The sequence below is a fragment of the Neopsephotus bourkii genome, unplaced genomic scaffold, assembly GCF_033783945.1.
Source record: "Neopsephotus bourkii isolate Nb327-2 ecotype Australia unplaced genomic scaffold, CSIRO-AGI_Nbou_v1 NB_272, whole genome shotgun sequence".
Lineage (NCBI taxonomy): Eukaryota > Metazoa > Chordata > Aves > Psittaciformes > Psittacidae > Neopsephotus > Neopsephotus bourkii.
In genome coordinates this window covers 6,738,525-6,846,630 of record NW_026900781.1, presented here as the reverse complement: position 1 = coordinate 6,846,630, position 108,106 = coordinate 6,738,525, and the positions used below count along the sequence as shown (strand labels likewise).

The following is a 108,106-nucleotide window of genomic DNA, read 5'->3' as shown; positions in this document are numbered from 1 at the left end:
GACAATGTTAACAATCCCTTGACAAAGCCGATACCAGGCTACCTCCCTTTCATACTCACCCTACCCCCTGAGGTGGACATGGAAAAGTACCTGCTCTGGGTTTAAATTCTCAGATTTGTTCAGGAGGCAGAATTGAGTGTTTCGCTTCTGCAACAAGGCTGTGTCCTCCCAGGGTAGAGGTGACAAGGTAAACAGCATCACTTCTCGGCTCAGAATTTGAACTACATGGTGCCACTGCTTCATCTCAAATCTTTGATTCTAGGAAGTTTTTCTAAGTAGACTGCAATTAGTAATGACATTTGCAAAGGCCCTCGTTTCTTGCTTTTTTTCAGGGTATTTTTGCTGCATAGTTGATGTGAGAGACTAACAATTACATCTGAGACACTGATGAGCCAGACAGAAGAAAGCACATGAGCGTTCGTATTACAAAAAGGCACCTTGCCTGATGCTGTGCTTCTTTTTCTGTATTGCAGGATCTCACTGAGCTTTGTTGTTCAGGGAGCTAAATTCCCCACCCAGGAAATAGTGGAAGAAATGGCATTTGCTGCAGACAGACTGTCGTTTTTCCTCTTCAAACTGTGGGAAGACACTGAGAGGCTATTAGTGCAAGGGGTGGCCAATTACTCAAACTTGGTGGAACAGTCTGCATGCATACACACCCCCCAGTTTGTATTCCAAGCCTGGCCAGGTAGCCTTGGCTTGGAGTACCTAACAGGCCAAAATTAGTGAACAGCCTGGGTTAACTGTGGTGTGAGAATGTACCCTCAGATCTCTTACTTCTCCTATATGTCAGGTTGTGGATAATTTTGAATTAGCTGAGTAAGGTTTCTCCATTTCTTTTTTTTTTTTTTTTCCTAATCTTTTTCCTGGTTTTTTTTTTTTTTTTTTTCCCCTTCCCACAAAACCTGCTAATCTGGCTAGGCCTGGAGCTGATCTAGAAGAAGAGACTCTTCCTGGTGAGCTGCCTTATTCAGCTCCTCAGGTGGGATCCCAGCTGTTCAGGAAATGAGATGAGCTCTTGCTCCTCCCCTTAGTGATAATAGAACAAGTCTGGGAAAGTAAGAAAAAGCAGGAAAGCTTTTTTCTTTTTGAAGTGATAGGGAGAGTTACTATGAGACTGTAAAAATAAGGGCTCCTTTTTCATCTGTTTTGTAGTATTTGGTCTGTGATTTAAAAGAATAGTGGTCCTATGCTGCCACGGAGTTTACTTGGCTTGGAAGGTGGAAAGGAAGAATGTGTCACTTGTAGCTGGAGATAAGAAAATAAAAAGCCAGGGTAGGACCAGAGGTGAGTGTGGCATTGGATTGATGAGGGTGGGCACTGGGTAGAAGCAGTAGTCCAAATGGAAGTGGTGATGGATGTGTTTAGGGATGGACCAGAAGGGGGTGGCAGAGCCAGTAGCAGGGAGAGTGAGAATGGCACCATTGCTTTGCCTGTTGAAGAGCTGGCTGTAGTAAAGGTTGTGTGCACGCTGGAGGTAGGGCTTTGGGGATTCCAAAATCAAAAGACTGGCCAAACACATCACTCTGCAATAGAAGCAGCTATCTCCTTCCTTGTGGACGATTCCTCTGTGCTTTGTGTATTTCAGCCCATTAGCTGTTTTCTCCACTGTAATTTCAGTACTTATTCTATCCTTCCTTTTTATGCCCAATGCTTAGGAAATAGATGTTCTTGGCGCCTGTTGTCACCTTATTACATGAAGCTGTCACCTCTTTGCCACTTGCTTGGCACGATAATTTAGTCTTTGTTCTTATTCTTAGGTTCTTATCATGTTCTGCTGGTCCAAAGCCCTGATAGTCACCCCTTTCTCCTTTATGCACTCCTTGTTTTGTGTCTTCCCATGTGTCTTTCCAACCCCCCTGTTCCCTGCTCCCTAGGGGAAGGGAATATTTTCATGGAGCCATCCAAGGAGTGAGCTAAATCTAATAGTAATAATAAATCTGACAGAATCATGATAATTTGTATGTGCTGAAACTTAGTGACTGGCTAGTTACTAATTTGCTTCTTCCTGACTCTTCTTGTTTGTTCTTTTACTTTCAATTGGTGTGCAGTAATTAAGGCTTGATACCATTTTTCCAGGTGAGATAGGTAGCAGTGAGACTTAGGTGTGCCTCATGATGAATCACATATGCTCCAATAAAGACAGCTGCAGGGAGCAGAGGATTTCTTCATTTTTGCAAGACAGCTTAGATCCCAATCCTTTCATCAATGCAGCTGTAAGTTATCAGGCACAATGACAGAGTTCTCCATATAATTGTTTGTGGCTTCTACTGCAGTTATTTCCTTCAGCAGTACCACTGGCTTACTGTCTAAAGGTGAGGGCTGAGAGGGATGTCTATTTCCTTGACTTTCAAAACTTGGGAAGTCAGTTTCAGTCTGTTTTCTTGTAGTTTGGTGGGCAGTTACTGGAAAAATATGTGATGTCTTGTGGCATTTTCTTCAATTCCTCTTCCCTAACCTAGAAGAAAACAACAAAAACAGCGATGCTGTGTAATGAGGGAAGTAGGTATGTGTCAAACACATGCAGCAGTTCTTTCTATCTTTCTACCTCAACGTGATCAGGATGTTATTCCAATCAGCACTAAATTCAGTCAATTTACACTGGCATCTGTGGAAGATGCATCTTTTGCTATAGGAAAAACAAGACTTATCCAGAAATTGCCTCTCATGCATATGTTTAGAGTAATATCTCAGGCTTTCAGCAAAAACAAACCTGGACCTCCAACATCTTGGAGATGAATTTAGGACCCACTGTGTTGTCACTAATTAGGTTTTGGTAGCAGGTTGTTTATTAACTGCCTGCATTAGCTTGATTTATAAAAAATGGAGGGGTTTGCTGATAAAGTGAATAGTGGATAACACACAGCAGAACTAATGACCTGGATTTTTTTACCTTGCTTTCAGCAGAACTTTCGTGTTCTTCATTGTAGAATCACCCACTTCCTTGTTTCCAAATGAATTTTTTTCTAGCCTAGCTGGTGGTTTCTTCAGTGTTTTTTTCCAGGTGTCTCTCTGTACAGATATTAAAAGCTTTCAGCAAAGTATATTTTGATGTTGGGGTGGCACTTTGCTGATTGCCTTCTGCTTTTTTTTTTTTTTTTTAATACTTAGAGGTGATGGACTCTACCAATGAAAGCCTAGAAATAATGAAGTGCTAATAGCCTGAGTGCTTTCTGTGAGTGAGCGTTGGCTACACTGAGAATTCTCCTGTTCTGCTGAGACATGTGTCTGTATGCTTGCAGTGTTGCTGTACACCCATCAGATGTGGGGATTTGGTAATGAAGCCGTAAGTATTTAGGGAAGTTACTTTTACTACTGAAGATATTTAAGAATGGTTTTGTTAGGGCTTTGTAATCATAATACTGCTGGCCTCTGCTGCATACAAGTTAGCAGTCCAGTCCTAGAGCTCTGCTGCTGAGGGTAGAACTTACTCCTGGAAAGATGTGGTGATCAGCCAGGAGGCTGAATTCTACTGGTTTCCATATGACAAACTGTTTTAGCAGTGATAAACCCACACCAAGGACCTAGGGTTGAAATAATCACTATCCTGTTACAATTTTTGAAGCCAATTTTTGAAGTTGTTCCCACAGAAGGATGTGGGAGCTCCATGTAGGGAGCTCTTTACAGTTCAAGTTCTCAAGGGTTCTGTGATCTTGTCAGAAAAAGCCAGACTGAGATGGGATAGCACAAGCTACTAAAGGGCCATCTTGTAAAGATCACTATGATCATTCTGTTAAATGAACCCAAACTTTCATATGCTTTTGTGGTTTATGATTTTTGTTATAGCAGCATTACTACATTTGCGTCTGACCATAAGCATTCCAACACTTAATTATATAAACAGTGTTTGAGACTAAAAATCAAATTATTTTGATAACCCTCCTGAGTTGCTGTTTAGTTTCCACATATTAGACATGAATAAACAAAGAACAACTTTATTGCCAAGACCCATCAGGTTTTTCAACCCTCAGCTGACAGTTCTACCATCTGCCCAACCTCTATTGACAGAAGTTAGAGCTTTTGTATAAAGAATGCTTGGACCAAATAAAAATTGCCGTTATTTGACATCTGCCACTCTTTGTAAGCAGAGTGAATATGACAATGTTGGCTTATATTTTAGTTGTAAAACAAAATACGTAACATCTACCACCTTGTAGAAGCTGACTCTATATCTGTCCTAAAACAACTGAGACAGTCACCGAAACCACACTAGGGTTCAGCTGTCGGTCAGAAGACTTAAATGTCAGAAGCAAAACATAGCTTGGCAAAAAAAAAATAGTAAAAGCATGATGAGTGGGCAACACTGACAAGTGATGTGAATTTGTATTGGTTTCCTACTCTATTAATCCAGCAGAAAAATCTATTTGCAATATCTTGATACGGTATAGGTTTTGTTTTTCTCTTGAAACAGAAGATTCAAGCATGATTTCAAAAACTTTTTCTGTTTAGAAATCTCCTGTGGAGTTATCCTTTTAGCAAGTGGGAGGAAAAGGAGCTTGAAATTAGATGAAACACCATTTCAGAGCAAGTAAATAACTTCTCAATATGAAATGAAATCCTTTCATCATGTCCTTCTGTGGCATTGGGAGTTAAGTCCTCTTTAATGAATAGCAAACATGAGTAATTATTGTTTTTGTGTTTAATTTGAAATATTTTATTACAACCCTTGTTTATTACAAAGAGTAAACAAGCACTGTAAATTTTCCATTTAGTGTGTTTGTGAAATGTAAGCTGTTCCTAGCACTTGAAAAATACAAGAGTTAAACTACAAAATTAGAGGGTTTAAATGTTCCAAAGATAGTGCTGCTTTTCCATTAGGATACTTACTACAGCAGTAGCCTAAGGCAGAGAAGTTTGGGTTTAAGTGTTTGCTTGTTCCTAAAGAGAAAAAAAAATAATTCTTAGCAGACCTTTGCTTATCATCATGATGATTTCTGGAGCTTTTATGGTTTTCTCTATATGATAATTGGCCCTGCAACTTTTGGTTGCAAAGTTAAGGAGGAACATGGTATTTATTTACTGTTCCTGATGCTAGTCAGAGGCACTGTATCGACTGTTATGTTGTAAAAACTGACTTGTAACATGAGACTGACAGCCCTCCCGTGGGGAATGCATCCTCCCAGTGTGCTGTAATCTCACTTAGAGAGGGCTACCCCTGGGGGGCAAGGCTGTTTGTTCTCTTGGTCTGTTCCAGGCATCTGCCAAGAAAAGTATCTACTCTGCTGCCTGTTCTGGTAGGGTTGAGTCATGCTGCAGAACATAATCATCACCTAGGAAATACTGTCTGCTACTATTGCACAGCTTTAAACCAGTGGTAAGAGCTCAGTCCTTGCACCGCTGCAATATGACTGTTTTTGGATGTGTTGGTTGTAGCAATAGACTTGCCAGATTATTTTCTTAGGTCTCCATTTGTGGAGCTGATATGAACTTCAACTATTGTTTACCCGTGCTTTGTGCATTGCTGCTTTTCTGAGACGATGTAAATCTTTCTGGCAGTTCCTCAGGGTAGTCTCTCTTACTGGTCTGGTCTTCAGGTATGGCTCCATCCTTTGAAGTGCCTGTTGGGCAAGCTACCCTATCCTGTGTTGGGACAATCTCTGTTCCACCAATGCTGTCATTTTTAGTCTACAAGAAAATGAATAAACAAATGAGAAGCTCCTTGAGCTTCTAAACATTTGAGGTGGTATCTAGAATAAAACTGGCAGGTTCAGAGTGAAGTGGAAGACAAAAGTGTTCCTGATACTTATCCATGTTCTGTCACAAGTGGATTATCAATGGTGAGGAAAGATCTCTTGGAACATTTTGGAAAGGAAGCAATGACCTTAAGCCTAAATGTGTCTATAACCCAGTTGAATATTGGAGTATTGTTTCAGTACTTTAAGTGCTTTCTGTATGTGGCTCATTGGTTAGAAATTTAAAACTGAGCTTTAAATTGGTGCTTGGTAAGGTGTGCACCTTCTAAACAATAGCTTTAAACCTCCAAAGAAGGCAGGACTAGAGCCTAGATGTATTCTTATGTCTTCTGTGAGAGTTGGCTCAAGCCTAAACACAGCTCTGCAAACTTCATCCCGGGTGGTGTTCAAGGCTGGGTTGGACAGAGCCTTGGGTGACATGGTTTAGGGTGAGGTGTCCCTGCCCATGGCACAGGGGTTGAAACTAGATGATCTTGAGGTCCTTTCCAACCCTAACTATTCTATGATTGCATATGTCATTGTACACTTGTGCTAGGACATCTCTTAATAAACAGAGTCTGTTGGGAAGAAGTCAGTACCTGGCTTTTGGCTTCCTGGTTGTTCTGTAGCTCCTCAGAACACACCTGTATGACAGCAACCTCATTAGAAATATTGCAGCCCATGGTGAAATTGTGATGATCTGCTTCTCCTTGCTGCAAGTCCAGGGAGTGGAAATACCATAGCCTCTTCCTTGGAAGCTTGATTATCTGTTATCACCATAGAGTCTTAACTGTTGCCAGGGCCTGTTGCTACAATAAATAACATCACAGAAGGTTTTCTTCATATGTTTTGATGTACAGACATCATTGTCTCTGTCCAAGCACCCTCCTCTGAGTTTGAGAGGGAATGTATTTCTTTTGCACAGCTGGGATGTTTGTTTAAGAGCAGCAAATCTGCAGAGGTCATTTGGGGTGTTTGTGAGCCTCCAGCTTTTTTTCCTTCTTTTTTTTTTTTTTAATTATTATTATTTTTTTATTAACAAGATACTGTCACAGAAAATCCACATTTCAGTTTCTGGTTAGATTTCTTAAGTATTCGTCAGCACCATTAGCTATTAGAAAAGATGAGCCCTGAATCTGGAATTCCAAGCAGCAAGGCAAGCTTTTATATGGGAGGACATGTCATCAGGAGTCAGGGACAATCTGTAGAGAAAAATCTTTTAAGCATCCTTTGAGATCATTGTACAATGTCTTGATTACTGTTTGAGTCTGTTTACATCCCTAGAAGATCTCTAGGAAATTTAAAAGAAGAAAAAAACGGCTGTGGTTTACACTTCCAGGAGGTTGTTATAAAAGGTGGCAGAGAAATGTTAAGGCAGTGCTGTCAGTTGAAGATCATGTCTTGGATCACTTGTGCTGAGGTCATCAGCTGCTAGAAGAAATAAATTGGTCTTTTACATAGTAAGGCTGGTGGACTTTCAGCATCAAATGAACCCCAACACTGAGGCAGAGTGACTGCTGCCTCAGAGATTACTCTGGGTGGGTGGTTGCAGGCAGCCCTATGTGTTCCTCTTGTCTCCAGTCCAAACCCTCAGCTGTTCTGGTTGGAAAGCTGCAGAAACTCATTTGCATGGCAGTTAGATGAAAGTGGTCTTCCCTGCCTCAGGATGCCTTATTTGACTGTGCAAAGCATTGTCTTAAGCTTACTGTATGGCTTCCAAGTTGTAGCTAGCACTGCTACCCACCTCAGAAGTCATGTATATGACTGTATCTACCTGCACTCATATCCAGGAGCTGCAAGGAACTCTAAAATGTGCATCTACTGTCTCTTGAGAAGCAAGTGTTCTCAGAGAAATGTTCTTTTTTTTCACCCGTAATCGACAGGGACCTGATTTTTGTGTCCAGTTTGAATTCACGCAGAACGCAAGTCAAATAACCTGCCACTGTGTGGGTTGGTGATTGTTGTTGCTGTTCTTTTTTTTTTTCCTCTTTAGCAGATGTTTGCAGGTTGTATGTGATAATGCTGAAATGTGATTGCTTCTTGATGTATGGCAGAACATGATGTACAGGCTGAGCTGCTTGTTTGCATTTCTGATTAAACACTTGCTGTGATGGTGCAGTTCTAAAACTTGATGGTAAGAGGTGAAATTTTAATCCTTACAAAAAAGGATTTTTATTTGTTCCTTCAAATGCAGATAAGGTGATAAAATGGAAACTCAGTGTCAGTTATCAAAGTAAGAAAAATTTATTAAATATAAAGCCATAGGCTGTAGCATAATCAAAACCCAGGTAAGCTTTATGATTTATGCTTTACAAACCAATTACTGGCACATAAAAAGAAAGACAAGTAGATAGTGTGAAGAAATAAGAGTACACAGGATGTAACAAATGGCATGAAATTGGCCCTCATTTGTTCTTATGAAAAGAGCCTTCGTGGATCTCAACAGGATTTGTACATTAGAGCTTGATATTTTAATATCTTAGGCACATGATTAAAGTGACATGGTGAACAATATGTTTTGAACAACCAGAGCTACAGGCTTTCACGAGTAGACTGCTCTCATGCTGATGCTGATTGACGAGAGAAAAATCTTCCTCTCATTTTAGCAGCTTTTCATCAATTATAAAGTTAAAAATGAGCAAGTTTCTCTACAGTCAAGGCACCAGGATGTTTGAAAAATAGAGGATAATACTTCATAAATACAAATACAGGATATTTCCCGTTAAGAAAGCCCAGAGAACAGAGCGTATGTGAAGCACAACATTGAAACTGGAGGAAAAAAAAGGAGCTGTTAGAAGGCTAGTAATGGTGGGAAGGGGAAAGAAGTGCAGGTCTCATTCTGCCTTGTCATGTGAGAATGAAAATAAAAGCCAGTCACAGGGATGTGATTGCCAGGGGAAAATCACTGCAAAATCAGAAACAGCTGTTTCTATATTGATGGTATTTTGTAGAGGAAATTGAAATGTATGTATATTTTTAAATGAGGAGAGTTGTTTTCAAAACTCCCAAATCTGAAGCTGTTTGGCTTGCAGGGTGATTAGGAAAACTGAATGGGAGACAGGACATCTCTCTGCCTACAAACTTATCAGCTATCTCTTATTTATGCTGCTAGATTAGAGAGCTACTGCAAAGAGGTGAGAAATGGACTATCTGTGAAATGGCATTCCTGATACACAGCAACACTTTGTTGGTCTCGGTAAGTGAAAGATTCCCATGTAGCATCATCAGCTCAACATGAACGCAGATGAAAAGCACTCTCTTGAGGCTTGGAGGCTGGCTGAAGTTATTAGCAAAACAAAGCTTGGCTGATTTGGAGAGAGGCAAATTTCTGACACTTTTAGTTTGACAACATTCCTACCAACTTCAAACAATAGAAAGCATCAGGGTGGATTTTTCAGGGGCTCTGAGAAGCAGTATTTCTCTTTGAAAATAGAAATGAATAGTTGAGCAGCTATAGTGGAAGTGCCTTGAATATTAGTGGTCACAAGTCACCATTTGGATGAGAGTTTGAAATCAAAAGGACTCTGGAAAACTCCAGCACATACTGTGTGTGAAGGGGGGAAAGGGTGCTCATCTTCCCTATGCTCTGGTGACTCTCCCCTGGTGTGTTGCTGCAGAACTGAGGGGAAAAGTACCTGCTAGAGATGTGTTGGAGTGGAGGGGGAAAATCCACCCCAGGAGATGGGGGGCTACAGCGGAGGCTGAGTCTGGAGGCTGCGGGAGGCACAAGATAAAATGAGCTGGATTGTGAAGTGGGCAGAAGGAGGGAGTATGTAGGAGACATGAGGAGGTGGGTTTAGCTGCGTAAGGTGATTGGAAACCAGAGGTCTTGGACCAAACTGAGAAATTCTGCATCTGAAGTTTAAGCCTGTACAGACCATGCAAGAGCTGCTGCACTTCAAAGACTGGCTGCTTGGATAATCCAAGTAGACTTTCACAGGCAGGCACTATATGATGTTTATTTCCCTGGGGTTTTCTTCTATTCCCAATTTGAAAACTTACTTGGATGGTAGTGAATGATTTTGTCAGGGTTTTCGTCTCTGGGTCTTCCGTGTCAGGTTCTAGGTACCTCCCAGATAGGCTAAACAGTTCGCAGAGCTGGTCTTTAATGTGGAGGCTGAGATTTGACGTAGAGCTTAATATTTGTAAGATGGGGAAGGGAAGAATGGCAAGGAGAGCCACACTGACTGGGTGGCTGTAGCCAATGGAGAATAGACTTTTGGTTGTGCTTCACTAAACCAGATCCATCGCTGGCTCTTTTGTGTGTGTTGTATTTCAGTGATGCATGTGATCCAAAAGCTGTACGTAATCTCTCCATGGTGACTGCACAGTATTTCTTTCTATTTAAGGAGAGAAAGAGGTTTGGGTTTTCTGCCAGAATTCCCACTCAGGTAATTACACTTCTGCCTGCAGAATTTCTCTGTAGCTTCAATTGTAGTACTTTTTCACTCCCACTACTAAAAAGTGCAAGTGCAGCTCTGCTGCTGTGCTTTGGGAATGCAGCAGTGGTTGCTCTGCTGAGGCAAGTGAAGTGACCCTGCCATGCATCATTTATGCTGTGTTTGCCCCTATTAAAGGTTGCTGCATCTTGCTACTTTGCAGCTCTTATCTTTCTGTGCTTGACTTTGGCATAACAAGTTGGTTTTGCTAGTGATACTGCTAGATGATAGTGAGACAGCCAGCTGGAGGCCAATGAAAAGATGATTAAGAGCCAAGAAAAAACCATATGGAGAGAGAGGGATTTCTCTGTAAAGAGTTATAAGTAAAAGTGTTTGTCTTTGGATCCCACTGTTTTTTCTCTTCTTTGCATCAGTTTTATGGGTGGGAAGTGGTTGCAGTTGATTAGCAAATTCTACCAAATCTCTTTAACTAGAACAAATGTTGTAAACAGTATATATTTCAAGCACCACTGTCAGTACTAAAAATCAACATATCAACGTTGTAATGGTAATAACAATTATATTTCATGATTCCGCTAATGTTAACTACTATACTATATATGATACCAACGTGATATAAATACTACTGTTTTGTAAAATATGAGATATATTGAATGAAGGTCGTCTTGTCTGAAATTTAAGTGACATGGTTATTTTTGTTTCTGAGCTTCTGACAACAGAGCTAATAAGGACCAGCTTAGCCTCAAACACTTCTGGAGATGCTTAATTCTCTTTTGAAATTGAAGTAGACAGGCCTTGTTCACTCAGAGCATTATATAGAGATTTAAAATAGGGGATGTCCAACATTTATAAGACACATCAAATACAGTGTAGATAGTAAACAGAACTGGGGCAATTAAAACAAATTATTGATTCATGGAATTTAGTCCTTCACAAAATGTTCACACGCAGATTGTGTTGCTATTGAATATAGCTCTTATTCAGATTTACTAAATGAATGTTATGGTGAGTGTGTGGGTTTAAAGAAAAATTCCATTAACTAATTCTGTATAGTTCACATCGTCAAGACTCAAGCTGTTTCACATATGTTACTGTTTCAGTTTCCCTGACTGACTGAATGCTATTCAAGTGAATAGTACTGAATCCCTTCCTGAATTGGTATTAGGAGTAGGGGTGCTTAAACTTTTTTTTTTTTTTTGAGGTTGCAGGTTTCTTGGAAACATGGGATAGTTTAAGGAAAGACTGACAAATAGGAAGTGGAATTTTTGATGAAGTTCAGAGTCTTCCTTCCTTTCCAATAAGAACTAGTTAATTCTACTAGTCACTAGAAGTGTCAGGGACTGTGCTACTTAGTTGAGAGTGGGTGTGCTAGTATGTTTTTTTTTCTCTTGCTGCAATGTTCACAGCAGCTTTTGCACAGTGCTTTCTTGAACAAGGATTCAGGCTGGCCTTTCATGGGTTTAGTTTCAATGTGATGAAATACTGGTGGGGAGCACTGGTATCTGATGGTAAGACTCCCTGATGGGTTTGAAGGACAGATCTTCTTGGTGTTCAGAACTTCTGTGTTTGCGTCTCACCTCTGTATCCAATTATGTGCAGAACGCAGCTTGCCTGAGAGACAGAAGAGCTTTTTCTTTTTCTACCCAACTGGAAAACTTCATGGGGCTGAAGGCTGATGCTTAGCTGAAGTATATCTTTTGCCTGCATCCCTCTTTGTTCTTTTTCCTCCTCCAAAGCAACAGCAAAACCTTCCATTTATAGAATTATAGAATCATAGAATAGTTAGGGTTGGAAGGGACCTTAAGATCATGTAGTTCCAACCCCCCTGCCGTGGGCAGGGACACCTCACACTAAACCATATCACCCAAGGCTTCGTCCAGCCTGGCCTTGAGCACTGCCAGGGATGGAGCATTCACAACTGCTCTGGCCAACTCATTCCAGGGCCTCACCACCCTCACAGTGAAGAACTTCTTCCTTATATCCAATCTAAACTTTCCCTGTTTAAGTTTTAACCCATTACCCCTTGTCCTATCACTGCAGTCCCTAATGAAGAGTCCATCCCCAGCATCCCTGTAGGCTCCCTTCAGATACTGGAAGGCTGCTATGAGGTCTCCACGCAGCTTTCTCTTCTCCAGGCTGAACAGCCCCAACTTTCTCAGCTGATCTTCATATGGGAGTGCTCCAGTCCCCTGATCATCCTCATGGCCCTCCTCTGGACTTGTTCCAACAGTTCCATGGCCTTTTATGCTGAGGTCAACAGAACTGCACACAATACTCCAAGTGAGGTCTCACAAGAGCAGAGCAGAGGGGCAGGATCACCTCCTTTGACCTGCTGGTCATGCTCCTTTTGATACAGCCCAGGATACAGTTGGCTTTCTGAGCTGCAAGTGCACACTGCAGCCGGCTCATGTTCATTTTCTCATCGACCAGCACCCCCAAGTCCTTCTCCACAGGGCTGCTCTGAATCTTTTCTCTGCCCAGCCTGTACCTGTGCCTGGGATTGCTCTGACTCAGGTGTAGGACCTTTCACTTGTCATGGTTAAACTTCATGAGGCTGGCATTTCCTGTTGGTTTTCCTGTTAAATTAATCTCTATGAAAGCTACTTATGTTTCCATCTTAGATACTTTTGCTATTAGCCTAAATATACTAATGTCTGTCATCTTTGCTGAAACTGTCTCCGCTCTAAGTGTATCAGTTGAACTCAAGGGGATCTGTGTTTTCACCATATTTGAATTAGTGGATGTTTCGGTCTTCTGAGAAAGCTTTTGTTTCTGCCACTGAAGAGTTGTTGCAGACTGCATGGTATGAAAGACTCCTGTGCACTGCGTAGTAACTCAGCAGCATTTGTTCTCCAGAAATATGTAATGCAGACAAAGGCAGCTTCTGCATGGGATGAGTCGGAGTCTCGTATCAGTTTGTTGGGTTGAGCTTGCCTTTTTCCCGGGCCTTTTCAGACCCGGGCCATTTTGCTTGGAATACTTGATGCTGCGTTTGGCCTCAAATTTGAAGCCAATGATGACTATCTTCTCAAAGATACAGTGGAAATTGCATGGGGTTCTCATTCTAAGCTTTTGGGCTAAGCCAAAATATACTTCCCTAAGGGAATAAAGAAACCTGGAAGTGTAAATCCATGTAAAGGGGCAAACCAAAGCCCTGTTGGAATAGGGGGACTCATGTGTTGTCAGAAGGGCATGCATAAATGAGGGTCTCTTGGCAATATTTCTTCAACCTTGGGAACAAGCTACATGAGATGCTGTGCTAATGGAGAAGGAAGGGTGAATGTACAAGCAGCCCCACACAGAGCTTGTGGTTATCACTGGAATAAGACTGTAGTTAAGGGCAAGTTACTCCACAGGGAATAAAATAGGCCTGTGATCCCATGTGCTTCTAGTTGCTGGAGCAACTAGGCTGGGGATGTTCCAGGCATCAGTTTTGCTCTGTTGTGAAGTGATGCTAGAGCTCCTTTCACGTGGCAGGACAGCTCTCCTCCTGGAAGAGAGCTGTCCTAAGAGAGAACCACCTGGCTCCAAAGTGACCTGTGAGGGTGGACAGTCCTCCAGCCTAGGTCAGCTGGCATCCTTGCTTGCTCCTGACTGCAGTCTGGACTCTGTGGAAGGGCTTAGGAGAAATACCACTGTCTGGAATCCAGATGTCTTGTCAGGAATACAGAGAGAGGCTGCCCGATCTCATTGCAAGTTTCCCATGTTAGAGGTAAGGGAGATTTGTGAAGTTAATTAGACTCCAGATTTGAACTTTTCTCATGGGTGTTTGAAACTGGCATGCTCCTTTCAGCTTATCTGCATATAGAGCATGTTGGACCTGGGATACTCCTGGAACAAGAAGCGGAGTGTATGATATAGCTGCTTTCCAGGGACTGCCTTGTCAGAGTCTGTGATTCAGCTCTTTGCCGTATGGATTAAACTTGGAGTATTCGTGTACTTTTAGATTTCTTTTAAAACAGTTTGCTGAGATGAAATCTGTGCTGTTAATTAGAGCTCTGCTGCTGTTCACAGAATGCTGGCTGTGCTGAGCAAAGCTCTTCAAACACATTTTTCCTGAGTTAGAACAGGCAAAGCACTGGCCTGTCAGACTGCCTTAGCAGGCAGTAGAGACGAGGTGAGGAGCTACTTGTTCCTGGTGGTATTTCTTGTGCTGCTGGGAGACTGGCCATGCAGTAAGGTGGAGCCTGCACTGCTCATCTCCTGGGTTTCCTAGGAGCATGGGGCAGGAGTGACTGACTGCATTGCCAAATGTGATACTACTGTAAGCAACGTATCGTAAACATACTTTTGCACAGTGGCCAAATAACATTTTAGCAGAAGTTTAATGCAAAATTGTCAGAACTTTAAAGAAAGCTGTTCCATAGCTTTGTTCCTGTGCTCAGTATCCAGTTCTCAGCTGCTTATATCTATAGCTGGTTCATAGTTCTAGATTTATATTTTAAACTTTTGTGGTTACTTCTTCCATCCCTTGATTCAGTGGGTCCCTTCCCTTTGTCAGGCAGCATCTGTCTGGTTTCTGCCCCCTTCTGAGTGAGGGACCTTCATGCTTTACCTATCCTTGCTCGGAGTAAGTTCAGTTTCATCTGTTGTTGTGGGACTGGATCTGTAGCTTTTCTTTGCATAAGCCTGCGTAGAGTGGAGATTGTCTTGCTAAGTTTTAGACATTCTTGTGGTGTGAAATAGTATGTGGGAACAAAATTTGTGTATAAGTAGTTTAAGAATTGGCTAAATATTCCCTCCTATTTAGCTGTTGTTCACACTCAATTCCTGAAACCCTCTGATATGCATAGAGAGCACTTTCAGTCCTAATGTGAAAGCTGTTCAGAAATAGATTGATTCAGTTTTTCTGGCTAAATGGGGAATGGTCCAGATTTGTATGTGAGAGCTGAGAGCAAAAACTTGTTGTTTGCTTCTATTTAAACAAAATATGTTTTGTTTTGTTGGGTTTTTTGTTTGTTTTTTTTTTTTTTTTAATAATCCAAAGAGGTTCCAAAATTCCTCCTGAAATGTTTATTGCTTTCTTGTATTTCAAAAAGATTAGCAGAAACATGAAGCTGCTTTAGCAGCACCTATCTTGTGGAGATAGAGTTTAAAAACCACTGCTCAAGCTGGGGTGGGAGGGGAGGCTGAAGAGTGTTTACTAGAAGCGTACTAGTTGTGTGTCTGGAATAGCTTTTAGGTTGGGAAAATATTACAAATCTATTCACTTTACATATGGACAAGTGGTGATATATCAGAGCACTGTGTATCGTGTGTATACCCTTAGTATAGAAATGCCTTTTCTCAGGAAGCTTCTATCTCTGGAGTGGAAAGCAGCAGCTATTTTTAGTGTGCTGCAACATTACCTAGGAGAGCACAGGATGTTGCTGTTTCCCCAGCTCGCTTCACGACTTTCATAATACACTAAGGAAGGACTGATGACAAACTAGTACCACCAGGTGAGCATGGACACAAGTTCATGTTCTTTTGAAAGAAGTCACTAAAGCTGTGCTGTGGAACAGTCGTAAAAATCAAACAAAACCAAACTACCAACAAGAAATATTGCATCAGAAAAGAGCTCTTTAAGCTATGCAGTGAAACTGTAAATGCTTAAAATACCAGCTTTAGAAACAAGCATTACAGTGCAGTTCCTGGGCTGTTTCTGTTGGGTGCCTAGAACAGTGGGCACTAAGATGTAAGAAACTGGTTGGTGTTGTCTCAGGAAATTGTCCCCTGTGCAAAGGGACAGCAGGAGACTTCTGTCTTACCTCCTGCTGAAACCCCATTCCTGAAGATTCAACTTCAGGACTAGCTACTGCCTTCTATGTATGCATGAGATGCGTACTGCATTCCTAAGAAAGGTCAACAATCCCATGCTTTTCTGATATGCGTGATCAATCAGAGGTGACATCCTAACATGAAACCTTACAATAAACGTTTGCAGCAGGCTTGCAGAGCCTTTGATAAGCCTTGCCAGGTTGCTGGAGTTTCTAAGTCAACATTTTGCTTGGATGATGATAATGGGATCATCACGTTTACTCTTCTGTTGACAGCTGCTCTGCTGATTTCCCTTTGCAAATGACTTTGGGTTTTGCAAGTGGAACTGGTGAAGAGCCATGTGAGTGTAACAGAACAGTCTGTTACTGCAGTAAATGGAAAAAGCAAAATGCAAACACACTGCCGAATCTTGTCTCTTGTATTCTGATTGCTCGCTTTTAAATCCAATGTGGCTGATGTTTGGTGGAGCTACTTTGTGCTTTTTCTTCATGTGCATTTGTGTATTTTTCCACTCCAGACTAGCTTCATTGTTACATGGAAGAAGTTATATGCCTGAGAGCCTGCTGCTGTTGAAAGTGATAATGTGTGGAATTTGAGTTAGTTACTAAAAGACGTTATTTCAACAGCTATCTGAGGATACGTAAAATGGCTAAATTTGGCAAGTGCATACAGGATCTGTGTTTTCCTGATTAGCAGAAGTGTCAGTTATTGTAAAAGAAAATCATAATTGCAGGTTACTCTGGTTAGATGGTTTTCTTCAAGAAACCTGAAATATACACTCAGAAACATGTTTTAAAAGTAGGGGTTTCAGTACAGTCTGAAGACTTGTGAAGATCTAGCCTTTCTGACTAGCTAGAATGTTTTAGCAGTTTGTCCTGGTGCGTTTATACCAATGCATGGTGGTGATATTAGGAGGGGAAATAATGTTTCATTGTGTGTTTGTGAGCAGGGACCTTCAGTTGTAATCATATATAAAGATGAAAAATCCATGGATAAAATAATTTAGTCTTGTTATGAGTTCTGGAACTTTAATTCCTGTAAAGAAAAACAGCAAATTGATTGAAATCCATTTAGGACTTTGATTTGGTTTGTGTACTGTCACCGTAAGTCTTTAATGCTGTATATCGTTAACATATGACCAACATAATAGTACTAGTAATGTTTCTCTTCACAATAAATTAAGCAAATGTTCAGCCTTTAAATATCCATGATAATTTCTCCTGTTGTTTACAAGGGACTCCCATTGTGATCATGAAAGAAGAACATATGGCTTATGGATATAATGTCAGCTTCTCAAAGTATTTCACACTGTGCCTATTCTAGAACTGATAGGTATCTGACATGCACTCTGGAGCATTGACAGAGAAAAATATCTAGATGTCAGAAACAGTTCCCAGGTGAGAGCCTCACAGCCAGAAGTAGTAAAAAAGTGTCCCCTGGCTTCCCACCATGAATTACTTTCCCTGTCACTGTGCTCTTCTAAGACGTATTGACTTATATTTAGCTTTCTCAGAAAGGAATTTCAAGCTTTTAATGCAGTTTGTCATTTTATGCAAACCTTTATAAGACAATTTGCCTTTAGTTAGACTGTGTCTATGCTGGGTGTTGAGAGAGGGAGCACTCTGTCCTTATAAAGCATATGACAGCCTTTAAAATAATAGTGCTAGAATAAATTTCAAAGTGTGGCCGTAGTAGTTTTCTGTAAGAGCTCTGACAGGTAAGATCTGTCAGGTTTTGCTGTGACGTTTTACAGCATTATGTTCTTGCATATAGCCAGCATACTGCCATAAGCTGCCTGTGAAGATTGCACACAAGAACAGTATCTTGCTGTTCCTGTTACAGGAGCAGTAACCTCTGGCTGAAGGCAAGGTAGAGATGGAAGGGTGATGATTTGGATATACCATGGCTAAATTCAGCAATGTCTCTTTAAGAGAGTTTTAACCTTCTTGTTGGATCATTCCAGATGTGGATAAATTTTAAATTTGTTTCTGTGATAATTGCTATTTTCAAATCCTCAGCATAATTCTGCTCTTGCTTTCCTAAAGCAGTCTTGCTTCTGAAGCCTGGGAAGTTGTTGCAGTCTAAGACTGGTCTGAAACAAATCCATATTGACATGCATAGTGGAAAACATCCCAGGGATTTAATTACTGAACTATAAAAATCTTCTTTCCTTCTTGGCCTCCAATTCTTTTTTATTTGTTTCTTTGTTTTTGTTAGGGTGAGTAACAAGAAGTTGGGAAGGTTATGCTGTATTTTATTTACATGGGTATCCTGGTATCAAAGCTGCTGTTTTGTGTGAAGGACCTCTATGGTATGGCTCGTTCAGATGCTTAAAACTATAGACTTGCCTGCCAGGTGTGCAAGCATTTTAACAGGGGCAATGCAAATTAGATGAAATAGCACCTCCAGTTTAACCACAGAAATGAAATCAAGTCAGCAAGTGTCAACCATCTGTTTGCTACAGGGCAAAAGGCATAGTCTTGGCAGAAAGACTGTATTTTCTGTTAGATGGGCCCCATCATGTAAGGTGCTTGGCAGCCCAGCGGTGTTGGGGTAACCTTGTTTAGCCTTTTGGACCAAATGTTCAATGAAATCATCCCTAAGACAGGGTTCATATGGTTCACTGAAGGGAATTGGGTTTGGGTTTGGTTTTCTTTTGGTTTGTTGGTGTTTGGTTTGGTTTGGTTTGGTTTCTTTTCTTTCTGCCTTTTTTTTTTTGACTGGGAAGTTGAATTAGGTTAGCCATGCGAATCTGTCCTGCCTTGCAAACAATTAGGTCAGCACATGGGACTTGGAATGGCATAAAGGTACTGCTGGGAGGGACCTGGCAAGTAGTCTGTGCCAAACACAGTGTTTTCCAGGAGCACTAGCTCTTCCATGGCCCAAACAAACTTTGTCATTGCAGAATACCTGCAGTATGGGTTTTGGGGGCCCGGTCCTTTAAAACTGGCAGACTCAGCTGAGCTTAGCATAACACAAACTTTTGTTTGCATTCCTGTTCCCTGCCTCAACTCTACTCTATAGTTACTGTATTTAGGGCTAGGAGAAGAATTTGGCTTGTCCTGTCTTCAATGCATTCATCCTTGGAAATACCCCTGTAGGAAGGGAGCTGCTGAATCTCCAGTGCAGAGCTGGGCTACTAAGCACACAGGAAACCTGTGACAGAGGTTAGACTCAAGGTCAAAGACAACCCCTCAGGATGGAAGTAGCCCTCCTGTCTTTGCCAGTCCTTGCTGTTCCCGCCAGAACTGCCAGTGGCAGCTGTGAGGTAAAAATGCTCGCTTCTGTAAAGCCTACTAACAGCCTCACAGAACATCAGTTCAAAGATTGTTCTCATGCTTAGCATGTTTCTCTCCTGCCTCTTCAGAAATCATGTTAATATTATCACCTCTCATCAAACATTAATCTGTACATCATTTGCCAATTGAAGCATGAGTAGGTTGCACAGATTTATTTAGCAAGCAACAACTGCTGCCTAGGCTCTGTAGTCTAGTTGTTAACAGCTGGCTGTTTGGGTTGTGTTTTTAAGTGGAGAGCCTATTTATAGGCGACAGAACACATGCGTGTCCTTGTTTGTGCTACTGCAGATCCTGCTTAATCTCTTCTGGTACAACAGCCTGGTCTAGCTAACAGACTAGGTAGCACAGTGTGTATTAAAATCTGTGCAGGAGAATCTTAGAGGTTGGTTTTTGTTTTTTAGGTTTTTGGTTGTTTTGTTTTTTTTTGTTTTTTTCCATCTTTCTATCACTATCTTGAAGCTTTGGAACAGACTGATGGCCTACAGACAGGCTGCTTGTCTAGGAACTGGGGGCAAATGTTTTCCTTGTAGATGGTCTCTTGAGGCTACAGGGGAAAAAAATCAGTGGTGGTGTTTGACACAAAATGTCATTAAGCTGGGAATTGGTGACAAAAAAAAAACCAACAAAAAAAAGGAGGAAAAGGACAAAAAAAGCAAGGTACTTCCTCCTAAACCTGTTGCCCCTACGCAGAACCGCTTTGCTGGCCTGCAGGGGGCTCATGAGGAAACACACTTGCGCCAGAAACAGCCGGCTGATGCACTGGTAGAGAAGATCTCTACTGGTGCTGCCAGGAAAAAGCAGCGGGTCGTAGTAGTAGGGGATTCTACGTTGAAAGGGACAGAGGTACTCATCTGTCGGCCTGACCCGGTCTCAAGGGAGGTGTGTTGCCTACCAGGGGCACGGATCAGGGATGTGGCAGAGAGGCTCTCTGCTCTAGTAAGTCCCACGGACTATTACCCACTTCTGGTGATACACGTGGGTGCTAGGGATATAGATAGTAGCAGCCTGGGGAACATAAAGAAGGACTACAGAGCCCTGGGAGAGGTGGTTAGGGGCTCTGGAGCTCAGATAGTTTTTTCGTCTATTCTCCAGGATACAGGGGAGGACCTAAAAAAAAGCTAGGAGGGTTAGCCAGGTTAATAAATGGTTAAAAGGGTGGTGTCATAGTCAGGGGTTTGGGTGTCTTGAACATGGGACCCAAATTTGTAGGCCAGGTCTAGCGGGGGCTGGTGGAGCTGGTCCGATAAAGAAGGGGAAGGGCAGTTTTGGTAGGAGGCTTGCCAGACTGGTTAAGGAGGCTTTAAACTAGATGTGTTGGGGGAGGGGGCCATCATTCCATCCCAACACACCCAGCCAGTTGCCAGCACCTATAATAAATGTAGAGATATTCCAGCTGCTCCAGCCAATGAGCCGGGTTCATTTGGAGCTCGGCTCAGATGCCTCTATACAAATGGCCGTAGCATGGGTAACAAACAAGAGGAATTAGAGATGTGTGCTCGTCTACGGGGGTATGACATTATAGGCATCACAGAAACATGGTGGGATGGCTCCTATGACTGGAGTGTTGGAATGGAAGGTTACAGGCTCTTTAGAAAAGACAGGCCCGGCAGGTGCGGAGGGGGAGTTGCCCTTCATGTTAAGGATAGGCTGGAGAGTATTGAACTCTGTCTGGGGACTGGTGAGCAGTTAACAGAGAGTTTGTGGGTCAGGGTTAAAGGGAAAACAGCGATGGGAGACATTACTGGGGGGATCTGTTATAGACCACCTGATCAAGAGGAATCTGCAGATGAAGCACTCTATAGGGAGATAGGAAAAGCCTCAGGCTCACAGGCCCTCGTTCTCATGGGTGACTTCAACCACCCTGACATCTGTTGGAATGACGGTACGGCCCAGCACAAGCAATCCAGGAGGTTCCTCGATTGTGTGGAAGACCACTTCCTTCTGCAAGTAATAGGGGAACCGACAAGGAGAGGTGCCATGCTTGACCTCGTGCTCACCAGCAGGGAAGGTCTGGTTGGAAATGTGATGTTCCAGGGCAGCCTTGGATGCAGCGACCACGAGACGGTTAAATTTGAGATCCTCAGGACAGTGAGAAGAGTGTGCAGCAAGATCACTGCCCTAGACTTCAAGAGAGCAGACTTTGGCCTCTTCAGGAACCTGCTTAGTAAGGTTCCGTGAGATATAGCCCTAGAGGACAGGGGGCCCAATACTGTTGGTTGATATTCAAGGATCACCTACTACAAGGTCAGGAGTGTTGCATCCCAACTAGAAGGAAGTGCAGCAGGAGGGCCAGGAGACCTCCTTGGATGGATAAGGAGCTGCTGAGGAAAATTCAAATAAAAAAAAAGTCTTATAGAAAGTGGAAGCAAGGACAGGCGGCCTGGGAAGAATACAGGGATGTTGTCCGGGAAGCTAGGGACCAGGTTAGGAAAGCTAAGGCCCAGTTAGAATAAAACTTGGCTAGGGTATTAAGGATAACAGGAAGAGATTCTACAGGTACATAGCAAATAAAAAACAGATTAGGGAGAACATAGGCCCCCTCCGGAAGCCATCAGGTGAACTAGCTACACAGGATTTGGAGAAGGCTGAGGTTCTGAATGACTTCTTTGCCTCAGTCTTCTCTAGCAAAGGCTCTGACCGCACCATCCAAGTCTTGGAAGGCAGACGCAGGGACTGTGAGAATGGAGACCTTGGGCCCACTGTAGGAGAGGATCTGGTTCGAGACCATCTTAAAAATCTGAACGTGCACAAGCCCATGGGTCCTGATCAAATCCATCAGCAGGTCCTGAAGGAGCTGGTGAATAAAGTTGCTAAGCCGCTGGCCATCATATTTGAAAAATCATGGCAGTCAGGTGAAGTTCCCGATGACTGGAAAAAGGGAAATATAACCCCCATTTTCAGGAAGGGGAAAATGGATGACCCGGGGAATTACAGACCAGTCAGTGTCACCCCTGTGCCTGGCAAAATCTTGGAGCAGATTCTCCTGGAAGGCATGCTAAGGCACATGAAAAACAACAAGGTGCTTGGTGACAGCCACCATGGCTTCACTAAGGGGAAATCCTGCCTGACCAATTTGGTGGCCTTCTATGATGGGGCTACAGAACAGATGGACAGGGGTAGAGCAGCTGATGTCATCTACCTGGACTTGTGCAAAGTGTTTGACACTGTCCCACACGACATCCTTGTCTCTAAATTGGAGAGACATCAATTTGATGAATGGACCACTCGGTGAGTAAAGAACTGGCTGGATGGCCACACACAAAGAGTTGTGGTCAATGGCTCAATGTCCGGCTGGAGAACAGTAACGAGTGGTTTCCCTCAGGGATCGGTGTTGGGACCGGTCTTGTTTAACATCTTCGTCACTGACATGGACAGTGGGATTGAGTGCGCCCTCAGCAAGTTTGCCAATGACACCAAGCTGTGTGGTTCGGTTGATACGCTGGAGGGAAGGAATGCCATCCAGAAGGACCTTGACACGCTTGTGAGGTGGGCTGATGCCAACCTCATGAAGTTTAACCATGCCAAGTGCAAGGTCCTACACCTGGGTCAGAGCAATCCCAGACACAGCTACAGGCTGGGCAGAGAAGAGATTCAGAGCAGCCCTGCGGAGAAGGACTTGGGGGTGCTGGTCGATGAGAAAATGAACATGAGCCAGCTTCAGTGTGCACTTGCAGCCCAGAAAGCCAACCGTATCCTGGGCTGCATCAAAAGGAGTGTGACCAGCAGGTCGAAGGAGGTGATCCTGCCCCTTTATTCTGCTCTCGTGAGACCTCACTTGGAGTATTGTGTGCAGTTCTGTGTCCTCAACATAAAAAGGACATGGAACTGTTGGAACAAGTCCAGAGGAGGGCCACGAGGACGATCAGGGGACTGGAGCACCTCCTATATGAAGATCAGCTGAGAAAGTTGGGGCTGTTCAGCCTGGAGAAGAGAAGGCTGCGTGGAGACCTCATAGCAGCCTTCCAGTATCTGAAGGGGGCATATAAGGATGCTGGGGATGGACTCTTCATTAGCGACTGTACTGATAGGACAAGGTGTAATGGATTGACACTTAAACAGGGAAGTTTAGATTGGATATAAGGAGGAAATTCTTTCCTGTTAGGGTGGTGAGGCACTGTAATAGGTTGTCCAGGGAGGTTGTGAATGCTTCATCCCTGGCAGTGTTCAAGGCCAGGTTGGATGAGGCCTTGGGTAATATGGCTTAGAGCGAGGTGTCCCTGCCCACGGCAGGGGGGTTGGAACTTGATGATCTTAAGGTCCTTTCCAACCCTAACTATTCTATGATTCTATGATTCTTGTGGCAAAGGATCTGATTTTAAACAAAGTATATAATGCGTATGCATCGCACCCCATTCCTTAACCAGAGGATGGCAGAGTTATGTTTTGGTTGCTTCTTGAAAATTAGATGGCAGGCAAAGTATCCTCTATGATAGGAGGCTGAGAGCAGCCTCATTCCTGCTTAAGGGCTCGGGAAGAAGAAGGTGATGGCTAACACCCAGCAGAGGAAAACCTGTCTGTATCTGCACATTCGACACCATCATTGAGAAGGGGCCTATGGCCTAGTGCCTCTATACACCCAAGCAGCTTGCCTGTAGCACTCTGCTATTCAGAGGTGCTGCTTACCTGAGTCACTTTTGACACTGAAAGCCCTGTGATTGTAGCATAGCACACACTGAAGTGCTTAGTTACAAAACTGAAAACAAAGAAAAGTGAGTACTCTGCAGTTTTGGGTTCTGTTAAATAGCAGATATTTTTTAAAAAAGTTGCTTTAGTGTCCCTACTGATTTTTAGGGGTTATGGAGAGTGAGAAATCAGATTCCTCCTTGGCTACTTGCTTCTTCCAGGGTTCACATACCCCTAGGCTGCTTTTCTGTCTCTTGTTCTAGAAGAAATTCCCCTGATCCAAATGTCTCTCTTCTCTGCTCTCTTCCAAACTCATACTGTTACATGTTTCATATGTAGGAAATGGTATCTCCCACTGCTGCCTGCCCTGAGAACTTCCCTGCTTTTACAGTCACACTGTATTCCATATTCTGTACTTTCTATGCTGCTGGTCACAGAATATTTGGGGATGGGTACAGCATTTCAGAAATCCCAGGCCAAAGGAAGCATTTGGTGATCATAAATCTTACCAAATCCGAGGCTGTGGCCTCTGTAAATCTGTTTCCGGACTGCAAGGATTATCCTCTGATGCACGGCGTGCAACAGGGACAGGCATGGCTTCTCTCCCACCTATGCACAAGAATTTTCTACCCAAGAAATGTAGTGTGCTAGGTGTATGGGAGAGTTGGAATATACCTGGATATTAGCACATCATGACTAGCATACATGCACAGACCCAGCAGCTGAACATCACTCCAGGCTATGCTACAGATGTAGCCATGGAGTCACAGCTGAAGAAATCGTAATACAGGCTGAAAGCTTGGCATTTAGGCAGCTTTTATAATATGACTCTGTTGGTTTTACAGGTTCTATTACCCAATCAGCACTTACTGAAGAGGGACCAGTACGTCTCGTCCCACTTGTCCAAGGAAGTTGTGAATGCTGCATCCCTGGCAGTGTTCAAGGTGGGGCTGGACACAGCCTTGGGTGACATGGTTTAATGTGAGGTGTCACTGCCCATGGCAGGGGGGTTGGAAGTAGATGATCTTAAGGTCCTTTCCAACCCTAACTCTTCTATGACTCTATACTGGCAAATCTTCAGGGACCAGGTTCTGAATGGAGAAACCAGGGTGACTGAAAGAGTTACTCAGTGCATCCTTGAAGCTTCTGCCAATGCTGGGGCAGGCTCTGGGGGATCTTTCTTTCACGCTTGTGGTCTTGAAATAGCAGGTTCTTTCTTGCGTATTCATCTCCAAATGCATGAGAGACACTGCTGTAGTGGGAGAGAGCTGTTTTTGTTTGTGACCAAGTTATAAATTAGCTGGGTAATTAGTAAATGTGCAAGTGTACTTTGCTTGCCCAACTCAAAATGACTTAATCCTCAGACACTTAAGATGACCAACCAAATGAAAAAGGTTGGCAGCAGTTCACTGTGTGCTTTAGAAAATGTGACTCATTGCTTCATGGGTTGTCAGGGGTATTTCTCGGGGCCTTTTTCCAATCTCCCAGCTGAGCTGTGTATACGGGGCACATGTGGGTGTGAAGTCTCTGTTCCAGTGTGCTGTCCAGGAACTGACTTCCCTCTGAGGAAAAGTGGCTGTCTTTTCCCACAAGAAGACTCTGGCTCTGTTTGCAGGAGTAACATGTTCAGTTCCTGAACAGAATTTGCATTTTGGTATTATTCTGCTGAACAAGTAGGAGCTGATATATCAGATGTCCACTTTTAAGAAACTTTTCAAGGAAAAAGCTTTTTCAAACTATTAGCCACGTCCTACATAAATCAGTGTTTGGCTGCAAGGCTGCTGTCTTCAGCCAAAGGATATTGCTGAGTAACATGCCCTAATAGAGGGAAAGAAAAAGATATTCTGTCTGGCTGTCCTCTTTGTGAGAAAATACTGCAAGCTGTTCCGACAGAAAGCACATGGCTGCTTTGGGAATACCTAGAGGGAGAACAAAGCTCTGATTAAGAGAGCAAAGGAAAGCAGTGGATTGCAGAGACTGATGTCCAGAGAAATCCAGTTACCCAGTCTTCAAGGGTCTGGCTGTTAAAACAGCACCTGAAGATGAAAACAAATTGTTACAGCACTAGAATCACTTCTTTTTCTATTTTTTCTGTTTGAAGTGTTGTTGCTTCTGGGACCTGCCTCACACAAATATCCTGTAACTTAAAGAAAACAGTGACAGTTCACATTGTTTGATATTCATGGGCATGGTTTTGTTGTAATTCCATCACAGCATTTATTCTATGAGTCTGGGGAAATAAAAGGACAGCTGCTGTTCTGTATTACGCAGAACACTGAACAACCTGTTTGTTCCTTCCTTCTCACTCAGTCTCTTGTCACACAATTCCCTGCAGTAGAGAGTTAGGAAATAGCTTTGATATGTGCCTGTGGCAAAGGAGAATGAAGTTCTGTGTGGCACTGGAATAAGCACAAGTACAGACTGGACACCAGCTAGAATAATGAGGCTGTGCGCTTCAGTCCACATAAATACTTCTTGCAGCGTAGTCCTCAAGTGAATGTGAACAGCCTAACAGATGTGTGTGAACCTTGTTTTAGTCACCTGTTTATACCTCTCCTGAAGCAGTGGGTACTTTGGTAAACATTGTACATGTTTGTCTGCATTTCCTTTTCAGACATACAGGCATAAATGTTAATACACTAATTCAAACATAAATGAGCAGCATCCATGACATCATGAAATTGTTTTATAGAATCACAGTACAACACCTCCCGAGCATCACCTATGAAAGTCATATTGATACACTTGGGGTATATTCTGCTCTGACTGGCAATCTACTACTAGCAAAAGATGCAAATGGATAGGCTCTGGTGCTTCATGCAGGGCACTGTGCCGGCATGATAGATGATGGGGAAGAGCTGAGCAGATACTTAACATCTCTCTGTAAATCCTCCCTGTTCTGTCACCTCATATAAATAAATAAAAGGGATGCAGTTAAGTCCTGCCAATGACACACACACAAAAGTCTGAGGACTGGCTCTGGCTGCCTGCCTGGTTGTGCTAGGTTTTCCAGGCTATGAACCATATACTTGTGTCTGGGAAAGTATTTAACTTGTGATCTGTGGACTTCTGGAAGGCCTGGAATGATTTCTGAAGGATCTACTAAATGTAAGAGAGAAGCGAGACTCTTATCATGGGGCTTAAATCTACTCTGCAGGAGCACCTCTGTGAAAAAATGCTGAAGTCTAGAAATTGTTTCTCATTTTCTGAAAACTTTAGTTTTCTCATTTATTGAAAACTTGAAGAAATGCTGTAGTCTCTGGCACTTGATGCTGAGACATCTCTCCTGTCTTGATGTCAAACAGACATTGGCAGGACTTGACTTTTGTTAGTAATAGATCTATTGTCGATTCATGTGTTATCATTTATTTTCCCCTCAAAGTACTGATGGAGTTGCTCCTGCCTGGGTGTTGATGGAGCCGTCATCATTTAGCTACTTACATGGTGTCACTGTATATTTTAAATTCTTACATCTTAGTGGGCTGCAGGTCTAGTTTTTCCCTGGATGGATACTTCTTTTTAGGCTTTTTAGGGTCCCAGTAGTAATGCTGATGTAGTGAGGATTTCCCAGTTGCTTAAGAGCAACTTCCCTCGGATCTACAAGAAGGTGGCCACTCTGTATTTACAGTTCTTCTTAGACAAACAGTAATGAAAGCAAGGAAACCCATGGGCTCTGTTGATGTTTTCCAGAACCGGTCCCATGGAAGCAGAAGAAATACATAGAGTCAGGCTATGGATGTTTTTCCTTGTTTTAGCTTTCTGACCACTTCTGAATACTCTTTAGAGACTGTGAGTGAATTCCAAAATGAAGGGCATGCCCACTTGCCCAGGCTGGTTTGTCTGTAAACAACCCCTGGCTTGCTCTGCACACAGGGAGGACCCCTTTACTATGGTAGACATGCGGGCAGCACTCGGCAGGAAGCATGCAAAGTAAATCAGAGTTGGGAAATGACAGGGTACAGGTATTCTTGAAACTGGTGAAGTCAAACTGATTTATTTTTTTTTTTTAAAGTAGATTCTCAAACACACAGTCTTTTGGGAAGACCTTGAAAATAGGAGATGAGGTGGGTTTATTGCAGTGGTTTTAAGAAGTGAACTTTGCAAAATTGGGGTTGTAGCTGCAGTGCTAAAAGCATGAAATGTAGGCTGAAATCTCCTACCTTACCTTATAAGAAGGTTCTCTGCTTCTCATGTGATCTTTCTGGGGGTAAACAGGAGCCCCCGTACTCCTTTAGAATTGGTTACAAAGGGTTTGTATAGGCAGCTTAGCTTGATATGGTCAGGCCTGTGAAAAAGGACTGCTTTAACTAGAAAAATTAAACTGGAAACATAAGCTGTTTTGAAGACTCTTTTTCCTAAACTAAATAGATACTATCAGATATTCCAGATATGCTTTCTTGAATCTTGGACCTATGGGAGTAAGAATGGTGAAGGGGGCTTGGCTTGGTTAGACAAAGATGCTGCCAGAGCAGGAAGCTGAAACTATACAGTACTTGCAATTCCCACTGCCAGTTGGAGTGGACTTGCATGTTCCTTTCTCTCCATGTAGGGCTGGCAACAAGTAACATTTTCCTCAGTTAGGTGACCTCCTGTGGGCTGGAATTTGGAAATCAATCTAGCTTTTTGTATGATTTTACTTTGCTGTCCTTGAATCTCTTCTAGAAAGTTGGTATAGTTGAACCGTCTCTCAAATAATCAGAGGGCAAACGTTCTGTGAGGTTTGTGCTTGTTTAAACAGCTACATTTAATTTCAGGGAAGCTATACTCCCTCACGTAAAGTAACGATGATCATGTTCAAATTTTATGGCTAGACTCATGCCTCCAGCCCTATGGGTGTCATTAACAGAAAACAACTAGTTGCAAGATCACAGACCAGCATTCAATGTGCCCTGGGGCAGAGGGAGAAATGCCTTCAGAACCAAACTGACCAAACCTTCTTCCCTCCCACATGTTGAGGCAGGCAGTTCAGTGGGGGGTGAGGGGGTCAACAAGCCAGAGAAGCAGCAGTAGCTCTTGCTGAGGAGAAAGCACAGGCAGATGTGGGAATGTTTCCAGAGCAGAAGTGAGCACCTGATGGCTTTCAAATGCATGTAGATTTTAAATGAAAATGAAAAACCAGCCTGAGCTGAATTTCAATTATCAGAAGATATAAATTAAAAATAGAGTTGAAGCTCCAGATTGAAATGTTCATTTTGACTACCTGGTTTTAACTTTGTTACATGAGTTTTCCTAGTGTTTTGATATTGTCAAAATCACTTTACAGCAACAGGTCCCAGCAGATTGTAATAACATCTTGTAATATTTAATCTGTTAAATTAAAACTTTACAGTAGTAGGATATGGTTTGAAAACCACTTTTCCAGGAGTTGGGGAGGAGGAACTAGGCTATTATTTCGTAATGGGAGAGGACAGGCGGGTAACCTCAGAGCTGCAGCAGGCTGGCAGGGTAGGGAGAGGGGAGCTGTGGATTGTCTTAGCCTTAAAGACACAGAGAACCTGGCTTGGAGCTGGTGACAGAAGTACAGGACAGTGAAGCCCTGCTGGTGCTACACCTGCAACTTCGAAAAAGAGATAGGTGAGTTGAAGCCATCCCAGGCTGCCTCCATGCCTTCCTCTGCAGCATCTTTCTCTTATAATCTTTCTCCTCTCGACTCGCAGTGCTCCTTGCTTCACATCCCCCCTCTCCAGCCCCTGCCTGCTTTCCGTCACCGCTGTTCCTGGTAGTCAGGGGTTGCACTCTAGGAAGAGCCAGCGAGAAGGCAGTTTTCCTTTCCCCTCTGCTGTGGTTTTGGGAGAGGATTAACAGGATCATACTCTCTTGACCTCTTTCTCCCTCTCCATGGATACCCCTGCAGCTTGCCTGCTTCCTGCCTGCTCCTGCTTCCGTGTGTGCTGGGTTTGCGTTTGTGCCGAATCAATTCAGTGTTGCGCCCTCGCCGTTCAGCCCCTGGTTTGCACTTTGTCACTCGCAGGGGACAAAGCTGAGCCTCTGGCCGAGGGAGCTAACCCGGCCCTTGGCAGGCAGGAAGATGGGGCTGTCTTCCGCCGGCCGCCGCCAGGGGGAGCGCTGCCGCCGCTGCCGCTGCCCCTTCACGCTTTGCAGAGGCTTTAGGGGCGCCGTGCTCGCTCCTACGGAAAGATGACCACGTTACGGAGCACAGCTTTTTATGGGGAACCTGTTTGTCTTACACTGCTGCCTTGACAACGAGAGCGTTACTTGCTCGTGTAGCTGAAATACTCGAGGCAACAGCTCTCTAAATAGAAGGACCTGGATGATAATGGCCAATTTGACATCTCCCCAAGTTACGAAGTGCTGCTGAAACACAAGACCAGATTGCCCTTCAGAAAGTCATCTTGTATGCTGTCAGCTTTTAGGCAGGATTTATACTTAAACTCTCCTGACAGGTGGATTTCTGACTTTAAACCCTTCAGTGAGAAGCCTACCATCATTCCCCGAGTCTACTGTTTAATTATACCTACAGTTAGGAAGGGTTCCCCCTGATATTTAACTAAATTCTCCTTACTGAAAATTACCTTTGAGGTATTAGATGAAAAAAGGGTCATGTAAAGTCTTTACTGGTTTAGAAATCCATCCTTTTACATCTTGGAAACATGTTACCATCTCTCATGACTTCTTTCTCTGACTAAACAAACAATTGTTTCAACCTTTCTTTTTCATTAATGTTTTCCAAACCCTTTCAGTCTTACTGTCCTTTTCTGTATTCCCCTTTAATTTAGGTACATATTTTCTTCACCGATGTGGATGCAAGTGCTGCAGAGTTGCCAGCTTGACATGTAGTGATTATATGTACTCTGAATGCCTGCAGCATGCACTTATGAAATCATTGGGAACATTTCTACATTTATTATAGTGTAGTTTTTTTTTCAGGCTGGCATCCTTACAGCAACATTTTATATTGGAGGAAAAAATAGCTGAGCTTTTATCCCTAGGTAAAGCCTCTTCCTCAATCACTTTATTTCGAGTAACTACCTAATAAAATTAAACTGAATCTGCATCCCTCATGTGCCATAGAGTGTTGCTTAGGGCTTGAACAAGGCTGTCTCTGTTCAATTAGTCTCTAGAACATTAAAAAGGAAATCCTGAATGTTTGCTGGGGTTTTTGGTGGTTTGTTTGTTTATTTGTTTGTTTTCCCTGCAGTGATAGAAGTTTCAACACAATTCCTTATAGCAAAGGTTACAACACCTGCCTTTTTTATGCTGCTTTCTTTGGAATTCACTTCTGTAAGCAGCCCAAGCCTTGAGTCTCAGTGCATGTGCTCCATGTTGTTTTAGTCCCCCACTGCCCAGACTGGGTGTTCAGATGCTTACAGGTCCTTCAGTCAGTTCCATTGATCATATCTCTTGTGAAACAGAAGCATCCATGTGCTGTGAGGGGAAAGAAGTTCCCTTGGTCAGGGTTGGTGGATACTAAATGAATATGTTTGCCTTGCCTTGCGCAGGGGCAGCAGTGGGGACGTTAATTAAGTTGTAATTGGACTTTAGGGTGTTCTGACAAGTCGTTCCTGCTCTTCTAGAGCAGCCAGAAGAGAACAACCAGACTTTGTAAATCTGTTACACTCCAGTGCTGAGAAGGGGAGGCTGACAGCTAAGAATGATCATCTGTCTCATCTCAGTTCCTCCAGCTCTTAGATGCCCTGCAATGTTCTGTCTCTGTGGGAAGGTGGACTTTTGTTTGCTAGCTGCTCATTTCAAGCTCAGGCAGAGCCCCTTGATCCCTGGAGACCTCTTAAGGATGTGCACTATGGAAAGGACATTGGCAATAGACTGTCACTGAAGCTGGAGAAGGGAAGACAGTAAGCAGCCCAACCTACTACTCCCAGGCTGAGTTAAATGTTTAATGGGATAACTGAAAATGTGCTTTCTGGTCTGTTCCCTCTATAATTGGTTTGGGTTTTTTTTCCCTCCATTTCTGTGTCTCTGAGAGCATTACAGCAGATGCAGGACAAAGTAAAAAGCACAATCGACCCTGCGTTTTCTCCGCATGTACTTAAGAGATCACATGGGAACATGCACGTATACCATAATTGTGCTTCAGCTATGGGTCCCCTGGCATTTTATGCTGCTTCAGCCACCTCTGCCATCCCTATTCTGATCTGTGGAGCAGGACTGCAGAATGCCAGCCATGGGTCTGAGCTAGGCCTTGTCCATGAGGGCACAGACATCTCTTTTTACTCAGAGGACCCAATATCCTCTTTGCATTGCTATCTATCAACATACAGAATTAGAATACTTTTTTTTTTTTTAAAGTAGATTTCATGTGTCTATACACGTCTTTCTGGGAATTTTGTTTAGCTTGTCCTCTTGCCACATGCTAGCCCTGTATTGATATTTGTAGCATCCCAGCCGTTTGGATGATGATTTCTTTTTCCTGTTGGCGTATTGCTGTGTAACCCACCAGGCACAATGCTTCGTCTTTATCTGCAGCTTAAAAATCTTCTCTGTCTGTGTAGACATGGAGAGTAGTGACACATCTGCCTGTTACATTCTCACAGTGTAGTCACTTTTACATCGTGCTTTACTCTGGATTTTAGTAATTTATTTTAGCAAATGCGGGTGCTGCATTGGGGAGATGGCTTATTACAACTGGATTTTATTCAGATGCTGCAACTGAAGGTTTTTGTGCTTAATCTCGAGGAAAGAGGCTAGAACTTGTCCTGTAAAGGTAAGGTACTGCTTCAGAGCAACAGTGCTGTGCAGGGGAAGAGTGAGGAGGAAAGGACAAAAAGAAAAGGGTGCTCAGGTAGAATTCTTTCCTTGTAATGTGAGGCTCATTTTCTTACCTGCCCATGTTCCTCAATCACAAGGTCTTAATAGGTAAACCCAGACGGATAAGAAAGATACAAATTTATATATATATATGTGTGTGTGTGTATAAATCTGTTTCCATTATCCAAGGAACAGGGTATTTTTTCCCCTATTGCTCTTTGAGGTTTTTTTAATCCTTTGCAAATTCATGCAGGGATGGGCACACACAAACACACTGTTGTCTGGTGGGGTATCTGCTTCTCTGTCACTGATACTGAGCTCCGTCAAGCCTGCTGGTTGCCAACTGGGCAGCCCTTGCTCCCCACAGGTTATGACCTGAACTATGAAACAAAGAGACTGCACCATTTAAATAAGGGAGCTGCAGAAAGGCAGGGTATGTCTCAAATATCAAACTAGTGACCTGGCTGATTGTTTTTCTTTATTTTAATCAGTAATGCTTTTATAAGTTATAATTGTTGTAAGTAACATGTGAATGTTTCCATTCTGAAAAAGGGAACATTCACCTCTGGAAAGAATGAAAAGTGGTGCTGGAGGGTGGGTGGGATGCCTGGTGGGGGTGTTTTTAATGCTGCTTATTTTGGCTTTTCTTTTTGCTTTATCTCAATGTATACTTATCTGAAAATTCTCCCAGTCTCCTGGCTCTGGTCTTGACATGGAGCTCATAGCTTTCACAGCAAATTTATTTTTAACTGCTTTGGTTTTGCAGGGTCTTAGTACCCAACTCGGATAGCATAATAAATTTGACAGAACTCTGAACTATTTCTTAATATATAGCTTCAAATGCAGTTAGAGTAAACTTGGAGTTTCCATTTAAAGAAGATTATTTCTTTGATCCTTTTCTGTTTCCAATTCAGAAATAATAGCAGATTTACTAGTATGTAATTTGCTCATTGTATACTTAACCCTCTTAAAAACTGACTTGCTTTGTGAGTACCTATGCAGGGCAGAAACAAGTATCTCGAGCTGAATGCCTTTCAGGCTGATGGTTATAAGGGCCTTTGGTGTTCTGCCCCTAAAGATGAGCCCTGAGGGAATCTTGTCATCTGTCAAATTTGTGTTTCAGCTTTAGACTTGGTAGGCTTCAGCTCTGTAGCCAGTGCAGTTGAATTTCCGATATTCCTTCTGTATGCATGCATGGTTTTAGTGGTATTTCCAGCTAGGGACACTTTGGAATTAAACTAATAGTAGTAATTGTCCCCCCTGACACTTCTTTCCCATTTGCCAAAATTCTTGAAGAGAAATATTACCAGTTTATTACCAGTTTCTAACTGTTTTGATGGAAGCTTTAAATAAAATAGACAACTGTTCATCTTAATGGTTTTGCTATGTCTCTTTTTTTAATATTACTCCTATACAAAGCCACAGATACCAGAGGAGGGTATCAGCAGTGCTTCCTCCTTAGTTTTGAGCATTTGTGAAGGAAAAAAAATCTTCTGAGGTTCTAACTTTCCAGTTTTCCTGTTAGCTGTTTGAAGTATAAACTCTTAAAATTCATTCAAATTCATGGAAATCTGCAATTTGTTTGACATTAGACTATACAGCTATTAAGCCAAGCAATTCTGTAAAATAGGGGGTTGAAAATAATATAGTGTGAATAGAGCACAAAAATCTCCTTGAATTGTTTCAGAGAAAATCCTCAACCTTAATTCACAGCTTCCTGGGGTACATAATTAGCAGCTTATAACACTTTCAAAATAATCATAAGAACTATGTGGAGTGTTTAGGTTTTTTGGGTTTGTTTCCCCCTGCCAGCGTGCAAAGGTGCAACTCTCCCCTCTGATCTGTCTGAAAGACTCTGTGAACCCCATCACAGAATACAGGCAGATCCTTACACAATCTCCTGGTTGCAGATGACAGAAATACAACTTCTGGTTATTTTTCCTCCAAGTAAGCATTTGAAGTACAGAGCTGCTTAGTAGATGAGAAGCTGAAAGATGTCTGTTGAAGAGAAATTATTCACCTGTGTGTATGTCTGTGTTCATCACCAATTTTGAGATAAAGCTGCTGGGGTTGCTGTGACAATGAATGATTGGGAGCTATAGTCGTATGTGCTCAGCTTATGGTTTTTGGGCACAAATATAGACAGTGCATGAAATGTATCTATTGTTGTTTATTTTCTTAAAAGGTAAAGTCTAATTAGCAGACTTAATTACTTTGCTTCAACTGAAAGCAACAGCAAGGCTTCCAATGTATTGCCTTCATTTTATTTTTTTCCCCGTACTCATTACAATGTTTCCTGGCATTCATCAACACTTCTAAATTACTAGGAAGAATGTGATTAATCATTCACATCCTTATGCTTCCTACGAGACATACACAGATCATTGCAGGCAGGTTGAAGTAAGCCATTTCACATTTTCAAAACATGCTGCAGCTAGTGGAAATTTGGGGTAAGCACCAGTTTAAACAATCTATCAACAGATTACTGTACAAAGGGTAACTCGGTGTCTGACTGTAACTGAGGATCTGATGACTAACAGTTGACGAGTTGTCTTTGAGGAAGGATTTCTCTGTCACTAAGTCAATAAAAATCCAGGGAAGATGTTTATGGAATTCATTTTAAGTCCAGTTCAAACGTGTCTCAAAGTGACTTGAGAAACCAGAGTTCAAATGTCAGAGCCCCATGGTCTGAGCCAAACCTCGAGAGCTGACAGTCCTGTGTTTGCATTGGGATTTATTTGGGTTTGCTGGATTCAGAATTCATATATGAAAAAGTTCTGTTTAGGCCAAAAAGGAACAGTAATCTAAATAGACAAGTTCAAACTACAAAGATCAGACTTTTCGGCTTGATTCTGCAAATATGGAACATTTGGAAAGCATTGCATAAACTGAACTTCTGCCAGGTTTTCTGAAATAGTTACCATCTAATTTGTCTGCATTATATTTACTGGATAAAAATGCATATAGCTCTGTTTTTGGAAGTGAGATCTTACCCACAAGCTGCAACCTGTATGGTTAGAAAATATCTTCTCAAACAGTTTGTCAGCAAAAGTTTAAATCAGGCCCTGTCCTTGTCCACCCATGCCACTTAGCAAACTCGCACCACCACTGGAATGAATGGAAGCACTCCTGGCAGTCAGGGAACAGCAGCTAAATGCATTTAATGTGCTGCCCCATGAGGAGGGGAAGGAACAATCTGGCCAAGAGCTGAGTGCAAGTACATAGCCTGATTTCTTCTGAAAGAGCAAAGCAATCCTTTTATGTCCTCATAGGAAAGCTTTCTATTCTCCCTCTGCAGCTGCCTTTGCTAGAAAACTGTTCTTCAAAAGAGCATACTGCACCATCATTCTTCAGCCTCCAAGAGTCACACCTGTAACTGTAGGAAATACAAGTATTTTTGAGCTCTTGCATATATGAACAATAACAATAAAAGCCCAGTAGCTTAAAAAAAAAAAGGCATCTCTAGCATTGTCACTTAAACATAATCCTTGTTATTAAAGCTATCTTGCCAGTTTTACTGTTGTAATCAACTACCACATTTCACCCTAGATTCTGTGCTTAAATGAACATAGATTTGCCTCAGCAAAGGCTTCCAACTGTGAATGTAAGCCACAAAGGGTTTCTTTTAAGTTGGATATGAGTTTTCCTTCACCCCTAAAGGGAAGAAAACAAGTTTTGGAAGCCTGGCTTCTAGTTTGAAATATCAGTAATGTGAAATCTTTTCAATGTGTTAAACACTATTTTTGAGCCACTACTGCTTAAATGAAGGGATATAGTTGCTAAATACTTATTGAAGACCTGTTTTCTCAGTTAAATGTATGAATTGACCTTGACACATATGGGCTAATGATACCATCGGCTTTTTTTTTTTGTCTGATTAGTCCCTTATTTTTATTAATGCTTAATTATACAATGTTATTAGGTCTTGGAAGGGTGGAATCTGATGCTGTAATGGAAGCAGAAGCAATGAGAAGAGGGAGAGTATCTTTCTTCACCTTGGAACTGACTGATGTGGGAAGTATTTGAACTTGCTTCAGGCTATGGAGCTTAGACTCAACTTGTTGAGGGCATTTGGCCAAAGACAGCCTCACACCTGTGTTGGTGAAGGCCAGCCACGGAGGCTTGCCGGGGGAGTAATAGGACACGTAGGTTCCCTGTTTAGTCCCTGTTATAGCCCAAGTACATTATTTTTCTTAATCTGTACCCTTTAGAGTTCCATCTTGTTTATATACCTGGTAATAAAGTTAAGTGTTTTAAGCACTGTAAGAGTCCTAGAAGTAGATCCAAGTGAAATCTCCATATGGGGGAATTCCGAGGAATTGGGTCCTGTGGGCTTTTAAAAAGGGAAGGATTAAAAAAAAAAAAAAAAGGAAAGAAAAAGTAATGTAATCACCGAATTGCTGTGTTGGCCACTATTCCTGTCCATGGGGGAATGGCTATTGCAGGAGGGCTGCCTATCAGACAGAATGAGCTTGTAATCTGTTTGTAGTGGCAAATTCCATGTTTGGCTCATTGCAGTACCTCAGTCTGGGTTAATTATAGAGTTTGAGGAAAAAAGCCAGGAATGAAAGCCTCTCAGAAAACTGAATTCAAAGGAAAGCAGAGTGCAATTCAGTACCTATTCTTCTGCCTGATGCTTCAGCTGATGAAAGCACCGCACCCTTATTCACACAGGCGGTGCAGTGTGTGTAAGGTCCTGTCATAAGAATTGTGTAAAGCAGCCTATTGTTGGGTGCAGTTCTGTGTTGGGTACTCTTCGGAGTTATAAACACTGTTGTGAGATGTTCTAGCATTACTTATTTTCAGATCACTCCAATACTGATGCATTCCCTTGCATGTTTGCTGTTTGTGACCTATTTTTGATGAGTTTCACATCTGCTCTAGCACCTCTTTGACAACCAGAAAACAGAGCTGTTTACTGAGTTCACAGCTGCTGCTAATATCAGTGCAACTAGCCAGAAGTGACTATTTTCTTGGTTAGCTCATTGTGTTGAATGAACCTCTCTACAGGGTTTGTTACAAGTTTGTTTCAACTGGAAAGGTATCAAAAGTTCCCACATCTGTGAAGTTCTCATACTTCAGCCTTCCTAGAAACCCAGAAACATATGCACCCTCACTAATTCCAGTAACTTTCTTATATTTCCCATGGCTTAACTACATCAGCTTTTCACAGATAGTGAACACATGACAGCCTGTTAGAAATGGGACAAAATTCCTGCTGTCATTAGTTAATACTAATGCCACAGACAGCTTTGCACTTGAACAGTCTTTAAGGAAATGAATCTTTGCCTCTAGTTTAAGGACACCATTACCTAATGTTTTATATTGCAGTGTTTTAGTAGGGTAACTGAATTACCTTATTTTTCACATTCTTTTTCTACAAAGATGAGGTTTGAATGGGTGGGAATATAAATTAATCATGCAGTTAATATGTGTTTCCTTGCATCACTTTTCAGTGTTCTCTGGGACTGGCTTGCTCCTGGTGCATTGTTTCTCAGGGAGGCTGTATCCTTTAAGGCTGAATTCCTACCTGTGTTGTGGTCTGAACGTTTGTGAGCAGTTTGGTACTCTTGCAGCCTATTACTTTGTGGATTAGTTACTCTTGGAACACTCGTTCCTACTAATCAGAATTATTATTGGACCTTTGTGGTTTAGGTGGAAGAAGTTGAAGTTGTGTGGAGTCTGGACACTGGTTTTGTTAGTTTCGTACCTAGGCATTGATTAATAGCATAGTATTGCATGTAGTCTGTGAGTGCTTCCGGAAGCAAAAGACAGGTCTCAGGATCTGTGAAATTATAAGCCTGAGGGGACACTGCTTCAGTTCTAGCTGTATGGGCCTATGTCTTGAGGCTGCTCTTCCTGATTTTGAAATACTGTTCAGAGTTGTTATTGATCATTTCCTAAGTGCTCATGTCCTTTTAACAATTGTATTTTCTAAGCCCTTAGACCTCAGAAAACCTTCAGTCCTTTCTCTGTGGCATGAATGTTACAGGTTAACTGTGATCTGAATCACAGATGTGGAAACAAAGGCACAAAGGGTATAAAAGATTTGTTGGAGTCATTTCAGTGCATCAGAGACAAAATTAGGCAAAAAAGATTTCTGACTCCCACCTGTGTCCTACTCTTCCAGCAATTTTCATGCTTCATTCAATTTGGGAACTTTTGCTGTCATGGTATCTCACAGGTAGCTTTCATTTCTTAATGGCTTTGAAGATTGATTTTTCACGACTATCACCACCCCCAGTTCATTTCTAGTTGTTAATGAAGCATATCTTGAATTTTCTTTGGTCCACTGTGAAGCTTGTGATGGTGATTCTAAAGTGCTTTCAGATCCCTACCTGCTTATTCTTAGAGAATGACAGAAAATGTGCTGGCCAGCCTTTGCTCTCATTTTGCCAGCTACAGCCAACAGGAGCAAGTCTGAAAGGATGGAGACTCCATGGCCTCTCTGGGCAACCTGTGGCAGGTGTCTGATAGCCCTACAGGGGATGTTTCTTCTTAAATGGACACTTAAATCGAGTTCCCTCCATTTTAATCTGTGCCCACTGCAGCTGGAGAGGAAGAGGCAGCTGCATAGCAAGTTTGGGAGAAAGAAAGTATTAGACTACAATAAATAGGGAATTGGCTAGCAGAAATGTCGGATTTCCATGGCACAGTACAAATCAGCAGATTCTACAGCCTGGAAGAGGGGAATCCTTCCAGCCCTAACCGAGATAGATGAGGTAGTTCACACCTTTCATAACTGCAACTTAAGGCAGCCGAAAAAATGAGAGAGCGCGTGCTATGTCAGCATATGCTCAGTGCATGTTCTCAACTTTATCTGTACATGTGAGTGCAAGAAAACTCTCTTCTTTCAGAGGCGCGCTGGGTTTCTCCAGCACAATTCTGTGGTGATGAGTGAATTCCACAGGAAAGCTTTACAGCCACAGAACATATAAAGTCTGGAACATGGATAAACTGGTTAGGATAAAATAGAAACCAGCAAAAACCTCTGCCAAAATCTGAAGTGGAATGAATAGAGGTTCAAAAAAAGTTCATTCAGTACGCCTGGCTCCTTGTTTCCATCATTTAGGAATAATTACATTTTTGTCACTAACAATTGTTTTTAAATGTCAATAGAAACCAGACAAGTAGATTTGTAAACCCAGCCCTGTCATATTGAATGTATTAGGTTTTCCAATAACAGTCTCTTTTAAGTAAGGTTGAGGAAGCACTAAAAGCTCAGTAACTCTCGAGTGTGAGGAAGCTATTGAAATAGCTTGTTAGGCTTTATGACAAGCAGGCTGAAATATAATAGGCTTGTAGCTTTGTGAAGGAGCCAGCAAGCCGTGGTTGAAGAAAGGACAGTACCCAAGAGTTTGAAGGCCAGATGATTTGTGCAAAGGGGATGTTGGAAGGTTCAAGGCAAAATAAACAAATGGGGCTACCCACAGGGCCTGTGCTCAGCCGAGACCAAAATGCTTCCTTAGCATGGTTTCTAAACATATGTTAGTTTGCCTAACCAAAGAAGTCATTTTCTGTTAGTGTTTCTTCCTGTCCATGCTCGGGCCAAGAAGCCATTTTCTGTTAACTAATTCACCACATTTGTTCTGACCCGATCTGTCCTTAGCCTTTTGCCTACTCTCACTAAGTGCCTCAGCAGTTCAGAATAGGTCAACTCATTCCAGTCCTACCACATATTCTGTCTGACTCAGGGAGGACACGGAGCCTTTGTGTAACCCCATTATCATGAAGAAATTTCACTGTCTGTAAACAACACTAAATGGCAGTCAACAGATCATTAAAGAAACTTACAGTAAGATGGGAAAGAAGCTTTGTCTTCAGCCTCCAATGAAAACTGGTCTGATCTGCCTACTTTATAACAGATAATGCCAATTTTGAAGAATAAAAGGAGTGTTATTGTTAAGAACCAGGACAAAACTAAACGGTAATGTCTCTGGAATACAGACAACCTGGCAGATAGCTTCTATCTAAACCTGCATTCCTCCAGTCATGTACTTTGGGATTTAAAGAACCATCCTGCATAGCAGCGCATGGCCACACCACAAAACAGGGACAAAATTCTTTATTCTTTATTTATATATACCACATCTCTTTGGATGCACTCTTGCTGAGTGCATTACCTAGAACCTTGTTGTGCTTGCTTCATTATATGCTGCTGCACCAGCTGTAAGTCCCAACTTTAGAACCAGCATTGCTAAGCTCGAAAAGCATCATCTCCCATCTCATGGCTCAGGAATTCATGTTCTGCTACTGACCTACTCACTGACTTTCCTGTAACTGCATTTCTGTTATGGTAAGTTGAATAATTCTGTGAAAATCTAGAGCTATCCTTATCTTTTTGTTTTCACAATACATTTCCTAGGCCTTCTTTGAGAATTGTACTGGAGTGATAATGAGCTAATCTCAGAAGAGCATCTTATTTGCTGATTGTGTTGTAATGGTTGTATGCCCATTAGAAAACATATATTCCTCATCTTAATATTATTCTCCTGAAATAGAGGTTGGAGTCAGGGAAAATTGTGTAGCTAACCTTGGCAGTATCCAATGTGTCTAGCAGATGCCAATTAGAGTGTTCTGTGATAAATCATCTCTAGCTAAATCTTTGCTAATGTAGCAAGTATATGAATATGTTATTTTAGCAAATGCATGCTGTCAGAACCTAATTCTGGGTTTCTAGCCTCTAAAAATGCAGGTGGTGCATGTTAGTGCTGAAGTGAATGGTTTGAGGAGGAAAAATTTAGCTGAAAGTATCCTAAATTCAGGTTACATGGTACAGATACTTAAACCACTGCTACATAGAACAGTTTGGGTTGTAGGGGACCTTTAAAGGTGGGAAATTTTTCTTTCCTTTTTTTAGCCATTCAACTGCAGACATATTTCTTCCTCTTTTTCCTGTCTCTTGTTTGTGGGGAGTGCGAGGTTTTGAAAAATCGAGAAAGCAACTTGTAGTTCTGTAGAACTTTCACTAGCTCTCTTTAGCTTATAGTTTGCAGCCTTAAAAGGCATAGATAAAAAGGAACATTTCCAGGAGATAATGTGGCTTAGATTAATCACTATTGCTGCCTGTTTTCAAGTCAGTTACTCAGAGGAAATCCAAAATGTTTTAACCGTTTATAGTACCTAAATACAGTATTAATAAAGCACTGATTTCCAAAACTTGGAAAAGTATTTATCTCAGTATGATTAAGTGAGTTCACTTATTTTCTTTAAAGGAAACAAAACTAGTATTCTGGCCCCTTTCAAGATGAAATTTGTTCTTTATAAAAAGAAAGAAAATGGACATAGTTAATACTAAAGAGTAATGTTCTGCATTTTCTGGGCAGTGATTTGAGTATTTTTCACACTGATAAATGCTGAGGTAAAATGTTTTATCTGTGTCCAGTTTCTTTTTTTTATTTATTTATTTTTAGGGATATTCAACAGTGAAAAATGTATCATGAAGGACTTCAGAAAGAGTGAGGGGTGGAGGGGGGAGATGGGAGACAAAATTAAATGAACCTTAAGGTCAGTATCATAAAGATACCAACATAACCCGATTATTGCCTGCCCTCTGGAGAGGGGAAAATCTTACACAAGCACATTAAAGTTGAGAAAAATGAGAAGCTGAAAAGAAGAGGAAATTGTTTTACTCTCTGAGGTAGATTATGTTGTACAGTTAACAAATGATGGTCACTTACATTCCTTTACGAAAAAAAAACCCCAACCCAAACACATTGAAGTCATGTAACCGAACAAGAAAAGTCAACTATAAAAAAAATCTTGTGCCACATCCAAGAAAGTGAGGTGTAATATCACTTAATACAGAACTGGTTTATTTTTCATAGGAAACCAGAGGCTTTCCACTAAAAGGAATTTGTTATTTCTAGGTTTGGAAAGGTCTGCTCTGGATCCTAACAGTTACTCAGTAATCTTTTTATGTTGATGGCATTTTGAAATATAAGCAGTGCTGCACCAACCGTTTTCACTGACTCTGCAGCTTCTCTTTCTTGAGCACCCAAGGTTGTTTCTAGGCTGACATGCAGCTCAGCAAAGAGCAGTTCTTAGTGAACTGAAGAGCAAGGTTCTCTCTCTCCCATGCTATATGTCCTGTATGGCTCACCTGAATCACAGGGCTGTGAGGGGCACAAGGGACAGGCACTGCTTTGATGCCAAGTTTGAGTCTGTCTTGCTGGCTCACGGCCTGGTGGCTCAGGCTGTGTCTTCCCTGCTGTTAGTCAGTACCTGGACGTTTTCTCTTGAAGGATGTGTTAGTGGTGCTGAGCCAGGGCTGGAAAATTGAAGAGTAGAGGGAGTGCACTTTCACCTGATTTTTGTCATGGTGGCCGAGAACAAAGGGACCTTGATCTTTGACTTTTTTCTAGGGGAAATTGGCTTTCTTTTTTTCCTTGAGGGGCCAGCTTTATGTAAAGCCTCTACCCTCTTGCTTTAGTCAGAAAGCACAAGATGTTTCTTGATTGATTCACACTGAAGTGCCCACACTGAAAACATTTCCAGAGTAGCACAGCATGGAAGAAGTACAAAATTAAAGTCCTTCAGTGTAGAAGTATACATCAAATGACAGGTATTTCTGCAACTTTCGATAACCAGGTTGCTCTTCAACTACTTCAGGTCGATTCTGGGAACCTTTTTCAGTAAATGACCGCTATTGGATCCCTCAGTCTCTTTGCTGGGAAGAACGGCCAGCAACATTTTTACAAGTTACTATCTCATGGTTGAAATGTACTTACCAACAGCACATAAATGACTTGTCTCCTGCAAAGTAAAATAGGTACACTGAAATGAACAATTGCTCATGTGCTTAATATACTATTTTGTCTTTCACTTATGCTTGGACTTGAAATGCAGAATTGTATAAGATGCTAATTTTGTTACATTCATTTGTGAAATACCATTTACCTTTCTAGTATTTACCTTAAATTTTATATATAATATTTGTGTACCTGTTTGCCTTAGTTATTAGAGGGGCAAGGCAAGAGGTATACTGGACTCAGTAGCATGGTTGCTGTTTTGATTGGATGCATTGGTGGAAGAATCATAGAATCATAGAATGGTTAGGGTTGGAAAGGACCTTAAGATCACCTAGTTCCAACCCCCCTGCCATGTTGGATTTTTTAAAGTGTTTTTGGTGCAAAATGCTTGAAAACTATTGAGTAGAAACAAGACACCATCGTCTTTTAGTTAAGCCTGATAGGAAGAGAAATGATTTACTTGCTGCGCTGCTTTGAAATGCAATACAAGCATTGGTTTACTTTGCCTTTTGTTAGACTGAGAGCTTTAGAAATGTGCAGAGCAGAGAACACAGACTTTTTTTTTTTTGTTGTTCAACAACTGAGCGTTTAGATCAACTGCCGACGCAGGAGGAAATACCATTAGATAGGTACTAGAAAAGCCAATATTCCACGTTATTCGTGCAGACAACTAACATTTGAAACTTGCATGAACTGCTTCCACTTAAAAGCTGTCAGTCACATTGGTTATAAAAAGCCCAGAGCACTTAGGGACTGTCAATCACTTCCTAGAAGAGAGAGCTGACATCTTAACATTTACTTTGCCAGTATTTACCAAATGCAGCAAACCAAAGGGTGGAAATGCAAATGAAAACATGCATTCTCACTGATCATATAGTACAAGGGAAACGTTTGGAACAGTTATTGTAGCTGCTCACCTAGGAGCCTCCAATCCTGAGAAGATTTTTCTCTCTTGAACTATGAATAGAACTGTTGCAGGCTGGTTCCGCTGTGGTGCGGGGAAAACGCTTTTGCAGACACTGTCTGCGGGAGCTGTCATGGGGTCATCAGATGAGGAAATAGGTTGACTCTGGCATGTTACGGGTAAGGGAAGCAGCAAGAAATGTGCAGAGGACTTGAGAAGGGCACATAAAGGGCATCTACCTTGCTTTTTTTCTGACGTTAATAGGGATGTGGGTGTTGTAATTATCAGACTGATGATGTGTTCTTGGGTAAGAAGGGGATTGGCAAGGAAAGGAATGGGAGGAGCCACTTAATTCAAATACACCTGCTCTTTTTCTGTATGTTTCTAGTTCTAGTTATCCATGGGTTGGTCTGAGAACTGAAGCTTTAGACACTGATCCTTGTGCTTCAGTGGGATTGCAGCTGTGGGTAGCACTATGCTATAATTTGCAACTGTGAGGAACCTCCACTCACGACCACTGCTACTGTCACAGAGCAGGAGGTCTAGTATAGAGCTGATGTGTTCACAGGCCCATAAGCACTGTTGTGCTGCTCTGCTGCCAAGCCCTGTTTCAGAAGATACCATTTTGAGGTGTATTGTTGTAAAAGGGTATGTATGAAGGTAAAAGGGATGTTGTCCTTGAGGCTGCCTCCCGTGGTTCACTGGACCTGAGTAACAAGTGTCACATCCCACAACCACATGCACCTGAAGGGATCCATGTGACTCTTGGTCCTTTTCCTCACCAGACTGTCATCTTTAAGTCAACATGGCTGAACACAGCAACTAAGGAAATGTTGCAGAACTCTGCTGAATATAAAGTCACTCATGTGAGTGCTTCTTACTAGAGTCTTCTGGAAGGTCTGATATAACAGCAAGCAGCTTCTGACATTTGTATCTCTTGGAGTAGTGCAGCCAACATCTGCATTGTGTGGTTCATTGGTGAGCCCACAGGTTTTGTTCAGTCTGCACATCCAAACATTAAGTCTCATAATCCTAACACAGCCTTTGGTTCTGCAAGTCATCTTCCATGCAGGGTTCCTCCTACCATTTGGAATGGAGTTCAGCCCTGGATTAAACCACCTGAATGAGGTTTGTAGAGACCTAGTGTAACTGTAGATGCCTACATATAAATTCATAGAACCAAAGACATGTTCCCATTGTAGTCTGTGAAAGTTCAGTCATCACAGTTTATGGGACCAAGTGATTTAGCCCGCCTTGGAGAAGGCACCTCTCAGCTGTCAGCAGAATGGTTCTATAAGCTTCATTGACTATATCGTGTAGGTCTTCTTTGACTGTAATAGGAATTCAGGCACTTACTACATTTTATGTGCCTGAAACCTTAATCTTGAACCAAATCCCACCCTTGCAGCCAGCTGCTTAAGTGACTCTGATCATTTGGTGGACTTCCCCACTGGGATTATAGCCTTGTCTTGAAACTCATGTTCCCACATACTTGGAGCTACCATGTAGGGCTGTCTGACATGGTATTACATACTCTAACTTTTCTGGCATCTTTAGCTTGGATAAAGGTAGTCCTACAGCCCAGAGCTCACTGTGGATAAGTAGACCAAGTATTTACAAATGATTTCCCATCTTTCTCTTGTATTTGTGTGTCAGATCTATATATTAACCAGTGGTATGAGGAGCACCAATTTAAGTTGTGGGATATGGATAAACTAATTACATGACAGTCATGAAGGTCTTGCTGCTGAGTATGTATAAATGCATGCACCTGTGCTTAAGGAAGCTATGTCATGTGTCAAGTAGGGTATAGCAGGATTCAGGTAGTACAATAAGATCAAAGAATATGTTTGGAGACTTGACTGGAGGTATAAGCTTCCTCTGTTTTCTCCTTGAAATAGAGTAGTAGAGTCTGCTGTGTGTGTCCTTAATTTACCAAGGAGAAAAGCATTTTCCCATTGTTTCTTACATGTCATGTCTATCTCTTTATAAACAGGCCAGGCCTGTATTCTCTAGTACTCTATTTTTGTATTAGGAAGTTCTTTCTTCCCTTAGGGAGACCCTTCATCCTCCTTTCAAGGGTAAATAAAGAATGCTATTCACCATAACAATAAGTCTAGAAAGAGGAACAGAAAACAAAATGTCTCTGTATACATACTGAATAGCTAAAAGTTGATTACATCAATGCTCTGCTAATCATCTTCAGATTTTAATGTCAAATAACAGAAGATTGTGTTTAGTATGGACCAGAGGCTGGGGCTAAGAGAAAGTTGAATAGCTTTATATAAGAAAATGTAGACTGAATGTATAATGAATATACAGAATAGACTTCTGTGTGTGGTCCACATAGGATGTTAAAAAAAATGGATATTTTCTTTAATTTCTGAAAATACTAGGGAAGTTATATGTGAAGAATACAGTGCAGAAGAGAGATCTTCTATTAAATCCTCTTCTCATCTCCTCTATGTCCTGTTTTCCATATCTTGTGGCCATTTGCTGTACGACAGTTAAGATGCATAGCTGTTAGGGTCAGGAAAACAGGTCATGGACTCCTTCCTGTATGCACTGATTATCCCTTTGTTCCCTTCCTCTAATGATACCTAAAATTAGAAAACTCTCAATGTTGTAACCTGAAGCTCTATCAAACAAAGAGGTGATTGTAGCTGAGTCTAAGGCTTACCTGCCTGGGCAAGATGCAGCATTCTCTGGAGTCCTGATTCCTTATCTGCAGTTCACGAGCTGGAGACCTGTCCGGATGTTGTGCAAGTCATTGCTACTGGTTGAATGCCAGTGTGTAGAATGGGAGATCCCCTTGTGAAGTTTCTTCCAAGAACTAAATTCATTCTTATCAGAGAATGTGAAGGTTAACTAATTATGTGCTCTAACTTCCAAAAACACAGTCTGGGGGAGTTTAAAGAGCTCTAACACTGAAATAAAACAAAATCCTGATCACCTCAAATTTGATGTTTTTAAGGTAAACTGTATTGAGTCGTCAGCTCCTTTGGAAAAGTGGATTATTCTAAAATGTTGAACAGCTGCCCTATTTTCATCACATGGTCCTAACCAGAATACAGGAGGAATTCCATGAAAATTATCCAGGTGTGGGAGAATAGAAACTGACCTAAAATATTGCCTTAGTGCTGGGTAAGTTATCAGCTAAAAACGGCAGCATGTACTTGAGACTGCTTTTTTGCCCTGAACAACATCGAGACTTTTAGACATGACTTTAAAGATTTTGAAGTGATTTCTGAAATGGTCGTTTCATTCAATATTTTCCTGAGAATTATCAGATTTTTATAATACGCCTTTTGGAAATCCTTTTTACTTAAAGCAAGTGTGTCTGTTTATCATAAGCAATGCTCAGGTTGTTTTAGGAAAACTTACTACAAGTCTTAGGTATGCAGATATTGAAGCAAGGTTTTCTCCAATCTACCATAAAAAGCTAATGTTGTCTTTAAATGACAGATAGAATGGAATTCTAATATATGTGGGAATTTGAGAAACCAAACATTGAGCATACTACAAAACCCCCTTGGAACAAGACACGAGGCAAATGTAGGTATTCCTTGTGCAAATTTCAAAAGGCATCTTAGACAGTTGCAGTAAGACAGAGTTGAGAATTGCTAGTGTCAAGCCCTGAAATGTCATGAGTTTGTCTTTAAAAAAATCAACTTGTTTACTTTTATTTTGCCTTTTGACATCCTCTCCCCTCCCCTCTCCTCCTCTATAAAACTAGATTACTCCAGAAAAGAGGCCTTTAAGAGAAACATCAAATACTATGAGATTCATAATATAGTTGTAGGAGCTGGCAGCGTAAAAGGAGGGGGTATTTGCAAAGGCTCCCTAGACAGCAGTGAATAGAGAGTGGGCCACCAGAGCGGTAAAATTAGGCTTCTGTTCTGGATCACCTTATTCTCCATTGGAGTCACTTCTCCACTGCCTGTGGAAAGAAATACTCTCTCAACAGGCTGAAGTTAGCTTCTGTGACTAGCTCTTCAAGCGAACATGAAGAGAGGCTTTTTAATATGAGGAGCTTCGCTTCTAATCCCACGTGCCTGTAGTGATCTCAAAATACACAAGGGCTGTAATTCTGCCCTGAATTAGATACAGTGGTCCAGCCTACCAGAGAGCTAACACATGTGCATATATCCATACTGAATAGTTGCTGCTGGATACCTGCCTGAACTTGAGAAATGGGTGATAAACAGGTTTGTGACAGACCGTTTGATACGCTGTGACGCTAATAGCTTGAAAGAATGCTCAGTAGGTAGAGAACCGCTGTGCAGAATTAGTCAGTCACCAATATGCTCACAGCACCGTACTAGTAGTAGGCTGCGAATTTGAGCCAGACGGTTGGTGTGCTCTCCTGTAGGCATCCAGACAAGCCTGTACTGAGATGACATTTGCTTCACTACAGATATGTCACGGATCATTTTTCACAGCCCTGTTGAAGTGGCTTATTTATTATCATCTGTTCTGGTGTTATATCCTGGACATGGGAGAACTGTTTACTGTGCCACAGTGCCAGGAATTCCTGGTTACTGTGCAATCTGACTCCAGGAAAAGGCTTAGGATAGGGCTCAATGCTTTCCTCAAGGCTGCCGCTACCAAAGCAGGGCGCTCTGGATTGAACTGATGAGGCAAATCCCAGGAGTTACAGCAGAAGTTAGTGGTTTGATGTTTAAGTAAGTGACCTCTAAGTGAACAGGTACTGGGTTGGTCACCATTCCACTTGCCCCAGCTTTAGAAATCAAATGCAAAATTGTGGCCAGCAGAACAACTTGACCTTGGATGTAGGCAGCTCTGCTGTTAGACCACTTGAGATTTGTTGAAGTCACGTTATCCAGAATAGTGATTCTCAGCTACACTCTAATGGTGTGCAAAGCTATGCTGCCTTAGAAGGTTGGTGAGTGATGCAAGGCAGTGTGGTAGCCCAGAGTGTATTCAGAAAGCTAACAGTGATCCATGAACAAAATGCCAGGGAATTTCTGCCATTACTGGCCTAGAGGATGAGAAGTTTTTAGTGTTACTTTTTACAGGGAAAGGGGTTAATGAGTTTAAGGAATGGCAACAGGACCTGGCTGTTGAGTTTTCTAGACTTACTGTATTATTCTTACATTTGTCTTTCCTTGCCCTGTGTTAAAATGACATTCACAACCCTTGAATATTGTAAAACCATGTTTCTGGGAAAGTCACTCAACTTTCTCTGGGTCTGCTTGTCTGATTTGATTTGTGTTGCTATGCTAGAATAGTATTTCCCCAAATCTCTATCAGTATGATCAATTAAGTTATCAGCAAAAATCTGTCATCCAAGATGACTCTTTGTTGTTAATTAGGAAGGAAGTGGAGTGATCTCCATTGAAACTAAGCTACTGCAAATGTCAGTTACTATGGGTAAAAGCGCAGTACTGTGTGCTTCAGAAAATAAAGCTTGATCTACTGCAGAACACTTGCATTCAGTGCATAGGTTTTAAAGAGACCCAGCATAAGAACCATAGAACGGTTTGGATTGAAAGGGACCCTAAAAATCATCTAGTTCCAAGCCCAATACCATTGGCAGGGACACCAGACCAGGTTGCTCAAAACCCCATCCAAGAATATGTTTGTTTTTAGTGGTCGTTTGTACAAAGGTAAGACGAGAAGATTCCAAACAATAGTGTGGCCCCATTGTGCCAGGTCTTGTGCAAACACATGCTGATCACTGCCAGAATTTGTGATTGAAACAGCAGGAAACAGCAGTTGTCTTTTCTCTAGTCTGCAGCTAGGAGATAGGGTAGGTGGGTTGCCTGAGTTTACATGGAAGGGCACTGGTCCCTGTTTTTCTTAAGCCCAGAGCTTTAGGCATTTCCCGCTTCTGTCATGCCCACTACAGCCCAGGACTGGAACAATACAGGCTGGGACATATTGGGGAGGAAGCCTCTGTGACTTAGGTGCTGGCTTCCAGCTGGTGAAATGAAGGGCCAGCAATCTACTTGATTAAGGATAGAAGGTGGGTGGCCTGCCAGGGGATTTTTGTTTACATAGGAACCCTTAGGTCAAACAAAAAGAGGGTGCTGGTTTGCCCCAGCAGCTAAGCCCAGTCTTGCTAGGGTAGCTGCTAGAGGAACAACAGCACAAGTTCCCCAGTACAAAATTAGGAGGAGCTGCATATCTAGGGCTGACTTCCCTGCTTTCCCCAGGAGATGTTAATGCTGTCCTGAACAGAAAGTTGGCTTTCGGGGCAAGAGGAGGTTTTGTCTAAACAGCAGCCACTGAGGAGAGGCCAGTAAGGTGCTTTTTTTGTTTTGTTTTCCTTGAACATGAAGCTACATCTTGTTCCTTCATTGGAAACAACAGAGGTTTTCTTGTCAGAGCAGTCAATGATGGGGTAAGAGCAAGAATTCGAGTAGTTAGCTAGAATAAATGATCTGGGGCTTGAAGCAATGGAGTGGTATAAAGTGTTAAAAAATGGGCTGAAGACAGCTATTTGAAGAAGTGTTGTCACATACTGAGAAATTTGTTTTGCCAGCTAGTTGAAATCCAAATATTAAAGTTAAGGGTTTTTTTTTCTTTTAAGCAACTGTAGCATGAATGGAAAATTTATGGAAGATGTTGAGACTTTGTTCTTTCTAAAAAATGGAGCCTTGTTACTGAGCCAGGCATGAAAAGTGGCTAGAAAGAAAACTAAACCAAATTAATCTGTTCTAATCCAATAGAATACAAAAGTAGGCAGAAAACAATGATAGGAAAAAAAATGAACTCAGATTTATAATTATTTTATTGTAATGTAGCAGTAGTCAGTAACAAAGGAAGCTCATTTTGCTTTATTTTGTGATGTTTGAATTCGCAATGTCCTCTGAAAATAATGCACCTTAGGCAGCAGAGTACAGGGTTTTCCAGAATGTGTGTAAGTATACTTATTTCTTATGTGCTACTAAAAAGGGAAAATTAAAATATGCCAACAGTACTCTGAATTCTAACCTCCTTTTTCAGGTGTTTAATTTGCCAAGCACAAGTGGGGAGTTGTTGGAAGATTTAATATTGCTGCCCCCATTATTTCTCATAAACATGCACTCTTACCTGATAAGTAAATAACTGCAATAGTTAGGTGGTGTATAAACATCAGTCCAGTTAGGTAGTTAGGATTATCCTCCACTATTACTGAAGTCAGCTGGTGAATCAGAGTAATTCTGGGCTCACAGCTATATAATCAGGAGCAAAATTTAGCCTGTCTTCTTAATGAAAAGTCGTTATGCATTAGGACAGACTGTATTAATTATTAATCTCTCTTTCCACATGATGTGACCAGTCTTTCTTGAACTCATGGTCTGTTCCAACCAAATTTGACAGTGGCTTGGGATTTATGAAGTGTCTGGGAAGTTCTCAAAAGCAGGTGGCCGAGTAGAAGTGAGAAGGTCTCCATGCTGCAGGATCCAGAACATGGAGCCTACCAGGTATCAGAGGGTCAGTGGTGGAAGGAAACACTGAGATGCAAGTGCTCATAAGATCTGCTGCTCACAGAGCTATTTTTCTGTAAAGAAGGCAAAAAACATGTATCAGTCCAGATAAATTCTGCTTCTACTCACGGTTCTAAATAATTTTGCATTTAAAAAATATGTACTGTTTTCTGTTTGAAAGAGAAATCCTAGGACTCTGCCCACACCAGTGCTACAGTTTTGTGTATGTTGGCATGCGCTCTCTACAATGGCAAGTCCCCACTCCTTGCCTTCCCTTTGCAGTACCTCCACCCTGGCTGCACCATGCCTCCTTTCCGAGCTCCAGCCTTCACCACCTTTCCAACCTCTTCTCCTTAGCTGGGCTCATTCTCCTGCAGGTTAGTGAGTTGAACCAGCATGCAGAGATAGGAGTGAACCTCACCTCCACACACACCCGCCACACCACCCCAGTGTCATGGAGTTTGTCCCCAGTGCCCAGCCATGGTAAAAAACTTGGGTGCTCACTCAGGTCCCTCTGCTGGCCTAGGAATGGGAAGCAGAAAAAGCCTATTTGGGATGTAGGAGGGTCTGGGTCTGCAGTCATGTCTCACAGTTTGAACAGGATCCAACTGAGCAGGAGCCTTGGGAGTGTTTTCTTCTCTACCCGCTCATCATTTTACAATTTCTAGAGCTACCGTGCTGCAGGAAACAAGGTAAAATCTGAATTGGTGGAAAACCTTTGGTTCCTTCGCTGGCCTTGGAAATGTTACAGGGATTAAATGAGGTACTAACAGCAGAAATGGCTACTGTACCAGCAGAAGCAATAAAAGGCACGAAAAAGTCATCTGGGTTTCTCTGAGCTCTGTGCCTCACAGCTTAAAAAGCATCTCAACGCTGGTTGTAAGATGCTGAAATAAGTAACAGTGCTATCTGCTGTGACCCTGCAGTGGTTCTCGTTTGATCGAGCAAAACCCAAATGCACACATTTTGTTATTTGTGTGATGCTTATGTGCACGGCTGTTGCCTTGGCAAACCAGAGAACACTTTGTTTAAATCTGTGACTTGTAGATTCAATGGTTTTAACTAATTTCATTTGTGCAGCAAGCTGCAGTACCTTTCTCTTGTATTCAGGGAGCAATATACTGCTCGTGGCTAATTTTAACATCTCTCTTCCTGTGCACAGAAAGCTAAAAGATTCTTCTTTCTTGGCAGAAACCAGCAGTGAGTTCAAATCCTATTAAACTTGAGTCAGTAGGGTGATTTCTATTGCAATGGGAGAAGCATTCAGAGGAAACAATTGTACCAAGCCCACACCTAAGGCAGAGAAAAAGATTTATCTACTGAAAGACTGCAGCCTCATTTTCAAAAGTGCCTTAACCTCCTGGGTGTTCAGGAAACCTTGGACACCTATAAGTGAGGTTTTGTCATGCGGAGCTCATTAATAGCTTTGGGGCTGCCCAGGGAGGTTGTGGAATCTCCTTCTTTGGAGACATTCAAGACCCGCCTGGACACGTTCCTGTGTAACCTTATCTAGGTGTTCCTGCTCCGGCAGGGGGATTGGACTAGATGATCTTTTGAGGTCCCTTCCAATCTCTAACATACTGTGATACTGTGATACTGTGATGAAATGAAGCCTAGAGCTGCCATTCAGCCCTTCAGCCTTACACATAGGGATACCAAATCCAAGGTCCAAGTACCAGATATGCTGTCTATACCCTCCCACTGTCTTTCTTGGGGGTCCCAGGGGTCTGCCAGTGTCACGTAATGGGAACTGGCTTGGTCCTAGTGACCCAGACACAGCAAGTGGCTTGTCCTGTGGCACCAGCCTTACCACCCACTTTCCCACCCATCCTGCCATCTTTCCAAGAGGGTGCTCACCACTGTCAGAAAATCAGCAGTATTAACTGTGAGGGCATTTTAAGTGAACACCTGGCTTCACCAAGGCAGGTTTTTGGATGAGGTACACTGACAGTACCAAGATCAGCCACCACTGCTGAAACTCATGTACTTTGTCTTTGATCTCCATCATTAGTTCTAAGCAAGGTTGTTCTCACAGTCCTGCCTCAAAGCTTTGTTTACTTCACAGGGCATGGAAGCATGTTGCAAATTAATATTGATGGAAATATGAGGAGAAAAGTGTACAAGTTCTCGTGTCATATCTGTTTGCTCTGGTGCTACGCCGAGTCTCACTTTTCCCTGTTTCTGTTGTGTAATGGTATTCCATGTCCTCTTGCTCTGTTTTTTCTTGTTGGTCCACCTTTGCTAAACATGCATATTAATTCAATCAACAAGTAAACCATTAAATGAGGAATCCTGCAGTTTAAATATGAAACTGATTCATGCAGGAAGTGGGTTTTTCTTCTTTGTTTTAATGAAAACAGTCTCAGCAGCTCACAGACACAAAAAAACCCACACATGGAAAATGTGCATAAGCTCTTTGTGCTTCAGCTTTGAAGAAAATGTTTATGTTGTACCATGGTTAATACAAATTAAATTATTGTTAAATCCCCAAATGATTTTCTGTTGTTTGAAGATGGGATAGGCCCATGCCTTTCTTTATTTGTAGGAATAAGCAGAAAGCAGAAAATGATCTTGCTGAAATGATTTGTTGCTTTGGTTTACAACCATGAAAGGGAATGGCATTTTCAGAGCTCTGTGTGTGCCTGTATGTGGGCAGTTCACATTTCTATGGTTAGGATGTAAGATTATTCCTAGAAAAAAAATATGGAACTATCTTCTATCATACTTTAAATACTCATCAGAAGTTTGATCCCAGCACTAACCAGTCAGGCTTTGCTGTCATTCATATATGAAATAAGTGGCTAAATGTGTGCAGGCAATAAAGTTCCATCTTCCAAAACCTCATCCTCGTAGGCATACTTCAGTATTTTTTCTGTTCTTTTCCCTAAAGTGTTTAAAATTTACATTGAATTTCTGAATGAACAGAATATGAATGATACACAATTTAGTTTAAGTATAGTCTACCTATATTCCCTCTGAAACTACCAGTCTTGCTTAAACGAATAGCAGTTTCCAGATTTAAAACATTGACAGAGGTTAGAACATTAATATACCATTTTTCCCTTTTACTTTGTGACTCCCAGATTCTGTTGTGCTTTCTGGGAGGCTAGGTAAAATTACATTTTTAAATTTAAAAGTTCAAGTACAATTTATTTGAGCTGACAGGTACCTGATCAGGAGATGGATACCATTTCTAAGTGCTATTTTCATCATCATCTTTGTAGCTATAGGTTCACCCGTGGCTTTGGAAAACAAGGTTTTAACAGCGGTCTCAAGATTACAAAAAAAAAAAAATGAGGAAAGGGGAATCTACTCTCCTTCTTCTTCCTACCTCTACAGTCCATCTGCAGTGGGCTAGAAGAAATTATTGCTAATAAAGGAAATTATACCAAGTGCTTTTGCACTGATAGGGTGTCTAGAGGTCAAGCTGAGGGTCCAGGTCACTTTTAGCTAAATTAAAGAAAGAATGAAAACAAGAATTCCTCCTCTGTATAAAACTATATAGTACTTTACCAAAGGTAAAAGCAAATTGTGCCACTATCCTGACTTGTAGCCAGAGACCCTTAAACATCTACAAGTCAGGGCAATTGGGTAAGCTTTGTAGCATGACCTGCAGGGTCTTTGGGACCAGCACGGAGTATTCTAAAATACTTACAGTCTCTGTAAACACTTCTTCATCCTTTACTTTGTAGCATTTTCCCAATCAAAAACTCGAAGTCACAAGCCTTTCTTCTCTCTACTAAAATTATCTGGGTTTTTTGTGTGTATTATAAACTTTATTTGGTTATTGTTCGTGACTTCTGGCTTTTTTTTTTTCTCTGCAAGCACGAACAATCAAAATTTCTTGTCAATAAGATCACGAAGTTTTCCCAGGAGTGTGATAACTTATGATCTTAAGAAAATTCAGACTTTTTCAAAATTTCTATTTCACAAGACAACCGACTCTTTAAACTCTTTAGACTCTTCTGTTGTCATTAAAACCTCATCTAAAATGTCAGAAAAAATATCTAAAATTCAATTGGTATTTGGTAAATATTTCCTATAGTAATTGAGATTTTTAAAGGAAAAAAAAAAAAAGAAAAAAGCCATACCATTCTAAGCATGCAAGATTTTATGGCACAGTAACTTGAGAAATTAAGTTAATGTTCATAGTAATAGGAGAAGTTTAAAATCAGTAACTAAGGGGTGAACATACAGGCTAGGCAATTCCATGGAAAATACTGAAGGCTTACTATTTCAGTTCTATATTAAGTGTTGTACCTGTGGGACTAGGAGACTGCAGGTCACAAGGGATAGTGAATCCAGCCCTTGCTTCTAAAGAGGACTTGTGATTCTCAGAAAAGATGTGCTTTTGTCTGAAAGAAGCCTTGGCATCTGCATGATGTACTGGAATGTGTTGCCTTACTTGCAAACCTGGAATTGTGTGCTATGTTCAAGATTTTATTTCGGGGTTTTTTTCCATTTTAGTTTTCTAGAGGTTTAAATTTGCTTTTATGTGTCTACTTAAAAGTGCATTGAAAATAACCTCATATACCTTTTTTACATGCATATCATCTCCTTCAGCATTTAAGGAAACTTCAGTGTTCCTGTTAGGTGTGACTGTTTTCTGTTTTCTTCTTGTTTTTCTGGACTTGAGTAGTCTTTTCTTAAATGAGAATGTTGTTTTGATTTCTTTTGTTTTCATTTCTTTTTTTTCCCTCTCTGTCTATACCCTCCCATGAAATTCAACTAGCAGAACCAAGATTTTTGTCTCTTTAATCATACATTGTCAACAATGACAAGAGGTGTAATTAGCTTCATAACTAGACTCTATCATGAATCACAATCTCTCAGATGTTTAATTCCACTGGCTGTGAGTCCAGCCAGCTACCCATAATAGCCAAGTACAAAATCTCAAATGAGACTGACTTGTGAAAAAGTGTTAGTCTGCTGTTTAGGTTTTAAATAGTCAATTTTATCTTTAGGTGAGTTAAATGCAAAGATTCAGTCCCTCTAAAATCATCACATTTGCAAGTAGCAGCCTCAGATTTCAATAGGGAAGAATTTTTATTTTTTAAACTTGTTTGGGGTAAATTCTTATTCTGTGCAAGGTTAAAAGTGCTGCCACTTACACAGGAAGGAAGCATGAGAGAATACAGCTTATGGATTTGTCAGAACAAGGCTGAGTGGATTGGGTAAAGCCTAATGAATTAAACAGGCTTTTGAAAAATCACTGGTATTTTAAACAGCAACTTTGGATTTGGTCATTCACTCCAAAGACTTAAAGTGTTGCGGTAGGCCACTGCTGGAGGCTCTAGCTGTTAAGAATAAGGCTCAAATCTTGGTGCCATGGAAATGAGCAACAAAAGTCCCACAGATCTCAGGAAGGGGCCAAGATTTAACCCAGAATCCAGCTTTTTTCCCTTTCCAAAGCAGACACTAAAATGCAAAACAATTGTAGGAGAGAGTGAAGGAGAGGAGAGAATTTTCCAGGCAAACAGGCATTAATCAAACAAGCCATTTTATAAAAAAAAAGAAAAAAAGAAGAAGACATAATAATGAGGGCTTACTCACAGTTAAGGGAATTTTTATGTCCCAGGGTTTTTCCAGTTTTGCCAGATGCTAAGTCGAAAACAAGGCAGGAGAATGAAGGAGAAGGCCATAGAAAGAAATATCTTGGCTACTCCTACACTGTGCAGAGAATTAAGCCTCTCAATTCTTGAGCTAGTTTTTAAGTATTATATGTCCAAAGGGGAACAGCAGAAAGAAGCACAGAATTGTACTGTAAGTATAAGTGGACCCAGATCAACAGGAAGCTTGCTATAATTCTGACAAGCTTTAATTTGCCAAAACCTTGTTTGTGCTGCAGTAGTTTCTCTGTATCCCCACAGTGCAGATGTCTTCAGGAGTGGGAGGAATGCTCCTCCCATTCCAGTTTCCTAGAAATGGATGAAAGCTTAAAGATTTCTACACGCAGCATTTCTTTTCCCCACCAGCACTCATTCTCAATTGAAAATTTTCATTTCCCTTTGCAGAAGTCTTTTACGGTTCTTGCCACTGGGGGCAATCTAATACAGATATTGAGGTGACCGGTGCTGCTTCTGCTTTGCAACCACAGTCCTGTGGAGTTCGTTATAGTTCAACCATGTAACTTGAAAGACATGATACAGTAAGGCCAGACAAAAAACACGTCTACTGTGTTTCACTAGAAAATGAGGCGTTATTTATCTCTGAGTAAAAAGGACAGATGATAGCACCTTGAAGATTTAAATTGATCCAAGTATATAATGCTAAAGATCCTAAATGGTTTCAAATTGCGGAAGATTATCTTGTAATTTGTATATATTGCTTCTGTAGGCTGCTGAGGAAGCTAATTGCGATACATCCTGTGGTTAAGTTATCATCTTTCTCAATGACTGAAGATCGTAATTTTATCTTTAGGTGAGTTAAATGCTACCCATCTGTTACGTTCATTTGTATGCTGGTGCAGTGCTGACAAGCCTCCTGTTGTTCATGGTACAATTTGTGTCATCCAACCAGGTTAGTGGAAGATTCACCTCTATGAAACTACTATATAGGAAACAAGCTTAGCCCCAAGTGAGCAGCTCTTCTTTATTTTCCTTTTTTTCATCTTTGAGTGTGGCCAGTTAGTATCAGCTGAGGCTGGAAACAGGAGGCTCTTGGGCTTTGCTCATGTAGATTCTGGCTGACCTGACTGCACACTTACAAATAACAAACTAAGCAGTATCAAAGCAGGTACTTATTAACTGCACAGCTGTAGTGGAGATGAGATATCCCTGTGGTGCTGGGGAAAGCTGCTTATTTTGTTGTACAGCATTTGCCTTGCTGCACCACAGCTCCATGGTAAGACCAGCCTACACAGGATGACTGCTGAGAAAACGGGATTGCTGCTTGCCCTGGGTTGCCCTCACTGGAGCACTGGTACCTGCAGGAGCAGTCGCATGCACCGACTTCTTTAACTGGCATATCAAATACAGATCAGAGAGACTGCTAGGGAAGCTTTTCTTGCTTCCTTAATTAAAAGGAAGGATTTCTTAATTGCCAACCGATTTTATTTTTTTTAATACAATCAGTGTGAAAAAGGAGGGCCCTTTGAAAGACCATGCCAATTCTGCATATGTAGCGTCCTGTTGGATAGTTTGGGACTGATGGTAGAGGGCAACAGGCTCTAGTGCTACCTTGTTCTCCTTTTGATATTCTCTCATAGCTCTTTTCTAGCACAAATTTGGATCTCTTGCATATGAGACCATATTCTTAGCTTGCTAAAGTGAAAAGTGTTGTTGGGATTGACAAAAGGAAGATGAGCATAACTACAAAGAGATGGTAGAAGCAGATGTAGTCTAACAATGTTAAAAAAGCATATAGGTCTGCAAAAAAACCCAAACCTAACAACAAACCACAAACAAACCCCATCACAAACAAAAGAATAATCTGGATGTGTATGGTTGATTTTCTAAGTGCTCACATTTTAGTGCTGTATTTCTGACTGGCCCAAATGAGACAACAAGGCAATTCTGGGAAGAGTGCTCTGCAATAAGGAATGAAGTCCAAGGGGAAAATGAGGTAAAAAGGAGAAAGCATCTTCTCAATCTTGTGTGCAGAATCTGCTTAAGTGGAAGTGAGACCAAACCCCCACATCTAAGTATAGCCTCCAAAATTCTTGAGGAGTATTTAGTTTGGGTTTAGGCCTAACTTCAGGTTGGATGAAACTCCAGGTTGTCTCCCAAAATTTGTCACTATTCGTGCTAATTAAAGGATAGATGTTAGGGCTTGTCTGTATTCAGCAACAGAGGATGAAGCGAAGGAAACTCTTCTTGATGCTCTCCTTAAAGGCAATAATGAGATCTGATGTCAACACGCTCAAGCAAATGCTGAATTTGGAGACTAGGGCAGGAACATTGCTAGGCTTCAAGTTGTGGCAATTATGCTGCGTAAAAGGCATTTTCCAGGGGAGGTGGCCAGATATTTGAGCTGCTGGGTGATGAGGTGTGAAGATGGATATGTGATAAGAAGAGGGGAGATGAGGAAGAGGTGTTAATTCTTGGCAGAGATACTGGCTGGGCATGGCAGTGCTGTTGGACAATTTGTGGATGGGAGTCATGAACCATTTTAGGAGGAAACTTGTCAGGTAAAAAAGCTGTTAACATATTTCTGAGCCTCTACATAGATTTGGAAGTTTTCTGAATGTCGATGGTACAACAGCTCTTGATTTTTAAACATTGAAACATGAGACTGTGTTACCGTCTGCTAATGTTCTTTATGCTAAGTAACCTTTAAAAATAACTAACCTTTACAAATAAGTATGCTAACATCTGTGGGAATGGCAGCTTCCCACACTGGCCAGGTCTCCAGGCAGGGGGAGGGAAGCATGGGAGACTGTTGGTCCTCACAGATGGGGCTTTGGTTAATGTATACGGGTGACCCTGACTGAGGTAAATTGGTTTGACTAAAACTTTGGAAGCTACTTCTGAAATCCAAGTGTCAAGGTTGATTCTGTAAATTGTGAGGTCATAAATGTAAAAACAGAAGTGAGCTATTTCTCAGATGTGTCCTAGCAGCATTCACATCCTGGGCTTGAAACAGATTTCTAACCAGTTGGAAAGGCTGAACAAGCTCATGCATGCCATGAGCTCTCTTTGGCCTAGTAATCTGTACAGTGTTTTCCTATGCACATAGCATGGTGGCTACCCCAAGAAGTGACTGGAAGCTCCTGTGATACTTAAATCAAAGGGTCCAAACACTTTACCAACATGGGAGATCAGGTAATAAAATTATGGGTATATCTCTGAAACTGTTTGCGTAGTGTTTGCAAAGGCTTGAGTGAAGCCTTGGTGTACAGTGTAGTGGAGTGGCAGGAAGTTGGAACTTTTCAGCTTTAGAATGCAAACACTTTTGACATGGCCTTCTTGCGTCCTCACCATAGTGAGGAGCAGGTTATTAGCTGCCCTTTTGGCTGCGCTGTGCCGTTTGTGTTGCGACATGCCTGGGTGGTAGTTGGAGGGGAAGGAAGCAGAGCGCCGTGTCTCTGACTTTGCACCACATGTTTCAGAGCGCGGTCGTTCACTCTCACATTTTACAAAATCAATTTCCATTCTGTCATGGTATTTCACACATTCGCGTTCTGAATAAGTTAGAGAATATTCTACAACTTACAAAAATAACTTTAGTTTTAATTTTTCCTGTTACATGAAGAAACCTATCCATACTTTATCTGTTACAGATGGAAAAACTACATATGGAGAAGTCAGATCTATTAATTAGTTTATAGGCACAAAGTCCCCTAAAGAGTGCCACAGATCCATGTGTTATTCTTAAGAGCTGTCTGAAGTACTTGCACTGAATAATTTATTTCAATTTAGCCCTGTTTCTGCTGTTAATTATCCAAGATCAGACTTTGCTTTTTGGGATTTTTTTTTTTACCATTCTCCCCATTTACCTAAATTCACTGATATGCTCTCTGAATATATTTCAGCCTACTGAGGTATGCAAACCATCAGCACTCATTGAGCTTTGTTGTCTTTAAGGCATGATAGGATGATTACTAACTTATGCTGTTTTTAATCCTTCAGTCATTATTTAAATCCTAGGAGAATGAAGAAAGGGGGAGGAAAGTAGGAGAATGGGAAAGTCATCCACATGGGAACCCTGAACAGTATTTCTTTTTATTTTGTCTTTGAGGACTGTTTCAGGGCCTTAGCTAAGAATCTGTCTCTCTTGTGCTAGGAAAAGAGGGCTGAACAGCATCTTCCAAGTGTTGTGTAGCTCTTTCATGTTGAGAGGTTTAGGGCCAGTCAGGTAGCACCACATGGTGAGGCCAGGGAGTACTGATTTCCATGCTTAGTCCTACTGACTTTTCCCTTGACTGAGCAACTTCAGACTCCACTGTGGGATACTCTCAGCAAGTGAGACAAGAAGGGCCAGGCCAATAGGCTGGGAAAGAACTGGGCAAACAGGGGTGAGGTAGAAGAGTGGCAGCAGTCCTAGAGTTGTCTTTTTCATTGTGCATTATTTTACATGTGAGGATTTAGTTGGCTTGTTTTATAAAATAAAACCAGCAAAATGTATGGACTATTTAAACCTTTGTACAACTATGCAGCGGGGCAATGTAATCTGCACCCTTGTTGAATTACTGTAAATTTTGCTTGCTAAATTAGAATTATTTACTTTCTCTATGGAAGAATGCCTTTTCAGCAGTTTTGATGCATCTGCTATTGTATAGTGTAGCTGTAGCAGTACTTATGGAAAAAGCTATGCAGAAAAACTAAATCAAACTCTACTGAAATCCATGGTTCCTTACCACTGTATGTTTTGTTTTTCTAACATTACCCTGTGAAATATTGCCACCCTTGTATTAGGCAATGTACACACTGATGGGCACTCACCATCCCAGACCTGATGAGGACCTGGAGGCACCTGGGGGTAAGAGATATTTGCTGTCATTCTCAAGTGCAAGCTGAAGTGACTGATGGGATTGTCAGGAGCACTGGTTGTGGCTTTAGCTATCAGAATACCTTTAAAAATCTGTCTCTGATCCTAGATAGACAAGAAAAGCAAAGAGAACCAGAGAAAACTGTCCATAACTGTCTTTCCCAGAGGGCCTCAAATGCCTAAGTGGCTTTCTCAGAATTAGATAGAGAATCTGAAGCAGTCCTGGACTTTGAACCCAAATCTCCTGGTATGTTGCCATAAACACATAACAGAAATACTTTTGGATAGTGAATGGGGAAAAGGGTCAAATTTTCAAAGTAATTCACAGCTGTGTGTGAGAAAATATTTGCAGACACATCCTCTTACTCATTCCTCTCTGTCAGTTAGTATTCTGTGTTACATTTGGGACTCAGTAATATCTGAAAGATTTATTTAGCTATACATGATTTATTTATTTAGGTAACTCCCTCTGCTACTATTTATGTAGTTGTGCATTTTCATATTGCAGTAAGTCAGTGACATGCAACATGTTGATGCACAACTGGAATGTAAGCAAAAAACAATGTGGTGAGCCCCAATCTTGTTGATTAGGTCAGGCTTTAATTAAGTTTTCTGTATGTCTTCATATCTCTTGCTGGATGTTATGGCGGGCAGCAGGCTCTTAATATTGCCACAATCTGGCACTGGGGCTTCTGGGTAACTTCCAGTCCTTGTACACAAAGACTGCGTTGATAGAATTGTGATAAGAGCTCAGGGGGAGATAAGGTCTATGTTTTGGCCCAGTGGCTTGACCTTGCTCTTGTTGAGCCAACAGCAAGAGTCCTACTGATTTCAAAGTGATTGGGCCACGTTAATACATTTTCATTCTTGAAAGCTGCTTGCAGGCAGATGGGAGGGACTGCTTGTGGTAATGCTCAGTGCAGTTTGTTGTTACACAGGTGCCTGTTCTTGCGAGAATCAGTCCTTCTTTTGGCAAGGCAGCTTTATGTATCTGTGTTTTGTGTGTGAATGCAATGTTTGTCAGGCACTTGTTTGGCAATCCTGGAGACAAGTTTTCTATACGCTGGGTGTCTGTCTTGGTAGTGCTAATTTACAAGCTACTTTGTGATGCTTGCTGTGTTATCGGAAAGCAGGTCCAAGACACTGGTGAGTGTTCACCAAGCCTGTTAATCCTGTCAGGCTGTAGCCACACAGTTGAGTTTGGTATTCTCATCACCTAAATTCCTAAATGTACTTCTAAGGCACATTCCCTTCTAACGCAAGCTGCCCAAACATCTGTGGCGAGACTAAGGAAAACATGGAGAAAAAGACCCGAAGATGAATATTTCAGCAGAAACGTGGGAAGAAATGCAATGTAGCTCACGCAAAACCTTCTGTAGTGTATGCCATAAATTAACACAATATAAATTTATACATATTTACACCACATAGACTAAAATATATAAATCCTCAATACTCAGCCTTCTGTAGTAGGTGTAAGCAAGCAGTCCATATGTTTAGCTGATTTCTGAGGAGCTCTAGGGAACAAAATGTATCTTTGTGGAACTTTTGATATTAAGGAGATTATAAACTAGGGTAATCAGTGAAGTTATCACACTGGGTTGTCTTTTGTGCGGGCTGAAAACAAGTAGCAGTCTCTAGGTTTGCTGTCTGAGGCTCTAATTCAGCCGGGTGCTAAAATACACATGTAACATGTAAGGGCATGAATAGTCCTATTGATGTTGAAGGCCTAAAAAGCAATCCATTGCTTGCTGGATTTTTCTGGCTTCAGGCTGCATGAGTCCATTTTCCTCTTGAATTTGTGTACTTTCATTGCAAATATAAGCTTGTAACATCTTACTACGTACTAGCTGTTTATGTTTCCATCATTTTACATTGGCCATTCTAGACCAGTAACACATGAGCCCATTTTTGTACAGCTGTGAGGTAGAGAATTGGGTTTCTAATATTTGTTATGTCTCTGCTGTTTTAAATAAGGAGACCTGGGTCAGGACAATCCCAGGCATAGCTACAGGCTGGGCAGAGAAGAGATTCAGAGCAGCCCTGCGGAGAAGGACTTGGGGGTGTTGGTTGATGAGAGACTTAACATGAGCTGGCTTCAGTGTGCGCTTGCAGCCCAGAAAGCCAACCGTATCCTGGGCCGCATCAAAAGGAGCATGACCATCAGGTTGAAGGAGGTGATCCTGCCCCTCTGCTCTGCTCTTGTGAGACCTCACCTGGAGTACTGTGTGCAGTTCTGGTGTCCTCAACATAAGAAGGACATGGAACTGTTGGAACAAGTCCAGAGGAGGGCAATGAGGATGATCAGGGGACTGGAGCACCTCCTATATGAAGACAGGCTGAGAAAGTTCAGCCTGGAGAAGAGAAGGCTGTGTGGAGACCTCATAGCAGCTTTCCAGTATCTGAAGGGGGCATATAGGAATACTGGGGAGGGACACTTCATTAGGGTCTGTAGTGATAGGACAAGGGGTAATGGATTAAAAAATGGATTAAAACTTGAACAGGGGAAGTTTAGATTGGTTATAAGGAAGAAGTTCTTTACTGTTAGGGTGGTGAGGCACTGGAATAGGTTGCCCAGGGAGGTGAATGCTCCATCCCTGGCAGTGTTCAAGGCCAGGTTGGACGAAGCCTTTGGTGACATGGTTTAGTGTGAGGTGTCCCTGCCCATGGCAGGGTGGTTGGAAGTAGATGATCTTAAGGTCCTTTCCAACCCTAACTATTCTATGATTCTATGATTATATATTTTTTTTCTTGTATGTTTAAGGTAAGAGACACAAAGTCCAAATGTCAGGATTCTCTTCCCAACTTTACCACTATACCATAGTTTCCAGGTATTATGGGGAATTGAATGATTCATGAGCAATCTTTTGTGATTTCTACATCTGAAATGTTGGGAAAAAATCCATTTCATAGAGGTGCTAATAGAAGGAAGATGAAGGAGAATGTAGGAAATGAAGGAGGATGGGGAGAAGAAAATGGAGAAATCATTTGTAAATTTTATGATGAGCTGTCCCAGCACATGTCCTTTACCATGGGGACAGTGGGGTTATTTGCAGCCTCTGATTTTTGGCATCTTCCTCATGCGGGCACTTATGATAGCCTAGATAGTCTGGTGCAGGAAAGATGACCTTCCAAAGTGCTGAGAGTGTTCCGGTGTTGCTCTAACAGCATATCCTCCACCTCACACCTACTTTCCAGCCATTAAAAAATGCCTCCAGAAGTGTTTTATCAAGGCCTGAAATCTCCAAGCCATACCATGGAGGTGATGCTCTAGAAAGACATGCTTAGTGTGCAAGGTATCAGCACAGAGGAGTGTAGTCAAGGCTTAGGGGGAACCAAGGTCTTTATGTATTTGTGATGACTGCGTCCTGATCTGTGGCTCTATTCCTGGGAGGAGAAACTCCTAGAAGAAATACAAGCAGATATCAGCAAAGCTTAGAGGAGGCTGGGGTCATGACAGCCACTGTATGGTGCTAGTTCAAATTTTTTTATATATCAAAAGCTGTGTGAATAAGGAAGGAGACAAAACCTGACCTGCTGGGCCATCCAGAAAGGCACTCCAGCATTTCCTGCAGCTGTGTGACTCCTTTGGCAGGTGGCAAACCTCAGGCTTCTCATCACTTGTGGCTCTCTGCAGTCAGGGATGATGACCAAAGAGCCAGATGTCCTTCTCAGTCACTTCAGTGATAGAGGCAAAGACCCAGTGAAGGGGATGCTCTTCATCGGACAGAGCTTCCTCCCTTGTCTTTCCTTCCAGGCCATGGAGAAGCCTACAAAAATGAGTGACCAACAAAGACTGCATTTCTAGCATACCATAGGAGTGCTGCTCTAGTGGGTGTCATCTCATTCTGATGGAGGATAGAGTAACTGGAAAGTAGCAAAGGAAAATGGGCTTTCGTGTGGATACTATTGTGAGGAGTACCTGGCAGCCAGAAGTTAAGCATCAGTTAAATTCTGGGCCTTGAGGGAGTGAAGTAATTGTGGAAGCTCCCACTCCACTGTTGCAGAAGGTGAACCAGTATGGCCAGTATGCTGCAGAGAGTCATGAGGCTTTTTGTTTGCAAAGTAGTAGGAGCCAGTGTCACTTCACATTACAACAAATCCAATTGGGTTGCTGATAGCCAACCACAGCATATATGACTGCAGCACTGAGCACTGCCCCATTACCTCCCAAAATACCTTATGTTTCTTTCCTACTTGTCTGTACGCCAGAACATACTTAGGCCCATTCCTTGGCAGATGTACATTGTTGGACCAGTTGTTAGGGCTGTACTGTCCACACAAGATGAGATGACAAAATATAATCACGCAACATAGAGGATTTGTACCTTTTTGTGACAAGGCTGGTGATGCAGCACAAGTGAAAAACTCCTTTTGCACAGACCTTTCCCCTCTTCCTTGCTTATACCCATTAGGTCAGTAAAGCGCAAGACATTTCAACAGGGCTGAGAGAAATAAGGCTTCTAGTTGCTTCCTCCGTTTTCAATGTGAGAAAAGACACAAACTTTTTGCTCTTTTATTAAATATATGGGCACGGGACCATTAAATGATCATTTTCGTTTTCCTGACCCTTTCTGTGGACATAAGTGCTTTGCTTTAACTGGGAAGGAATCAACTGGAGGGGTCAGAAGGACAGTTCAGTCCGGTCTTTTGCGTACTGTAGTTCAACATATCTGCAAATTTACATTGGGCAACTTTGTGCTATCTGAATAGTTCTAGTTTGCTGTCATCAGCCTTTGATCTCCAGTGTAACTGCTAGCAGAGATGGTCACAGACTTTGGAAGCTCTTGTGAGGCAGATATTTTATCCCTGCCAGTGGGACTAACAAGCTTGCTTTACTGTCAGTGCTTGAACAAGGCATGTCTGGTAAAATATTTTGGTGAGAGACTGACTGATAGAGATCAATAAAGAATATTTATTTTTTACAAATGTAATGTGTATATACAAGCACAATGTGTATTATTTACAACTCATCTTATGAAATCAGTGACAGCAGATTGGTTTGACACAGTGTCTAACTGGATGCAACCTCCTTTAAGAAAAGCAAGTAGCACGCAATGCCAAGGCAAAAGAGAAGGCTAATGTGGTGTATCTTTTAAGTATATTGAGGCAAACCAGTTATTTCTTATGTAGAAAAGAAGAAGTTATCCTTGGTGCCACTCCAGGGATACTAATGGAGTCCCCAAAGAATGAATTTCAACCCTGCAGTCTTAAGAGTTGGTCTTCCAGCTAGCTATATATGGAGGTACTTAGTGAAAGTGTTCTCTTTACTGGAACAAACTCCCCTTGGAGTAATTCCCATCTGGCCCAAAGGGAGAACCTCACGTGCAAGTGCGTCCTCATAAATGGCCCAGTATTAAATGTCAAAGGATAAGACTCAGAAGAATTCAGAAGCTCTCCTCCACATGCACTTCCGTTCTGCTCCCCATCCCTTGCCAAAACGCAGTCACTAGTGCTTCAGCATAACTGTTACCTGTGTTTTGTTATGATTTGCTGTTCTGTCCTGAGGGAAATTGGTAAGCAGCATGAGCTTACATGGAAATAATGGTTTTTATTGGTGGTTTTGTTTTGTTTTGTTTTTTATTTAGTTGAGTTCCTCCCCTTTGTTTTGCTCTGTAGGATTATTACCATATCACTTAATTACATTGCCCTTTTTTCATCCCTCCGTGCGGACCAAACATGCTGAAAATGAAAGGCAGCATGTAACCTTCCAAAGTCACTAATTGTAGTACTGTAGGTGAGTTGAATAACAGACTATTGTAAATTTTGGTCTGAAGTTCTTTGCTGCTTAAATTGAGCAGCAGCAGGAGAGAGAACAAAAGCTATTTCCTACCTGATGTTCTTGGAAACCTGTTCCCAGTTCTTCGTGGAGGACTGCTGCTGTACTTGAATATATTAAAATAGGGACACATGAATGACATTGATACTCTGCAGTGGAAGAGCTGAGCCTTTTGTATTCTTTTTACCATTGCATGAGAGTTATGATAATCTGCTTCTTTCTCTAAATGGAAACCCTCCGGGGAAGTTTTGTGTACTCTAAATAGCATCTCTGTATGATCAGAGACTTGGCTTCATGTGCATGTAATGCATAATAGATAAAGATACAAGAATATAAATGCAGATTAGAGGTTATTTAGTCAAGGCAAGCACATTTTGGGGGGCAGAGGAGGGCACATTATAAAAATGCCAGACAATACAGCATTGCTGCTACCCTTTCTGGCAAATCTCCTTATTTTGCCAAAATGTTGTTATAATTCTGAGAAGCAAACGGGATCTGTCTCATAAGTACCTATGTCTAAACCACTTATTCTCCTTATACGTGTAGTCAGCAGATAATCACATTCACTTTTCTCTAGCCTATTGCTTTGAATGTCAGATAGCTATTTTGAAGTGATCTCAGTGCTGAAAACAGTCTGCCAATAGAGATAGATACAGACTTTCTGAAGAACACTTATATCCTCAAAACAATGCATGACCATTAATTGATCAAACCCATTAGCAATACTGGGATACAAATAAGTAACATTAATCTGCTTTCCGTAGCCTCTTTGACAGAGAAAAGGCCCACTGCTTAGCCTCAGCACAAAAACAGGTCTCAGCTTTGACTTCATCAGGGCCAGTGGCTTCTTAGTTGGGTAAACAAACTCCTTTTTGTCTGATTGCTCAGGAGATGATTAGAGAATTGTCCTTGCATTGGGGTTGTCTATGTAAAAACTTAGTTTGCATGACACTCAGATGAAGGCCAGTAATACACTAACCATGTGGACTAATTCTTTGTGTAAGTGCTCTGACAATTTCCTTTTCAGTGATAAAAAAGATGCCCCCAACGTGATGCTCCTATGGAAGCATCTCTGTGATCTTACTTCGGGCTTTTTGTGAAAGGGAGTTTTCTTTTTCCTGTAAACTGTAGGACAGGAGAACCAGTGATGTACTTTGAATGGCCGTGAACATACTTTAATGGGTGTGGAGGAATAAAGGTAATTTCCTCTGCTTAGGCGAAAATTATGGTATGGTTATTCAAGAAACAGGTAAGGGGAGGAAGGCTTACTTGTTACTATCCTTAAACACTTTCTTCCTGACCTAGTTGATGTTTTAGAGGGAGCCAGTGGGTACAGCAAGGAACCACTTCCTATTTCTGCAAGAGAGGCTCTGTAATAGAAAAATAAATTCTTTCGTGGCCAATTGCAAGGGAACAGATACCCATTCCTGAAGCAACATCAGATGAACATGTTTTCTTTGCCCCTGAGTACACGATACAGATTCAGGCAAGTAGGGAACTTTACACTATAGTCTAGGGAGACCTCACACTGAGCTCCTGTCATGAAATCCGAAGACTGGAAAAGTGCAAGTCCCAACATTAAGTATAACTGAGGACCTGCCTTTATGTGCCCAGTGGGCCAGCTGTAGAGAAGCATAGAAGTTTCTTTGAGTTTTCTCTGATTAAAAAAAAAAAAAATCTGTAATTTGTAATCTCAAACAAAACCCCAAACAACACCCCACAAACTGACCTTTTTTATTTTTTATTTTCAGTTGAAATTCTTTGTTGCTTTGATGGAGAGCTCGCTACAGCAGACCTAAGCGCATTCACATCAAAGCTTTGTCCAGATCAAGATCTCATCAGAGATGGAATGTCTGATTCTCCTCCATTTTGTAAGAGCATTTGAATTCCTATTTTTTTCCCAATGCTACCCATCGCTGAGTGAAGGGCTACATTCATTATTTTTCCCAAATTTGCATAAACAGCCTTTGGTGGAGCGAGAACAGAAACTTAAACACATTCGCTGGCGTCTAAGCCACTGGCTGAGTTGTCATTCTCAGTCTGTTCTCTAGTCCAGTTAGATGTTTATGTGTCATATGGTGAGAGCCAAAAGCAAGCTTGTGATCAGGGCTCTTCTCTGCAAGAGAAGCTCCTATGCTCCCTCTTGTAGTAAATGCTTATTTGTGTGAAGCAAAGAGGAGAGTTTGAGGGTTAGCCAGCACAGTGGCAACAGCTGGTAAGATAGTGGCAAAGGGATGCTACCAAACGTGGGATCTGTTGTCCTTAGCCAGAGAAACTAATTATCTTGACTGCTTGGGTAGTTCATAAATGGGGTAATTGTAAGTTACAGTTTTGTGGATAGTTTACTGAAATAAGATACCTGTTGCTAGATGAACTTAGTTGGTGAGATCAATATACATTTGCAAATACTTTGGAATACTGCAAGCTACATTCATTGGTGGATTTGTTACTTGCTGAATTAAGTGTCTAATTCAGGTCCCATCTCACTTTATGGTAATTTTGTGCATGGTAGTATTTTGCCCTGCTCTGTCATGGCAGTATAAAAATTAAGGCAAGAATCCAGAATGGCCTTTAAAGAGCTTCATTGGTGCATAGTCTATTGCCAATGCACCTGGAAGGCCAAGTTCTGCCTTCAACAATCGTTCTCTCTGGCCTCTACAGAAGTCTAGGATTTGTATCTTGAAGAATTTTCTGATGAATAATTACCTCAGTCAGCCCCCCTGAGGTTACAACAGATGCAGGCACCACAAATTGTGTTGTTAAAACAATGCAGGAGCAGACAGATGAACAGTAGCTGGATTTGCCACCCAGTAAGGCAGGGCAAGAGTAGAGTAAGTTCCAGTTAAGAGGCAATTAGAACCAGAGCAGTCTTGGATGATAAAGTCAGTTACGGAAGGTGCGGTTTATTAATGTGAGTGTAATCTCTGTGTGCTTAAATCAGTTTTGAAGGTGAAACTTCAGCTTCTAGGTCTCATTGTAAATTTTCAAAAGAACCTGCCTTTCTGAGCTACTGCCAGATTTCCTATTGTTTGCACATACAAATTCTCATTTTGAACCTTGATAAGCTCTTGGCTTTAATAATATCTCAAGACTTCAGTTTTCATAGCTTATTTATCATGCACTGAATTTAAAAAATCCTTTTGTTGTTGGTAAATTCACTGCCTTTCAGTTTCCTTGAGTATCAGCTTGCTTTGTATTGTCAGAGAAGATAGAGGAACACCCCACTTAACCTCTCAACATCATTCTCTACTCCCTTTTCAAGTAATTTTTGTATGCCTGTAATACTGTATAACTTGTATAAATGCTACCTTTTAAGAGAGAATAATGCAATCTCTCAGTATCTGTATAATGAACTATTTCTGTTACATTCCGCTGCCTAATAGTGTTATGGTTTTTTTCCATTGAGGGATGCCTTACTCAATCGTTCTGACAAACTGCTGTTTTCTTGTAGCAAAATTGTTCAACATAGTGTTTTTACTGTTTTGTCAATAAGCAAAGGAAATAAAAACCTTATGGGATTTGAACAAGAACGTTCACACTCCGTATGTGAGCAGCCTTTGAATTGGAGTATGGTGGGGAAGCAGATTATAGTATGCAACCTGTTTACTGAAGTGCATGCCAGTAAGTGAGATTTCATTCCCTTTTGCTAGGATTTCACTTTGCACCCATTTTCTCTCTCCTTTCCTTTTCACTGCTGTCTCATGATATCTGCTACTAGCAGCTATTTTGTTTTAATTGCTGGACTCGACTGAAGTTGTTTGTTGGGGCTTTTTGAGTGCTTACCCTAACAGTGGGCTTACAGGATGAAATTATGTGTTATCCACTGTAGGAAAATATTTCTAGTAAGACCTGCTGTTCCTTGGGGCATTCTCAGGCAAAAAGGGAGAAGGGGATCTATCTCTAAGCCAAGTACTTGGGGTACTTTGGAGTACTAAATTTTTTCTGAATTTAGTCTATGTCTGCACCTAAACTTCAGTCTTTTGCTGATGAATGGTATAGAAGTGTGAGTTGAATGGAGGTATTCATTTTTCCTAATCACACAAGGAAAAAGATTGAATGCAGGAAACTTGAAGTTGGTTCAAGTGATGCAGTCTTATATAACATGTATAAAGCCTGTGGAAGGCATTGTTACGAGCTATCTACAGATACTTCCAAGGATAAAAAGATCATCCAGAAATGCTTTAGAGAAGATTTAAACTGTTTCAGGGGACTGAGAGATCAAAATGGAATAAGCCTTTTATTGATCAGCTGCTGTTCCTACGTGCCAATTATTCATTAGCTGACCTCTTCAGGTAGTATTGCATACTTGTTTCTGGCCACTTATTGGGAGCACACTGAATTAAATCTATTTTATGCCAGTGCTCTGGTATGATGCTGCAATTTATGCGTTTGTTATCACTTGTGAGTTTACGCAGGTTCAAATGATGTTAATTAGTCTATTTTGATGTCTGTGTTCCTTGTCTGTTGAGACTGACACAGCTCCACCCACTTATAAGTGAACATGTTAATTAACTCCTATTAGGCACCTAAATATGACTCTGGAGTCAGGGAAATAGTGACAGCTGACGGCCCTTTGGGTCATAAATGGTTTCCCACTATGATCAATATTCTCCACTGCTGAAAATGCTTCTTACTTTTTGGACTTCCACTCACTTAACTCTCCCTTTGGCAGTAGTTTACAATACCGAGTGCAACCAAGAGTTCAAGCAGGGTAGCCTTAAAAGCTGCTGTAATGACATCTATAGAAAAATCATCTAACTCAGCTTTCATCTTCAGACAGAAGGTCAGAGTTCAAAGATTTTGTTGTTAGGCAGCTTCCATTTTGACCCCTTTCCCACCCCCTGTCCCCATTTAGCCAGTGGGTTAAAAGGCTGCTTAAAATACCCAGTTTCTTTCTTGATGCATCAGAACTCCCAGATACTCTGGGGATCAAGTACAAAATCCATGTTTTAGTGCTCTCAGTCCCAGATGGACCTGCTTTCTAATGCTGTTTATTTCAATTTCAGGGGTGGAACAAGCCCTGTTTGGAAGCAGTATTTATGCTTAGCACAGAGAGGGACAAGGCAGGGTTTGGAGTTAACATGGTTCCATCAAGACACTTCAGGGTAGGCTCTAGATTAGAGCACCACAAGTGTGCTCATAGCCAGAAGGTGGGTTATGCTTTGGGTTGCTGCCTCTGTAGGCACATAGTCCTGTTTCTGCTGGGTACAGCAGTATTCTCTCTGTAAGAAACGTGCAAAAGGTGGTGAGGTGGAGGGAAAGCAGGCCATAGCACACATATTTTGTTCCCTTTCACCTAGATCACAAAAGCAGATGAAAGCCAATATAGCCAGGGCATGGTGGACATCATTCTGAAGCTGTGTGTGGGGATCTGAGAGATCATTGTGTCGAAGTCCTTGGTGATCTCATGGAAAAGTTTTCCAGTATATTCATGTGACTTGGACTCAGAATTTCTGCTTTCACAGAAGTCTTAGACACACTGAAGCTGAAGACCCACTGAGGGAGAGATATAGACTACATTTTTATCCCTGTTACTCTAACAGATCTGATTTTTCAGGGATTATGCGCACACAATAAATAGCTCCAATAGCTTCAGCTCTGGGGATCCCTATGTAAAGTTGCACACAAGCCATGCGTAGCAAACCAGCTGTAGCTCACCCATCTCTGGGTCCCAGAATCCTTCTCTCTGTTTTGTGCTTCCTTCATATAGTCAGTTTTCAATATCTATTAAGGCTCCAAATTCAGGTACCCTACATATAGCTGTGGAAAAGTCTATGGAGCTTTCTCAGGACTTGTTGCTATATGACTGGGATATGCTGGCACAAAACAAATATAATTTTGAAGGTATGTAGGAGATATAAAATAGTTTTCCTGGATGTTACTGTATAGGAAAGTTATAGGACTGGCAGCACTGAAGTTAGTTACTCATTACAAGCTACACTACCCAACTGTGTTTAGTGTTGGCCAGTATTAGCCTGAAGCAACCACTCTATCATGGGAGAAGAGGTGTTAATTCCCTTTCTGTGCCACAGCAGCCAAGGCATTGAACAAAGACACTGTGTACACTGAACTGTGGAAACTTACAGGATTGTAATTAGATGTTATACTATTGACAGTGATTTTAGTGTGTTTTTGGTTACCTGGTTTGGATGAGACAAACTTTATAAATGCAAAAGTTAATTAGTAACTGAGAAAAGGACCCAGGTATGTTTCATGTTTCAGTGGACCTGATGGGTATATGAGTTTTGGTCATTTTGTGCAGAGCTGACCTTATGTCTGAGCTGACAGCTAAAGGTGAAGGAGCAGCAGATCCATAATTATTCAGATGTGAAATAAGAAAGATGATTCATTCAGGACACTTGGAAGCTAAGGAGTGCCAGTGGAAGGAGCCAGGCTTTCTTGGCTGAGATATAGGTGCATTAATTGAGGAAGATGTGTTTGCTTTAGGGCATGACTAGTCGAACTTCAAGAAACACATGATTTCTTATTTGGAGGTGAGAAGGGATAGCATTAAATGTTTTCATACAGGACAATGGAAACCCTTGTACCTGTGTCATACCACTGCGGTTGTCGTGGTTTGAGCCCAGCTGGTAACCCAGAACCACGCAGCCACTTGCTCACTCCCCCCATTCTTCCTCCCCCTGCTCCAGAAGGGATGGGTAAGAGAATCAAAAGAATGTAACTCCCATGGGTTTAGATAAGAACAGTCCCGTAACTAAGGCATAACACAAACCACTGCTGCTGCCACCAATAATAATAATGATAAGGGAAATAACAAGGGAAGAGAATACAACTGCTCACCACTCACCAACCGCTAACCAGGGCAACACGAGCAGTGATCTAACCCTTCTGGGTAACTGCCCCCAGTTTATATAATGGGCATGACGTGCTGTGGTATGGAATACCTCTTTGGTTAGTTTGGGTCAGGTGTCCTGTCTCTGCTTCCTCCCGGCTTCCCCTCCTCCCTGGCAAAGCGTGAGATGCAAAAAGTCCTTGATCAGAGTAAACATTACTGAGCAATGGCTAAAAACATTGGCATTATCAGCTCTGTTTCCAGGCTGAAAGTCAAAACCACAGCACTGCACCAGCTACTAAGAAGGAGAAAAATGGCTGCTACTGCTGAACCTGGGACAGCGGTATTGTTTAGAGAAGGGAAACGTAAAGACCTTGTTGTATCATACAATCACAGAATGGTTTGGATTGGAAGGGACCTTAAAGATCATCTAGTTTGAAGCCCCCTGCCATAGGCAGAGAAACCATCCACTAGACCAGGTTGCTCAAAGCCCCATCTAACCTGGCCTTGAACACTGCCAGGGATGGGGCAGCCACAGCTTCTCATCCACACAGTCTTCCTGGTCAGATAGCCCATAGCATACCCCCACTGTAATGTCCTCTGTACCTGCCCTTTCTTTAATCCTGATCCATAAACTCTCAGTTTACTCCTCATCCACCCCCAGAAGGAGCTCTGGCAACTCCAGATGGTCATTGACATAGAGGGTGACACCCCCTCCTCATCTCCCCTGGCTGTCCTTCCCAAAGAGCCTATATCCTTCCATTCCAACACTCCAGTGATAGCAGTCATCCCAGTACCTCTCTGTGATGTCAGGAAGATCATGGCCCTGTTGGCACACACACATGTCTAACTTTTCTTATTTATTCCTCATGCTACATGTGTTTGCATTTAAATTGGGCCCCTGGTGAAGCTGATTTACTGGCTATCTACATACTTTTGATCTTACATATATCTATATACTCTATGTTAATTTCTGGGACATTCTGTGTAGGAGATGCTTTTAGTGCTGAGGAGCAGGCGGTGGTTTCAAGATTTGGCTAAGTAGACCTTTCTGGGCAAAGAGACTGAAAACACAGAAAGAGATGGTTGCATACTAGGAGGAATAGGGAGCCTGGAAGACTGACGTGGTTTAAACCCAATCAGCCACACAGTTTCTACTGCCACCCCCCCCCCCCCCCGGAGGGATGGGGAGGAGAATTGAAAGAATGTAACTCCCATCGGTTGAGATAAGAGCAGTGCGGTAACTAAGGTATAACACAAACCACTGCTGCTGCCACCAGTAACAATAATGATAAGGGAAAGAACAAGGGGAGAGAATACCATGCCACTTGCCGAAACGAGCCCGACTGAGAAGAGAGTTCCCTTCCAGGTAACTCCCAGTTACCTCCCCAGACATGACGTGCTGTGGTATGGAATACCCATTTGGCTAGTTTGAGGCAGGTGTCCTGTCTCTGCTTCCTCCTGGCCTCCCCTCCTCCCTGGCAGACCATGAGACTCACAAAGTCCTTGGTAAGAGTAAACATCAGTGTTACCAGCTCTGTTCCCAGGCTGAAATTCAAAACACAGTGCTGCACCAGCTACTAAGAAGGAGAAAAATTGACTGCTACTGCTAAACCCAGGACAGAGACCTATGTGGATTACAGCAGAGGTAATATAAGAGGGCTTTAATAATCCATCAAATATGTGGACTGAGTATTTCCAGCAGCAGTTATTTCTCCTTTGGTGCTTCCAGCAAAAATTGTAATACTTTGTGGTTAAAACAGCAAAGCATTATGGAAGAAAACTGTATGGTGCTGAGAGGATGATATTGCTTGTTACGTACTGACCAGTTCTTACTCAGTTTAGTTTTGCCTTCAGATGCCAGCACCTAAAGCATCGGCCAGGCTGCAGTGTTAAGTCAGGAGAGGTACACCAGTCTGAATACCTGAACTATTACATTAGTTTGACCTTTTCTTCAGGAGAGAGAGTGGGTGAATATGGATCAGATGGCGAGCAGCAGCCAAGCATTGTCAAAGCTAAATTATACATGGCAAGTATCTACCTGATAAAGTCTGTAGAGCACTATTTGTACATAGCAGAGAATCTCATAAAAGCAAATGTTAATTCACTTGGTTATTTTTTTGACTAAGAAGTTTGGGACCAGCTGAAGGCTTTGTTCACAGTCAGAGTTTTACAACACACACATTTGAAGATTTTTAAAAGAATGCATATAAGATCCTAGAGTTGTGTCCAGTCATTACATTATTCACATGGGGTATGTTGTAAAGCCTAAAGAGGGTGAAATTGTTCAGATGTTCCAAACTGAACAATGAGCCTAGATATAAAAATATTCTGACAAGAAGTTCTGTATTAATTGGAAATGTGAGAACTTTCATTTCCATCTATAAGGATGTGTGTGTTATTCTCAATATCCAGTTTTGTATGTCCTGTTGAATCAGCTGTGTAGGCAGTTATAACTTCAAGTTCTTTGTAGTGTGCTTCCCTTTGCAGCCAATCTTGTATCCTTAATGAAGACTTCTGAAGGGGAAAGAAGAATTTGTGATGAAGTCAAAAAGCTGCTCAGACTGAAAGTATGTAACAGTCCTTCTCTATAAGAATAAATAAATAACATACTCACCATGTGTGGCTCCTCCTATAAAATAGGACTGTTGTAAAAACTGTGTTTGCATCAGATAATCTGATGATCCAGCTATTCTGAAGAGTTACTATCAGATTTTTAACAGATATTCACATGAGTCTTGAAGAGAAAATTCAGGCAACAGATCTTCACATGCTAAGTGCTCATGTTGAAAATGAAACCTGTATTTTGTATCTCTCTCTTTTAGATTTGACCAGAAGTTTGGATGCAAAACTGAAGATTTTTTATAACTTTTATCATCCTGAATTTTTCAGCTTCTGTTAAAAAAAAAGTCATATTTATACATGTGTATTTATACATGCATAGAGGTAGGTCACAATCATTTTTATGACTTCTTTGGTGTCTGGAAATCTGGGTGGTGAGACTCTCCACAGGCCTTAGAGAAGAAGTATTCATTAGTAATGAAAGGAGCAATTCCAAACTGAATGAGTTCTGCTCCATTTTTCTTTGTATCTAGAAACCACTTCCTTTCCTGAAAGCATCGAAACAGCCAAAAAGCACTAGTGACCAAGCAGCATAATTACAAGTAGAAATAAGAACACAGATTGGCCTTCTGAGACTATTGTAGGCGTGGGGAATACATTTGAAGTTAAGGTCTATATTCCCAAAGTTCGGATATGTTTGAGTTTCTGGTTTTGGCATAGGCCTGTCCTACTTATAACTAACTAGTTTGCTCGTGTTTTCTTTGGATATTTTTCCTGAGTGGGCTTTTTCACTGTGACTCATGCAGAATAAAGCAAGCTAGTTTGGAGTGTGTGAAAGCAAGCTTCCGGAAGAGTACCAAGTCAAACTATATAAATCTTAGGCGTACTAAAGGCATGTTGTCTTGAAAACCCATATAGATGTTCTCTGGATGGAGTAATGCCTACAACTTAGGATTGATTCTTTTTTTGGTTGTGTTTAGGTTTTTCTGGCGGTGCACTTAGAGAATGTATCGTATATTGCAGAGAAGTACTGCCTGAAAGAGAACTGAGAGAAATGCAGTTCAGTGCTTAAACAAGAAATTAATCAAAAAAGTGGGAAAACTGGGACTTTTAAAACAATCTCATTGAAGTGATTTTGGATTTTATTTTTTTTTTTTTAGCTAATCGAGGAAATTTATGGTGGCTTGCAGAATGAGCCTGTAACTGAGCATTTTAATGCTGGGCAAAATGGAGAATTAAGTTATTGTATTAGCTTCTGATGCCCTGGCATGATTTGGTGTTATTCTAAATGGTGAATGCCATATTAAAACTTTTGGGGGACCTTTTAATTGTTAGGGTGTGATCAGATACACTTTGCAGTCATTTCATCAAGAAAATATTACTGATGTTTTAAATTTTCCTTTTCAACTTAAGTAGCTGCTAGACTCCAATCCTGCTGTAAGCATCTCTTAAATTCACTAACAAAATGCTAAAACACAATATCAAATTACATTTAGGTAATGGGTTTTGGGGAGGAAAAATGTGTTTACTTTTAATAAAAATATACTGATGTAGTGTTTGTTGCCAAGCAAAGGCTGTAGAAAACACTGGTGATTTTATCCTATTCTGCTATACCAAACCCACAATAAGGCTATGAAATTTCCCCTTTTTTTTGAAAAGACATCATTTCCCTCTTTCTGTGTATGGGATAATCATGAATGTCATGGCTTCTGCATTTGTTGGTATTCTTGTAATTTTGGGAGGTCCCCTCCTAGTTACTGGAATGCCTTCCAGCAGTACATATCTACCAGAGGAAGAGAACACTCTGGTTGGAAGCGATTCTTGGAGTATTTGTTGCATTTTCTTTAAAGCTGGTACCATCTGGGATAGTGTGGCTGAGGGTTTTAAATTGTGGGGAGAAAAAAGGCAATTTCTAGGCCTCATGATTCTGGTGAAAAAGCCCTGAAACATAATGACCCAAAGGCTTCAAAATGCAGGGGGCAAGAAGTCGAGGACTCATAAAACGCCCCAAACCTCTCCTGATTTAAACCAGTTACTCTCTGCCTGAAATAATGAAATTCATGCTTGTTGAGTGCCAGTGTTAGTGGTTCTGAGATTTCCTAGGTTGTATTTTTTGGTTGTATTTGTGTGATGAATTACTTTATAGCTTGTTGGGGGTTTGGAGGTGGGAGGGTTGTGTTGTTTACATGCTGTGGATTGATTGCGAACAGTTTCCCAGAGAATATTCAATATCCGAAATTTCAGCTGGGTTGATTAGCTGTGAATGCTTGCATATGCTGTGTGGCATCGTTCCAGTTCCTGAATTCAATGAGCATAACAAGTTTGGCAGTCCAGATTTTGAAAAGTACTGGTGGTGTCTGGAAGGCACTGTTTTCCTTCAACTCCCATTGGCAAAGAGAGAGAGAGGGATAGGTTCTGTTAATGGACCTGGGTGGAACAGGGTATAAAGATGTCTTCTTTCTCAGGTAGCTCTACAAGCTGCCCCAATTATAAGTTGGTTTGTGACCCAGAGAATACCTTGAGCAGCAAAAAGGATTGGTGCTGCCACTCATTGCTTTTTTCCAGGGCTTACTCAGCTGTCAGAGGTGAAGCTCCATGACTGAGTTTAAGCAGGAGCAACAGTGGGATGTGGTGGAATGAGGGAGAAATGCTATAATGAACACAGTACATTTCTGCAGATAGAGATTATACTTCAAGCCGTTTAAGCACATGTTATTCTTTGAACATAGAGGTCTGTATTTGTTTAGTTTTTCTTCGGCATGATTGGCAGCATATCTGTTGAGAAGAGGCAGAATACCAGCCAGGGAGCGGTTTGGTGGGTCAGAAGAGTAGGCAAGCAAAGCTGTCCAGCATATGGAAGTCTGCAGCATTACAGCACACAGCCTGAGACAGGCGCTGCTCTCTTCCTAGAAATCCAGAAATCAGTGACGTTCCTTCAGTCCAACTGAACAGACATTTGGCCTAAACAGGTGGGACCTAACCATTGTAATCAGATTACATGTGGAGGTTTGGGGTTTTTGGGGGGTGGGAGGGTGGATTACAAGCATATGTGGTGGGAAAGGCAAGTAAATGATCTCTAAGAGGAAGCAACCAAGAGCTTCTTATTAGAATCAGCAACGTTCTCCTTATCTCAGTGCAGAGCTAGTTGCATTTTCTTTTGTTCTTTCAACAGGTTAGTAATTACTGTTGCAGTAATTAGGCTTGATGGAGAGTATATAAGACGATAAATGGTTATTCTGTGCAGTAGTGGGGGATATTTAGTGCCAAGCTTATTATTTTCAGTCAAAGCTAATTATCTCTATTATAATACATGACTCTCTTTCTTGAATTATGAGTGGGAAACGGCTGAATAGATTTTTTTTTTCCAAAGTGCCCTGAACCATGGAGAGAAATGAAAATTAAAAACAATGAAAAGCTTGTTAGACAATGAGAAGACTCATCTGTAAAGCTATTTCTGACAGATTTCTCTCTCTCTCTCATCTCTGGTTATATAAATATCAAATGCTTATCATGAAATAAATTGTTGCCTTACACATGATATGGGTATAAAAGTTTAGTTCAGACATCAGAGAAGCCACTTCGGATTCAGTGGACCTCAAGCAGTGAGCTGTATGGCCGCTTGGGTGTGATGGTGCTGGCTGAAACAAGGTTGCCCAGCCACGCAGCTGTGTTGCCCGCAGCCTGGCTGACCTCCGAATTGCTGAGGTGATCAAGGGATTTACAGATGTTCCCATCAAGCGCCTTTGAAAAATACTGGCTGCCCAGAATAGGCATCTGTTTTGCTTGTATTTAGGGCCTGCCCTGGCAATCTGGACAGGGAAGCAATGTCAGAAGGGATTATACCCTCTGTCTGGCTTACCTCACGCAATAAGGTCAGCAGAGAGTGTGACTTTGATTAGTAGGGTTTGCCTAGTCTGCAGATGCTAGCCCGTCATTTATTAATAATGCAGTCATCCCTCCTCTACTTACATCATGGTTTCAATTTGTAGCAGTGACAGGGCTGATCACCTTTCAAGTCTTAGCCACCTTACAACGTACCCTGGGTTTGCTTTGCCCCCACACATCAGAATCATGCGGTAACTTGACTCTCTGACTGGTGCAACACTAGTAGAGCTGCAGCCTGCTGCCAGCCATGGCAGCCGCAGTTTAGCTGGACTCCTAGCACCCATTATCCCAGCCCTCCCGACCACAGTCCTGAATGTTCTTCCCATGGGAACTGGGGAGCGAGGCTAGCTGGAAAAAGGTGGTGCACAACCACATTTGGTCTTCATGTGCTGACAGCAGCATTAGCATGGACAGCTGGACCCAAGAGCTGGGAAGTGCTCCCAGGCTCAGTGAAGCTGTCACTGAAGTACTCTCGTCAGGCCGTGTTGGGTGATTGATAGAGCAATGGAAAAGGCAGCTGTTTGCTGTTGAATGTAAATACTCATGTGTTACAAAGGCACAGGGTTGGGGGGAAAAACTTCTGCCTTCCATATATACTTTTTCTGATTTTTAAAAATTGTGATTTTTAGTTGAATTTAATTGCCCACAGAAGAGAATCGGTAAAGCTTTCCTGCCTATTTACAAGGCGGCTTTCCTTAGAAATTCTGTACTGTGCTTTTCCATGTGCTACACAACAGATGTTTGAAGCTGATTGGTGTCATGTGTTGCATTTTGTGGTACTTAATACGTGCTTTTGAGAGACAAGCAGCACAAAGAGGAACTGAGTTACTAAGATGGATAAAATTCTCACAGCACTAGTATTTGCCTGTCTTTGGTTACTGCCAGTAAAACCACATCAAACTATCACTGTGCTGCTCATCTGCTGGTCATGCTAAAAGCTGCTTGACTCCCATCAGAAATTCCATCCTTTACCTTCATTTTTTCCAGCAGTCCCTTGCACCACACAAAAGCTCTCTTTATTGTCCTTTTAGATTTTATATGTCTCATAAAATTCAAATCAGACTTCCTCAGTTTTCTCTAGTAATACCATTCTTATAGAGAGGTGGTGTAAGTGGACTGCTGTTTTTTGATGACATAGGTATTATTTCAATTTATGGTGCCATACAAATCATCTTTCTCAAATTAAGTGTGACCTTGTGAACTGTCTATGGGGAGCTTACCCTGGAGATGTCTATGTCTGATGTTAAATTCATCATTGTACTGTCCCAGTTTCAGTTCAGGTTAGAGATGGCATTTCAAGAGCTGTTTCTTAGAGGTGACTAAACAGAGCCATAGCAAATATACCTTACTAGTTAAAATTTCTGGTGTCATTGAAAGTTCAATTTGCTGAAGATGAAAGGTGCTTTCCACCAAACTTCTTATAGATCCTATGGGGCATTAGCCATATACTCAGAGTGGCAGAGAATTAAAATCAGGTGTTATTCAAAGATGTTAATTCAGATTTTGTCATAATGTCATTATTAATTAAGGTCGTCACTGGGTGAGGAAGAGTTCACATCTATTAGCACTTGCTAAGTTATTTGCATGAACGAGGGCTGTAAGATAGGGCCCTGGAATGGCTATAGGATAATAGAAGCTGTGTAAGGGCTACCAAGAAGGCAATAAAATGTAGTTAAGACCACACAGCTATACTTTAAACTGCATCTAAATGGGGATAATAAAATATTTATCTGAGATGCAGGAGAAGCGTAAGTCTCTTGACTTTCAGAAAGCAAATATATCTATAGCACAAACAGATGAAAAAAGCGACAGTTTTCACATAATCAAATCAAATGTGTCACACTGACTCTTTCATTCCTTAGTCTGAGAATCCAAAATTTAGTAGGTAACAAGTAAATATTGTAAAACGTAGTATTAGCTGATCAGATCTAGCAAGAAGCATAACTCCAGACTAGGAGCTTGCAGTACCAGAGAGCAGGAAAATCCATTAAACATACACAGCAGTAACTCATAACCGTAATCTTGTATAGATGTGTCTGCAAACTGTAACTCAAAAAGCCAAACTAACCCATTTACAGCTGCAGACATCTCAACAGAATAGCTTTAGATGTTGTTTTCCTGTTTTTGTTTTATGTCTCTTTTTTGTAGCTGCAACTTAACTCTTTTAAAGTGTATCTCTGTGGGAACTGATGGGGTTTATTATGTTCATTTGTGTACAATAAGAACGAGAATGATCGATTTAGTTTATGCTGGTTCTTGTTTGTTTGGCTGCGTGACAAGGTTGCTATCAACAGAAGGGATGAAGCATGAGGTAATGACTACAGCTTAAATGAGAACACTTGTCATACCTGCTTTTTGCTTGGACTCATCAGCAAGTATCACGACTTAGTGAAATGTGTGTGTGTTTTCTCTCATGTTTACAAACTGGCAAGCTTAGTGGAAGATAAACTTTGACATTTCTTAACAGTTTCCTTCACCTCTGAAATCAAAGCTACTAGTATTGTGCTAAACTACTTAGTAGCTACTGAGAGTTTGAGAAAAAATGCTCTGTGAACTAAGCATAGAAGGGTTTTCTGGTTTTGGTTTTTTCTTTAGTTATCATCTGGAAGAAATTAAAGTTGAACCTTCTAAATACACCCCTTGGTGAAGTCATGCTGACTACTCCTGATGATTTCTTGTCCTTCCATGTGCTTAGAAATGATTCTCAGGATTAGCTGTTCCATCACCTACCCAGAGTCAAGTTGTTATCTGCATCCTTGTTCTTGAACTTCTTGAAGATAAAAGTGATATTTGTTTTCCCTTAGTCATTAGGTACTTCTTCCAGTCACTGTGATGGATCAATGATGATTATTGAAAGTGGCCTTGCAATGACATCTGCCATTCCCTCTGTACTCATGTGTGTCATATCATGGCCCATGTATGTCCAGTTTGCTTAAGTGCTCCCTGACCTGATCCTCTTCCTCCAAGCGTGTATCTTCCTTGTTCCAGCCTTTAACCCACTGAGGACCTGGAATTCCTGAAGGCCAGTCTTGCAGCAAGGCAAAGGCGGCATTCAGCACTTGAGCCTTGTCCACATTCTGTGTCACCAGGTCCCCACTCTTGTTTGAACAATAGATTTAAATTTTCCCTAGCCTTCCTTTTGTCACCTATACGCTTACAGAAACCCTTGTTATTGGTATTCCTTACCAGATTCAGTTACACGTGGGCTTTGGCTTTCCTAACTTTGTCCCTAGAAGCTCAGAAAATGTCACTGTATTCACTCCAGGTTACTCATCCTTGCCTCCACCCTCTGTAGGCTTCCTTTTTGTGTCTGGCTAGGAGCTATTCATCCACACAAGCCTCCCAGCAGTTCTGGAAATCACTGGGATGGACCAGTCATGAGCCTGGAGGAGATAATCCTTGAATATTATTCAGCTGTCTTGGGCCTTCCTTCCCTCTAGAGCCTTATCCTGTGGGACTCTTCTCGGCAGATCTTTGAAGTAGTCTAAGTCTGCTCTCCTGAAGTCCAGTGTTGTGAGCTTGTTTTTCACCCTCTTCCCTGCCCTTAGGATTCTGAACTCCACCATCTCATGGTCTCTTCAGCCAAAGCTGACTTTGATTTGCACATCCCCAGTGAGCCCCTCCTTGTTGGTGAGAATGAGGTCTGGCAGATCATCTCTCCTCATTGGCTTTTCTGTTGCTTGGAAGTTGTCATTCATGCTCTCCAGGAGCCTCCTGGATTGCTTATTGTCCTGCTGTGTTGTCCCTCCAGCAGGTATTAAGGTGATTGACATCCCAGATGAGCACCATGGCCTGCAAATGTGATGATACTGTACAAAGTTGTTTATACTGCTTGGGCAATCTGATGAGGGACAGGAAGAAACTATACTGATGATGGAGAATATTTATGTTAGTCCGCATCTGTGGAAACATGCTCCGTCTTGCATATTACCCTGCCAGCTGAAAATGTTACTACTAATGCCCCTCTCCTACCTGGAGACTTAATTACCCATGCTAAAAATTACAGTACCTTCTGACCTGTGGCTCAGCATCATGGGGACCACTCATAAACCTGCTGAAGTCTCATAACCCTGTTCAAGTCAGGATAAACTGAGTGAACAAAGACTAAATAGTTAAGAATCTTAAGTCAACTTCACTCATTTTGTTTGAACACTCACTCACTAGCAGGTCAGCTTGCTGTAACCTCTGGCAAGAGTGAGAGGCAGATGGAAAGATCATCTTCAACTGGCATAGCTAGAACTGAAAAAGGACTTCTATCTTTGGCTTTTTTCCACCCTAGACATACTCTGCATATGACTAATTTGTTTTTTAAAAGAAACCCACTGAATGCTTACCCAAAGAATTCTGCTGCTGCAGCATTCCTGCTAAGAGGAAGAAAGAGCTACAGTGTTGTCTTGGTTTGGGAGGTGAAAAATGTGATGGTATTTGCAATTATTGGTCTAACCTGGAGAGGAATGGCCAGTCAAGAATTGTATAAAGCATGAGAGAAATGATGCCTACAGATGAGAGCAGTAACATCCACTGGGCATTAACTTGTACCCTTGAACCTACCTAAGTGTTGATCAGTGGAGTCATGAGGAATAGATATAATCTGAGGAAGGCAGAAAATGAAAAGAAAGAAATACTGAATAAATTGGAGTTTGTCAAATGCAAACTTCAGAGGACAGATGCTTTGTGGAAAGGCCTTAAGCTGTTGCTCTTTTCTTTGGCTGACAAGAGATTTTAATAAGGTGCCATCACAACTTTAAAATTTTATTTCTGGACCCACAAAGACTGTAAGTGCTAGTTTTTTCCTCTTTCTTCTTGATGAGCTGCAATTTGCTGTCAGTTGCCTACAGTTCTCGTAAAGTTTATGTAAATTTTAATTCAGGAAAGACTTGGAGTCCTTGATAAGTTTGGTAAAACTAGATTCAGTTGCAAAAAAAGCTCCTCCTCATGTCATAGGCAATACCTCACACTGCTGCATCAGTGGCTGGATGGACAGGGGCTACGTGGGGAGTCTTTGCAAAATCTAGTTTAAAGAGCTGAACTCCTCTGGCAGAAATCCATGACAAGTTGCCAGAGATGAGCAGAAAACCACCCAGGTACACTTAAGCTTTCCATTCGGGGCAGCTAAGCACCGTCACTGTGTTGTGTGAGCCACTCCACTGTTGAAGTGGAAAAAATCCTTCAGCTTCCAGTGTCTGACAAATTGGGCACGTCTGACCTCTCGGTAGCCATACCTGCCCCCTTTGCTCTTCTCCATGTTTTCTGCATCATGAATGCCATGGGTCTCAGAAGTTCACTTGCAGGTTTCCCACTGCAGTCCCACCACTGTCACCCTCACATTTCCTAAGGCTGAGTGTTCCTTCAAGATTTCCTGAAATTCTGTTCTCTAAATCAGATAATGCTGATCAGATATGCTAATCAGATAATGGTTTGTTTCATAATCAAGCAACCAAGTCTTCATTCCACAAAGTCAAACATGCAGAACAGTAACAGCAGATGAAGAGGTGCCTTAACACACCCAATTAGATGCAGAAATTAGGTATTATAAATTAGAAATTAGGAGTCGTAAGTTGCTTCTATAATAGGTTCACATGGTCGTATTAATGACAGATGTTATTGCAGTTACTAAAAACACGCATTCTGTACTAATGGAAAATAAGCATAAAGGAGTCTCGTGAACACAAGAGCCAATGCTTTATATAAAAGTAAGAAATAAAGGGAGAAGCAGTAAGTATTAAGAACTTATAATAACTCAAGAAACTGAGTTGTGCATTTCTGGATGTGTTGGAGATTTTCAAAGATATTTCCTATGGAAAGAATTTATGAATCAAAGCATAAGAGTTGTCCAGGGAAGATTGGTCCCACATGGATACTGTTGCTGTTTTAACTCATCCAAATCTTCCAAACTATTCACTATGAACAGATTGTATTCATAAGTACAGGAAGCGTTTGCATTTAGTATAGCTAAATTAGCTGAAGCAGAGATTAACACACTCCATGTAATGTTTAACCAGAAAATAGAACAGTTGTATGGCCAGAATGAGACATTTAGAGGGAAAAGATACAGTGAGCCAAATTTTGTTCTTGGTTGGGGTTACCATAGATGTGCAGATGCAAAACATCTCTGGATTAATTTGCTTTTTACTTGCATTGGCCTTCTTGTCAGTTATTATTTCCCATTTATGAAGAAGGAAGAGCTGAAACCTACATGTTTTGGCATCGTGGAAAATGGCCAAGGCTACTTACCCTGTAGGGATCTATCTAGTGTACATTTGAGGGAGGAGGTAGATGCCATTTCTCCTATTTTATTTTAAATAATGCTATCTGGATAGTAGTATATTTCCCTTCAAAAGGTTCAAAGTGTTACAATGCTAAGAACAACTTTTGACTTGAGACTGAGATTACTACCAACCTCAACTCTTCAAGGAGTGAATAGGATTAGAAGGGTTTGTGGATAGCTTTGCATTCTCAGACACATTTAGCACTTCACAGCACGGAAACTCAAGATAAATAAATAAATATGACTTGGAGCTCTCTTTTCATTCCCTTCCCTGGCATAAAAATTTTGCAAGCAGCTTACTTGTATTAGAAAGGTTGTACTTGTTTAAATTCATTAGATAACACACATACACTTTGCAAGAAGATTAAGGATAGGCAGAAATGCTACCAAAGTTTCAAAATGCTTATGCAAATACTTTTTGTCCAGAAATATCCAGAGTACTAGCACCTCTGTGTCTTCCCAGCTTCATCCTGGACAGATTCAGTGAAACATGTCATACTTATGACCAAAATGTCATATTTATGAAACATGTCATATTTATGACTAAAACTTTGGAAATAAAGTAAGTATGCCTCGGGTTATAATTTTAAGAGTTAAACTATTTGCTTGTTTCAACTGGTGTTCCCATCATTACAAAGTATACCCTTTGGAGTTGTCAAGTGATGCAGAGAATCATGCTGAAGGGTTCAAGACATGGGTTGAAATTGACCTGCTCTTGCTCAAAGTAGGGAAATTCAACCCTGCTACAAAGATGCAGAACTTTGGTTCTTCATACACCATGGAGCTGATCCCAAATGGCCTTTTTTTGCTGATCTTCTCAGTGAAGCATCTTTTTACCTGTTCCCTAAAGTGAACAGGTATAAACCCCTTCATTATTTACATTGAAGGGGTTTATATCCTTTTATATCAATGGGTTATCAAAGAACTTCTCTGGGGGCAGGAATGCTTAGCAAAGCCTGAAGAAATTTTCCACTGAGTTCAGTGGCAATACTCCAGAGAGGCTGGGCATGATGTCTCTAGTTTGAAGCTTTCCTGGGGTAGAAGAAAATTCATTTCTCTGATACTGCTTAGCTCTCGTGAGTGTGTCAGTCAAATTTTTAATACAGTGTTTGTCTGACACTGGGCATTTTCACGCAGGATGTAATATGCCACAGACTTTTACTTTAGATCAAAATTGGGATAGCTAGAATATCTTGCTTCTTAACAGGTTCATGTGGTCCCTCCCCTAGTTCCTCCCTTCCTGTGTCCCCTATTGTGCCTTGATTTTCACATCCACCACATGAGAATGTCCAGTTTTCCCTGATCTAGAAAACACGGTGACTGGTTCTGGAAGGACCACTGCAGTGAGTGCGCCCACTGTCCACCATCTCATGTCCAGTATGTCTTTTCAAAACAAGGTTCTCGTGTGCTAGCACAGCATTATGAAGTGTTTATTCTTGATGCAGTATGTGCTCTGAGACCTACGATATCCTTTAATTCCTTGAGTTTTTCACTCCAGCATCTCTTCAAGAGGAAAAAGTGAAAGCCTGATATGGCAGTATTTAATTATTCTTATTGTACAAGTTACAAGCAAAACATCTCCTGTTAATCATGGGTGTTTTAAAACCATAAACTCGTTGTTCATATTCGTTAACAGTTGGGGAAGAAAGTTGATCTTTCCTGAAAATACTGAAGCAGATGGGAGCAGTGTGAATGCCAGAATATCCCTGCAAATTCTCCTAACATGAAACAGCTTTGGACAGTTCAGGACATCTGGAGTGAATATGAGAGAGGGAAATGAAAAATTTCTTGAATGTACTTAAAGGCTGAAATAGAATCACAGTGGCATAGACATGCAGAAACCCTGAATGAAATACATGGATATGGCAGAATGCTTAAGAGGAAGTCAGCCTGCTAGAAGCAGAACTATTTTTAGTCTTCTAATGAAGAAAGCAGCTGTATTTGAGAAAACCAGTCACTCACTGCTTGGAAAAATCATCTGGAACTCTTTCTGGGTCCTGGTGTTCTTGGTTGCTAGAGGAAAATCTTATGTGTAAGCTCTTTTAGCCCTGGAGAACCTTAAATGGCAGGCATCTTGGGTTTTGAAGCACAGTTGGGAGCTTCTTGGGAACAGATTCACAGATTTCTGTTGGAGCCCATGGTCACTTTGCGGTATTCAACCACTCTTGGAATTAGTGCTTCTTTAGGAGACAGTGAGGATCTGGCAAAGTCCTCCAAGATGTACATTAAACATAACATTCTGCCGCCTTTTGTTCTGTGCCGTGCTGCTTGTTATCCAGTGTTTGTTTCCGTTCTGAGTTTCCCCAGAGCTTTACTGGGGTGCAGCAGCCTCTCCACTTCATCACAAAACCTCTGTTTTCTTATTTGTATAGCGCTTGTGTTAGGTGTGGGAATGGAAGAGAGCCACTTCATTTTGCTGTTGTAGTGAAATTTGAATTGTGAAAACTCACTGCTCTTAAAGTACCATCTTTGTACAGAAAAAGCCCATTTATAAGGTGCAGTTGTGGTGGTGTAAAAGAATATTTTCTGTCTTTTTCTGTCATGTTGCTGAGTTAAACAGATGATCAAAGTGAATTATGTGTATCCTGGCTGTGACATGAATGGACAATAGTTATCACAAGGTCAAAGCCATCGAATGTGCTTGCTGGAAGTGAAGGAGACAGCTTGATTTTTCTGCTGGCTTGAGAAACCATTTCTGAACTAGTGAAAGTAGATGCATTGTAGAAAGCTGAATGGAGAGAAAAGGGATTTCAGCTTAAAGCCAATGTTGGGGAAGCCTGACCACAGCCACCTGCCTATGATGGCCTGGCATTTTTAAATGAGAGAATGAGATTAGGGGGGAGGGTGGCTTGGTTTTGAAAACCTACTTCTGCAGGTGATCTGTGAATTTTCTTCAGTGGCCACCTGCCCAAACCATCAGGAACTGGACAAGATTTTAAAGGTGAGAGAATGGCAGGGTGTTCAAAAAGAAATGTCATGGAGAGTGAGCTGCTACCTGGGCTCTGTGGGTATACGTGCTTTGGGCAGCTTTGTCAGGCTTCTTCAGTCACTTCCAGCTCCCAGCCTTACATTTACATTCTTTTCTTGCCTGTATAGTACCTAAAGTGTCTTATACAGTGGGAAAACTTCTTGTATGTAGGTACTTATATGCTCAAAAATTGGAAGGGTAGAGGAAAGGGTTTGTGAGCTCCAAGAGGAATATCCTGACTTCTCCTTTTTCAGTAGGACCATGGCCCAGGGAAGAAGCTGATGCTCTCAGCCTCTTCCCATTTGCTTGGCACCTGCCATGTGCCTCCAACAGGTTATCCCTCTTCAGATCTTCTGGCACAGTTTGTTCTATAATCGGTCCCTAAATCTGTTTCTGCTTGAGCAATATGGTTTTAAAACTAACCCCTATTACAAGTATTGAAAAGAGGGAAGATCGTTAACTGTATTGCATAAGGGATAATTATGTGAGTATTTACTCTGGCATAAGTTAGGCAGCTTGGGGGCAGTGACCAGCAGCTACAGGGGGCTTGGGGAGCTGGAGCCTCTTTGCCTGAGGTGGGGGCAGCTGGAGCAGCAGGTCTGACCACAGCCTGTGCTTTTCACCACAAATATCTGAAGTTTTTAGCTGGTTTCAGTAGAGCCTGTTTTGCACAAACCACTTCTGTTTTCCCATTACTCATATGTCCCTTTGTTAATAACATAATGTAAATAATTCTGTGCTGGATTTGGCATTCATCTAAACAGGTGTAACACTAAAGCAGTCGTAATTGGTTTCAGTGTTTGCAGCCTTCTCTCTGGCTGCACTTTCCAAAGGGGTTTACTTGTTTCGCTTTTGAAGGCTCACTATTACCATAATTCACCCATCAGTCTGCTGTTTCTAATGTTAATTCAGTTTTATAACTTGGTAGGAGGCAAGATGAAATGCTTCAAGCTGCATCCTAGGGTTATTCTTTGAGTGGCCGGTGTTTTAAATCGATATGATGGGCATTGGCAAGGAGAGGTTTGTGATATTTATAGTCTTCAGGAATCTGTGTAAAAGTGAAAAAATGCTTATCCTGGTTCTGTATAAATACCACATCCAAAGCACACCTGTCTTCTGCCATGTGGGCCAGCTAATTGGTTTTTGATCTATTTTTACTGTTCTTAGCTGAAAGGCAATTTTTTGTTAAGTTTCACAGAAAGCTCTAGAGCTGTTTTAGGGGTTTGTAGCTGTGAAAAATAGCCGTGGTTCTGTTTTTTAAAAAGCATTCTCAAGGAATAATTACAATGATTGAGAATGCTTCTTAAAAAAACAGAAGCATGTACATTTTTCATAGCTACACGTCTCTAAAATGGCTTTGTGGGTTTCTTCACGTATTCAGGAAACTTTTAAAAATAAAAAGGAGCAAATCTATCTCTGAGCTTGGCAACAGATGAAGTTTATATTTCACAAGTATCTGAAAATGGGTTCCTCCCCATTTGCAGACACAGATGCCAAAGTTTTAAACTGACAGTGCAAAGTTTATATTGCAAGCTTTGTAGAGGAGCAAAGCAGCATTTTTCTGCTCCATGTCAGTCCTGCTCTTATGCCTGGCTGGGATGAAGCCTTGTTGGACAGTTGTTAGTATTGTTATTGTTTATGAATTCCTGGCCTTGTGGTTGTGCAGAACAGCGAATCGTCATTGTTGAATCGGGAACCGTGGACATGAAAATAGCAAAAAGGTTGCCCCTGCTGCTAAACTTTTGGCAGTGTTTTGTATTCCATTCTTGTCTGTATTAAAACACAGAATGTAGTGAATGGGCCAATCCCTGAAACCCTTATTTGGTTATTATGAAAAGAGAGAGAAAAGGCTGTGATTCATTAGGAGGGGATGAATAAGAGGCTGCAGAGAAAGTCTGCAAGGTAGCTCGGGAGGTTCTGTTCTCTTGTCTCATAACAACCTAGCAACGCAAGGATTGTCTCAGCACAGCAAATGGTGGCTCTATCAAAAGCGATGCATTAAATAGTCCTCATGCTGGGGCAAACAAAGGAGCGATGCAAAGAGGTGTCTGCTGCTTATGTGATACATCTAAGCATGTATATGCAGAGTTAGTGGGAAAGGGAAGTTATTGAGATCTGTGGGTAAATGCATGCCTCTGCAAAGGTGACTTGGGTGGAAATCGTGGGATGCTCCTGAAACCAGCTACTTCAGAAGTTTAATTGGGAATTTTATGGGTTTTTTAGTGGCAGCACAAAATACCTGGGGTTACCTATTACCTCAAACAAAAGGGGTACAGAAAAGGTAACAAAACCTGTTGTTTCAGCATCTGAGCAGTCTCTTAAGTGGCAGGTTGCTAATCCCATTTCAGTATTTCGCCTGGAGCAGCAGGAGTTACAGATGTTTGCTTGCATCACCACAGTATAGTCTCTGGTGATGGTGGTTTGTGGTGTTGTAATCCCACAGAAATTATACTTTGGCTTCATTTCTTTGGCCTGCCTGGGCATGACTGATCATTATCTGCTCTTCAAGATTAGCTGAAAGTGCCTAGCTATATGCTCTGGACTTTGTAGTAGAAGAGGATGAATTTGGAGGCTGGGTCTCTGAAATTGTCACATAAAACAAGACAGTTTTGTTTTATTCCATGTTCTCCCTGGTTTAAATGAAAGAAGAGAGCAGTGCAGAGCTGGGCTTGTCTGCTTGGAATATATTCAGTTACTTAACTCATGGCACAGGCCATTGCAACCCTAGTAGGCAGCATTGCAGTAAAGGCCAACAAGTGGTGTAAATAACATCGGGAAGAGAGTTTTTGTTTCCTTCTCCCCACTTTTTGCATTAGATGCTGAATGAGCTGCACAAGTGTGTTTGTGAGGGGGATTGTTCAGCTGATCTGCCTCACGCTCCCCAGACCTTCCTGATCTCCCGTCCCAGAGAAACTTGATGATAATTTTAGTAAAAGGCTGTTCTGAGTGCCATTTGGCTCATCTGGTTACAGTCAGGAAGCCTCTTCTCATTATTTTTCTGGGATCAGATAGGACAAAAGTTTAAATATTAGCTCCTCAGCTATTTAAACCCTGTGGCAATGCCAGTCTGCTTGGCACATAGTGTTGAATCTAGTGATAAGATATTCAGTCGACTGTTGACCCTCACAGCATTGTAAGAAATATGCTGATAAATTCTCTGTTAGGGATAGGAGGGATGAACTGGCCCCTACGTTTTATGACAATTGTTAATCAAAAGATCTGTCAAAAAGCTGGGCTTAGAGGTCTGTCCTATCTATGCTGTTGCCCTCCAGTAAACCCTGGTTTCCTGCAGACTTCCAGAGTATCCCTAGATAAGCAGTACTGCAAATAACGAAATAAATCTAAAAAAAAAGAGGTCTCCAGCACAGGCTTCATGCCCAAAGTATTTCCTGGTATCGAATTACATTTTTGTCCACTAGATGGCTTTTCTCCGCCCTGTCTGAGATTTGACAGCAATCTGAATCAACCAAATGTAAGCTGCCTAAATGATATTACCTAACGGTAACGGTTTAGTGAGAAAGTTCTAATTGCACACATCATACAGGGTTTATCTATCCTGTGATGTAAATTTTCCTACATGGAGCAAATCCTACTTATGTTGGCACAGAGAAAAATCCAAGTTAAGATTTTTAGCAAATTGTTTGCCAGCAAACAATGTTTGCTTATGATACAAATTTATTAAAGATCACAGAGCACGTTCTGTGGTTATCAAGTCTTCAGCACTGACACTGCAAAATAATGTAAAATCTTCCAGACCTTGTTTTGGTTTGATGGGGGTTTTTAGGAATCAGAAACAGAGGAGTTCCTCCCCTTACCCACCCAGCCTGTAGTATAATATTAATTAATGATATTTGGAAGCAAATGTAGTTCTGCAATTATTATAATTAAGTGGGACAGATGGGCAGGACTCTGCATTATGTGGCTTAAGCCAAATCAAATGGAGTGCCAAAATAAAACCCAACAACAAATAAACCCAACATTATTTACATTGAGGAAAGTCTCAGTTTTAGTGACTGTGTGAGTCCCACTGACCAGTGACATACTGGCAAGGCTGTGCTTTTCCTATTGACTTCACCAGGTGAATAAGATAGTGGCCAAGAGAAGAGTACCTGAATTAGTGAAATGTGTGGTATTCAGGTTATGACCAAAAAAAAAACCAACCCCAAACCAACAAACCCAAACCAAAACCATCACCACAAACATTTTGTTATTATTTTATAATACTTACCCTTCTCAAAAATACATAACATGGTAAAATTAAAAATAATCTTCAGACTGGTGTTCACCATTTCATTAGAGAAAATATAAGGGAATTTGAACAATTTTAGATCAGTAACATGTTTTTAAGAAATGCACTTATACCAACAAGGCTGATGCGGGTATACGCACTAGAGGAAGATGAGAGAATTTCTATCACAAGCTGCTATTGGTGTCTTCCTGAGAAGCTCAGCAGCACTTGCAATTTGCTTTATTTCTGCAAGGAAGTTACTGCAGGAGGCTGCCTGGAGATGCAGTTCCTCAGTTCATTTTATAGCTAGTAAGTATTTGTTCAGTGTGAAACTCCCATTTCTAGCTGTTGAACCAGAGCGGGTCTTTCTTTTCCTGTCAACTTCCTGATAGCCACAGGGTGGGGGAAAGAAGTGTGTTCTCTTTTCAGCATCCCTCACCCTCCTCCTTGCTTCTCTGGAAGATGAAGCAAGCAAGCTATTTCTGTTACTCATCCTTTCCTTCAGCCTCCTTCTTTAAGGATCTTCATCTCTTGTGAATCATTTCGGTGCCCATTCCTGTCCCCAGTTCTAGCTTTTGTAAGCTTTAGCATGAAATTAGTGGGGTTGCTAGTTTTCCCCGCATGGCATGGGGTCCCACTAGAGAATAGCTTGAGATTTGGCAGTCTTCATCCGTGGGTGCTGGCTGGCAGTGCTGGGGTGGAGGAGCAGCACAAGCACTGGAGCTTTTTCTCTACAGATTCAGGAAGCCAATGTCACATCAGTTTGCACTCAGTTTGAGCTTGGAAAAATGGGTTTTGCTGCCATAAAGTTTAATTTTAAAATTTTTCTTAACAAAAGCTTAAAGTCTGTGGGAATTCATGACTGAGAGCGGTGTCCACACTTGCCAGGGAAATCTTGCAACTACAAAGCATCTGAATGGATTTTTAAGCCCCATTTGATTAATACCAGAAGGATTAGCATGTTATTTTGTTTGATGCCAAAATGTGAAAACCTCATGTGCTTTGAACTGAAGGGTTACATTTACCTGGGTGGTGCTAAGCCAAGGTGATGAGATTCATGGTGTAAAAAAGCCCAGTTGCGCTTATGGCCCTGGGGCATGGAGTACTTCAGGCTGAGCCAGCTATTGTGCTACCTGTCATGAATGAATGGGATGGAGGAGCAGGCTCTTCTGGCTCACAAGTGAGCTGACACGATTTGATGTTATGAGTGTAGGAAGTGTGAAACACTAAACTAAGACTGCTGATCTAATGGTGGTCAGCTAAGCAGTTTGGTCAGAAATGTCAGGGGTAATATACAAGCACAGATCTTTGAGCCTTTTAGCTACCTTCTGCTTTCAGCTACATCGGTATAAATCCATTGACTTCCCTAGAGTTGCCACATCAGGCTTATTCCAGTGCTCATGAGAGCAGAGTTGAGGGGCAGAAGAGGAAGGAGGAGGAGGTGAATGGAATAAAAATGCAGTCTGCAATTTTACTGTGCACACAGTATATTCCCTTTAATGGGTTTCAACTGTTTGGCTTAGTTGAGGATGTTCTTTCTGGCTGTGAAGCCAGACAGTGAACAACCAGTAGCACCTAAGACCTTTGCAGTAGCACTAATACAACAGAGGTGCTGTCATAGAAAACCTTCTCTAGTATGTGCATGCTACTGAACACGCAGTTGAAATGAACCCATTTCTTTACATCCACCCTACTCCTACATAGCTGTCTGCTGATCATAGGCAGAAGAGATCATGTGTGGTCCTCAAGACAAACTGGAGTATTCCAGAAACCATAGCATCAGGCCGGAGGGAGGGGGGAATAAAATAGTTTTTAAGTAGGAGAAAAGCCTTAGCTCAGTTTAAAAATTGTCTGGGGCATGATGTGTGGGGTTTCTGTCCCTGACACGGTGGGTATTTGGCACGCTGCTTTTACAAAGTTTTACAGAGTTTTCCCTAAGTACAAAGGTAGTTGGGAAGAGCCGGGTCATGCTACTCTTCAAACTCACTGCAGCAACAGATCCAAAAGACAGTAAATAACAGCTTGGCACTCAGGCCTTACCTGTGCTGATCTAGGGGAACTCAGGATAAGGAAGCAAATGTTGATCTAAGCCACCTATAATCCATCTTGAGACTTGGCATTGGCCAAAGGTCTCCTTTAACCAACACCAGTTACTAGAGTACTACAGTGGTTGTTCCAAAAAATTCAAATCCACTCACAAGTGCTCAGCTGGAGGTAGGCAGGTCATGTACAAACCAGCTATCTTAGTTCACAGTTCTGTGCCACCATGCACCTCTCTAAAGGCCATGCTGAGGTCCTTTGCACTTCTTCACTGTGCCTTTGATCTCTGCCATTTCTGTACATTCTTCTCTCCAGGTCAAAGAAAAATGTTTTTTACCACCAAGTAAATCTGTTAGAGAGATGTTACTAACCCAAACGACCTCCACTTTATGAAGGAAATATGGATCCAATTCCTTTTGTGCACCTGAAATGCTGCTGCTAAACCTGTGTTATGCAAGGTCAGGGAAAACATGGTAAGCTAACAAAAAATATTCAGTAACACCAGAGCAAGATGATGTGCATGCCCCAGAAAGTAAATCTGGCTCTGCACTGAACGTAGAAGGATTTGCCAAAATCTTTGTCTTCAATTGAAACACAGCTTTACAGTGTTGAAAGTAGCCATCCAGGTTTGATCTTAGGTTGGCTCAGACAAGGTGTGATATTGCTGACCTGCTCAGGCCCAGACTCAGAACTGAGCTTTCTCTGAATAACCCCAGAGACACCCCCAGCCTTGACACCAAGATTTGTGGCTCGCAAGACTTGCTGTGACTGCCCTGCAGTATCAGGTCAGCTTCATCAAGACAGTATCACCTTGCTGTTGTCTCTTTCCCTTCAGCCCTACAGAAGGATTGCAGATTTTCTTCCCTGGGTACGATGGGATCCAGTTTTTCTTGCACTCTAAAGTAACCTTGGGAAAAAAGTGAGTGGCATATACCTGTTATGAATTAGGATATGCTGTTAGTTAAGCCTTTGAATGTGTGTTTAATTTTCAGGTGTATGCGTAATTACTGTGTGACCCGTTTAGCATTTCAGACTCATTCCTTTCAAAGACAAGAGAAAAAGAGGTTACATTCAAGCTGAAGTGAAAAACACAAAAGATTTTTTTTTCTGAATAATTTTTAAAAGGTTTCGGAACAGATTTGTTTTCTAAGTAGCTTGCTTTCAATCCTAAAATGACAACAGCCAGCAGCTGGCTGGGAAAAAGCAAAAGTTAGCCTGAGAAGTAATAAAACTCACATGACTTCAAACCGTACAATACTGAGCCTGTTTGTAACCACAGCTAGATTTCTTTGTCGTTCTGGAAAAAATAGTGAAATGTCTGGGGGGTTTCTTTGTTACGATTTTTCTTAAAGGGATTTTTTTTCTGGGGAGGCAGCAGCAGAAGGGATTTTTGTTGGTTACTTTTCTGTCAAAGCTTAGCGATAACAAGAAAGCAATATGATTCTGGCAGGAAAGTATCACATCCCGTGTTAGAGAATAAAGATTGTTCGTTTGATGATGTACCAAGATAACCCTTTCTGGATGTATGGATTTTTCTATATATTTGCATAGAAAGTTATTACAGCACCCTTCAGCTGATAACAGTAGCACATTGTTGCATGTTTCTGCATGTCTTGCAGCTCCCTGAACAAGCTATTGATCAGGTAGGTCACTCCCTGCAAGCAGAAAGTCATTCTGTGAGTTCTTTCTTGGATTGGAGATAAGCCTTGTTGCTAGCCTACAACGCGCGGTCTCCTCTCTCCCTTTGCAGACAGTGTGATAACTTCAGAAATTGCTTGCTCCTTTCTGTTTAGGGTTTCCAGCCTGACACATCACAGGTAAAGAAAGAAAAGAAGGAAAAAGCACAACTTCTTAAATGGAGGACAGTCAGTCCTTTCCCTTGTCAGATTCAAAAAAAAAAAAAAAGCAATGCTTGCCCAGCTCTGCTGTTTCTATGTTGATTTCAGTGCTAAAAATGATGCACACCCATTATATTAGGGTGGATTTCTTCAGTGTATTTCATTCAGATTCATGTAACCATTGACTGGAAGCAAGGCTAAACTCAGCCTGTTTAAAAATTAACCCATTTTTAAAACAAGTTGCATAACGCAGTAGCACTCTTCCGGCAATCCTTCAGCTTTCTAGCATCAAGTCATCTCTGATGATGTGCAGGCTGTGTTTAAAGGCAACACGTCCCTAACAGCTCCTATGCATGCAAAGTTCCATGCTGTTGCTTTAAACTGGTAATTCTCTGATGGTCTTTATATTGTTACAGTGTGAAAACGAGTATGCATACTATATTTCTGCATGTATTTTCCTGGATGCCATCTTTCAAATATATACCTTTAAATGTACCCACTTCTGATTCCATGCTCCTAAATTAGCTCACACAAGGGATACAGGAAAATGCAGGAAAGTTTAAGTGCTTTAGTGATTCTCAGTCAGAAACACATCTACCTTCAAGCCCGCGTTTTGTCTGTCAATACAGAGGCAGGCGTGTTAGTGAGCAATAATCCAAAGCTCATAGTAAATTTAAATCCCACAATTCAGAATTAGCTGTGATTCCTGCTGTCAGGAGCTCAGAGCTAAGTAAAGGGTAGATTTCTTCCCCTGCTGTATTTTCATTCAGATTAATATTTAAGCCGTGCCGGTGGTTGTGTCCAGGAGAACAGTCAGTCCTTTTACAGCTATAAATGGTAAGAGGCTGGGTCTGTTAGAGCTCGCCTGTCAGCTGTTGGAACCAGGCAAGCACCTTGCTGCAGCTGGCCCCAGACCGAGCATTTTCATCACGCTCCGGCTCTCCACTCGCTCCAGCTCCCTCATTGGTTGTAGCTATCGCCCTCCTTGCAGCGACTGCTGCTGACAGTGTATCTCTCCTCGGCTGAGATTACTGCGTATGACCTACTTTGAAAATGGTGTGAACCAAGGTTCACAAATTGTCTTGGAAGGATGCCACGGGGTTGGTGTGCAAACATGCGCGGTCTAGGAGGCTTCTGGCAGAGCAGAACTGACTGTCTCCGTGTCCTTCCAGATGCAGCGTGCATTCTTCCACCAGCCGCGGCTTCACAATCCATCTTTGTGCTCTTGAGTGCGGCCTATTGATTTCCCAGGCAGGCCTGCTAGGTTAGAGAGCCTCTGGCCAATAAGTCCTCCATGCCTTTTTGCTCTCACAACAGCTGAGGTAGTAATAAAGATGAATAAAGGGTTTCAGGCTGAGTTGTCAGCCGAAGCCCAGCAGTAGTAGTAGTAGTTGTAGTAAAAGCAGTAGTAGTGGTATCAGATACAAGTCACAAAGGAGAGCTAGGAGTGATATTTTATTTACACAGTTCATCTGTTTACTATAATCTGCTCGTTTATAGTGTAATGTAAACTTGCAATTACCAAAGCTGCTTTCCACGCCAGATGAATGCTTTAACCTGTATGTCATTCCAAAATACTGATAGAGGAGAGAATTCAGCAGAAAGGAACAGCCTGGAGAATTGCAGCCTTAAAGCTGTGACAGTTTGGGATTTTTTTTTTCCCCTTTTCCTTTTTTTTTTTTTTCCTTTCTTTGTCTTCCTTATATAAGCTCTGTGCTGCAGAGGAAAGTTTCCACAGCCTCAGAGAGATCATATGCAGTTTCAAATCTACTTGAAAGATAAGGCTTGCTTTTTTTCTCTCTTTCCCCTCCCCAAGGCTAATATATTACATACCTACTCAGCACAGGGCTGCCTGTTATCTGATAAGATAATTAGCATCAGACACTAGGAGAAGCATATGTACTTTTAAAAAGGAGCATTACTGAACATTCACAGAGGGAGTTAGAGCGTGCTTATCAGTGCTTTTCCATGCAGAAGGCTTGCACTAGTATCTGACTTCAGGTCAAGAAGTCCTTTATTATATTAGCAATGCAAATGTGTTTTACTTTATACATGTGGAATTTAAGTGTGTCAGACAGCCTCCCTCTAGAGCACTTTGGGGCTTTTTAGAGATTTAACGTGGCCGAGGGTTCCAACTTTGGCTCTGAGTATTTCTTTTTGTTTGTTTTGTCCTCTGTAAAGACATCTGTTCTACATGGCTCTCCACCTTGGCTGCAGTTCAATTTCCACTGACTTCCATGAACTCCATTATAAAACCCAAGTGCAATCCTCTCTTTGCACCAGGACCAGCTTGTGGCTCCTGGACACGGACCTGCAGCCTATGGATGCCCTCAGCCACATCTCCCAAAGCACTTGGCTATGGGGAGCAGCCACCACCTCGAGGGAAGCACACCTCATCCTCCAGCTTGTCCCTCCCCTGCTGATTGACAGTCACGAGTCCTTGAAGCCATGCTATAGCAGTTTAAAAATAGGGAACGCTGAGACAACGACTTTTATCAGCTCTAAAAGCAGGATAACACTAATGCTTACCCTGTTTGATGTGGTCTTTGCTTGTTGCTAAATGACTGAAATGATCCATGGTGGTCAAAGGGGAAGAGGGCAGGACCTGAAACAAGAGCTTGACATCTGACAATTGCCAGTCCTGTTCATGAAGCGGCTGGCCCACAGGCAGGAGCTGCTGCCTGAGCACGCCTGCTGGATCCTCTGCAGCAAACCCTTCTGGCCTGACAGTTGTAATAATAAATACCGTAACTGTGCTGACATTTTGGCCTGGCAGGGTCTTTCATAAGTCTCAGCTGGGAGTGATTGTCTTAATGAAAAATCTTAATAGATGAATAGTTTGCCCATGAGTTGTTACTTCGAGCATAGAAGGCTCTGAGTTGTTTCTAGTGGTGGTTGTTTTCTTTTATTAGCGTATGTGGAGATTTCTGGGGGATGTGGCAGTACTCCTCACCTAAAAGGTTGGGGGATGACTGAATAAAACTAGTGTCCTTGTGACTTGTATCACCCTGTTGTGAGGTGTGATAGCAACTGGGGGAAACTGGAGCCAAAGGGGAAGAAGTTCGTTCTGGTCCCTGTTACAAGGCTGCTGGTGAAGAAGAGTTCTTAGGCTACCGCAGAGAGGACCAGGGTATACGCATGCAGACCCAGGTCGTTGCAGGTGTGAGCATCAACTGCACAGGAAGTATTTCTCATCAAGATATTTTTCTAATTAACTGCAATGGAAGAAATGGTCACTGATGCAAGGAGGAGGCAAACCCTTCCCACCCCTGTTAAGTCCTGTTAGTCTGACTGAAAGATCTGATGCATCAGCTTGTGCAGCTTTGCTCTCTAGGCAGTAAGCCAGTCTGTTGAATGAGCAGATCACAAAAAGGGAATGTGGTTGGAGCAGTACAAAGCAGGCCAGCCCAACATTTCTTTTGTCTTTTGTGTTGCCTATGGTTTTAGAAAACATTTTGGAGTAACAGAACAGATCAGGGAGACAGAGATGCAACTACTGCCAGGCGTGCTCAGCCTTCAACTCCTGCTTTTCTGTCTGCCTCCAGTCCCTCTCAGAAATGAGGGAAGACGTGAGCAGAAGAATTGAAAGACAGCCCATGAGTATCCATGACAGAAATGTTGTGTGACACAGACATGGACGCAAAGTACTGCAACATACCTTGCCACTGCCAGATACCTCCTCCTCTGACATTACAGAAGGAGCCTAGTGTTGCCTTATAAACCTCAGCTGACACTACTCACCTTGTCACCTCTCATGTATGAAGTATCTTATTTCACAGCCCCTGCAGAAACATCCCAGGCATTCAAGCTAAATCAGGAGAAGAAATGTAACACAGTCTTTCCAGGTTTGAGCAAATGGGCATGGAAACAGGTTATATGGGGAATAAGTAAGTGGAATTTTATGATGTCCTCCTTTGATTTTAGTCTATCACAGCTAATGTGTGATTTGGTAAGATTCATTCATGAATCTCTTTCAAAGAGCAGGATCCTACAGGCTAGCACCCAAACTTTAACCGTGTCCTCTGCTAATCAGGTTGACAAAAATTAATCTCTAACATCAGCTGTGAGGCAGCCAGTAACTCAATCCCTGTCACTCAGATTTCAGGGTAGCACAGGGTAATGAGGCTGTGCTTGTAACTTTGGCTAGTGAAACATAATTATTTGTTGGATCACTCTTGATATTTGATACTGTTGATCATCAAAGGCTGCTAACCTGTGTGGAAAAGCTGTGTGTATCAGTGGAAGCTCCATGAAATCATTCTGTTCCTTCTCCTAAGGTGGAGCCAGCGAAGTCACAAGCAGCAGTTGTTTTCCTGTGTCCAAACTCACTTCTGGAAGCTGACAAGGCTTCTCCCATACACACGTGAAGCCATTGGAGAGCTAAGGAGATCACATGGTGAGCTGAAGTGCTTGATTTTCTGTAGATGTTATCTAGGTTTTCATATTCCCTATTGCAAGCGTAATTACTGCCTTCCACTAATTATCTTAGTGACTACTTGAAGTTGGCATTGTGCTGCAGAGCAAATGGCCAGAAGTGAACCAGACGTGTCTAAGATCTCAGTTGAATTAAACAGCTTCATCAGTGTTACTTAAAATCACGTGCAAACCAATTTGACTGTGCTAGCTTAAGACCATATTATTTGCAAATACCAAATCAGCTCCTAAAAAGATTTAAAGCAAAACAGACAGGCTTTAACACTGAAATATGAGAATGTCCACCCTGTCTTCTATACCAGTTTAAGCAAAATGGATTTAAAATCATAGCTTTAGAGAAACTAATCAAAATTTTCCTAGCAGTTTAGACCTAGATGTCAACTGAGGAGTACTCTGAAATTCTTCCTTCTGTGACCATTCCAGGTGCTGAGACCCTTTGATGTTTTTCTACCTCTGTGAATTTTTGGGCTTTAGTAGTTGTCCATGCAACATGCACAGAAATAGGAAAGCTCCATCTCCATTTCACAGGGACCAGACAGTAGTCTTCACTCTGTTGGATGCAGTGCAGCTATGATGTTCCACATAAAATGGTAACTGCATTTGAAATCACATGCTCAGAAAGCTGGAAAAAATGGGAGCAGTCTGTTGGTTTATCATGCACACATTGCTATAAATCTATTCCTACTGCTATATTGATATTCCTAGGTCTGTTCCTATTGCTATAGGAAATTCAAATTTTGAAATTCAAAATTGTTCACAAATGTCTCCCCATTTTTTTTCTCTCTGCTATGAATGGAAGTTCTGCTTCATTGTATGGAGTCCTGGGTAGGTTTTCAAATTTGATCCTGGAAGGTTTCCAAGGAAATGGCCTTCACCATTTCTGAGATTGGGCTTTCCTTTATGATAGCATGTGAGTGCATTTCACAGAAGCAACAAAACTGCCAAGTGACAGAAGGATGCTTCTGGACACAGGACTTTCCCAGAAGCAGTATCTAGACCGAGGAAATGTACTTGTACAATGAATAAGATGTCTGTAGACCTCATTGCTTTCAGAAAACATCAAACTCCCTCTGTAAGTTATAGAAACACACAAATGCATGTGTAACCCCTACAGGATTAATCAAACTTTCTCCTGTGGGGTGCTAAGGAAGGAAAAGTGTGAGAGATTATTGTTGCTATTTTTACATGCTTGGGAGCTGCTAAGCGATTATAATAATGGGAGTCATAAATTACTTCACCAATGCATTGGGAGATGAGACGGTGAACTGACTCCTTGGAGAAATAGAAGATAGGTATTCTGAATGGCAGATGCTGTAGAGGAGAAGGCTCAGGCACTGGGAAAGGGAAACTGTATGGATGAAACTGGGTTTCTATTCTGCTCCCCCACTTTAACTTGTTTGTGGTGCAAGCAAAGCAGGCGCCACATTTGCAGACTGCAAGTTTGGTGAAAGCCTTTGCACCTGCTACCTGAAGGATGCTTCAGTAAAAGAAATTCAAAAGTTTATTCAGTGGATGCTTTTTTTCTTTTGCTGTTCCCAAAAAAGCAGCTCATTCATATGCACTTGACAGTGAGAGGTAAATTTTCAGTGCAGTGCAAGGTGACTTAACCACATGATTCCCAGGAACAGCAGTGGGAATGCTGCAGCAAAATCCTCACGCCGAGACATGTGAAAATGTCTATAAATGAATCCACTGCCCTGTGGCAATGGGAATCCTGGTCAATGAATTTTGTGCTGAGTGCTGAAACAAATAAAATCCTTGCCACAAATCTCCTGTCTGCAGCACTCTGATTCTCTCTCTTTGAAATTCTGTGCAGACTTCTTCCTGGTGCATTGCATTAATATTAAATTAACAACACACTACTCACATGGAACTTAAATTCTAAAAAAAGCTCACATTATGCTGTAAGCCTTTTATTACAAAATAATAGCAGTCGTGAGGTTAAAGTTTGTTCATACAGTTTTCTATAGAACATCTGTACATTTTTTATGGAGGATAAAAGCTACACTAAGTGTGTAGCTTAGTCATATGAATATAGATAATGAGTAGTTTATTGAATTTCCTTTTAGATTCACCATTTGCTTATATTCATATAAAGCTTGCAAAATATACCAGATTTTTGTAAGTGGTGCTTTCTTTTCAGAAACGCTAATTTCTCTGTCAGTGTTCTGCAGAGGATGTGACCTGATATGAAAAGGACCTATTCCTCTAGGATTTAGTTTGTAGCTAGAGGCATAAATCAGAGATTCTCTGAAGTGGATTGTAATCCACACTGGAAAGAATAAAGAGAAATCAGTACGTCCATATGGAGCAGGACCTTAAAAAGCTTTATGAGGACCACATTGACTGGAATAGTTACCCAGCATCCCAGCCATGGAAGCCCGCACAGGCTTCAAAACCAAAATATTTCAGGACTTTTGTGGCCTTCCATGATGCAGAAGCTGGACAGAATTTTTATTGAATCTGGCCCTAAATAAGCAAAAGAATTTTGTAATCAGTGCATGGTTTAACAAGAAGCCAGAGAAATTCTTTTAATATTAGAGTGATATGGTGGGAAAGCTTAGCCCTATATATAATCCTGGCTGCTGAGCTCTAAAGAAATTTGCCTGCAAGCAAAACTAGCTGGGAGTACAGCAACCTCCTAATTAAACTGAACAGGAAAAAGGTATGTATTGGAATCTCAGGGTTTTTTGCTGTGTATATGTAAGCCATACCTTACTTTTCAAATATTGATCTCTCACCCCACAAAAATGTTTCCAGTATCTTAAACAGACTCAGTCCTTGAATGCTGATCCCTCTCGTCTTCTTCCCATCTTGTAGAAGCACTTTCAATTATTGGTAGAATACTCCACATACAGTGCCAGGCTCCTTAATGCCGTTCCAGGTGTCAAACAGCAGGGGCTATTAGAAAGCAATATGCAGCAATCCTCAGCCCTGATGGTATTTCAGCATTAAGCCTAGCTCCTGGAACAGTTGCTTGCGGTATTGCCAAAAGTCTTAGAACTAAAGCTTTGTTAGTATTGATATGAAACAGGCAAGTAAGTGACCACTGCATGATGGTCTAGTTACCAAAGGACTACACTATGTTATACTATAAACCTGAAATCATCCCAGTGCTTTCCAGTTAGCCTTGTGCCGTGGCAGTCAGCAGACTTACTGGTAGGGGCAGGTACTCTAACTGCAGTTGTGTTTTCTGACCTTGAAATTTTATTTTCATGTTTCAGATGCAGTCTTGGGTAGTGTTAAAAAATGTCCAAAGGGGCATTGACCAACAGCTGAGAGCACTGTGGAGATCCAGATAAGTGGACAGGGCTCATTTGGAGTCTAGATGTGTGGATGTGAGCTAATTTCTTTAGCTTCAGAGTATACCTGTAAGTGATGATGATTTCATCCAGAGCAGCATGTAAGCATTTCAATAAACAGGGTGTGCATTGTGTAGCAAAATCAAAGCGATGCAGTAATAACTACCCTGCAGCTAAATGGATGCTTTTTCCGCAGCTGAATCCTTAGAGAGATGAGGTAGTTTTTAGTCATCCATTGCCATGTGACTTATTAAAACAATTAACAGGCAAAAAAAGTGGTTATTTTGAGTGGTTTGGCGGAGGCTATACAGAGTGAAGATCAAGCAGAGTGAGTTTCTACCTTTGGTAGAAAAGTGTGTGAAGTGGCCAGGGTTGTGGTTCTCTCCTTAACTCCCCTTCTAACTCACTGTTTGACCTTGGAAAAGTCCCATGGCCCACTCGGGGTTTCCAATTTGTTATGAACTTGAAACTCGTATCAGCTCTCTGAAAGATTCACAGGCTCTCTAGGCAAACCTGGGTCCAGTTCTGGGGTTGAGCCTGATGGGTTTATAATTTGAGCCCTGTGTACACAAAGTTTGAGGTTTTTGACATGTAACCAGATGAAACATAATGGTTTCAGCTGAGTTTTGCTTTGAATTTCTGGGTTCAGCTGTACTCTTCAGTTAAAGGGAAGGCCTGAAGGTGGTGAAGCTAACTGAAGAAACTGTCCACTGAGGTTTTACAGGGGAAAACCAGATAGTTTCGCTCAGTCTGATTTAAAAGTAGAGCCCTAGGTGTATGGTTTACTTGTGGTTTTTATATTCAGTGCAATTGCCTGTACCGTGTTCCAAGAGGAGAGTATAAGAGAGGCAGGTGTGTAGCATTAAAAACCTGCAAGTTGCCCTGGATGGAAGATCTTCACAGACAAACCTGGAAACATTGTGAGTGACAGCACAGATTTTCCCTTTTTGAATTGATTCCTTGCCTTGCCTCCATTTCCTCTTTCCCAACCACCTAAACAGTACAGTGCAAACAAAACTTGCAGTGGTTTCAACTCTGAGCTACCCCAAGACTTGCAGGATAGGTCTCTTAGATTTCCTGATGGGTGGCAAATTCGTTAGTCTGGTCATGGCCTCAGTCAAAATGTGCCTTGTATCCCTTGTCCAGATTGCTGTGCTTGGGTCCTAATTTTCTAAACAGATGCATCTGTCTCTGACTTGTAGCTCTGCTCTGGACCTGCAGATCTTTCTGAAGTCTGAAAAGCCAGTGGAGCCTGAAATCAGCTCTAATTTGTCAGTGGTTTAAACTCATTTCCGTGCTTTAGTCCTGTGGACACTCCAGCTTATAGCCCACGCCTTGACACACAGCTAATGTAGATAGCTAAATAATGCAGGCTTAGCAGAAGAGGTTTCCTCAAACAGTTGCTGTTTTCTTAGGCAACGGGTTTCAAGGGCATGGAGGCTGGGTGAGCTTTGGGCCACAATTTGTTCAGACTGTATTTGCACCACAAGCATGGAAGCAATTGCCAGTGCTGCATTTAGCTGGCCACCATGGGCTGTATCCCAGTTCAGATGACACCCGGGAACTTCCCCCTGGCTTCTATGCTGGAGGTATGCTCAGGGGTCAAGGCCAGTGTCATCAACCCAATTCACACGGCAGTTGTGCAGGAGAAAGGAGCCCAGGGCCTTTGGGGCCAGCCAGCTCTTGGGGATGCAGCCAGCTGCTCCCCAGTGCTCAGGGGGGAACTTTGGAGGGCAGAGTCTGGTACTGCATTGTGTAACTTTATTTTAAAGAACTAACTGTGATTTTTATATGGAGCATTTGTGTGCCAAAAATGGAGCTCTTTTTATTTAGTGAAATACCCTTTGGAAAACGGTAAAATCATGACAGGTTTTCATATTTATTTTACATTCAGTTCAGGATTATACACGATCAGCTTTAGGGCCTTGTAGGAGCCAAGAGAACATAAAGGTTGTCAGGAAATTGGAGGCTTTATACCAGGCTGTTCTGATTTAACTGGCAGACCATTT

The 108,106-nt window shown here is 41.6% G+C and overlaps 2 long non-coding RNA genes across 4 annotated transcripts; one reads left to right on the top strand and one right to left on the bottom strand.

Annotated features, from left to right (window-relative positions):
• Window positions 1-13,492: 13,492 nt before the first annotated feature.
• Window positions 13,493-89,861, top strand: LOC133208548 (uncharacterized). 3 transcript variants are annotated; one of them, XR_009724432.1, is made up of 2 exons: window positions 13,493-13,784; window positions 88,924-89,861. It is a non-coding gene; the product is annotated as an uncharacterized LOC133208548 (long non-coding RNA). The 3 variants fall into 3 exon arrangements; XR_009724431.1 differs by lacking the exon at window positions 13,493-13,784 and adding an exon at window positions 46,692-47,280; XR_009724433.1 differs by lacking the exon at window positions 13,493-13,784 and adding an exon at window positions 57,903-57,992.
• Window positions 50,876-57,543, bottom strand: LOC133208546 (uncharacterized). Its single transcript, XR_009724429.1, has 2 exons — window positions 57,126-57,543; window positions 50,876-51,646 (listed from the first exon to the last, which is right to left on the bottom strand). It is a non-coding gene; the product is annotated as an uncharacterized LOC133208546 (long non-coding RNA).
• Window positions 89,862-108,106: the final 18,245 nt, after the last annotated feature.